This window comes from Cetorhinus maximus, chromosome 19 (genome assembly GCF_964194155.1).
Source record: "Cetorhinus maximus chromosome 19, sCetMax3.hap1.1, whole genome shotgun sequence".
In the NCBI taxonomy this organism is placed as follows: Eukaryota; Metazoa; Chordata; class Chondrichthyes; order Lamniformes; family Cetorhinidae; genus Cetorhinus; species Cetorhinus maximus.
This window is the reverse complement of record NC_135897.1, coordinates 62,360,376-62,470,466: the sequence shown is the minus strand read 5'-3', so window position 1 is coordinate 62,470,466 and position 110,091 is coordinate 62,360,376. Positions and strand designations below refer to the sequence as shown.

The window sequence follows — 110,091 nt, the reverse complement described above, 5'->3', positions numbered from 1 at the left end:
ACAGAATCACAGAGAAGAAGAGGCCCTTCGGCCCATCGAGTCTGCACCGACACGTGAGAAACACCTGACCTACATACCTAATCCCATTTACCAGCACTTGGCCCATAGCCTTGAATGTTATGACGTGCCAAGTGCTCATCCAGGTACGTTTTAAAGGATATGAGGCAACCCGCCTCCAGCACCCTCCCAGGTAGTGCATTCCAGACCGTCACCACCCTCTGGGTAAAAAAGTTTTTCCTCACATCCCCCCTAAACCTCCTGCCCCTCACCTTGAACTTATGCCCCCTTGTGATTGACCCTTCAACTAAGAGGAACAACTGCTCCCTATCCACCCTGTCCATGCCCCTCATAATCTTGTACACCTCAATCAGGTCGCCCCTCAGTCTTCTCTGCTCCTACGAAAACAACCCAAGTCTATTCAACCTCTCTTCATAACTTAAATGTTTCATCCCAGGCAACATTCTGGTGAATCTCCCCTGCACTCCCTCTAGTGCAATCATATCCTTCCTGTAATGTGGCGACCAGAACTGCACACAGTACTCCGGCTGTGGCCTCACTAAGATTCTATACAACTCCAACATGACCTCCCTACTTTTGTAATCTATGTCTCGATTGATAAAGGCAAGTGTCCCATATGCCTTTTTCACCACCCCACTAACATGCCCCTCTGCCTTCAGAGATCTATGGACACACACGCCAAGGTCCCTTTGTTCCTCAGAACTTCCTAGTGTCATACCTTTCATTGAATACTTCCTTGCAAGTTACTCCTTCCAAAGTGTATCACCTCACACTTTTCAGGGTTAAATTCCATCTGTCACTTATCTGCCCATTTGACCATCCCGTCTATATCTTCCTGTAGCCCAAGACACTCAACCTCACTGTTAACCACCCGACCAATCTTTGTGTCATCCGCAAACTTACTAATCCTACCCCCCACATAGTCATCTATGTTGTTTATATACATGACAAATAATAGGGGACCGAGCACAAATCCCTGTGGTACGCCACTGGACACTGGCTTCCAGTCACTAAAGCATCCTTCTGCCATCACCCTCTGTCTCCTACAACTAAGCCAATTTTGAATCCACCTTGTCAAATTACCATGTATCCCATGTGCGTTTGCCTTCTCTATAAGTCTCCCATGTGGGACCTTGTCAAAGGCTTTGCTGAAATCCATATAAACTACATCAACTGCACTACCCTCATCTACACACCTGGGCACCTCCTCAAAAAATTCAATCAAATTTGTTAGGCATGACCTCCCTCTGACAAAGCCATGCTGACTATCCCTGATCAAACCTTGCCTCTCCAGGTGGAGATAGATACTCTCCTTCAGAATTTTCTCCAATAGTTTCCCTACCACTGATGTGAGACTCACTGGCCTGTAGTACCCTGGCTTATCTCTACAACCCTTCTTTAATAGTGGAACCACATTAGCTGTTCTCCAGTCCTCTGGCACCTCCCCTGTGGCCAGAGGGGTATTAAAAATTTGGGCCAGAGCCCATGCTATCCCCTCCCTTGCCTCCCTCAGCAGCTTGGGACACAAATCATCTGGACCTGGAGATTTGTCCACTTTTAAGCCTGCCAACACCTCCAATGCATTGTCACTCCCTATATCAATTTGCTTAAGAACCTCATGGTTTCTCTCCCCAAATTCGATACCTTCATCCTCATTCTCTTGGGTGAAGATGGACGTGAAGTATTCATTCAACACTCTAGCGATGTCCTCTGGCTCCACCCATAGATTGCCCCCTTGGTCCCTTATGGGCCCTACTCTTTCCCTGGTTATCCTCTTCCCATTGATATACTTATAGAATATCTTGGGATTTTCCCTACTTTTACCAGCCAGAGCTTTCTCATATCCCCTCTTTGCTCTCCTAATTGCTTTCTTAAGCTCCACCCTCCACTGTCTGTACTCCACTAATGCCTCTGCTGATTTGCTTCCTTTGTACCTGCTAAAAGCCTCTCTTTTCCTTCTCATCATAACCTGAATATCTCTGGTGATCCATGGTTCTCTGGGCTTGTTACTCCTTCCTATCACCCTAGAGGGAACATGTTGAGCCTGTACCCTCCCCATTTCCTTTTTGAACACCCCCCACTGCTCCTCTGTAGATTTCCCCACAAGTAACTGTTCATATTACTGGGTAGAAATTTATTATTAAATGAATGTACATGTTTCAGGCAATAGCATCTTTAGAATCTGACTATAAACTTAATTATGGCATCTTACTATAGAAGCAAATAATAGGTAAAAGTCAATACTGAAGATAGAATCATAATGACAATATTTGGTGTTAAATGTTTATTTTAAATTAAGAGGAGAAGCAAGAATGACTACATTCAATAACAAGGCCATACCTGACTGTGCACGACAGCAAGGACCAAAAGGGATAGGTGAATAGGGACACTATTAATTCAGGTCTGCTGTAGACAGCTTCCCAGATTCAGTGGTGTCAGCCTCCCTTGTAAGTACTCTAAATGTCTTACATTTATGAGAGTTGATGTACTGCATCAATTTACATGTCATTGTGACCCAAGGGTTTAAAAATAATGCCTCATGTGACCTAAATAGATTTATGTCTTTCGCACAAACATTTCTTCAAAATCGCTCTGAAGCCAGAATAGGTGCACACACACGGCACCCTATGCTTGACCATAGGTGTGCCTGTAAAATGAGTGTGGTGCCTTTGAATATTTGGTTTCATTTATTTTAAAAAAACAACAGATGATTTTTAGAGATCCACTCCTGTTATCTTTTACCTTGGGGTCGCTTTGCTCGCGAACCGGTTGCATGCTTATCTGATGGCAGGCGAGTCGATTACAATATACGGTAAATACAGAGACCAATATGAAATGAAGCACATGCTATTTATTTACTCAAACAACAGGACACTAACATGATGTGTGCTTCTTCGACCAGATCCTACTCTCGACTAACATTAACATGGTAGCCCACTCTACACAGCTAGTGTGTCTTACAGTTACATGGTCAATCTGCTCACAGTATCTTAAAGGTGTATTACACCTCAGATTACCACATTGCTCCCCCTTTACTTGAAAGTACATTTTACAATATATTTACAAAGATGAACTATTTACAAATTCAGTCTCTCAGGAGGCTTTTTCAAACGTGTCGACCGTCGTAGTTCTACAACTTTGGATGGTTTATCTGAGGCCTCTCTCTCAGGAGTTATCTGTCCATTAGGCTCCCCAGTAGGAACCTGTAAGTTTGTCTCTTCGACTCAGGTTCTACGGGTTCTACAGGTACTTCCAAAGCAAGAGGAGTACCTTCTACCTATGGTGTAGACTCCAACGGAAATGTTTTCACTCTATTTTGGGCCCCATTGAATGTATGCCTGCCCCTCCCCTCCTAGTTCAACAATATGAAAGGCAACTGTCAGGCAGGTTCTGAGAATTAGGATGTTGGGCAAGGCTAAATGCAACATGGAATGATCAGCTTCCTGTTGTGTAAAAAAAAAAATTTGGAGCCTTGTTAATAATTTTACTTTCTCTTCCTGCCTATCTTCTTTTGATGGGTTTTCTTCTTGGCAGCGCTGACTTTAATCTCGGCTTCCTCTTCAACTTCCCTATTGGCCACACTAGGCTCAGGTTTGAGCTAAACTTGAGTGAACTCAGTGGTTGAGTCTTCCAGCATTTCCTCATTTGTCAGCTCCTTTGAAAACTCAGGGGACTCTATTTTTAAAGCTTCCTGGCTTCCATATAGATAGTTCTTCAGTTCTTCCATTTCTTTTTTATATCTGTTAGTTGTTTCCTGGAGAATCAAGCATTGTTGTACTTTCTTGGCCAATTGATTCTTCATATTGGCCAGAGATATATGGAATTCTTTCTGTTCTTCCTCATGCATTTTTAGTGGTATAAATTGGGATCTGAGGGAATCTTGCAATATGTGAAAGTCCTTCAGCAGCTTATCTTTTTCTTTTTGGAGGTTACTGATTTCAACTTGAACTTTATCCTGAAGCATCACCTCCACGAGTTCCTTCTGTTGAGTCTTTACGTGATCCTTTTTCCAAACAGTAACATTTCCTGCTTCTGATTGAGATCTCAGTAATCTCTCAAGATTGATCTCTCTTACCCAGTTTCTTCCGAATAGACTCAGTCCTATGTCTTCTATCGCCATGATGGGCAGATTTGCAGGCTGGCTTCTATATTGTACTGGAATCTTGCACATACCTTTTACCTGTATGTTTTCGCCAGTATATGTCTTTAGTCTGCCATCTGAGTTTTCCAGCTTTAGTGGCCTCCTCCTTTCAGATACTTAAACATGTGTTCCCCTATGACTGTCGTGGATGCGCCTGTATCCACTTCCATTCGAATGGGTTTTCTGTTGACTTCAACTGTCATGTAGATTGGCTTTGCTTTACGCATTTTTAAGTTGTGTAGCGAGTAAGTACTCTGTTAAGACACTGTTTCTTCTGGCTCTTCCATTATATAAATTTCACGACTTCTGCAATTTTATTTGAAATCTGTCCTCAATCTTTCTTTACAATATCGCATAATGTGCCCATTGCAATGGCAGTAGAAACACTTGGTTCTTTTAAATTGTCGTTTGTTTGTAGGCTGTCTATTATGAATGTGGTGTTTATCCGTTAAGCCATTGCTTTTTGCTGGTCTGTTAATGGCAGCTGTTTCCCGCCTTTCTGCGGAGCCCTTTGCTTCCCAGCCAGCGCTTCCCTCCCCTTGTGGAGAACGGCGCCATTTTGTGCTCCCTTGATTTCTTCTGAGTCCCTGACTGCGCTTTCCATTGCAAGTGTCAACTCCAGCGCCTTGCTGAAGTCTAAATTTGTTTCTGACAACGACATTTTTTGTATGGCGTCTTCGTTAATCCCACACACGAATCGGTCTCTTAACATGTCATTAATCAATGTCCCAAACTCTCAGTGCTCTGTCAATTGTTTTAAGGCTGCTGCATAGCAAGCAACTGTCTCTCCAGGGGTGCGACACCTCAAATTGAATTCAAAACCCTGCGTTGTTACTGAGGGTTTTGGTTGGAAATGGCCTTTCACTAGATTCACCAACTCATCAAACCTCTTGGAATCTAGGGTGTTGGTTGCCCATAGACCGTGAATTAGGTCATACGTTTTATTGCCACATGTCGACAAGAGAATCGATCGCCTCCCGCAATATGTCACTAGCCAAAAAAAAAGCGCTCTTAACATTCTTAAAATGTTCAATATAATGTGACCAGTCATCGGTGGTCTGATCAAACAGTTCGATGCGGCCAAATGGTAACATACTGGAGGGCGATAGTTTTGACGATTATGGTGAGGGCTTACAATTGTAATGCACTTACAATCGGCCTGCAGGGCACAGCTAATTCACTACGTTTGAGTTTTTGTGGCTTTCCTTGATGTTGTCGACTGGTCTAGTTTTTCCTCGTCGCCAGACATTACGTTTTACCTTGGGGTCGCTTTGCTCATGACCTGGTTGCACGCTTGTCTGTCAGCAGGTGAGTCGATTACAATATTCTGCAGATGCAGAGACCAATATGAAATGAAGCACATATTATTTATTTACACAGACAACAGAGCACTAACATGATGTGTGCTTCTCCAACCAGACCCTACTCTAGACTAACATTAACATGATAGCCCGTGCTACACAGCTATTGGGTCTTACAGTCAGGTGGGCAATCTGCTTACATTCTCTTAAACAGCTTCCAAGGCTGGGAGCCAATGATCAATCCTGAATTGGGGGCACCTCAGAGGTCAGCTAGCTGTTAATTTTCGGTCCAAAAGGAGGGTGAGAGAAAATACCCTACATTTTCAGAACATTTGAAATGGTCTGTTGAGCAATACTACTGAGTGTTTACTATAAGACTTGTGTTAGCTAAGCCTATCTGTTGATCTGGTTCTGCACTTAAATGGACTAAAAGCAAATATATTTATCCTGGGAAGGGATTGTATATATTATTCTATTTCTTATTCAACAGGAGAGGTTTGAACTTAAGTGTCACATGTGTGCTTTTGTTATAATTATTGCTCTGCACATTGTCATGTACGCTGAACTTCACAATGTTTTAAAATGACCCTTTAACTTAAAGTAGAGCGATTATTTATGAAAAGGAGGAAGGTGAATTCATGTTAAAAAGCTCAATTCTAAGAAATGCCCATGTGATCTCAGGTTGTCATGGGGAGCGAAACCCAAATAGAAACTCATTGAGGTGTCAAGTGGTAGTTTTTAGTGCCTTTCACATGAATTCACAGAACAGAAGGAAAGCTACTGCTGAGACACAGGGAAAACTGTAACTGGTGAAGCAGGGAAAACTGCTTGTTTTAAAGACCACGCAGGATGCTTTTAAGAGTTCCGTTTCTTTGCAAAAGAAAAAAAAATTGAACAAATGGGGCTCTTGAAGATTATGGGAATGGGGAGTGTCAAGGCTGGTGATAGTTGGATCATGAAGACTCAGGCAGAGTGGCACGATTGTTGAGGGACACTGGAAGTTTAAATGGGCATGGCGGGGTGGGGTGACCCTCTTCTGGGAGTGACTTTGAGACTGTTGCTTTAATGCTACATATCTGCCAGAAGGGTGGCATAGAGTAAAAGTGTTTTGTAAGGTATATTTTGGTTGCATTAGTGCAATTTTCTTTGGCTTGATATATCAGTTGTCTATTAATTAATGTTTGATCTATGTTGATTTTAGTTTGCTTGTTACAGTAAACGTGTTAAAAAGCAAAAACCTGTCCACCGGTTTCTTTCCATTGACGTCATGCAAATTCCTTTCTCTACGAGCATCATTACAATATTCTTCTGGTGTCTGTATTATAAAACAATTTAATAATTTGTATCTATCTTCTTTCACTAAAGTGTTTTCAGCTCACTGATTTGAAAGATTGGAAAAGTCCATTTAAAAGAGCTAATACTTAGTTCAGATTACAAAGGACTACTATTGCAATGCCCCCAGGCTATTTTATTGATCAGATATTAGGCAATAAAAACACACTTCACAATGTAAAATGGGAATCACTTATGGGAGTGACCAATATGTCTGAATCTGAGTTATTTAAGGCAGACCTCAAATTGGTAACAGTAATATGCACGGAACTTTCAACAGATAGCGTTTGAGTGAAGATATTGGTACACCAGGTAGTTCCCCCAGATTAGATTTAAATTGGCAGCAGTATTAAAATAGTGAGGTATGGAATAGCATAAAGGTAAGTCTTAAAAACCAGCTAAAGCTGATGCAAAATCTTCAAAAGAGCTGACAAAACTACCCCCTAAAAAGAAAATTGAAACTTGTCTTGAAAATAGCCCTTATGGCACATGGAAACAAGGAAAGTAAAGAAGTGGGTGACTTTCCACAGGGCTTCTCCTGCTGCACCACTGTAACTTTGCGGGAAATTTTGTAGAAACCCTACTGAAGCATGGAAAATTATATAGATGGAGTGGGAAAAGCCCGAGAGAAGTACTGAGCACAGAAGGACACTGGGACATGGATTCGTTATATTATAAGCCACAGGTAAATGTAACATTTTAATGCAGTTTGTAACAAGTGAATTTAAAATGACCAGAGTGATTGTGGTGAAGGCTTGTAATGTATTTTCTAGTGCAGTCTGGAGACATATGCTTCCTTGACACACCCCAGCTAAGAAAATGTTAATACCCGATTCCTTTTTTTTTGGCGTTTTTTTTTTGTATTTTGGTATGCTAATGTAATTCTGCTTTCAAACCCAAATCTAAACTGTTGTGGAAGAAATGCAGATATTTCAAACATGACAAGCAATTTTAGTATAACTTTAACAGCCCACATTTCCTCATGAATGTTGAGAAGTCTAATGTGGACATTGCTGGCTCCCTCGTGGTTTCGGAATGGTAACATATGCATGGCAACAAAGCTCAACTCACCCAGAAACCTATAATAACAGTACACTGTAGTAAAATCTGAAGTATGACTTCCTCAAAAAATAAAATCCCCCCTATACTCCAATTCCACTTCCCATTTTCTTTCCCAACCATTTCCTACAAGACAATAATTATTCATTTCCCAAAAGTTCCTTTGAGGGAAATACATAAGTACATATTAGCAACTTTTTCATCACATATAATTTTTTTGGTAAATGCAAATACAAACATGCCTAACTGTCAGAAACCACCAGCTTAATAGATCACACATGAGAGTGGAAGGGCTGCATTTTTGCAGTATTGGCTTTCGGGGCAAATACCACAGAGGAAATATTCCTCTTTAACAACACATTTCTTTTTTGACAAAGAATTCCTTTTTTTAAAAATGGACTGTAAGTTATTTACCTCTTTTAGATTATGTTGTTAAGAACGGCCATTTGCATTTTATGAAGCTGCTACACATACAGTTGTGTATTTGCAAATTTGGTGAAGTCATCGTATGATTAAGGGTAGATTCACAAATACTTTATTAAGTCCATTGTATGCTTGGGCACATTGATTAATATTTTTTGAGCATGTACCTTCCCATACAGTTTATGGAGTCATTGTGAAGTACTGTCAGTTCAAGTTTAATTTAAAGCAGGTGACAAAATTCAATTCACTCCCGTTACAAAGACTGCAGTTTTGCATATTTGAAATCCCACATGTATTGGGAAATTTGGTTTCACACACGGCTTTTGAGTCTGTGCTACTTTGCCACACTATTCTACTCTAATTCCTGGGGCCTAGAGGATTCCCAAATTGTGGCACATGGGCTTCAGCATTGACCTATGAGGTGTAAGCGTAAACCTGTTGATTGATCTAAGATTGTTCATCGGTCTGCAATCTGTGGGGGTTTAAATAAACCTTGCCATGGACAGGAATGATGGATGATATCTAATCATATACAAAAATATTTCTATCTAACAAAATCACCAAAGGAAAATGCTATTTGTTACAAAGCCTGAATATTACGGAGAGCAACAGGGTGATTGCAGAATGTTACATTGGGCAGAATCATCTCAGATTTGCACAAAGTGCAGTAGCGGGTGGGAAAAAGGACGTTTTACCCGCCAGCCGCAATGGTGGGTTTTCGTGCCTTATCGTCCCATTCCCAGCACCAGGGCTCTCCCAAGGAGGATGCAGGGCCTGGGGCAAGTCACACTGTGTTGGTCCCCCGTAACATTTTTAGGTAAATTTCCTCTGACGGCTGGGCCCCTGAGTGTGTGTGTGAGAAGGAGCACCAGCAGCGTCCCAGCTACTGAGCGCTCGGTTACAAGCACGCACTGCACTATCGACTGTGATAACTGTGTCGCACCTGAAACTATACCTTGCTTCCAAGGCCAAACAAAATTGTTGGCTCTCCTTTTGTTAAGGAGAAATCTGTGATCTCTATGGGATTCCGTTGTAACATTTTTATTAACACACCCGACACACCAACTGTGGAGAAAACTTAAAGACCGGAATTTTCCAGGCCCTCACGCTGGTGGAATCTTCTGGTCCTGCTGGAGACTTCAATGGCTCACCGGCCCTGCCACGGGGGTGGGGGGCGGGGGGGGTGGGGTGTGCAGGGAGCTGGAGAATTCCGGCCTCAATGTCGGAGTGAGGGCATTCACTGCGTTCAACTTTAAAAAACAAAATTACAAACACGATGCAATAAATAATTCGGCTTTTTAAAAAAAAAATGACTGTCCATCTTCCAATGTTAAGCAAATGTTGGTTGCAAGTGTGTACGGGAAGAAAAATAAAACAAGAAGCAGAGGGTTTCAATTGCCCGGGACCAAAAATAAACACAACAAGTGAGTGACTTACTCTGCAGGTCGGATGCTATGAGCTATATGCTCGCTTTAAAGACAACCAATTTGGAATAGTTCATCTTGCTCCTCTGCAGTGAATGAGAGCTGGAATAAAAGTTGCTCCGCGCTACCACCGAGGTCAGTACTGCCGTCTCCAAGGGTGATGGACAGTGCTGAGCCTGCACCGCACTTCCGGTCGCCCAGCCTTGGCAGGGATTTATCCCAGTTCATGTGGTTTTAATCTGCTTTCTCTTCTACCCTTTTATGAGTTTTGGAGAAGGGATAGCTGCTTTGTTTATTCACTTATATCCACCAGTTAACACTCATTTTGAGCTTAGAGTGCGAGAGGCAGCAAATCAGCTAGTATGTAAACACGGGCTGTATTACGTCTGACACCGTGATGTTGAAGCGTGGGGCCCCCCAAAGCATGGGGCCTGGGGCGGTTCCGCCGAATCATCGTACCCTTGGGATGGCTCAGCCCGGCACGTCCCACCTCATTAATAATGCATTCCCGGGATCACTGGCAGGGCAGCCTCTGATTTGCCTCCCCAAAGTCACCTCAGGCCATATGAAAAGGTCGCCCTGCAGACAGCTAGCACTCTATAAGGGATTGGAAGCTGTTGGAAAGTTATGGCTGCCAAAAGGAGGAAACATACAATTGGGCGGCGAGGATCTGGACCGTCCCCGTATTGACGGTGAGGTTGGTGGTGCTCGATCAAGTGGGGATCCAGCAGTGCAAGATCTATCAGACAACCATGCTGTGAGTCAATTCTCCTGTTTTTCAGACACCGGCCATACACTAATTAGCATTCCTTGCTTTCGCAGACACATATGGGAAACAGTCGAGGGGGGTCCACGAGCCAGGTCCTTGACACAAGCCCTGAAGACACCTCAGAAGAAGAATCTGCTGAAACCCTCATTGAAGTCCCATCACAGCGCTCACCCACTCCCTCCACCAGCGCAGAAACACACACCTCGGTGGGACCTAGTTCTAGAGTAGTCTCTGAGTCACAATCTGGTGAGCACATCGCACTGTCTGATCCATAGCAGGCGGAGGCAGGAACTTCCCAGGTTTCCGGCACTCGGAGTACTGCTGAAGGCCATAAAACTGCTCAGTCCGAGTCAGGTGAGGAGCCTCTCGACTCGGTCATACTTCAGTTGCCAGACCTGCAAAGGCAAGCTTGCAAACATCAGGAAGGGATGTCCGCTGCACTCCTCAGATTGCAAGACACAACGGAGGAGTCCAAACACTTTCAGGCTGAGGAGATAGTGCAGGCATGCCAATGCATCGAGGGTCAACACTGGTAGGATGGCAGTTGCCATGGAGACCTTGGTCCAGGACATTGGTCCTGCACTGCTGCGCAGGCTGAACTCCATTGCTGATGCCATAGTTGACCTCCAACAATGTCAACGCTACAGCAGTGTAGGGTAGCTCGATTTCCCTCCAGCTTCGCCTTCTCCCGAAGGAGTGAGCCAGGACCCTTGGGCACCCATAGGGAGGAGGATCAGCAGGTGCACGCCCCGTGGCCATCCACCCAGTTGACTCCATTAGTGTCCGGCCCATCCGACTCCCCTCTTCTTGTGACCCCAGCAACTCCAGCTCCACAGGCCGAGGAGGATGCCACTGCCATGCAGCAGGACCTCAAAAGCAGGCCGGGGCCCTGAAGATCTTGGCCCTACAGAGGATGCCTATCAAGGGCATATCAAGGCTGCCTCCACCTCTGCTGTGGATGTCGGGGGAGTACCAAGATGTAGCGGCAGGGTTAGGAAGGTGAAGAAGATATGGGTGCACTTTGCACTTAATGTTCACTATTGTAAGTGAAGTCCCAAGAATGTCTCCTTGCCTAGGGCTCCATGTTATGATGAGCAGTGTTCGTGTCATTCAGATGTGAAACCTTGGTTCCTGCACAATATAAAGGCAGGTGTCTCAGTCCAGGGCCTCTTCCCTGTTTAGTGTGTAACCTGTGGACCAAAGTGATGGTCCGGCTTCACACTCACCGGACACATTAGTGATGCCTGCACCTCGATGGTGCTTGTCATTGCTGCCAGAATGTTGTGGGCAGATGTCACAGAGTTCTGTCATTCTCACTGTGTGCTCTCAGCACCTTTGAGGTGGGGCCAGCCCCCCATCTCTTCAGCATCTGTGACCGGTGACACTGTGCTCCTGAAGGTGACAGGTGCTGAAGGCTGACAAAGGATCAGGTGCATTTAAAGTTTCACAGCTGCGTCTCCATGATTTGACCTTGATCACAGAGCGCAAGCGAGCTGCCCTCAGCCAGACAGGAGTCAAACATTCACAGACGCAATGTGAAGATCTATGGAGTGTCCTCACTACATGTTGTCATCATCCTCCTGGAATCTAGTGACTATTAGGGTCTCCGCTGCGTCTCCATGACATGTGCCTGAGCACTAAGGGTATTTGCACTGCCATCAGCCACACAGGAGTCAAATGTTTACAAATGCGAGGCGAGGATGTCAAGACTGCCCTCACTGCATCTCGTCACCATCCTCCATGAATCTTGCCACTATGAGGGCCTCCAGAGCACACCTTCTTCGTCTGGCCAGTGCGATGGCCTCATCACCGGGATCTTCGCCTTTGAGGACTTTATCATTGTCATCCCCTTCGATGTCCTCCTCATCGGAGGATACGTGCAGCTCCATCTCCTCCTCAGACAGGTCTTCCCCACTTTGCAGCACCAGGTTGTGGAGCACGCAGCAAGCGATGACGATGTGTGACACCCTCTGCGGACTGTATTGCAGTGTTCTACCAGGCCTTTCGAAGCACTGGAATCTCATTTTCAAAATGCCTATTGTTTGCTCCACCAAAGTTCAGATCACAGCATGAACCTCATTATAATGTCGCTCTGCTGCAGTCTGAGGCTGCAGCATGGGTGTCATCAGCCACGTCCTCTGTGGGTAGCCTTTGTCTCCTAGGAGCCAACCCTGCAGCCTCTCTGGACCCTGGAAGATGTCAGGGATCTGAGCCCTGCTAAGGATGTAGGAGTTGTGGACAGTCCCTGGGAATCGTGTGCACACCTGTAGGTTGCGTTTGTGGTGGGCACACACCAGCTGAACATTCAGTGAGTGGAAGCCCTTGAGGTTGAAGTAATTAACTGCTTGTTGCCACGGAGATCTCAGCACCATGTGAGCGCAGTCGATGGCACCCTGCACCTGTGGAAAACCAGCAATCTGCGCAAATTCCAGTGCTCTTGCTTCCTGGCTTTCCTGATCTCTGGCGAAGTGCACAAAGTTCTGTGCCTTCGTGAAGATGGCATCCATGACTTCCTGGATACACTTGTGCGTGGAGGCTTGCGAGATCCTGCACAGGTCACCTGTGGAGCCCAGGGAGGAGCACAGGGGTATAAATTGAGTGACGTGGTCACTTTCACAGCCACTGGCAGTGGATGCCCTCCATATCCTCGTGGCGACAAATCCTGCAGCAGGTGGCAAATGTGACCAACCAGTTCTTGGCCATCTGTAGGAATGACAAGTGCATCCTGGGTCTAGCAGGGTACCTCCAAGTGATGGATCTCTGTGGATCTTCAGCTGTGTGTACAGCAGGCCCTGCCACCCTTCATCTTGAGGGAGGTGCTCCTCCCTTTGCCAAGCCAGGCACTTCCGCCGCTCTCTTCTTCTCCTCTGCTCCCTGTAAACCATGAGACATGCCGCTAAATCACCAGGCTCCATGATCTTAATGTTGTCCTCCTGCAGGAACAAAGAGAGAGACACGTGGGTTAGCATGGGTGTCTTAAGAACCCCTCTTAGCTAAGTCTCTAGCCCCTACACGCATGCAGGAGAATGCTGGCCACCACTTGGATGCGCTCATTGGCTGCCTGAAACCCCACCCACCTCTGCCCCATTCCACTGGATCAATTGGTGGCAGCTTCGGCCACTGGACTGCAAGCTGTGCTCTCAGCTCAGATACAGACATTCTCTTAACCTGCACTGCAAGGTTGCGCTTTTAGACTGAACCATGAGGGATACTGATCCAAACCTTAATAAAGACATTGCAAGGGGCTGTGAGAACCTCCAACAGTGGCTGCACCATGGCCAGCTTTCGCAAGGGGGTTGTGCAACTTGCCCAGTCGGCCAATTGCTCTGTTGACCCTAAAACATACATTAATTTGCAGTCTGCACCTGAGAGGTAAAAAGTTCTGGAGCATTTGGTGGCTCTTTTATGCTTTTGCATTGCTTGATTGGGCAGAAAAGCTTCAGAGGCCCGACTCCAAGCATGTGAATGGAGCTGCTGCTGAACGGTCTCAGCTGCGGACGAATGCTCACTTTTGACAAGCTTTTCCAAGTGTGTGGCCGCTTTCCTCACCACCCCCTCCCCCCACCTCCCTGGCATGTGCTTGAGTATTTCCTTCAGTCTGTCTGTGCTGCCTTGTCCCCCAACTCAGCCTCCCTGGCATGACCCACACTGGAGCCCTTGCCCCGGCACTGCACTGAAAGCCAGCCGGGAAAAAGCGACTTACCTGTGCCTCCCCCACTGAATGTGCGCGCCTCTTCCTTGATGTCCCGTGGGCGATGCTGGCGAGCACTGTGCAAGGTTGTGTGCACTCACCTCCGAGTTCCCCTGGAAGTTCAAGTCAACAGGTGCACGCCTATTAAGGGCAGTCGTGAAGCATACAGTTCTGAAGTCACACCGACAGGGGAGGGGAATGATTCCAGCAAGCAGGGCTTATAATTAGATGCAAATGTATTAAAATAACATTCCTGATGTGCAGCGGTGGGAAACGCGGCCTGCCATTGAAGGGTGGAGAGGGCAAACGCAAACTGGTTTTACAACGGCGTAAAACCGATTCTTGGCCTTCTCACCATATTGTCTCCCCGCCGCCCTCCATGATGCCTGCACCAAAGGGGCCAAAAGATTCCGGCCATTATATACGAAGTGTCAGAGCAGCAACATCAAAGATAATACAGGGTAACAAGTTCAGCTGCCCTAGAAAGTTTTAACTTTGGTTCGAAGGAAGAAGCTGTTTTTGAATCTCATACTGTGTGACTGACCTTGTTAGTATGTAACGAAGGACAGAGAGAAGGAGGAAATTATCTTGTATACTTGATGGTTCCTTCGCCATCACCTTTCGGCATTGGTCCAGCATTTCCTCATAACTCACTCCTCTGAAACTACAGGGGAAATTTTAAACAAAAAGAGCTGGCAAGTTAGGTTTGGGTCAGGTAGGTGTGGGTAAAGTCTGAAAAATCTGTTTCCCGACTGAAACCCACCTTCAATCCACCCATTTCCACCTTTAACTCAGGCCAAAAGGTAGGTAGAAGACAAACCCACTCTAAGGATAAAAGCAAAATACTGCAGATGCTGGAAATCTGAAATAAAAACAGAAAGTACTGGAAAAACTCAGCAGGTCTGGCAGCATCTGTGGAAAGAGAAACAGAGTTAATGTTTCAAGCCTGCATGACTCTTCTTCAGAGCTCTTTTTCCAGCATTTTCTGTTTTTAACCCACTCTAAGGAGTTGGGTTGGCAATTTAAATATAATGAGCCTGCAAGACTCATTGTCATTCTAGTTTTCAGCTTCAGCTGTTATGGACTGGGTTTCTGGTTTCCTGAGCGTTGGGGAACCAGGTGATTTCATCGAGGTGAGGACAGTGGATTCAGGAGGCAAGCACCTTTACACCTCTCTCCTGGATCCAGGTACCTGCCCGAGAGGCCTCCATGATTGGGTACCTCCACAACATCCCCCACAATGTCTCTGAAACCACACCCCCTCCCCCAAAACTTCTGGCCTCTATCCCCATCAGACCTCTGATGCCTCCCTCCCAGGCCGATGATCCCTCCCCTCCAAGCCTCCCTGACCTACCCCACAGTTGTCCAATTCCTCAGCCCCCGACCACCCTCCCAGGCCATCAACCTCAACCCTTAAGGCCATTGATTTCGCTACCCCACACCCGAACCGAGATGGACAGCCCACCCAAACGAACCCCTCCAAAGCAGATTTAACTTGCTTTAAGCAGTGACCTTGTTGGTATCAGCTGGTTTTCCTGAAATTGCATGACTAGTACTCACCCCTTGCCCGGCTTCTGTCTGTTTTTAGTTTTGGTTTTAATAATAGGTGGCAACCAACTCTTTGTTTCTACTGTCTGTCAACAATTAATTCTTAAGTAATTATTACCATTTGCAAAAGTCAATTCGCAATCTTCATGAATGATTATTTCAGAAGTTAACAGTGTTTAAAATGTCACCATCTTTAGAGATAGCAAACAATTAAATGGTGCAACTTATTCAAGGAGGTTTTTATTAATTACTTATTGAAAGCATAATGTGATAAGATTAATTTATAATGTAGCGTAATTGAATCAGTCAAAGAAGAAAAGGACTTGCACTTAGATGGCACCTTTTGTGACTTCAGGGTATCGGAAAGCACTTTACAACCAATGAATTACTTTTAAGCGTAGTCACTTTTGGAAACATGGAAATACGGCAGCAATTTAGATACAGAAAACTCCCACAAACAGCAATGAGATAAATGGCCAGATCATCTGTTATAGTGATGTTGCTTGAGGCATCAATGTTGGCCAATCTTTCACAGAGATTTGGCTGTACTTTGTTTCTATCAGGCAGATATATTTAAGCTTCCCAAATGCTTTAAGAAGTTTGTGTAGTAACTGAGTCTTACAGGGCAGTCTTACATTTGACCCACAATCTGTTTGTTATGTTTGCTGATCTCAACAAAGGCAGAAAGAAGGGTACTACAGTTAGCCTCAGATCCCCAGAATTAGGGAAGGGAAAGTGTTTCAGTGTTTCTACTTCTGACTGCCATCCAGGAACCCCTAAGGAAAGTGTCTGATGGCACAGATTGGGATTGGCTCTGATTCCCATAGAAGCCAAATAGCCTGCCAACACTCAGGCATGAAAATTGCTGCTTAGACAAAGTATTGCAGTGTGACTGGTGCCATTGAGCTACAATTGGGCAAGGAAAGAATAACATTAAGAGATAAAGGGAAGGGTAAAACTTGGCAAGAAAATCTTCTATTAGGCAGTCCCTTTGGGACCGAGGATGACTTTTTTCCACTCCAGGGTTGTGGATCCTGAGGTGACTAAAAAATTCAATGCTGGATCTGCACACCCTGTCACAGCTGGGGCAGGTAATGTTTGAAGAGGTGTGTGAGTGGGAAGCTTGGACTTTGGAACGCTCCTTCCGCTGTTTGAGTTTGGCCTCCACCTGGGTCTGCCGAAGATGCTCGAAATGCTTGGCACCTTCACGGATGCTTCTTCTCCAGTTTGGGTGGTCTCGGGCAAGAGATTCCCACAGATCGGTGGGGGTGTTGCAATTTTCAGGGAGGCTTTGAGGATGTCCCTGAAATGTTTCCTCTGGCCTCGTGGAAACCTCTTGCCATGATGAAACTCAGAGTAGAGAGCTTGTGGACGATATGGCCCACCCAATGTAGCTGATTAACCATAACCAGTGCCTGACGGGGAATGTTGACCAGAGTGAGAACACAGATATTGGAGCGTCTATCCTGCCATTGAATTTGCAGAATTTTGCTGAGGCATCACTGGTGATATTTCTCCAGGAGTTTAAGGCGTCTGCTGCATGTTGTCCATGTCTCCGAGGCATACAGGAGGGCAGGTAACACTGCAGCCCTGTAGACCGCGAGCTTGGTGCCGGGTTTCAGGTCTTTGTCATCAAACACTCTTTTCTTCCGATGGTTGAAGGCTGCGTTGGCACACTGGAGGCGATGTTGAGTTTCATCGTCAATGTCTGCCCTCGCTGAGAGGAGGCTCCCAAGCTATGAGAAAGGATCCATATTGTCCAATGGTTTGCTATAGATCATGGTAGTCGGGGGGCAGTGTTGTGCACTGGGAACAGGCTGGTAGAGGACCTTTGTCTTCTGTATGTTTAGCCTAAGGCCCATTCTTTCATATGCCTCTGTGAATGTGTCGACGATAGTTTGGAGTTCGGCCTCTGAGTGTGTGCATACACAAGCGTCATCAGCATACTGCAGCTCGTTGACAGAGGTTGGGGTGATTTTGGCTCTGGACTGGAGGTGATGTAGGTTGAATAGTTTCCTGCTTCCCTGAAGTGTCACTCCACTCCAGCGGGGAGCTTCATGGAGATGGAGTGGAGTATTACGGCGAGGAAGATGGAAAGGAACATTGATGCACGGACTTGCTTGACCAAGAAAATACATCTATGCAGCAAACTCAAGTTTAAGCATGAACAGACAGACTGATCAGAAGTACTTATTTTATAACATAATAGCTTGAAAACAGTTGCAATGAAAGTAAGGAGTAAATGCGGAATGTGGAACTCAAAACACAAATAAATCAGCCATGACTTTATTGAATGATGGAACAGGTTCGAGGGGCTGAATGGTCTACTTTTGCTCCTATTTCGTATGTTAAATAATTTCAAAAATTCATGTTACTAAAAATCTCTCAAGCTGGACTGAATATATTATATAAATTCTAAATACCACATTGTAAAAGATGAATCTCTCAGCACGTTGTAGTGTTGTAACACTACATATTCACTTGATGACAGTACATAAAATAGGGTACGGTCAAAAAAAAAACCAGACTAGCTAAAAAGACATCCTTCTTCTGTCTCTTTTTGAATTTGCAGCAGTATCAGAATTATCACATTAGTGACAGCCATTCTGTGCCATCTGATGTTGTTTTCTTCCTTCAATACTCTGTGGAATTAATTCCAGTTGGAAGGCGAGGCAGACTGTTCCAATAAAGGATATAGTTCACGCAGACTAAGCATACACTTCACATTTCCACATTATGGTATTCAAAGACAAATATTGATCAAGTGACTAAGCCTTAAAAAGGGTATGGGTAGTGAAATTTATTCCAGTGGAACAATGCGGACTTAATTCGATTCCAAACCGGCTGCATAGGTTAGTCTGCATCGTCCTGTTATGCAAACAAATTTATCCCCCATTGTGTTTGTGTTTTGTCTTCTCTTTCTTATTTAGAGAGGAGGGATTGTCAGAATTATTAACCACCATTTTTACGACAATGAATATATTGTGCAATCATTTAATATGTAATTTGGACTGGTTAACATCATTGCATTGTGAAATTTATAGCCAAATTTAAAGGAAGGTTTGCCAAAGACTTTGTGGGAGAATCATTCACCACAAGGACTGTGCCATTTCATGGAGAAGCCCCCCCCCCCCAAAAAAACCATCCAACCGCCCCACCACCCCTGCCCCCTAAGCACCTTCTCTGGGCAAATAGGGATGAACAATAAGTAAGGCCTTGCTAGGTCAGCAATATCCTGAGAACAAGTAAAAAATGAAGGAAATAAGGTTTGTGGATCATAATTGTGTGCAGATATAAGAGTTTAATATATTAGTCAGACTTTATTCCTTAATGAAGTGACAACTTATAGATGCACTAAGGCATAAAAATCAATTTCAATAAGAACCTACCCCAAACATGTTAATTTGAGAGGTGTACTATTTTAAATGAATTTATTAGACCTCTGCATCACTAAGTGAACTAAACTTTGCACTATATATTTTTACATGTAGCTAAATGTCAATGCTTCAAAACTTCGAGTAGAATAAAAGATGTGTCTCCAAAGATGGTGGTGAAAACTAAGTAAAGATCCATTGCCTTTGATGTGCTTTAGATCAGATCTATTGACTTGAACAGACTTTGATTTATGCTCAACATTTATGCAGATTATTCCTCAAATACAAGACCCAAGTCAATGGTATTCCATCACAATTCAATATATGCTTTCCAGCACTGTAGAGTTTTACTTGGAATTGGTGTACTTGGTGACAAACTTTATTCCTTCTGCGCAGCACACTTGGCTAACATACCAGGTAACAGAAGGTGCACGGTAAGTTGGATGATTCAGTGCTTGTTGCAATGTGCCAGGCTGGAAGCCAAGTGACACAGCGTACTCAAAAAATGTTATACTCTTGGCTTTGGAAGAAATATTGGGTTAAAATGAACCTGCTTCATTACTTTGTGCGTGTAATTGATTAACTCTATTTTTGATTTGTATGCTTCTTGTTGGTTTCTTAATAGCTTTAGATGGGCCTTTCTTCCATGCTATAGGTTTCCTTTTCTAATCAGATATTATGATATACACCAAGAAAAAAATTGTTCTTGCACAACGGGTAGTAGAAATTTGAAATGTTCTTCCCCCCCCCACCACCACCCCCCACCCCCCTCCAAGAGGAGTAGGGATAATTAGACCTTTCAAGTCTGAGATAGAATTTTATTAGGTAAGAGTGATATGGAACAAAAGCAGGAAATGAAGTAGAGGTCCAGATCAGCTGCAATCTAACTGAAACAACCATCCATCTGCTTCTGCAACTGCACCTCCGCTCGAGTCCTTCCTTAAGCAGCTAATCTTCAGAGAAAATGTTAAAATTGCCAACAATAGGTCCAAGTCTAACAACCAGAAAAAGTGGAGAGCAAGGTGAGCGTTTTACCTTGCCAGCCTTGTTCAGGTGATGGAGGTCATACTGAGATCCAGTGCCATCCCTCTCCAGGGACCCTAGCTAACTTAATGGAGCAGCTTGGCCTTCCTGTTCCAAAGCAGCCTGTTCTTCCTCAGCTCAATATCTTCCAAAAAGATCTACAGGTCTTCCACAGCAATGATCGCATAGCTATAACCCATAATGAATTGGGAAGCTGATGATGTTTTAGAGGCATTTGAGAAGTTTAGTCAAAAGTGTAGACTGACTTTCAATAGCTTTCCAAAAGGCACTAGTGAAGATGAGGGTCAGCAACATCCATTTGTGGGCAGGAGAGAAAGGGTTAAGTTTGTTTAATAGCTGGGAGATGAGTGAGGATGACAGTATAAACTCAGACCAAATTTTTGAAAAATACAGGACACGCCTCCAGCCAAAGTCAAATCATTGGACCCACCAACAAGTTTCAAAGGCAGGAACCAAGTGAGCCTGTTGACAATTTCTTAAAAAGATTGAAAAATGCAGCCAGAAAATATAAGTTCAAGGAAACAGGTGAAAGCTGATAGATCAGATCATTTGGGGTTCTGTACACCCTGAAGTACAAAAAATTTGATTGGAAAACACAAGGTCACAATATCACAGGCTGTAGACAATGCCAGAGCATAGGAAGCCACAAGTAGACAGATGGACACTCTGACTATCCAAACAGCTAGCCTCCAGTTACAGCAAGAGAAAGGCAGTAGGGTTGAGGCAGTGAAACAGCAACAGAAGAATGCACACCAGACAGCGAGAAAGAGGTGCAGGAGCTTTAGATGACCTTATGTGTTCGCAGACAGAAGGAGATGTCCCACAAATGGATCAAACTGTCGAGATGGTGGAAAGCCCAATCACTGGGAAAAGATGTGCAGAACAAGAAAAGAAAATGGTAACGCTTTGTACAATATTGCATATGCTGATGAGATTTGCAGGAAATTTCAGTGTAAGTTACTGTCAGCAAGATTGGTGCAGAAACTGCTGTAATTATCAGCATAAACTATCTATTGTTCTGGAAATTGAGGGCTGTCATGATAAAAAATATGCCTTTATTTTTACAGAACAGATGTTGTAATAATAAATACAACCATGTATACACAGAATAGTGCTTTCATCTTGCAGAACAAATTGTTAGACACATCTGGGGCTTGAAAGCAGAAATTGGAGTTGATCAACTGATTGTTCAATACAGCGTTTCAAAATCTAACAAGGATCTCATTTCAAATACCTATCAGTAGGCAGACTGAACTGAGGACTTTTTTAAAAAAAAATTTGAGATCCTGAAATGAAACCTGTGAAATATTTTAATTAGGGTATCTTTAACTTGCATGAATTGAGAAGAGGATTAGAAATAATTTTGTCAGCAAACAGCTGCATCTCATTATTATAATTATGAACCATAGGAAGCTAACTCAATACACTGCATGGATTTTAATTACTAGATACATTTCCATATGTATCTTATTCCTACAGCTGGTTAGACAGGCTGCCTCTTCCTTTCTACCCACTTCTTCTTTACTGGCACCAAAAATGAATTTTACTTTTGCTTATAGCTCTCAAAATATATTTTGCCCTCTGGGTACACAATAAGGAATTACAGGAGATGACTTGTGTTCTGTAGCTGTGATAGAGATTGTGTCCATGACAAGTATTCCCTTTATATCACACACTAGTTGAGCTTTTAAGATGATGAAAGTTAGACTTAACCTGCATTTTAAATTAAAATATGTTATTTTCAATGGATCAATGTCAGACTAAACTGACTGCCAGTTTGTTCATGAACTTCACAATTGGGAAAAAAACCAATGTGTTATCTTTCATGCTGAAATTATCAAATTGTAACTTGAAAATTTGATGGAATGTAACACTGTCCCATCTCAAATCAAAAAGGATAGGAAACTCCTCTCTTACAAAATGCCATTTAATTGGCATTTTAATCAGATTTAATCTTCAGAGCAACCAAAAGGTCAAAAAATACTCAGATTTATTAGATGAGTATGAACCCACTAAAAAAGATCTGTAAGCTTTGTCACTGAATCATAAAATGCTACAGCATGGAAACAGGCCCATCAGGCCTGTACCAGTGTTATTCTCCACATAAGCTACCTAACCTATTTCCATTCTTTTGCTCACACCCCATTTCCTTTAATATTTATCTTTTTCAATTAACTATTTATTTCTCTCTTCAAAAGAAAGTATGGGCTCCACTTCAATATGGATCTGCAGCAGAAAATTCCAAATTTTAACCAATTTCTCAATGAAATCTTTTTATAGCAGCCCTTTAATGCCTTTTTCAATTATCTTGTTTGTGTTCTAACATTACTGTCTGACTGACCAGTGGAAACAATCAATCATTGTTTACCTTATCATATGTTGTACCTTTTCATTAACTTTTACATCCTTCCTACAATGGGATGCTCATCATTTACTGAATTAGATTTGTTGGAGCATGCATTAAGCTATGGAAAATCTTATTTCTATTTGCCAGCACCTCCCTACCTCCACCACCACACCCCCACCCAACCAATACAATTTCTTAACATTGTTTTAGACCTAAGTGAAATCACTGGAAAATTTGTGACATCTGTCTTCCATTGCTGTTGTCTCATGCTCCTTGTTATTATGCACCCCAATAAACACACGAATAAATAATATTCATTTGGCTTCCATCTAGCTTTGGTTCAGCTGCTGGAGGCATACTGCAAAAAAAACAGATAGTGGATCAGTCACCATCGACATGCCCTTTCCCTGAACTCCAGAAGAGCATGCTCCTGCAGGCATGTAGAGATTGCAGCAAGTGGAAAACCTGCAGCATCTCAAATATGTTGCTTTTCCCAGGTGCAAAATTTAATTATAGCTCTCAGGAAAATCATGTTTCCTAAGCTTATTCACATCAGCCAGAGTACGTGATATTATATGTTACAAGGTTTCAGATGATGTTCAAAGCAGCAAAACTTGATGCTTGAGTGGACCAGGGGGCTCACATGATTCCCTGAAGAACTTCATTAGACGAGTATGTACCTGCAAAATATAGTATATAGTCTTTTATCTTGATGGCGAATTATTTTGTTGTTGGAATGTTAGCTTCTGTTAACAATGTTTTACTTATTACAGCCATCTGTTGTTCTGTAGTCACGTTTTGCCTTGCTGTCCTGCAACATATGACTGGAAGATTTTTTTGTTTGATACTAGGCCAGGATTAGAATACTTACAAGCTTTTCTTTTAATGAATACACAAAGTGAAAGTCCAAAGCCTATAGTACAGAATATCAAAATTGTAAATAGTGAAATTGAATGTAAGATAAATCAAGGCGCAGTCATTAAGCAATGTTAAGCTTGGGTTTAAAAGCTGGCAATTGCAAGTGGATGAAAAGTTGGAGGCAGGTAAGAAGTTCCAACATTTTGAGGTTATTTGAGAGACTCCAACAAGTCCAGGTTTCAACAAAGTGAGGATGCAGAAAGAAAAATAAAATGTGCACACTGCACCTTAGGAGAAAGAAGAACATAGCAGCAAGGAAGAGAGTCTTTTACATCAAGACCAACATTTCCCCTAAAAAGAGTCAACAAATTCTGGTTCTGTGCAAAATTTCATAACTGGACTTGGAGAATTACCTTTAAGAACATTTATGCTGGCTCTGTGATGCATTTGATTTACATAAAAGTACCACAGCTAATTTGCAAGGACTATTCATATTAATCATTTCTCTTTTTAACGTTTCCTTCCTTTCTTCAAAGCAAGCACTTAATTAAAGCTGAGAGAAAGTTATAAGTGTGAATAATTGGAAAACTGTTGTCCACAATCAGATGTTCTTCACTTGCAAATAAGAAACTATACAAAACCCTTTTATCCATTGCGGTGTAAAAAAGAAATGAAATAAATGGAAGAAGACATCGATGCATAAAAAGTCACGAACAAACACATACAAAATGCTTACAAACTACCTTTCCTTTGAAATAGCAATCAAAAGTCCTTGGGTATTTTCATAGCACCTACATTTTTTTAGTAGTGTTCTGTAAAGAAACTTTTAACTGTCATTAAAAGAAGTCAATTGAACAGACTTCAGCTGTTCCCACAGCTGCAGTGAGAGTGAATAGACAACAAATGCAACAAAATTTTTATCACTGCTACAGAACAGACATTCTGAGAACAATTCTTTCCAAGGGGCTTCATCACCATGGTAAAGGCCATGCTTGTATACAGGAGAGAACGACTAGTCATACAGTATTACAACACAAAATGTAATAAAATACAAAATATATATTGCGGTAGGGCTAACTTGCCACAGTGGTAAACATGATAGTTGATCAGAATTTCCAAGCAGACCATTCAATGTGGTAATCCTAGTTAAAATTTCTATAATCCAAATCTCTGCCTTTTAGCAATATCCTGAATAACCTGAACAGATAATTGCTATGATCTGGGGACAACATTATGGTGATAAATGAACAACTACCCTAAGCTTTAAAGGCAGACTTTATAATAATTTATGTTTATTATTATTTTGTATCTGTATTTACAAGTGAGGGGCAGCCAGTCAATATCTTTCAAAGCATATTTGAATGAGATAATGTCGCAATGGATAAGAAAGTAGTAATTGTCGTCGCTATCTCTAATAGGAACAAAGAATCAATCCTCAAAACACAGACCTGTGTGTCTTATGTCAGTATGGAAAAATGTTTGGAACTTTGTTGAGAGGTCACTTAGAAAAACAGACTCTAATTACAGAGAACCACCATTATTTCAGTAATGATAAATTGCATTTGACCAATTTCTCTTTTTTGCAAAAGTTACTAATTTGGTAGAAAAGTAAGGATGTTATCTACTTGCATTTCAAAATGGCATTTGGCATTGTCCAACATACAGAGTAACTTATATGATGCCCATGTGATGTGATCAGGCTGGATAAGCCATAGTGAATGCAAAGATTTGTGTGTTGGAGGAACAGAATACACTTCAGCAGAGGGCCTTTATTACGTATAAGTTTTGTGAATGACTTGGAGGATGGAATATTGTCCAAAGTGCCCAAGATTGCTAATAACATCAAATTGGGTGTAGCAACCAATGATGTCAACCAGTGTATGATTATCACAGTGCGATTTTCAGGGAAGCAGATGGGAATTTTGATAGGGTAAATCCCAGATGGACTGATGCTCTTCTCCAGCCCAAAACGTTACTGTGTTACTATTTACCTTGACCTGAATTCTGACCCAAGGATGGAAGTCAGGTGGGTTGCTCAACGGATGTTGGAACTTGATGACAGAGGCCAATTGCACAGTCTTCTTACCCTGTTTATAAATATTTTGTTGTTGTTGATTAAGTCACACCCCAAATTCTGGTAAGGGCATTGGAATAGGTGGATCCATCCCACACCCAGGGCTGAATTTACAAAGGACCACGGGGTCAGGACCCGGCGTGGACATGACTTGAAAATCATTATCCTGGAGGGATCTCAGGATCCCCACACCTCCAAGACAGTTTGCAATTTTCAAAGGGCCGGTGGGGGTTGTGTGTGTGCGGGTGGGGGAAGGGTTGCTGGTGGATGAAAGGAACAGGAAACTCCTTCACCGCTAATTAACAGCTCCTTACAGAGCTTGTTAAGAGACCTGCCCAGTTCAGGATTGAATTTTTAACTGCATTATGGTGAACCTGAACCACCTGATGCACATTAGCGCACAGCTGTCAGGTTTGCCCAAGGGCCAATTAAATTTTATATCTTTTTTTCTTAACCTGCTTTTCCAGGACTTACTTACGCTGGTGCGAGTGCTGGATCTTCTTATGGCCCTTTTCCAGCCCCATCGATACTGCTGACACTCTGATGAGCTGCCCGCTCTCCTTGGCAAGGCAGCACAGGCCCCAACATGTCTGCTGCTGGCCTTTGCCGCTGGCGCCAGGCAGCTGCTCCCACCTCCTGGAGGTGCTCAGTACTACTAATTGAGTGCTGAGCTCACCTCCTGGTGCCAGTTCTGTTGAGACCTTTGGTAAGACCCTAGACCTGGGGAGTTGGGGAATTTGAATTCCGTTAATTAAATAAACCTGGAATAAAAAGCTATTATCAGACCATGAAACTCATGTTGAAAATATTGAAAAAGATTATCTAGTTCATTAATGTCCTTTAGGGAAGGAAATCTTCCATCCTTATCCGGTCTGGCCTATATGTTCTTATGTTCTTAAGTATGTGATTCCAGACACACAGAAATATGATGCACTCTTAATTGCCCACTGAAATTGCCTAGCAAGCCACTCGGGTGTACCACCTGCAGCTTACAGTGGTTCAAGAAGGCAGCTCACCATTACCCAATGTCACCCTCATCCTGATGGCCACCGTTGTGTGTGGCAGCATCAAGCCGGGCGTGGACCCTTGGTATGCAAACAGCAAGTGTCACTATGTGCTGACATTCTGCATTCTGACATGCCTGTCCCTGGTATTGTGAAGGATGGGTCTGGCCATGTTGCCAAGGAACACTCTATTCAATTGGTCCATACCATAACACATGACCCTCATGGAAAAGTTTATGCAGAAAAACACCTTTGACCACAAGTCCATCAGGCAGCGGTCTGCACATGATGTCCTAGAGGCTCTGCAGTGATCCTGCCAGGTGGTTCCCTGAGCAGACTGTCGAAGTCATTTGGCAGAGTGCCTCATCGCCAAAACTTTCAAACAAGCACCAAGATGTAGCTTAGCTGGTGGTGAGAAGAGCCCTCTCCATCAGATCCTTCCTGCATGTTTGGAGTCTCATCCACTTTGTTGCCCTTGAGGTGGCTGCAGTGAGGAAGAGACCAGCACCAACCTCCTTCTGAATTGTGCAAAGCAGGTCTGGAAAGAGATGCAGTGGTTTTTGTTGAGGTTCATTCTGAGCAACTCCAGATCACAGGATTCTGTGCTGTTACAGACTGCTCTCAGGGACGCAGAGTGAGATAAACATTGACTGCTGCTGGAGGACCAACAACTTGGTGAAAGACGATATTTGGTCTGCCCGAAACTTGAAACAGTGCAAAGAGCTGTCGTTGAGCAAGTGTTGCAGACTGGCACATTCCAAGCTGCAGAATTCCAGGCTGTAGAATTCCAAGCTGCAGAATTCCAGGCTGTAGAATTCCAAGCTGCAGAATTCCAAGCTGCAGAATTACATGCTGAGGGATGCACTAAAGTTTGGGGCAGCTGCCGCAAAGGTGAAATGGGTAAATGCCATCATCTGAGATCCTCCCAGTGTAGTACACTGAGGGGTTGAAAAATGTGTAAAACCCCTCGAGCTGTACGTTTGACATGGAATAAATATTGTAAATATAAGCAGTAATTATAAGTGTAGTGAGTGCCACTTACTGTATTGAAAGAAACTGATCTCCTTTGCATTTTATGTAAAGTCAGCTTTGAATCGTCATGTAATGTACTTTTATAAACTTTATGAATAAAGTATATTTTTAGAAAAAAAGACACTGCAGCACCACCTTATCCAGGACAAATAGGAATGGACAACAAATGCCAGCAAGCTCCACATCCCAAGAATGAATCTTTTTTTAAAAAGGCCTTGTCCAGACTAATGTAATGAATCCTAGAGGGGATTGATTACCTTCATTTAAAATGATTGTTCTTTACCAGCTAAAGGAGAACAAAAGACATCTTGATTTAAAAAAAATGTTGTGGCCTGGGAGCTGCCTCTGAGTCACTAAGGGGAGCAGATGGAAGTCGTTTCACCCTTGGAGAAGCACTCCTTTCTTGTGGAAATGTTGGCTTTGCATATTTGTATTTACAACATGGGCATAATTTTTACTTAAAAATCAAAGGTGTAAACTTTCAATAAGAAAAGTGTACATTGCAGAATTTTAAAAATCGTCTTAACCTCAAGCACTGAACCTTTTAAAAATGTCTTAAGTGATGACAACTTTAATTCCATAGGGGGCACTACTGTGACATAATTTAGTTGTAAACTGTACAGCCTTTCCTTGTGAACTAAATAGTGTGACTTTCACAGCGAGTTATCTTCAGTCCCAGTGTATTTAATGTAATCGGCCTCAGGAGGTGTAGTAAATATTCCAATCAGTAAAGATTGCCTAATGGCGATAGTTTTGCCAGTGTCACTGTAAAGCAATTAATATAACAATTGCTTAATAGATGGAACAAAAATAAATTGATTCTACATCATGACATTTAGTTAACTTTTAATTACACTTTTATATTTATTACGATGCTGAATTGTAAGTTAACACTTACTTGGATGGATTTTATAACAATATTTGTTAGAAGAGGAACAGTAGTGTTCACAGCCATAATCAAATTAATTTTAAAAGTTATAGATATCTTGGAGAGCAATTCTCTAGGCTTCAGTAGTTTAATGTTGATTCAGTACCAATGGACTTCAAATGTTCTTTCAGGTAACTTAAAAGATGCAGTTGCATCTTTTGATGTGGATTTAAAAAATCATTAAAAGTTTACCACTACTAACAGGCAATTACTTAGAGTGGTTCTTATCAATGCAAGTAACACTTCACATTCCAATATTACACCATTTGTGTTATAAATCACAGTTGGATTGTGTAAGAATACCAAAGATAGACTTACGTCATTGCATTCCCATGTTTTCGACAACATTCCTAAGTGCATTGAGCATTCACACACTGCCTTATGCTGCATCTTCAAACAGGGTAGAAATTCAATTTTAACTTTTCTTACAGGTGTAGAATGGTTTTTGAACCTACAAATTTGAAGTAGCACCTGTAACTAAGCTGGTGACGATATTAGGACATCTTTTAATTTTCTGGATTTGTCTCAGGATTAGTTTACAATTGAGCTTGTACAGTCAGTGTAAGGATTTATCATCCACCCATGGTGTGTGGTATAAAAGCAGCTAAAATTAGCAATTTGTTTTATCAGTGTTAAACTCATAATTGCATCATTTGTCACTTTAAAACAGCACAGAAGCAGCCGCAATGTAAAATAAATCAGATTGATGAATGGTATCTTCTGGTGTATTCTAGCTGTCAGGTGTGGGCATGGAATGACCAACATCTGCCTACTTCTGTGTCTATTGACAACCTTAGCCTCACTATCTCCTTTAACCTCAAGTAGAGCTTCCATATCCTCTCCAATGCTAATGAGGTTTCCTATTACATCTCAAATTCATTTTCTTCATGCTTCACCACATATCATTGCACAGCACAATGAATTTTAAAATGTGAATATGTATTTATGATAGACTAATTTACATATCATATTTAGTCATTTATCAGATCTGCAACCTCAGTGAAGGTGCTTGAGAGCCGACAGAAGAGATTTACCAGACTGGGTCCAGAGATGGGGAATTTTAGTTATAAGGTTAGGTTGGAAAAGGTGGGGATTATTCTCCTTGTAACAAAGGAGATTGAGGAGAGCCTTGATGGGAGCCAAGGGTTATGGGAAGCAGTCAGGAAAGTGGAGTTGAGGCAACAATCAGGTCAGCTATCGAATGGTGGAGCAGGCTCAAAGGGCCGAATCGGCGGCTACTGTTCTGAATTTTTGTGTTCTTGTGTATCAGATCAGGTGTAGAAGATTACGACAGGTTTGAATTAGGTTCTCATTAGCTAATGGTACAAGTTCTAGGGGAACACAGATTTAAGGTTTTGTGCAAGAGATGTAGGGGGAATGTTTAGAAGAACTTTTTTTATGCAGCAAGTGAGTGGTAATGACCTGGAACTCGCTGCACACAAGGGTGGTGGAAGTGAAAACAATCAATGATTTCAAAAGAAAATTGGATGGGAACTTGAAGGAAATAAACTTTCAGGACTACAGGGCTAGAGTGGAGGAATGGGACTAACGCAATTGCTCCACAAAGAGCTGGCATGGATTCGATGGGTTGAGTGGCCTCCTGTGCTGTAAATGACTCTATGACTATAAATAGTTCCTTGCCTTGTCAATGATTTTCTTGGTAGCCAGATGATATGGTTTGATCTTTCTGTTGTGTTCCCATTTGCCCCTCACAACTCTTTGAAGATCATTGATTCTCTCTTGATAATCGTAGATATTCCTGTGTGTTTCAGAGTTGCAATTTACTCTCTGAGCATTGCTGGTCTAGAAACATAAAAAATAAAAGAGGAATAGATTATTCAGTCCTTCGAGCCTGCCCTGCTATTCAATATGATCATGATTGATCCTCTATCTCAATGCCATACTCCTGCTCTCTCCCCATACCCCTCGATGCCTTTAGAGTCTAGAAATCTATCTATTTCCTTCGTAAGTATACTCAGTGACTTGGCCTCCAGGGCCCTCTGTGGTAGAGAATTCCATAGGTTCACCACCTTCTGAGTGAAGAAGTTTCTGCTCCTTTCAGCCCTAAATGGCCTATCCCGTATCCTGAGATTGTGACCCCTTGTTCTAGACCACCCAGCCAGAAGAAACATTATCCCTGCATCCAGTCTGTCCAGCCCTGTCAGAATTTTATGCATTTCAATGAGATCCCCTCTCATTCTTCTAAACTCCAGAGAATACAGGCCTAGTCAGCCCAATCTCTCCTCATACAACAATCCTGCCACCCCAAGAATCAGCCTGGTGAACCTTCACTGCATTTCCTCTCTGGAAAGTATATCCTTTCGTAGGTAAGGAGACGAAAACTGCACACAATATTCCAGGTGTGGTTTCACCAAGGCCCTGTACGGCTGCAGCAAGACATCCTAGTTCCTGTACTCAAGTCCTCTTGCAATGAAGGCCAACATACCATTTGCCATACCATTCTGCTCAGCAGCATCAAATGGCATCGACGAAATCCATTTGATGCACTGAAAAGATGATTTTTCCCTGCTTTTGATTCCCCAGTATACATTCCTATCTCATTCAAGCACATACTATTACATTGTTTCTTGAATGCCATTTACTGCCATTAGTGTAATAAAACACTTGGTTTGCATAGGTAGTGTGCGTGGGTATAAGTGTATTTCAATGGGTAAACATATTAAATTTGTAGAATGTCAACATCTGACTGAATGGTTTTAAACTTGCTTGACAGCATAATTAAAACCACTGGAGGCAATAATAGGCCAAGATCACCTCAGCAGGAACTGCATCATCACAGAGTTACCATCACACTACTGTCTACAATGCTGTAATATCTGCCAGTGCAAAGCCAAATACCACAAAGTTAATTTGTTTTTAAACTTCCTCACTATCACAGCACAATAAGATGTTTAAAAAAATCCTAAAATGTGATATTGACTAAATCTATGAAAGTAATGTTGTCACAAGAGACATCAAACCACTGAACACATTTTAGAAATTAAACTTAAGTTCCTGCCAAAACCTGGTGAATGTGTTTAGTGCTTACAATCTTAATTGAGAGCATTGTTTGAAAACTCCTGACTATCCTGCTTAAATGATAATTAATAGAACATTTGCAAGGATTATTATAAACAGGCCCTAATTTAACAGAACAAGGAATTCTCAACTGTTGATTCAATAATTGCTTCTCACTGGTTTGCAGTTGGAAACTTTGGTCATAGGCCCTTATTTTATTAGGTTAAGAAAATGTAGGCAATCTCCCAAAACAAATCAAACAATGGCGGCAAGAATAATTCACTGTGCTGAAATTGAGTCATCCTTGATAACTATGAGTCCTAGAGCAGGTTTACCTCGATATTTTTATTTGGACATTTGGAAAACTAAACTACTGTGCAGCACGTTCTGAATCTTTGGGGCAAATATTGGTTTTTCATTAGGGAATACATATTCTACCTGACTGTCTCAGTTTGTTTATACCAGTGAGCAACCAGGCAATGGTGACAGCTCCTCACTAGTTTGGGATTTCTGGCAGCCTGTTATTTACATCAATGAATGTGCCCTATTTTCTAAGGTTAGGTGTAGAGGTATTTTTCAGGAGGATGCCCGTACTATTAAGGGCACTGGTGTGTCCAGCTCAGATGAGGGAAGGGTCATTTATGGTCCATTCACCAATAGACCTGCTGCTTGCCCGAGGAATGTAAAAAAAAACATTCTATCCTCAGATAATTCAGTTCCCATTCTGTCACTGATTGTTTGACATCCTTTCCACTCATGTCGTTAGGGCACAAATGATGAGGTATGTTGTCATTTTCTCATTTACGTGGTATATTATGTGTTCACTGAAAATGCAATGGATATTTAAGTGGAATGATAAAAGGACAGGGATGCAGCATAACCGCAGCCTTTCCATATATCTATCCAACAGGGAGATCAAGAGGTTCCTCGGGATTAAGCCTTTTTTGTTTGTGTTAAATTAGGTGACCTTACCTGGAGGGCTTAGGGGGATTGTGCCCTGGGTTACAAAGGAGAAAATTCCAAAGAATTGCCACTTGGGGAAGGTACCAGAAGCTAATGGATAAATGCGAAGCGACATTCGGAAGAGATAATGACTTAAAGAGAGGGAAGAGAACATTGTCAGCCAAGTGACGCGAAAAACAATTTGCATTTGTTGACAGGTGTTCTCTCATGGGTTGCACATTCAAGAGAATATTAGATTCAACTGCCCTGGATTTCTTCTCTCATGTGCACATAGAAACAGAACAATCTGGGTGGAAATTGGGGCAGCCCTGACTTATGCTGGGTTCCTACCCCTTCTTTGCCCACCAGAGTTTGTATTGCACTTGAGGGCTGGTAGGTAACATTCTGTGGCAATGAAGGGAAGAAATCAAACAATGTTTCCCCACCATGTGCACCCTAGCAAAAGTGAGTGCAAGGGCTGCTTGTGGAGGAGGAACACATACAATTTAAACGGTCGGTTTTCCTACTTTAACCATTGCCCTATTTTAAAATTAGGCATTTTTCTGAAATTCCCTGGTGAGATAGCCAGCCCACTTATTCTGCAATGAGGTGCTGTGAGGAGTTTCCATGCCTCAGGCAGGTGCAGCAGCTGTGTCATAAGTGGCTCGGGCACCTGTCCAAAGTAAATAAATGCTCCAATCTTAGAAATTGGGCTCAAATAGCAGGTGAACGGAAGTCATGCCTCGCAGACGATATACTGCCATTGTGGCAGAGAAGAAATTGGATGCCTGACATTCAAAAGTCAGCAGGTGCAGGAACTAGCTTGAACCCAAAGCAGTGCAGCTAACTTTGTTATTTTTTAGAAACCGCATAACAGTAGATAAGAGGCTCAAAAAAGGCAAAAATAATGTCACCTTTGTTCTGCTCTGTTTGCAGGTACAGTGCAGATCTAGCATTGCTGTCAACAGAATTGAATAGTCCTCACATTCTGACCCTTAGGTACATGCCACATGTAAGAGCAGACTTCTGGAGTGTTGAAGTTGGATATGATAGGGTTATCTAGAAATTGATATTTTGGCACTTTCTAAACATAAGGGGTTAAAACACTTTTGCCAAAGGAATGGTACACCTTGGAGAATGCGTTTTAATTAAATCCCCCACTTCTTTTCATGTGCAAGATCCTTTACAAGAGGTCAGTGTTAATCCCATTCTTGACAATGAAAACATGGGTCTCTGACCCTTTGGAGATGAGTGTTGGTCAAGCTCTCATTCTGTTCCACTGTTTGAAACTTTTACTCAATTGCTGATAGCCTGCAAAATAATGTTTTGCCACTTCAAAGTGTATTGTGCATAGAAAATTGTTAATGTACTCATAAAAATCGTTTTTCTGCTTTTTAGTAGAAGCATCAACATGTGAGTTAACATGATCAAAGCAAAGAAACTTCATAAGATCTTGTTAATGCAATCATGTGGTTATATACGTGCCCCATTGGTGTCATGTTTAAACGTAGTTACATCAATGCTGAAATAACTTTTACTTTAGATGCAGTTACACTTCAGATGCAGCGTCAGATTGTGTCTGTGCAGTGCGACCTTCAGTGAAGCATTGTGCTTGGGGCAACTTTTCACTGCTTGAATTAAGATCAGCGACAAAGGGGCACTGCGTGGATGTATGCCTGGAGTTCTGCTAATCTATTATATAAAAAACAAACTAACACTAAAAAAGACTGAAAAGTCATATTACAAACGACCCAGGAAACCCAGTGGATCACTTTTCAGGCGCAGTTTTAGGCCCGGCTCGCAGCGTATCCAACGTAAAGCGAGCCTCCTGGATGTTATATCCTGGCTGGAGAGGTTATTGCTATTTTCGCGCTGTGGTGACTGCGAACCGGGTTGGGTCGAGGTGCACCTTAAGATTCTAATACTCCCCAAACCCCATCCATAAAAGGGCCGAGCACGAATTAGACCAATGGGGAACACAATTTCAGCAACTTACCGCATCAAGATTTATGCTGCTTGCTGTGTTTTCGAACTACCATTTAATGAAGTTGAATCGTTTTGTGTCAGCTGTGTAAATATTAAAGAGCACTGAGACCCCTGTTCATTGGACCTGGGTCCGATAGAGACTTGAGCTGGTGCAAGCATGAGAAAACACTTAAAAAAATACATTAACAATGAAATCATGCAACCCTGGGCGACCATTGGGACTGTGGGCTAAAGGTTTCTTCCAATAGGACAGGACAACTCGCTTTCTCAGTTGATTAAAGAAATCCTACTGAACGTTGCATTAAGGTCTCATTACAGAGACAGGGAAGTGCAAACTGCCCCCCCCGCCAACCCCCACAAAAAGAACAGCGCACATTGAGAGGAGGGGAAAGATTTCTGAGACGCTTGGCGCATTGTATCTTAACCCAAACTATACAGTATCTGAGACAAGACCAATCCACAAGTGCTGTCTTGTTATTTTAACGCAAAGATATAAGTTTTCAGCATGCTGCCAATGGTTTTCCTGTGTACTTGCAGCAGGCTACCGACAGGGACCGTCAGCCGCCCCTTTGTCCAATAACAACGAGATGCAGAACGAGAGACCCCCGCCCCCCCCCCTTCACCCAGCCTCTCCATCCCGATCGTCCATGAAAGATCACGTTGGCAGCCTCGGCTAATTCAGAGTTCGCCGCACGCTACGCGAAGTGGCGCTCGGTACGTGCTGAAAGCGATTGTACAAGAGGCAGAGCTGAACTGAGAGCCCAGGAGAACAGATCAAACCAGCCAGGAGCCAATTCCATCCTCACTGTCACTCTTTGAGACACTGACGCTGCACATTCGTTGCTGGGAAAGCTTTAAGTGTTCAGATCCTGCGAGTTCAATTTCCATGAGGTACTGTGGAAATGTTTCCAGTCTGGAACAAGGGTTAATTTTTCATCTAAAAACGCCGATTATGGGGTGTATAGGCTCCAAAACAACTATTGGTAAGCTTTGCTTTCTTATTGTGGACAGAGCAGGGTTTGCCGGTCTCGAAGGCACTAACCATAAGCACAAGGCTGTATGTAGGCTGCTGTTACTCTGTTTGAGGGAGCAGCTTGGCTGGGTGGAGAGAGGTTTTCAGTGGACCCCTCTGCACAGGTTTAATGTTCTCCAGCAACAGTATTCATTGACGTGGCTGGACATAAGGTTCCCATGTATGTGCAGTAATATTGTTTCTTCTCCGTTATCTATTTTATTAAGCAAGGACACTTATCCTTAACTGCATTAACCCAAGTATTTAAGTCCAGCCTTGCTTTGCACGGAATCATTTGGCATGCAACCATGATTTCCGTCAGCAAGTAACAGACCTTACTCCGAACCCCTGGAGCCTTTCCCTGCTTTTCGCGATCCAGTCACAGTCGCTTTTTTTTATTTTGAAACAATTTGTCCAAGTCAATAGTTTTTAATCTTCCATTTCTCCACAATTATGTGCCCTAAATGGACCGTAGCAATGTTAAAATCCCATCGCGCCCATGATCGCGCGGCTTATTCAGCCACTGGACAGCGATGGGAAAGTCTTCAGACCGCCGCCTTTGACCTCGCTTGAAGAAGCAGCAGTTTCAGAGAAGCTGAAGAGGTTCCACCTCAGACCTTAGATTGAGAATTTTGAACACGCAAGTGAAAATTAATTAGAAAGAGATTGGACTGTGTTCAAACAGAGGGGAGTAAAACCAGTGTCAACAAATGTTTAAATATCACTCAACAGTTTGAAAGAAGCACGTCACGTGAATAGGTGAGGTGGTCTTACCCGGTACAGTGTACTCCGCATGCCAAGATCTTGTTTACACTTGTTTTCTGAAGAAAGGCGCGAGCCGGTAGTAATATTATATGTGTGTGTGTGTGGGTGGGCTGTGACTGTTGTGAGCCTCAGTCAACACTGGCGCCTATGGGTTATATGAGAGGATATTGGACTTGACGGAATTAGATGCGGCAATGAAGTGAACTTTCCAGAACCATTGGTTCGTAGCTTCGATATATGAAATGGGAGATAAATCAGCCAGGGAGAGAATTGGCGACGGCCACAGCTCTAGCGACATCTTCCCTTTTGGGCGTGGCTCATACTGAAGCCGCCGATTCTCTCACTGCTCATTCACTGTCCACCCGGCCACAAGTGAACGTGTACCAAATGCATGGCAACTGAAAAAGGATCCAACCCCGTATTCTCAGCGCAAGGCCAGCAGCTCTGTGTTAGTGAGAACGACCCGCCAGTCAAGGATGCACGCACTGGCTGGCGAGACTTGTATTGTTGCAAAGACGTGTCGTGCAGCAAAGCAAACCAACCAAGTCCTGATAAATGCATTAAAAAAGATATTTCGCAATTGGCAAATGACATATCGCTGGAGAGTTGTCCAGACTGTTGTCTTGCATGATTCGCTCGCTGCCACTACCAGAATAGATGGCGTAGATTTCCCTGTTTTGCATTTGAATGTGATTTCTAAGACATTTAGACCAGTTTAACACAATTTTGATACCTCCCTATTAATACAATCTTGGTTTCTGATCGCTTAGGCTGTGAGCTGATTTACCGTGGATTATAAACGCAAAATAGGCAGACGATCACTGAGTGTCAGGTTTTCCAGACTTTCCTCACACTCTGCACATATAATTCCCGTTTAATCGCCAAAATCCCGGGAGCAGGAGTAAAGCGGCCATTTTCTCTCCAGGGAACATTAAGAATTGACTTCAATAAAGAGTACGGTTACCATGAAAACTGCTCACACAGTTACACTGGAGGCACGCGATCTTTCCTATTGGGAGTTTTTTCTTCCGTCCTTTATTTGTTAGATGATTAAGATCACGGGGGAATAATTTCGATGCGTCGCTTCGTGTGTGTGTGTGTTTTTTTGTCTATTTATGAGGATTGCAGGTTTATTAAGACTGCAGGCAAGGATGAAGCCAGAGACATGTTATTGAGCCGCCTACTTTTAATGAAAATATGGCACATAAAATCTACAGTCATTTCATTGATAAGATCAAGAGATTTCAGATAGCCACTGGTGCTGAATTAACAGCGAATACGCTTCACACTGATGGTTTTGAATTTTTCAGACCAAATAGCATCCAGCGACTGCAACAAAGCCAACTGAGTGTGTGTGTTCTGTGCAGCCAGTTTTCTGTCACCAATAAATGTCCACCTCCAGCTGTTTACTTCGCAAATTCTCCCCGCTTTCCCGCCTCCCTCCGCCTTTGTTTTTTTGTGAATAAAAGCCAATTGTTTATACAGCTGCGTTGAATTGAATCGGAAAGAAACGTCTTGCAGGAGTCGCCTGCTCCTTTTTGCACGCATCTGATTTTCAGCCTACCTGTATAGAGGTTTGTGCAGCCAAACTGTGTAATGTTGAGGTCTGCTGAGCCTGGCAGTATAGTTGTAGACCTTTGAGAAGCACCAAACTAAGGCATTGAGGTAGAAAAGTGTAGAAAGAGTCTGTGGTTAAGATTACTTGTTGATCTCACTGCGTTGTTGGAAAGGTTTGCTGCACAGTTCAAACTCAAAACCTCCATGGAAGATTGGCTGAAACGACAATTGCGATTGTAAAGGAAGGGGTGAAAATGTAGCTGAAATATTTGCATAGTATTAAGCAGTGCGTAAAAGGAAAGGACGGGGAAGCTATTATTCATTGCAGACCTTTGCACGAATTACATTTCTTGTTTAACTTTCCGGCGACAAACTTGAATTAGAATAGGGCGCGTATTTCGGACCTGAAAGCGGATAGTATAAGGGTGTTGCTTTTTTGAGTGCGTGGGAAATAAGAAATAAGAAAAATCAAGGCTGAGAAGAGGTCGGGGGGCGGGGGGGGCATTCTCTTAAACTCTCCCATTATGGAGTTTAGTGGTGTTTGAGCAGCTCCATTATTTGTCTCTGTTATCTGGTTTGGCAGATTATTCACAACATTCCTCACTCGGAGTGAAGAAGCTTCTTTAGGGCATCTGTTCCAAAGTTGCTTTTTACTGAAACCCGCCAACGTGGTTTGGCCCTGCTTTCCTGATGCACTTTGAGAAAATGGGCTGGCTGTGTTTGTGTGTGAATTGTGCATCTGAAGAACTGGGAGAATAGTTCTAATCATGAGTAACAAAGCAGAGAATTTCCATTTGAATTGATCAGTCCTTTCCAGCATAATATAGTATTGGCATAATATTTCTATTGTAATCATTCCAGTTTATTCGATTGAAATCACGGGCCTCCGTGGGTTTGATTTCCAGTGTGTTCATCTGTATTTTCTGTAGACTGGACCAGTGCTGGGTTTTGTAAGCAGACAGCGGTGAAGGATTGTTATGGATAGCTACTGCAGAAATGATGAAATCATCTTCACTACTTGTGATGTTCCCTCCACCATATCTTTAACTGACACCTTTCTAACTAGAAATGGCTGGGGGTGGGGGGAGGTCAGATAAACATAAACAACCTGTATCTGATCTGTGCATTTAGGCTACAGGGTAAATAAAGCACTGGTAAGATGATTCGTTTAAGATGGAGTTTGATTTGTTTACGCTTTCAGTTGTGAAAATATATTTAATAACAAAGTCAGTGTTTATTCGACCGTGTTAATTGCCACACATGAGAACAGTAGAAGGTACAGTCTCTGCTATCTTCCTATTTTAGAAGCAGACAGGAAAAGCAAACATAAGGCCAACAATGTCAACAGTGTGTTGGGATGGTCCCTGATTAATTATTAAATATTACGTGCGTAATTAGAAACATGTCCATTTTTGTGTCCAAAGCGTTGTTTCTAGCACGTTGTGTGGGCCCTTTCGAAATTCCAATTAGACCTTACTTTGAGTATCCAGATCCTGCATGTCGAGATTGCTGGGTCCCTCGTTTCCTTCATACATCGCCTGTGTGGCAGTTGCAAATAAAATTGCAAATCGATTCGTTTCCTTGGCAACCTGCATTGCCGTGTTCCAGTGTTGTGCTAATCTGCCCTGAATCTCAGCATGCTATTTTGTTTTGGAGAGAGCAAGTCAGCAGGGCTATTTAGACCTGTGCACACACAGCCAAAAGAGATGTTGCGATATCTACATCTGTTTTACAAACAAATTGATTCAAATACATCGAATTAACATTGCAAGGTACTAGGACTGGGACACTAAAGAAAAAAAAAGTTATCAGTTCCTTACCTTTAGTGGAAAGACATATGTTTTTAACTTGTTAAAAGGTTAGAACTTGTTCGGTTGGTACTAATCGTGGCAGATAGCTTTATAGTTATGTCGAGAACGGAAGAATCGGGAATAGTTGTACATTTCAGCTTTGCTAAGCATCTATTCTCTCAATACCTTGGATGAATGTAGTGTTGCATTCTGTCTTTCACAGTGGCAGTTGATACTACCTTACGTGTGGAGTGGAAGGAAGTGAAGTCAGCTGCAGCTCTCTTTCCATTGGGAAACACTACGACTTCTCTAGTGCGAAGGCTAGCACACCAGACATCAGTAGACAGCCCGGAAACTGTTGAGGTGCTGCTTTTTCCCTTTTGGATGTGCACTTATAGAACAAAAAAAGTAACAATAAAGACATGATTGTAGTACAGTGATACAGATTTTAAACTTCTCTCTGGCAAACCCACGATTCCTCTATAAATGGCAGTCAATATTAATTCTGTTGGGGGAAATCAGAGAAATTAGATGCTTAAATCCTTTTAAAATGTTAAAATACATATATTTGAATATTTGACATATCAATCTTTTAACTAAGTGAGATTTTCTATTGATGTGCTTTCTAGTTTGACTTTTGGGGTGCGCGGACTGGCATTTGAGTGATGGGATGGATAGCCATGTATTCTGTTTTTAGAATGGAAGACTATATTTTCAGAATTTTCCCTTTGTTAATGGAATTTCTATGCAGCTAACACTAAAAGTGCTGTTTTAATCAACCTAAGAAACTTGCACATATATGTGAGAAATAGTTGAAAGTATATATTTTACTTTAAGACTAATTCCAGTTACCATCATGTATCTCAGCAGTGTTTTGTCGGACAAAAATATAATTGATCTTATCCTAACAATGTGGGCCTCGAACATATTGTTTGTTCCATAATTTAAATTCTACAATTACAAAAGCTCATTATCTATTGTGATGCCAGTTTTGGATGAACAGAAAAGCCTACTTATAGCCCCAGAACCTCACAGAGCACCCCAGCTAACTTAAGAATTCATTTCAGTTCAAGGTAGCTCTTTTTAATATCATTTCTGTTTAACTTTCCATTTTATAAGCCTAATACATAACCATAAAGAGGAGATTATAGATCTTATTCAGCAGGGATTTTTTATTTCCTTTGGTAAAATACTGATATAAAATTATTTGGCATTCTACCTTAATACAATTGGTAACCTGCTTAAAATGGATTATACTTCTTTTTTCTATGATGCACCCTCCACATTCCCAATCAAACAAACATTTTGATGGAGTATGTGCTGATCAACGAAGTCCTGGAAAAGGAAACACAACCTATTTCAAGCTCTCTTTGTTGGCACAGGGCAGTGTGAGGCTTCATCTAATCTCTCATAATAATGTCTCAAAAATTGCAGTGGCAGTCCAACAAATGGTGCCTGTTTAATGTTGGCGATATTTTGCATGGGGGGAAATTAGAGGAATTAGATAGATGCCTTCTACGGGGTGTCTGGAATCTGACTGAACAGGGCAAGCAAATTTGTATCACCTTAAGCAATTAGATTGAAGGATTGTGAAATTAACAGCACACGGTCTGAACAAGAAAGTGTAAGTTAGAATGGTAAATTCATTGTCAAATAAGGTACAGAGAGAGAAAGAAAGGTTGGATTAAAAGAGACAGAGAAAATAATTTTAAAAAATAAATATTAATAAAAAAATCTCTAACAACTATTAAAATCTGAAGGCATGAGACGATACATTTATAATAGTTCATTTGCAGTGCCAGAAATGTTGACCTGCAGTGACTAACAAGCATCGCATTTTATAAAGTGTACTTAGACTTGAAATGACAACTTTTTTGATGGGAAGTTTACTTTATATCACTATGCAATTACAGGAACTTCACAACATTCAGTGCACTTGAAAGGGGAGTCAGACAGCGAGATGCCTTTTTCGTGAAATCAATGACAGAGCCTTAATTGCTGTTGCATTTGGACATTAATAACATCAGCTTGGCTGTTATTGCGACAGGAACTTTTGAATCAATGTGCTTTAGCCCCGATGTCATAAAGCTACATTAACAGCTGCACCAAAATGTGATATTTAACTGTTTCCTGCACCAATCTTAGTGGCTGTTTTCATCAAGGTTGTTAATTTTGGTGCTAAGATAAATTGGGGTAATTTTCATCCTCGCCCCTTGGCAGTAAATTGGTGGAGTGGAATCACCTGCTCATTATAGAAGCAGACTAGTTGTTCATTCCATTATGATTCTAAAATAGACAGGCAGTTTGTTGCATCAGTTTACCTTCCCAAGCAGTGAAGGTGAAAATGACCCCCCTTGTTTCAACTGGCTCTTCTATGTAGTGAGCGGCTTTCTCTCCTGGTGTCAATTGAGCTGAGCGAGAAGAAAGGTTTCACCTTACAACAATAGTATATTTAATTTTGGTATTGCATTTCATGACCAGTTAACAGACTTTAACATTAGATACAGACTTAACCAATATGGATTGGTGGAGAAGAGGGAAGTACTTAACTTTACAATTTCTAAAACAAGACAAAACAAATAAGAAATAATAAAGGAGATGATAAAGGCAATGAGGAAGAAGGCAGTGCAGAAGCAATGCTTTTATAGTTGCTGTTTTGTGTTTCAATGTTTTATTCATGCAGTAATATATACCATTATTGCTGTAATACTATATAATCCTTGAACTGTGCAGGGTGTGAGGTGACAAGCTCAAAATTGTTCAGGGCATTCAGATCCTTTAGAGATGACAGTACTGTAAGGGTTAAAGGAGGGTGAATATCTCAGCTGGTCATAATGCAAAGTTACAATAAATCATGGAGTCTTTCTCATTCCATCTGACCATGGTAATTAATTTATCTGAATTGCATGGCTCCTATGTACTGCTGTATGAGATTTAGAAATATAAGCCTAGGGGAGTTAGGCCTAGATCTTTTGGGACTGATTCTCGCAGATGGCCCATTGAATAAACAAGCATTGAGTGTGTTTAAATGTTGGTAGTTGCATGCAGAAGCATCTTTAGATAAAATTCGGCTATACTAGAAACTGATTAATCATGAGCACCTCCAGGAAGGAATACATTTTTAATGCATTCTTTTTAATGACAAAATAGAAATAATATTATGCTTAAAAGTAGTGATACTTTAAATGCAGCTTGGCTTTAGAAAATCTTTAAATTGAGCCTATTATTATATGTTGTCAGGAAATTATTAAAACTAGGATTGTACTTGGTGGATAATAATGAGGAAAATGGGAGTTAACAGAAATGGGAACAAAATGTTTAATGCAACATCCAGTTAGCTCAGCTATTCCTGCTTTTAAAAAATTGTTATTTCCTTCTCTGAAGGTACTGACCTTTGATAAATTATGGTTCTGTGGGTGCTGGCACCTTGCACAGACGTGCGAGCTGAAACACTGAATGTTGGTAGAGTATCTTGTCATGATCCCATGGTAGGGTGGAATGCAAATGAGTCCCATCCTCTCCTTGCCTGATATCCAAGTGTGCTGTTTCCTACAGCAGTCACTCGATATTAATGTTTTAGTGGATCTTTCTTTTCTCTGGTCCAACCCAGGATCAGGAAGTCTGATTTTGGGGTTGCATCACTTGCCCCCAGTGAAGACCAGCTAATTTAGCAGACTGGATCTGTATTGTTCAGCTTCACTCTGTACGGTACATTTACCTACTGATTCCACAGTAAATTGACAAGATTGTAGATATTTCCTCTTTGCTGCATGCAACAAAAGAACTGTTCTGCCATTTGTGGTTTAACCACTGGGCGGCTTCAACTATTTGTGGAGTATCACAACTGCATCAGCAACTATAATAAAAAAGCCAATGCCAGATTATGTTTTACAACAGTAGGTTTTAGATGAGTTGCTTTTCAAATAGTGATCTTCTCCTCTCAAGTTTTACATTTCAAAAAGGAAGCCACTGCTGTTTAGTTGAAGCCATTCAGAATTAAATGTTTTTCAATTTTTAAATAGTTTTACCAACTATTTTTATTTTTGTTTCAGATTTCCAGCATCTGTAGTATTTTGCTTTTATCATAGAATTAAATGCATGTCTTGTTATGTCAGTACAGTCATTGGGAGAAATCCGTCCATAGTTTCTGGTTGCTATGAAATTGTAGTGAAGGACATGGCATGTTGTGAAATAGTTTTGATGCAAATGAATATAGAAATAACTGATTCAGAGTGTGTCTTGTTTATTGGAGCTCTCCTTGTTTTGGAGTGCCTTCTTTAGTCTTAACTAATTGAAATTGTATCAATGCAGATAAACCAATGCAGATAAGATCAATCAGCTGTTAACTGGAACCTAACATTTTCTTTTTGAACCTTGAGTGCTGGGGCTTTGTGTTACTCAAATACAGCCCAAGATTTGCATTTAAGATTCTTACAAATATGCAAAGCAATGCTGTTTTATGGCTAGATTTGGCTCAGTTAATGGTTGCTTTCAAGATGTTAATTTTATCTTTTAAGTTTTTAGTTTGGTGATATTGCTGGAACAAAGAATGGAAAATAACTAGCATGGAAATAGCATCAGTTTGACAGACTGTAAGGTAATTGTAGTGAAATATTGTTGTTTGAAGGAAATAAGACGTTTTGTGCTCTATATGTTTTAAACTCTGCATTACATACAATAATGTGGCACTAGAGTTAAAAATAAATATTCCTTGTCAAACATCTTCTACAAACTAATGAGCAGTAGCTCTGTCCTCCTACTTTTTTGTATTACACATTTGCAATCTCAGAAGTTGGCGTTGTTTCAGGCTCATTGTGCTTGCTGATCGAAATTTTCTTCTCGTCCAGCTATGCCTCAATTTAAAAATGCTGACCCTTGTGTTCAAATCCCTCCCTGTTTCTGTAACCACACTCAAGAATCTTGATGCCATCCAGGACAAAGCAGCCTGCTTGATTAGCACCCTACCCATCACCTTAAACATCCACTCCCTCTGCCACTGATGCACAGTGGCAGCAATGTACACCATCTACCAGATGCACTACAGCAACTCACCACGGCTCCTACCTAGAAGGACAAGGGCATCAGGTGCATGGGAACACCACCACCTTCAAGTTCTTCTCAAGCCACTCACCATCCTGACTTGGAACAATATTGCCACCGTTCCTTCACTGTTGCTGGATCAAAATCCTGGAACTCCCTTCCTAACAGCATTGTGGGTATACCTACGCCACATGAACTGCAGCGGCTCACCACCACCTTCTCAAGGACAATTGGCCTACATATAACTCTAGACCCACAGCAATGTGGTTGACTATTAAATGCCCATGAGCAAGGGCAATTAGTGATGAGCAATAAATACTGGCCTAGCCAGCAACGCCCACATCCCATGAAAACAAATAAAAAAAAAACTTCCTTTAACACTACTTCTTCTAATTCTGGCCTCTTGCACATCCCTGATTTTCATCAAGGCACCATTGGCAGCTGTGCTTACAGTTGTTGGGGCCCTAAGCTCTGGAATTCCCTCCTTGAACATCTCTGTCTCTATATCTCTCCAGCTTTAAGGCACTGCTTAAAACCTACCTCTTTGACCCCGATGTTGGTCACATGTCCTGATATTTCTATGTGACTTGGTGTCAAATTTTGTCTGATAATACTTCTGTAATGCAAGTTGGAATGTTTTTACTTTATTGAATGTGTAATGTAAACCTAAATTGTCATTGTTGTCATTGTCATTATAATTGTTGTTGTTGAAGATCTGGACTGAAGTTCCAAAGAAAATATATAAACTGAGGGTTTATGCTAAAATCCTAATCCTTGGTGTTTACATATTTATTAATATATTTAATAATTCTTCCAGGATTTATGTGTGTGATAAATGCAAAATTTTGTTATGCTTACCAAGCCATTGAGGTTTTATAACATACACAGCCCTTTGTGGTCTTTGCATCATTAACCATAGGGCATCATTCTAATAGATTGTAAATAAGAATGTTATATGGATTTATGGTGTGGTTATAGAATTATTTTTAGTTTGGAATTGATTGTGATGACAAATGATTTAATTAATAGCTTGGATTAAATTATTCAAAAGGACACATGCCAAACAAACTATTAAGCAGCAACTTTGGTCACTATAAACCTTTGGGGTTGGCATAATATTTTTAGCAGTCGTTCTGCTGATTTATGGTGAGTTTCTGCTGGACTCACAGGAAATATTTACAATGTCACTGTTTCTGTCTGCTTACGTATCTGTGCATTCATGCATGGAGATATATATTAATATTGAAACAAAGTTTGGTTGTAATGAAGAATAGATTATGTTTCCATTCTGTATCGAGCTATGGTATCATTATGCTCCCAGATCAAGCATCACTTCTTTTGGCTACTCCCATTTGACTTGAGGTCATCACAATGCTTGTTGATCACCCACCTCCTCGTGTCAGTCACCCATTCCTCTTCCAACCCTGTAGCATTTAAGTCTCCTGCCACCACGTCATTCCATCTAGTCCAAGGCCTTCCTCTTCTCCTTCTTCCTGGCAGTCCCATCTCCATCACTGACCTCACCAAATTTTCTTTCTCACTCCCTAACAGATGACCATTACATTTCAGTCTCTTCTCAGCTACTCCCTTCAATACTCCCACTATCTTCTCTGATCCCGCAGATGTGGATGTTTCTGATTTTGTCCTTTCCTCATCTCATTAGTATCCAGTCATTGTTCCTCTCTTCTTGATGTTGCCCAACTTTCTGCACTATATAACGTGGCCGGTCTCGCACCTGTCCTTCAGTTTCAGTGATACTTTTCTATCACATAACACTCCACTGCACTTCTTCCAATCACTTCAACCAGTGCTAATCCATTGCTTAATTCCCATTTCCATCTTCTGCCACCACTGACCCCAGGTACTTGAAACTACTCAACTTTCTCTGAATCTTCACGCATAATCTTTACGTCTTCACTCTGATCTTTTTCCCTAGGCTTGAACTAACAGTCCATAAATTGGGTCTTTGGTCGACTGAAAATCATACCCCTGTCTTCCAGTACTTTTCTCCAGTTCTGCAGATACTCGATCATGTTCTCATCATCCCTATCATTGCTCAATATCACCTGCAGACATCAATGACCATGGTACTTTCCATTTCACTTGCTCAGTTAGAACATCTATGACAAACAGGAAGAGGAAGGAGCTCAGTACTGATCCTTGGTGTAATCCAACTTTGTCTTTGAAACTCTCACTCTCCCCCACACTGTTTCTTGTCTCGCACTCCTTGTACACGTCCTGTAATAGTCATATGTAATTCTCAGGGACTCCATGAATTCTAGAACATATCCAGCCTCCCTCTCTAGGCATCCCGTCATAAGCCTTCTCTAAAATGATGAATGCAATCTTAGTCTTCCCGATATTTGTGCATCACTTGTCTCAAAAAAAAATGCCATTGGTGGTGCTTCTTCCAGACATGAATCTGAACTGACCTTCATGGATATCTACTATTGTTCTCAGTCTCTGGGCCATGGCTCTCCCCAATGTCTTGAAGGGATATGGTAGGAGTTTAATTCCTGGGTAGTTTTTGCACTCTTGAATGTCTCTCCTTTGAATATTGGTACAAAAATGTTTTGCCTCCATTTCATTGGGATATTCCCTCGTACCGTAACACAACTGAGTAACTTGTTCAGGACTGTGACCCTATATTCACTAAGCAGGTTCATACTTCCGCTGTATCTCATAGTCCTACTGTTTTGCTGTTTTTCATTTCTTTCAATGCTGTCCTAATTTCTTCCAGATTGATGCTAGTTGTCATTTCTTGACTTGTAAGGTACCTCTTCTATTTTTGTTCTCCATTTTTTTTCATCTATAAGCCAGGTAAAGTACTAGCCTCATCTCGCTATGATTTCATCTTCTTTCACCGATGCTACTCTGGGGTGGGAATGGTCATCCAGTTTTCCCTGCACTCTTGTTACAAAATGCTCCATCCAGTTATTTGGTTGCAAGTCATTTCTAACATATTCCATTTTCTTTCATTTGTTCTTCATCTGTCTTGGTTCTAATAGCTTTTGACAGTCCATTAAAGGTTCAACAGCTTCAAAAGTGGAAATATTTTACACTTGCGCCTGGCTCTCTGCCACTGGTCAAAATGGTTAGTAGAGTGATTCTAATGGTAGTGCTACATTGAAAACAAACTTTTTTTTCAATGTTATCTTTTTGCTTTTGAAGAATTTTCTCAAAAACTGATGAATGAACCTGCTTGCTCATTAGCTCTGCCTTTCTGAACCATTGGAGGTGATTCTAGATTAACACATTCTTAAGAGCCTGGCATCACATCCCTGATTACTCATGGTCAGTCGCCGTTGTGAAAGGTTGACTCTTGTGACACTAATAACTTCTTAAGAGAAATACAGGACAAGCACACTTAAGCCTAAGTAAAGTTTTTATAAAATTAAATCAAGTCCGATTAGTATATAGCTGTACTATTAGTTCTTTCTTTACAAAATAGTCTTCCCTGTTTATAAACAGTATGGCCTTGAAATCCAGTGACCCTCCCAACAGGTTACAAGCATACGAAATAGGAGCAGAAGTAGGCTATTCGGCTAATCGAGCCTGCTCCGCCATTTATTAAGATCATGGCTGATCTGTTTGTGTTTCAAATTCCACATTCCCATCTACCCCCAATAACCTTTGATTCCTTTGCCTAACAAGAATCCATCTATCTCCGCCTTAAAAATATTCAATGACCCCGCCTCCACACCTTCTGGGGAAGGGAGTTCCAATGTCGCACAACCCTCTGAGAGAAAAAATTTCTCCTCATCTCTGTCCTAAAAGGACAACCCCTAATTTTAAAAAAGTGCCCCTTAGTTCTGGACTCACCCACAAGAGGAAACATCCTTTCCACGTCCACCTTGTCAGTATCGTTCAGGATCTTGTATACTTCAATAAAGTCACCCCTCACTCTTCTAAACTGCCTTGGGACTGCAGTTCCAATGTGAATGCAGTGCAAGGGCCAGAAAACAGTTCAGAATCCAGGTATACTGGATCCCAACCTACACTGCCAGTAACCACAGGCTTTCGCAAGATATGAAACTTCTGTCCACCCCTTACAAGATCACCTGCATCAAGGGAGAAAACTCACAACCCTGACAGTTTCCATATTCCTGGCCTTCCAAAACCCTAGGGCAGGATATTCCCTTCATCAGGCGGGCGTGGTGGGCAGGCCCAGGAGTAGCCTTGAAACGGACCGCCGCCCACGATTGGGCCCTGACCGCGATTTCGTACTGGCTGGCTAATTAACGGCCAGCCAACATGAAAGGCATGCTGAGAGCCTCAGTGCTGCCGGGGTGGGGGGCAGGAGGAGAGTGAGCACGGAAGTCTGCACGTGCGCGGGGTAGAGCACACTGACAGCTCCCTGAGGGCCCAGAGCTGCCTTAGGGAGTTGAAGAATTGGACACTGACCAATAAAAATTTTACAAATGATGTAAACATGTCCCCACATGTGACTCAGTCACATGAAGAAGAACATGTTAAAAATGATGTTGAAAAGTTTTTATTGTTTTTAATTACTGCTGGAAACTTCATCCCACCCATGGATATGAGGTTTCATAAAAATCCAAAGGCCGCCTGGCCGATTCGTCCCCCTACCAACCATAAGATTGTTGGGCAGCGAAAAATAGCGTTGAGTTATTACCCTACTCAGATTGAAGGCAGAAGTAGGCATTCCCAGAAGTTTTGAGTGCCTGAGATGTACCCACAATAGTGAGGGTGTTCCCCAGCCCCATGCTAAATAGATGCCCTCCCAATCCTACAGTCTCTGGTGGGATCAGTTCTGGAGGCACTGCTGGGCACAATCCTGGCAATGGTGTTAAAATATTGGCCCATGCAATTTTGTGGTTCGCAGTACCAAAGCAGTGACAGGCCAAAACCCTGTTCTGAATCTCACAATAATGAACATGAAAAGAAAGTACGAAACAAAAAAAGATGATTTAATTCATTGATCACATTACTTCAAAAGACGATATATAGTTTGCATTATTTTTGGCTCTATCCCATTTATATAACCTGAAAAACACATTTAAGACTTTTCAGAAGAAAACTCCCATGTCATATGTTTAACCCAGTGAGATAATCCAGCAACACTCCAGAATGTCAAGTGACCTTTACAATAAAGAATATTCGGTTTTGACCTGTTGCATTCCAGAAAAGAAACATCCATGGTTCCAGCATTCCAGGCATGGAGTATTTCTTCATGTAATCCTCTACTTAGCCATGTAATCTCCTATCCTGTACCAAGTCAGATGTTTAACCAGTTCCTTTTCAAAATAGTTAATCAGCATAGAATTAACTGGTCTTAATGGGAATCAGTTTAACATATTCCAGTAATTTATAGAAAAAACGAGGAATGCTAATTTTATGCTCGTGTACTGTAGTTATGCGATCAATTTAAATAAAATTGCACCTACATTCTGTCATGCGTTTCAGCATTTTAACAAGATCAATAGTTCCTCCTATGAAAACAAGTTTAATTCTTGTCTTCATAATTTAGTTATCCTTGTAACTCTTCTCAGAACCTTCTTCAATGCATCAATGTTCTTTTGAAGACACAATACCAAAATTGTGATAGAAATAGTTCAGATGTGGTTACAATAAACTGTTTTGAGTGATAATTTTAATTCTTGGGATCTGGGTGTCTCTGGCAAGGTCAGCATTATATTGTCCATCTTTACTTGTCTTGAGGAGGTGGTGGTGGGTCTTATGTAGAGGATCTCCTCACTGCAGTCTGTAATTCTATGTAGTAGCTTGATACAAAGTAGTGCCTTCAGGGGGTTAGTTAAGAGTGAACCACATTTGTGTCACATATAATCCAGACTGGGTAAAGATAGCAGGTTTGCTTCCCTAAAGGACATCAGTTAATCAGTTGGGTTTTTATAATAATCTAACAGCTTCCTGGCCACTTTTACTGATATCATGCCTGTTTTTAAAAACTGAACTCAAATTCTCAGACTGCTGTGGTGGGATTTGAACTCACATCTTGGGATTAATAGTCCAGTAACATAACCACTATTATTATACCCCAAGTTAAAATTAAAAGCTCTGTGTGCATCCCAGATTTGATAGAATTGCTATAAGGCACATTAATGCAGTACCAAGACAGTTTCAGCAACATGAAGCAGTATTGGCATTAGGTGTGAGATCATTTTGAAGTGATTGCACCACCATTTGTGTCTGGCATTTAAAACATTTTAAATAGGAGCAGAGATTTGCTTTCCCTGAGCTCTAATGCTAGTTGTTATGGCATAGCCGATGGTAAATGCTGAGCAGCTCAAATCCCAAAGGGTTACTTGAAACAACTGCCACAACTGTTTTGCAAAATTTTGTATAAATTTCGAAATGCGTGCCTTGATTTCAGTAGTAATAAGACCACTTATAGGTTTCTTACAAAACTGAATTAAACTTTTATTAATAGAAGAAATGATTTTAAGTACACACATAGACCTACAAATTACTACCATGAAAACTTCTAAATCCCCTAGTTAATCTAACTCCCAGTTACACTTTCGTTAAGGCAACAGTAAAAACACATAGGGAAGAGTTTTTGGGTCAGCGAGCAGGGGCAGGGCCCACTCGCCAATGCATAAAATGACGCATGGTGACCTCGGGTGGGTATCCCGATATCACCGCATGTCATTTAGATTTTCAGTTCAGCGGGCGTGCAGCTGAACTGTCAAAGGCCTATTAAGGCCATTAAGAAAGTAATTAAAGTAGTTAAGAATGCTGCCCGTCCGACCTTAAGGTTGGCGGGCAGGCGAAGAGCCCTGGCGGCCTTCACATTTTTCATGAAACCTCATGCACGGGCTGGATAACGTTACATGAAGGGTTTATGAATTAAATCTAAAAATTTCAAACATTTGATAAACATGTCCCAGCTCATGTGACGCTGTCACATGAGGGGACATGTCTAAGTAATTTTTCTCTGTTTTTAATAAAAACTTTCATTCCAAGCTTAATCTCCCAGAGGCAGCTCCGTGCCTCAGGGAGATTTCTGCGTTCTTTTGCAAGCGAGCGCGAAAAAGCGCAGGCCCCGACTCAGGGAATCCCCCCCCTGCCCGCACAGGGAGCGCTCGGCGCTTCCAGGCGCGCGACATGCTGGGTGGGCCTTAATTGGCCCGCCCATGTAATAACGTGGCGCGGTCCCGATTGGGGGTGCCAGTCGGGTTCACACCCACCCCTGCACAAACCCCCAATGGGGGAAATTTCTGCCCATAGATTTTAAAAGACCCAGGCAAAGAAACACAATACCCTGAACAATCCAATTCAAAGTGAGTTTCCTTAACTTCAGTTTTTTGTAGGCAGCAGCTTGAGGCTTGGACGTTGGAGGCTTTTCATACTTGTTTTAGATCTTAGAATGCCTATCCTTACACACAGCCTTCTCTCCTTTATGTATATTTCCCCTTTGAATGCAAATTCCCATTGTTTCACTATGTCTTTGGACTTTACCTCTCTAATAATAAAAATCTCTCATAGTACCAATTTTACCAGTAATCTTTGGGAAAAATACGGGAGAGAATTTTCCCTGTAGCGGGTGGGCTGGGCGGGAGCGGGCGTAGAGCCGATTGCCGCCTGCGCACCTCCATCTTACGCAGGCAGGCCAATTAAGGCCCGCCCAACATAATGTGTGGCCAGTATCGCTCAGCACTACCTGTGCTGGCGGGGGGAGGAGGGAGAGTCAGGGCCTGTGCTCTTTCACACATGAGACATGGAGCTGCCTCAGGGAGATTGATTGAATTATAAAACTTTCCAATAAATAAAGTGAAGATATATTTAAACATGTCCTCTCATGTGACAGTGTCACATGAGCTGGGATATGTTTGTGAAGTATGGAAATTTTATTTATTTATTTTATTAAACCTTCAGGAAACGTCATCCCGCCCGTGGATGAGGTTTCCTGAAAAACGCGAAGGCCGCTTGGGCTCTTCGCCTGCCCGCCAACCTCAAGGTTGAACAGGCAGTGTTCTAAACAAGTTTAATTACTTTTTTAATGGCCTTAATAGGCCATTGACAGTTCGGCAGATGCACAGCTGCCTCTGCTGCACACCCGCCGAATGAAATGACGCACGATGACATCGGGACGCATGCCCGACATCATTGCGCGTCATTTTACACGTCGGCATGTTGGGCCCGCCCCCACACATCGATGGCAATATTCTGCCCTCTGTTTCTTTAACTTCTCCTGGCTAGGTGAAACATTTCACCCCTCCTTTGAATTCAAGCTTGTCTGGTTTATTTATAATGGAAATGTTCCCTTTGCCTCTTCCATTCTAAAACTCCCCCCATGTTTACCTACTTAACATTTCAAACCTAGCTTATCTTAAAGCTTTCAGACAACTGCCTTTAATTCAGCTAAGACACACATACACATACACACACACACACACCACTATTACTCTACAATAAATTCCAATAACATTATGAAAATTATATCTTCCTGACATAGTTCAAAACCTCTAGGTGACATATTTCTGCAGTATTAAAGTGAATTGCTAATATTTACATTCAGAACTGCTTCATTTTCTATCTCTACTAATGCACATTGATGCAAAATAGGAAAAAAAGTGCAAAATAGGAACTATTACTGAGCATAATTTCTGTATTTCCTATTCCTATTCCAATGTTCCAATTCTTTATTTCCTATTCCTTACCTACATTAAAAGTCATATACTTAATTTATTCAAATCTTTTGTACACCATAGCTTTGATTTTAATTTGGGGCAGCAGTCGTGTGGGGGGGACTGAGGTCCCATCAGGGTCCTGCCGAAATCTGGCAGACAGTGTCAGCTGTCCGGCAGGTGGTTTGGACCTATCAGGCAGCTGAAATCACTGCCTGGGGACATAGGAACGTAGGAAATAGGAGCAGGATTGGGCTATTTGGCCCCTAGATCCTGCTCTGCCATTCAATTATTTCATGACTGATCTTCTACCTCAATGCCATTGTCCTGCATATTCCTTGATGTCTTTTATGTGTAGAAATCTATTAATCTTGGTCTTGAACATACTCAATGACTGAGCTTCCACAGTCCTCTGGGGTAGAGAATCCCAAAGATTCACCACCCTCTGAGTGAAATAATTCCTCCTCATTTCAGTCCTAAATGGCCTACCCTTTATTCTGAGACCGTGTCGCCTGGTTCTAGATGCACCCCCCCCTCCCCCGCCCCCCCCAACTCCCACTCCCCCCTCCCCCTCACCACCACCACCACCAAGCCAGGGGAAAAATTCTTCCTACACCTACTCCGTCGTGCCCTGTAAGAATTTTATATTTTAATTAGATCATCTCTCATTCTTATAAATTCTGGAAAATATAGGCCCAGTCTCCTCAACCTCTCCTCACATGACAACCCTGCCACCCCATCAGTCTGGTGAAACCTTGCTGTACTCCCCCCTTAGATAAGGAGTCCAAAACTGTACGCAATACTCTAAGTGCAGTTTTACCAAGGCTCTGTACAATTGCAGCAAGACTTCTTTACTCCTGTACTCAAACCCCCTTGCAATAACTGAAGGGATAGTTCTTACCACTCAGCAAATGGCTGGGCTGGGTTTATGACTGGGAGAAGATGGAAAAACAAGGGGCAGGGGAGGAATAAATATTATTGTTGTGGGGCCTAGAGGAGACCTGTTGCTCCTCCTGGACCCGTGAGGAAATTAAATTTAACGTAAAATTTTAAAAATGGCCTCAACTCTTGTTGCCAGGTTGGGCTGATGGGAAAGTCACAATAACTTTTCAGTACAGCTCTCTGATTAAAGTAGCAATTGGGGCCTGATGATGCCATTGGAACTTGATTTGCATATTTAAAGATTGAACCCACTAATTTTGGGCAAGTGTTCTACCCGTCTGCACAGAAGAGCAGGTTCAAATTGGCCACTTACCCTCACGGTGTCTCGTAAGCAATTTTTGTGGAATTCATGAAAATATTCTTCTGTTATTTAAAATGATTTCCAGCAGGAAACTTAAACAGACTCCCGCTGAACTGTACGGGTAAATTCCTCCACACCAGGGGAAGAATTTTATGGTCAGTGAGCAGGGGGGGGGGGCGGAGCCCGCTCGCCGACGCGTAAAATGGCGCACGGCGACGTCGGGACGCACGCTGCGTCCGGCTGTGCGCCCGCCGAACTATCAAAGGCCTATTGAGGCCTGTTAAAGACTAATTAAAATAGTTAAATGAGCTGCCCGTTCAACCTTAAGGTTGTCGGGCAGGCGAAGAGCCCAGGCGGCCTTCGCATTTTTCATGGAACCTCATCCACAGGTGGGATGAGGTTTCATGAAGTGTTTATAAATAAAATAAAGTTTTCCATTAATGTTCCTTGACATGTTCCAGCTCATGTGACACTGTCACATGAGGGGACATGTTTTATAATATTTTCTTTTCTGTATTTAGCTTTTAAAAATTTCAACTAACCTCCCTGAGGGGCACGGATTTCTGCGCTCTTTCACGTGCAAGAGCGCAGGTCCCGACTCAGGGAATCCTTCCCCCGCCCGCACAAGAAACGCTCATCGCTTCCGGGTGTGCGTCACGCCAGGCGGGCCTTAATTCACCCGCCCATGGAAAATGGCGGCGCGGACCCGATTGGGGGGGGCTGCTGATCGGGCTCATGCCCCGTTCCCGCACAACCCCCCGCCCCCTCCCAACAGGGGGAAAATTCTGCCCCAGGGGTTCCCAAACTGCGATGGGGTCTCGGACTTCACATTTGGGGTTGCGAGCTCCCCTCCCTCCAGGCACCATTGGAGACCGTGACGAGGAGGCTGCCCAGCCTGGAGCCTCTGGCGGAGCAGCTCTCAACCCAAGGGATTGATGCCGCCAGACAGCAAGGGGTAGATGGTGAGGCTAAAGTGCCCTTTAACACCAGAAACCACGTTTAGTGGCGAGTTTGAGTGGGCCCGGGATGCATGTTCACTGACTTGGCTTAGGCACAGGCCAGCAAGTGTAACCCAGTCACTGACTGAGTGTGGGACAAACCGGAATACCGTGTGGCTGAGCTGGGAAGTGAGTGGTGGCTTCAAACTTTACTATTGCTGGGATTTTCCATCCCCGACACCGGCAGGCATCGTCACGGGAGGGATGGGAAGATTTGGAGAGCCGTTGATGTTTAATGGCTCTCCAAATGTTCTCGGCCCACCTGCAATGGTCTCGTGGCCAGAAAATCCCGCCCTATAATTCTGCTCCTGCCCGACTGTTGTACAGGCTCTTTACCCCTGGATAATGAGTCTGCTTTGCAGGCACCGTCAGCTAGACCAAAAAGTGGGAAGGGGCTGTTGAATTTGAGTGCGTGGGTGGGAGGTGTGGCAGGAGGGTTTGGAACAGGGGCTGCTGAGTGAGTGAGGGTATGTGTTTGGGAACAGGGGCTGTTGAGTGAGTGTGTGGAGGGGTGTAGGTGTTTGGGAAGAGGGGCTGCTGAGTGAGTGAGTGAGGGGGATGTGTTTGGGAAGAGGGGCTGCTGAGTGAGTGTGTGGAGGGGTGTAGGTGTTTGGGAAGAGGGGCTGCTGAGTGTGTGGAGGGGGGTAGGTGTTTGGGAAGAGGGGCTGCTGAGTCAGCGGGCGAAATCTTGTTGAGGCGTTGGGGCCTCACCTGCTTGCTGGACAGCCAGCGAGAGACCCGTGCTGCCTCTTTTCGGGAAGGCCTACCGAACCAATCAGGCAATGGCAAGGCCAGTGGCGGGCTGTCCCCTGAAATCAAGACCCCATGGGTGGAAGTCTTGCCCACTGAGTGCTGCCAGCCAATCAGAGGCCAGCAGCTCTTGAGCTCCGAGGAGGTGGTGGCTGCTGCCGGAAGGACAGGCACTGGAGCCCTGGGATCATGGAGCAATTCCCCAGGCCACTGGTAAGTAATATGTGGTGGGGTTTCGCAGGGTGGGGATCACGGGGAGAGGAGTGCACGGGGGTCAGCGACAAGAGCAGGGGTGTGGCTCTCAGTGGTTCCCCTCTTCCTGATGTAAAGTCCCTGGATGAGGCACTGAGTGCTGTTGATCGAGGGAACACCCTACCAACAGGTGTCCAGCTGGCCATACAGTTTTACCTGGCCAGCATACCACACGGTGACAGGCCCACCTGCGGCTGGGTTAAGGGCCTCAATAGCAACAGTTAACCATGGGCCTTCCCACCCAGAACTTTACTCTGGCCGAGGCAGATTCTGGTATGTCTCCATCCCACTGAAGTAAATGCCCTTCCCACTTCTAAGCTCACCACCAGCCCCTTCCTTCGACAGCACCTTCCAAACCTGCGACCTCTAACGCCTAGAAGGACAAGCAGATGTATCGCAACACCACCACCTGGAAGTTCCCCTCCAAGCCACTCACCATCCTGACTTGGAAATATATCGCCGTTCCTTCACCGTCGCTGGGTCAAAATCCTGGAACTCCCTCCCTAACAGCACTGTGGGTGTACCTACACCACGTGGACTCCAGCGGTTCAAGAAGGCAGCTCACTGCCACCTTCTCAAGGGCAATTAGGGATGGGCAATAAATGCTGGTCTAGCCAGTGAAGCCCAGATCCCATGAACAAATAAGTTTAAAAATAAAGCACAAGATTCCAGCCAGTGTGTCGGGGAGTGGGGCTGGTGGGTGTGTGATGGGGGAAGGGTGGTTGGGAAGAGGAGCATATGTGTGTGTGTATGGTCGGGGGAGAGGGACTGATTACAATGTGTATGGGGATGTGGGAGAAGGAATTCTGTACACCAGGGAATACGGAGAGCTTGGCTGAAACCTACATGAGGTTATAAAATAATAAGGTTTTTATGAAGTATTTTAAAAGCTCAGATTTTCATATTTATATTAGGTATTATGTTGATCTATAATGTGAAATTTAGTAATTATATACTGAAAGTTGCTGTGCGCTTATACCTAATATAAATATGAAAATCTGTTCTGTTTTTGCTGACATCTGGGGGTCAGGTTAATTTTCAAGTGATAAAATGGGATCTCATTGGAAAATAGCTTGGGAAGCACTGCTCTACACAGAGCCTTGTTCACCTATGATCACCCACTTTCTATTGCCAGGTTAGTTTTAAATTCAGTTAGTAGGCACGAGGCTCAATTTCCAGACAAGTTCTTCTTTTTGCCTGCCGTAACTTTGAAAGAAGAGCTGGGGAAGACTGGGAAAAAGTGTTTAATCCTCATTCTGGTCATTTTTCTGGGGTCTGGGACTCTTCTGCTGAAGTTACAGCAGCCGAACAGGAAACCCGTACAGAAATTTACCTGTAGCTGATTAATTCAAGGAGCTGCCTTCAACAGCCTCATAGATTTGTGAAATAAGAACAGTAAATGCTGCAGAAACATAACAAGTCTGGTGTCATCTAAAAAGAGAAGAAAATACCTGGAATGTAGATAATGGTCGACCTTTCAAGTACATATTCTTACGAAAATTTTTAGGTAAGACTTTTTTTGAAAGGTTTCATACTTTTTTTTGGGAAAATATACTTTATTCATAAAATACCTGAAAGAACATTACAAAATATTTCAAACTGGCCATCACAAAAAATACAACCGGATTCAACTTTTCCACATAGATCATGAGGTGCTTCAATACAATCAATGAACCTTACAGACATTTCAATATGGTCATTACAGACAGTGCGATGGTATTGGAGTTATCGACATACATCATGTTGCACCCTGAGGTGCTTCAGTACATTATGATACATTTAGTATTCACTGCATACATTCATTGTGAGTCATACAGTCTGAGGGGTCTATACAATTCCCAGCCCCTCGGTACACTATGGCAGAAAGGTCTTAGACAGCGACCTTTCCCCATTGCGCCTTTGCAGTGGCTGCCCCAAGCTTTAGTGCGTCCCTCAGCACGTAGTCCTGGACCTTGGAATGTGCCAGTCTGCAACACTCGGTCAGGGACAACTCTTTGCGCTGGGAGACCAACAAGTTTCGGGCAGACCAAAGAGCGTCTTTCACCGAGTTGATGATCCTCCAGCTGCAGTTGATGTTTGTCTCGGTGTGTGTCCCTGGGAACAGCCCGTAGAGCACAGAGTCCTGTGTCACAGAACTGCTCGGGATGAACCTCGACAGAAACCACTGCATCTCTCTCCAGACCTTCTTTGCAAAGGCACAATCCACAAGGATGTGAACAACGGCCTCTTCCCCACTACAGCCACCTCGAGGGCAATGTGCAGAGGGGTGAGAATCCTGGCATGTTGGAAGGATCTGACGGGCAGGGCCTTCCTCACCACCAGCCAAGCTACATTTTGGTGCTTGTTGGAAAGTTCTGGCGATGAGACACTCTGCAAGAACATTCATCTTATTATACTTCAAAAAGTCACCATTGGAAAGATCTTAGTAGGTTTGTATTTCCACCAAAGCATTTCACATTGCCAGGAGACTAACTTCTAAATTACCATAAGAATGTTAGACCCCACTCTTTCCAATGAGACTTCATAGGTCTGTTTGAAAGGCAGAGTCCCTCAAATGCAACACACATAAACTGTAGTAAAATCTAAATCAGGAAGTATTTGCCATAACGAGAAAAGATCAGTGTCAATGTTGTATGCAAATTATATAGGAAATATATTTATCCAAGTATTTGGTATGAATCAAGGGTAGTGTTTACTGCAAATAATCTTACGTAACTTGAGTCTTTTGAAATGATAAGAGGTTAGATTTAAACTGTACCAGAACTAGCCTTAATCATTTCAGTTATGACAGTTTATATTCTACCTGTCAGAATTAATTCACTCCAAGCCATCTGTCTTAATATGAAAGCCCAAATTTGAATACAATGGCCTACACGATCCTATAACCAGCATGCAAAACTATCATCTTTCTTGTTATTAGGTGTGATGCATTTCCTCGTGACAGACGCAAGAAATTCTGACCAATATAATATTATTCTTTAGTTACACATCTTGGTGCAGTTTTCACTTTATTTCATTGGTTATGGCATGTTCCCTCATGCAAATTGTTGTGGAGAGAGGGCTGGCTGCTTTTATAATGGAGAGTCAAAAGTCACTTGGATTGTTCCTGATCATAATGAAAATTTTGATATGATAAGTAAAAGAAAAATTGCAAATGGAAATTAATACACAGATGCAGAAGCAGCTGGTCAGGCGAAACAAGTGAGACACTGCTTCACCTGGACATCCAGTGTGGTAGGTGTAGTTCTGTCTGGGACTTGTAATGGCTGAAGGTCTCATTTATGTGACTTGAAGGCTGGAATTTTATGGCCCTGTCGCAGCGGGGAAGGGGCTATAATATGTGGCAAGCCATTCTAAACTCCATTGACTATGGCTGGACCATAAAATCCTACTGGGTAACATTCCACCCGAAGCTTCTGATGGTCAGGTAACTGCTGGTGCAGTTGATTATTTTAAAAAGTTTTGCCATTTCATCACAGCACTACGCATAAATGGTAGGCAAATGTCTTAGGCTGTGGCAAATGGTATAGGTGCATTTTTTTTTATTCATTCACGGGATGTGGACATTGCTGGCTAGGCAAGCATTTATTGCCCATCCCTAATTGCCCTTGAGAAGGTGATGGTGAGCTGCCTTCTTGAACTGCTGCAGTCCATGTGATGTAGGTACACCCATAGTGCTGTTAGAGAGGGAGTTCAAGGATTTTGGCCTAGCGACAGTGAATGAATGGCGATATATTTCCAAATCAGAATGGTGAGTGGCTTAGAGGGGAACTTGCAGGTGGTGGTGTTGCCATGTGTCTGCTGCCCTTGCCCTTCTAGATGGTAGTGGTCGTGGGTTTGAAAGGTGCTGCCTAAGGAGCCTTGGTAAATTTCTGCAGTGCAACTTGTAGATGGTACATACTGCTACTACTGTGCATTGGTCGTGGAGGGAGTGAATGTTTGTGGATGGGGTACCAAACAAACGGATTGCTTTGTCCTGGATGGTGTCAAGCTTCTTGAGTGTTGTTGGAGTTGCACTCATCCAGGAAAGTTGGGAATATTCCATCACACTCCTGACTTGTGCCTTGTAGATGTTGGACAGGATTTGGGGAGTCAGGAGATGAGTTACTTGCCGCAGGATTCCTAGCCTCTGACCTGCTTTTGTAGTTATCATATTTATATGGCTAGTCCAATTCAGTTTCTGGTCAATGGTATGTTGATCATGGGGGATTCAGCGATGGTAATGCCATTGAATGTCAAGGGATGATGGTTAGATTCTCTCCTATTGGAGATGGTTATCCCTGGCACTTATATGGTGTGAATGTTATCTGCCACTTGTCAGCCCAAGCCTGGATATTGTCTAGGTCTTGCTGCATTTGGACATGGACTACTTCAGTATCTGAGGAGTCACAAATGGTGCTGAACATTGTGCAATCATCAGCGAACATCCCCACTTCTGTCCTTGTAATGAAAGGAGGGTCATTGGAGAAGCAGCTGAAGATGGTTGGGCCTAGGACACTACCCTGAGGAACTACTGTAGTGACGTCCTAGAACTGAGATGTTTGATCTCCAACAACCAGAGCCATCTTCCTTTGTGCTAGGTATTTTTTCTCTCTGAGGGTTGTGAATCTTTGAAACTCTTCCTGAAAAGGTGGATAGGCAGAGGTGGATAGATTCTTGGTAAGCAAGGGGGTGATAGGTTATTGGGGGTGGGTGGGATGCAGATTTGAGGTTACTATCAGATCTGCCATGATCTTATTAAATGGTGGAGCAGGCTTGAGGGGCAGAATGGCCTACCCCTGCTCCATGCTCATATGTTCGTATGACTCCAACCTGTGGAGAGTTTTCCCCTTGATTCCCATGGACTCCAGTTTTGCAAGGGCTCCCTGATGCCACACTCGGTCAAATGCTACTTTGATGTCAAGGCCAGTCACTCTCACCTCACCTCTGGAAATCACCTCTTTTGTCCATGTTTGAACCAAGGCATATGCGAAGGACCCATTGCCATGATAGTGATCTGGCTTGTTTAGGCGTATATCGCGCATGTTTCACCTGTCAAAAGGTCACTAATTATAACTGTACATATGTAAGATACTGCCTATAGGTAGAAGAAAATGGGGAAGATGCATATGCCCAAGAATGGTGATTGAAGTGGCCAAGGATGAAGTTGGAGACCGAGGAGTCTTGGTAAATTTGACCCTTAACACATCTAACCAATGCAAAGTGGCAATCAGCAAAACAAATGGCATACTGAGCTAGATTATAAAACATGAGAGTACAAGACAGAAAAGACATGCTGTGGTGAGAATACTCCTCAAATACTTGTTTGGTATGGGCAGTGAAACACAGGATTCAATTGCTGAAGGCATTTCCAAGAAGAGCCATAAAGCTGATCTCTGAGTTCGAGCTCTGATATATTGGAGAAGCTACTCCTGTTCCTATGTTCCTAAGCTTGGCTGTTCACTCTTTAAGGGAAACAACCGAAAGATGATTTTATAGAAGTATATAAGATAGTAGGTAGCATAATAGTAAGTCAAATCTGCAAAATTATATCAAACTAAATCGTGAATAACAATAGGTTACAGGTTTAAACTAGTAAAAACCATATTTAAGACTGATGCTAAGAAGTTGTTCTCTGTAGAAAGAGTGGTCGAAATGTGGAATTAGCTTCTGAACAGAGTTCTGGAGTTGAAAACCTTGGGATTATTGGAAAGAACCAATTGGGTGCTACATGGGGAACTGTAGGTCTTCCTTCGTAAATGTGCGAAGGAGGCCGAATAACTTTCATTTGTGTTTAATACATGGTCTTCTGGTTAGTTTGGAAATCTATATTTAATGTACTCACATGTTTTGATTGAAAATGTTTTGAAAGGGATTTGATACCCCGTTATGATGGACATATTTTAAAACAAAAGTGAAAACATGAACTTAAAGTGGACAAGGCAACAGTTAACTTTAATTATCAAAAATTTACTTAATTTGATGTGCATTCTAGAGCTCTTAAGTATAAGTCAAGAAAGCAAAAATTAATTTTACACAAGGCATATTTTCTGGCCAAAGTGAATAGGAATGTGAATGGGAATCTTTTTCCTGCAGGATTTCACCCAGTTGCACAAATTATCTCACATTATTATTTTAGGATTAAAATTATTGCATTTACATAATAGAGAAATTAGGCACCCTTTTGGCAGGAGTAAGCAAGGTGGCTGGTTGCCCTGATTCAGTTGGTGACCCTTTCTCTTTTTATTCTGGGTTATTAGACAGCTCTTTAACTGTTTCCACCACATTCTTGTGTTCTTGTACAGCTACTGTAATTTGAGTTTGGAGGTGCGGGGAGAGGGTGAGGAAGGCTGGATGAGATGCATGTGGCCTCAATCAGAAGAATAATAGCAGCACAATGCCTTAGCACTGCTGCTGGGCACTCCTAAGGACGCTCATGATCTGTGAGTGAGCAGAGCTCTAGGCAACAATAAGGGTGGTGGAGACTTGTGTTATTAGGTTGCAATCAGATATTTCTCTTGCGCTATGCACCACACACCATGCTCATAAATAAGCCCTTGCTCCCTGTGGACTGAAGTATGATTTCATATACACAACATCTGGTAGTGTGGTATTGCCTCAGGGTTGAAGAGAAACCCTTGTTATATACTTAGCTTGCAGAATATGGCACAAACCCTCTCCTGATCTCCTACACTTTGGAAAATACAATAAGTATTCTATCAGATGGCGTTGTAGACTATAGGATACCAGAGCAGGTTTATTAGAAGTATCAGATAAACAATAGCAAAGACAATTCATGTCTTCTACTTTCTCTACAGAACTTTGAACTCATGCGCCCTCTTTCGGTACAAAACTGATAAGAAGTGCACCACTTCACTAACGCTACTAATAATGCTAAATATTGGGATTCAACACCTCACCGCCATATGAGTTGCAGTGAGTGGTGTAACTGAATAGGTACATCCCATATGGCATACACCAATTGTTGCCTTTGCAGTTGAAAACTGTACTGCAGAAAAAAATCAAAAGGGCCTGATTTTAGTTCTGGGATAATTTTGGTTGAGATGACCAGAGTGTTGGGATTTGGACTCGATAACTAAACCCCAGGGTAAGAATAACCTCGTTGGCAAAAGGGACAATCGCTAATTTAGAATGGAAATTAACAAGGTTTATTGAACAAAAGATTAATACTTAGCATTCCACTAGATGTGGCATGGCACGATACACAAGTTCAACATGTGACAGTCTGTCTTTCTGTGGATCCTGGGGACTTCTGGGGTCTTCTCCTCTTCTTGGTTTCTTGAACCTGGTCTCTTGACTCATGACTTTCCTTAAAAATTTTAACTGAGCCAACCTAACTTGAACATTTATACGCATTTCTTTGCAGCTTTAAGACTTCAACTCTAGTTTCCCAGTCTACCTTAATTGCTAAAGCTTCTAATGCACCTTAACTGCTGGAGCTGCACAGCTGCTTGCTGAGTCTTTCCCTCTCTCCCTCTCTCGATGCTTTCAGTTCTAACAAAGACTGGCTTTTCCAAAATGACTGAGACTGTACTGATCCCGGTTACTGGACTCTTATGGAAACCCTAAACTTATGATAATGACTTTAGTTTATCAAATTCGAACAATGATTTCCTCAACTCTTCCACACTCCTCTTTCCAGGTGCAAGACTCTGACCCATTTACATTTGTTACTAAACATTTTAATGTTGATAGATTTTATAATGAATAAAGCAAGCAACCTGTGATTGATTCCTACTTGGCTTGCAATCAAAATATAATTGCACAGGAATAATGCCTTTAAAGTGAAACGTTGTACACCTGCCTGTAATGTGCAGACTCACCAACCTGGGGAAAGTATGCCAGCAATAATTTAATTCAAAGTGACCAGTCACAATTAATATAGATATTTATAATAAATAAACTTAATAATTTGAATGATCAGATTCACTATTTGCCACATTAGGTCCATCTTTGACAGTTTGGATTGAATTTGAGAGGGATGGCTATAAGAAGAGGGACCTGTGTTCAGAATGCTGGTTATAAGGCAGTGTCGACATGGTTGTATACTGAAATTCATGATGGTGTGCTGGAGTGCATATATGATAACATAAGAACATAGGAAATTGGAGGAGGAGTAGAACGTACAGCCCCTTGAGCCTGCTCCTCCATTCAATATCTTAACTGAACCTCTGCCTCAACTTCACTTTCTTGCCCACTCCCCATATCCCTCGATTCCCTGAGAATCAGAAAACCTGCCCAACTTGTTGTACACACCCAGAAGAGGGCTGGAGGATAATGATATGTCATACTTACATAAAACAGAAATAAACAGGAGACACGTGTGCATAGTTTGAATTAGTATAAAGGGAGTGACAAGATGGCTACTTAAGGGCACAGTATCTCCCACTCCTGAGCAGACTGCTCCATTGTCTCTGTGGGAGTTGTAAATTGGTCTATTGTCTCTATAGGGGTGTTTTGTTGTAAATTGGCCTTGAAGGGAAAAAGCTAACAGAAGGTAAATTTGCATCCAATTACCATATTCAACACAGAGGGCAGAATTTTATGTATGACGTGTGGGTGGCAGACCCCGCACATCAGCGCTTAAAAAGTCGCACACTGACATCGGGCGAGTGTGCCGACGCCAGCGCGCTCCATCACGATATTTAGCTGGGCGGGCGCGCGATGAAGCGTGACGCGTGCCTGCCATTAATTAAAGGCTTTGTTAAAGCCCTTAACTCGACAATCGACGCCGATTTTGAGGCACCCGTGCGATCTTTGGTTCATCGCACGGGTGCAACAGGCAGGCGGGTAAGTGATTTTTTAACAAACCTCATCCACGGGCGGGATATGTGGGCTCAGAGGGGTTGTTAATGTTTTATCTGAAGTATTTATTGCAGAAAGTGTTTTAAACTTGCCTGTGTGATTGTTAGCAGTTCAGATTGATTTCCAACAGCTTTCTCTGTACTTTGAAGCTTCAGCTCACCAGTCTGCAGACAGTAATCTTTATCGGGACTGCAGCTTTCCAGAGGCCTCCATTTAGCCTGGGGGTATGGGTTCTGACATCTCCACTGGAGGCAGCTCCTCTGAGGAGGAAGGGAGGGATAGAATAAGGAGGAGGCCAGGAGTGGACAATCAGCCTCCAGGGAGCCACCTTTGGGAGGACAGGCACAAGGGGTACCCGGCCAAGAGATTGTCCAAGGTGGAAGGGGCCACAGAGACGCCACTATCCTGCTGCCAGGGTATACAGGTGGCGAAGCAGCTACCTCAATATGTCTGAGGTGCAGTGCCGAAGGAGGCTCCGACTGTCAAGGGGGACAGTCACCTATATCTGTCAGATGATTGGCCCTGAGATCTCCCCTAACTGTGTGGGTGGACACCCCATGCCAGTGGCTCTGAAGGTCACAGTTGCCCTCCACTTCTGTGCATCTGGCTCCTTCCAGGGCTCGGTGGGTGATCTTTGCGATGTCTCTCAATCAGCTGTCCACACTTGTGTCAAGCAGGTTACAGACGCTCTGTTCAGGTGTGCATTGACCTTCACCCACTTCCGCTGCGACCAGGCAAGTCAGGCAGAGCGAGCCAGAGGCTTTGCAGCCATTGCTGGCTTCCCCCGTGTCCAGGGTGCAATAGACTGTACACATGTGGCCATCAAGGCGCCAGCAGGTGAACCCGGTGCCTTCGTCAACAGGAAGGGCTTCCACTCCATGAACGTGCAGATAGTGTGTGACCACAGGATGCAAATTCTGCAAGTTTGTGCAAGGTACCCAGGCAGTTCCCACAACGCCTACATCCTCAGACATTCCCGGGTGCCGGGGCTCTTCAGTGCTCCAGCCCGGCTGGATGGATCGCTGCTGGGTGACAAGAGCTATCCCCTCAGAAGGTGGCTCATGACCCCTCTCTGCCATCCAAGAACAGAAGGTGAGGAGTGCTACAATAGGAGCCACGGCACCACAAGGGCTGTGGTGGAGAGAACCATTGGTCTTCTCAAGATGCGCTTCAGTTGCCTGGACCGCTCAGGGGATGCACTCCAGTACCCCCCAGATCGCGTCTCTCTGATAGTGGTAGCATGCTGCACTCTGCACAATCTTGCGCTGGAAAGGGGGGATGCAGTTGACGATGAAGACCTTGACGCAGTGAATGAGGCTGCACTTGATGAATCCAGCAGTGGCTCAGAGGATGAGGAAGCACAGGGCAATGATGAGGGGCAGCACACCGACCCGCTACTACACCAAGGAGGCAGGGACTTCCGGGAGACTTTAATCCAACGAACCTTCAGCTAGCTCCACACACATCGATCAGCAGGAACAGCATTGCCTGGCGCTTCCACATGTGGCACTTAGGCGCTACATCTTCCACCACATCAGCTGCAACTAAGGGCTTAGTACAGAAACATCAATGTCCACTCAAACACTCATGATGTGTCTGTGAAACATACAAATGCAGCACAAAGGAAACGCCCTCAGCCATGGTCAGAAAAGTGGACTTTATTGCCACCAAAATAAACAACAAATGTCGCTCTGACGCTGATAAGGAAACATTCCCTAATCTAAGGTCAACACAAAATCACCAGTGACAAACCCATGGAGTGCCTAACGTGCCTTATGCTTACGTTTGTGGGTGCTACGTCTTGGTACCGCCCCATCGCTCGGAGTGGCTTGTGAGACAGCCTGCTGACTCTGCTGTCCTGTTGGCCTCGATGACCTTAGCGGGTGTCCTCTGGCCCGTGGAGTCTTTTATGGCCCCGCCTGGGAGGGAGTGGCCAGTTCCACAGTTGGCATCTCCCCAGTTGTCGCAGCCTCAACGGATGCAACGGTCACTGGCAGAGGGGCAGAGGAGCTGCTGCCCTCATCCGGAGCGCCCTGAGAGGAGCCCGCAGCGACAACAGGCAGCTGCTGCAACGACATGAGGTCACATTGGACCTCCCTGCTCACCTCAGATGGATGGGCACCGAGCTGGGACACTTGGTACCCACAACATCTCCCACATTGTGAATGACCTCCTGTGGCCATTAGCGCTGTGAGGGCTTGCAGGTCAGAGCGTAACCCATGATTCTCAATCTGTTGGAAGCCCCTCTCCATGAGAGTCGCCAATCTCTCAATGGAGGAAGCCTGAAGCTCTGTCCTGAGGTTCATGCCATCACTGACACTCTGCCTGGATTCCTCCACCACAGAGACCAAGTGAAGCACACACTCATGCAACCCTGCCAGATGCTCCCACGCACCCTGCCACTTGTCCTGCAGCTGCTGCATGGCCATCACCAGCCTGGCTATTGTGCTCTGTTTTTGCCTGCAGAATAGAGAAGAGCATTTATTGGGGCTGATCGCTCATGTACTCTGCACGCGCATACCGCACCCCAGCCACAGTGACCCATCTGAGGCCTCCAGTGGATCCTGTCCATATTACTGGTGATCAGTCACCAGAAGATAGTATGGCTGCTCCCAACCCCCTCCCCCAACGGCCACCTTGGACACACTTTGAATAGCACACGGGTCTTAGCGCCCATGGCAAGGAGGCGCAACTAGATACAGCGCCGAGGCCAGTAGATGGCTCTTGGCCACGACACCTTGAGGCTCCCCTTCCACCATCCACAAAACATGTGTTGGAGTTCTGAGTATGTGTCTAGCTGCCTCCCCTGCAGGTTGCCCCCAGACTACTCAAATGCCACAGAAACCAACATATGCTGTGGGGAGAACCCATCTTCTCCTCAAACACTTAAGGATGATGTAAGCATGGTCAGTACCCGTTTGCCCACCCAGCATGCGCCAAATGCCCAATGCAGTAACGACACTAAGACATGGGGGGGCCTTAAAGGCTAATGCTACCTGCTGGGTCAAATGGCCAAGGCCGACATGGTACTCACCCTTCCAGAGCACAACAAATCATTGAAGCGGCACTGGGTGCCTGTGCGCCGCACAGCATCTTGAGAGCTTACTCCCTCTGCCACCTCCTGCCACGCCTGCCTGGTCACATGGGGGGCCCTCCTCCTCCCACGCTCAGGAAACAACACCTCCCGACGATGTGACACCTCTTCGAGGAGGGCAACAAGGCAGGGATCGGAGAACCAAGGGGCACATTTGGCCTACCCTGCAGCCAGCCCCCCTCCTCCTCTGCCCTGACCTCCTCTGGAGCCCGGTCATTGGCCATGGTGAACAGCCTAAAGGAGGCTGCCTGGCCTTTCTTTATACAGATTGCCGGTTCCCCATTGGAACTGGCAGTCTGTACATGCCCGCCGCACATCTGAATTTCCCGCTGTACACGGGAGTCTGAAACACGCTGAGCGGGCCCTAATTGGCCCGCGCAAAATGGCGGCGCGGCCCATTTCGCCGGCGGAGATCGGCTACACGCCTGCCGCCGATTAGGTTGGGCCCGCCCGCCCGACAAACATAAAATTCTGCCCAGAATGTTGAATAAACAAAGAGATATATAAAGAAAAATAAAAAAAGAGGGGCCTCACAATCTCAGCCTTGAATATATTCAGTAATAGAACATCCACAGTCCTCTGGGGCAAAGAATTACAAAGATTCACAACCCTCTGTGTTAAGAAAATTCTCCTTGTTTCAGTCCTAACTGATAGGTCCCTTATTCTGAGACTCTACCCCCTGTGTTTTAGATTCCCCAACCAGGGGAAACAACCTCTGTGTCTACCCTGTCAATCCCCTTCAGAATCTTTTATTTTTCAGTGAGATCATCTCTCATTCTTCTAAGCTCCAGAGAGTATGCAGGCCCAGTTTACTCAGCATTTCATCAAAGGACAGCCCTCTTATTTCAGGAACTGATCTAGTGAACCTTTGCTGTACCACCTTCAAGACAAGTCTGTCCTACCTTAGATCTGGAGATCAAAAGTGCACACAGTACTCTAGATGTGGTCTCACGAAAACCCTGTACAATTGCAGCAAGACTTCCTTATTTTTGTATTCTAATCCCTTGGCAATAAAGTTCAATTTATTGCCTTCCTAATTGCTTGCTGTACCTGCCCACTAACTTCCTCTGTTCTTGTGCAAGAACACCCAAGCATCTCTGAACATCAACATTTAGAAGATTCATGTCTTTAAAAAAAAATTCTTACTACCAATGTGAATAACCTCACAGTTCCCCACATTATACTTTATCTGCCACCTTGTTGCCCACTCACTCAATCTCACTATATGTCTTTGCGGCTTCTTTCCGTCCTCCTCACAGCTCATATTTCCACCTAGCTTTGTATCATCAGCAAACTTAATTACTCTCCATCTCTTCACCTAAGTAATTAATATAGATTGTAAATAACTGAGGCCCCAGCACTGATCCTTGTGACACTCCCCTAGTTATAGCCTGCCAACTTGACAATACCCTATTTATCCTTACTCTGCACCCTGTCTGTTAATCATTTCCCTGCATTATACTCCATCTGGTGCCTTGTTGCCCACTTACTTAACCTCTCTATATCTCTATGCAGCCTCTCTATGTCCTCCCCACAGACTATATTCCCACTTAGATTTGTATTGTCAGCAAACCTAGATACATTAATCTTGATCTCTTCACCTAAGTAATTAATATAGATTGTAAATACCTGAGGCACCAGCACTGATCCTTGTGGTACTCCAGCTTGATAAAAGCCCATTTACCCCTAATCTCTGTTTCCTCTCTGCTATCCATCTAATAGATTACCCCCAGTTTGATGAGCCCTTATCTTGTGCATTAACCATTTGTGTGGCACCTAACCAAATGCCTTTTGGAAATCCAAGTGTACTACATCTACTGGTTCAGCTTTATCCACCTTACTAGTTACATCCTTAAAACATTCTAATACTTTTTCAAACACTGTTTCCCTTTTTTAAAACTATGTTGGCTCTGTCTGATCATACTATGATTTCCTCAATGCATTGCTAAGACTTCCTTAATTTTCCCGATGACTGTCAGGCTAACTGGTCTGTAAGTTCCCTGTTTTCTTTCTTCCTCCTTTCTTGATTAGCAGTGTTACACGTGCGACCTTCCAATGTGCTGGGATAACTCTAGAATCTTGGGAATTTTGGAAAATCATAACTGACCCATCCAATAGCTCTGCAGCTATTTTAAAAATTTATTCTTTCAAGGGATGTGGGCGTTATTGGTAAGGCCAGCATTTATTGCCCATCCCTAATTGCTCTTGAGAAGGTGATGGTGAGCCACCTTCTTGAACTGCTGCAGTCCATGTGGTGTAGGCACATCCACAGTGCTGTCAGGAAGGGAGTTCCGGGATTTTGACCCAGTGACAGTGAAGGAACAGCGATATATTTCCAAGTCAGGATGGCGAGTGACTTGGAGGGGAACTTGCAGGTGGTGGTGTTCCCATGCCTCTGCTGTCCTTGGCCTTGCCTTGCCTTGCCCTTGGTAGAAGTTGTGGGTTTTTTCAAGGTGCTGTTAAAGGAGGCTTGATGAGTTACTAGTATATGGTACACATTGCTGCCACTGTGCATTAGTGGTGGAGGGATTGAATGTTTAAGCTGATGGATGGGGTGCCAATCAAGCGGGCTGCTTTGTCCTGGATGGTGTCGAGCTTCTTGAGTGTTGTTGGAGCTACACTCATCCAGGAAAATAGAAAGTATTCCATCATACTCCTGATTTGTGCCTTGTAGATGCTGGGCAGGTTTTAGGGAATCAGGAAGTGAGTGACTCGCCACAGAATTCTCAGCATCTGACCTATTTTCAGTCACAGTATTTATATGGCTGGTTCAGTTCTGTTTCTGATAAATGGTAAGCCCCCAGGCTTTTTCTGGTGGGGGATTCAAGTCAGTGAGCAGGTTATTGCTATGCAAGTGCCGTTTGATAGCACAGTCGATGACACCTTCCATTACTTTACTGATGATCAAGTGTATACTGATGGGATGATAATTAGTCAGGTTGGATTTGTGAACAGGACATACCTGGGCAATTTTCCACATGGTAGGAGGATGTCAGTGTTGTAGCTGTACTGGAACAGTTGGCTTGGGGCATAGCTAATTCTGGAGTGTTCATACTACTGCCAGAATGTTGTCAGGGCCCATAGCCTTTGCAGTATCCGGTGCCTTCAGCCGTTTCTGATATCACGTGGAGTGAATCAAATTGGCTGAAGACTGGCATCTGTGATGCTGGGGACCTCTGGAGGGGTCTGAGATGGATCATCCGCTTGGCAATTCTGGCTGAAGATGGTTACAAATGCTTCAGGCTTGTCTTTTGCGCTGATGTGCTGAACTCCCCTATTATTTGTGGAGCCTCCTCCTTCAGTTAGTTGTTTGATTGTTCACCATCATTCACGACTGGATGTGGCAGAGCTGCAGAGCTTAGATCTGATCCGGTGGTTTTGGGATCACTTAACTCTGTCTATTGCATGCTGCTTCTGCTGTTTGGCTTGCTAATTGTCCTGTTTTGTAGCTTCACCAGGTTGATACTGCATTTTTACGTTTGTCTGGTGCTGCTGCTGTTATACTCTCCTGAACTCATTATTGGACCAAGGCAGATCCCTTGGGTTGATAGTAGTGGTAGACTGAAGGATATGTCGGGCCATGAGGGTTACAGATTGTGGTTGAATACAATTCTGCTGATGCTGATGGCCCACAGTGCCTCACGCTTGCTCAACTTTGAGATGCTAGATCTGTTCTAAATCTATCCCATTTAACACTCTGGTAGTGCCACACAACAAAACAGAGGGTATTCTCAATGTGAAGATAAGACTTTGTCTCCACAAGGTGGTCATTCCTACTGATACTGTCATGGACAGATCTATCTGCGACAGGTAGATTGATGAGGACAATGTCAAGTAGGTTTTCCCTCTTGTTTGGTTCCCTCACCACCTGTCGCAGGCCCAGTCTAGCAGCTATATCCTTCAGGGCTCGGTCAGTAGTGGTACTACCTCTTTTTCAACCCTAGGATGTAATACATTAGGTCTTGGGGATTTGTTGGTTTTTAGTCTCTTAAGTTTCTCTAATACTGTTTCTCTGTTGATGTGAATTACTTTACATTCCTCACTCTTATTAGCCCCTTGGTTACCCTCTATATCTGGTGTGCAATTTGTATTTTCTGCTGTGAAGGCAGACAAAATATTTTTTGCAATGTCTCTGCCATTTCCTCATTCCCCATGATAATTTCTCCTGTCTCTGCCTCTAAGGCACCAACATTAACTTTAGCTATTCTCCCGCTTTGTAGAACTTGAAAAAGCTCTTACAATGTGTTTTTATATTCCTAGCTAGTTTAGAGTGAGAAAGTGAGATGGAGTAACAGGAAAAGCAGGATGGACATCCTTGCCTTAGGGAAGACCTCCAGTTGAATCCTGTCCCTCTCCCTCTATGCTGTCTGGTCCCAGGATTGTCAGAGTGGCCTTTTAAATGCATTTCAAGGCTTAAAATTGAAGCATTCTTCCCATGTTGACGCAAAAACAAAATACTGTGCATGCTGGGAATCTGAAATAAAAACAGAAAATGCTGGAAATACTTGGCAGGTCAGGCAGCATCAGTGGAGAGAGAAAGAGAAAAGTTACGGAAGCCCATTCTGAATCGCTGCTGCTTGTTATGAGCCATCTTGTCCTACAAGAAGAGAAGTAGTACTGACCTGTTTGTAAAGCAAATTAAACTATATCCAAGGATGGAATCTTTTGCTCTCAGCTGGTGTCTCGCTCGCTGCCTGAAAATGTGGCACGACACCTGCGCTGATTCTGAGGAGGAAGGCCCACTATATCTTCTGCCCATCAGGCAGTTAAGTGGACAGCAGTGGGCCTTCCTCTAGACTCAGGTCTCTAGAGGACGACATCACACCTGCCAAGAGCCTCAAATTGGCCAGCAGCTCTTTCACTCAGCAGCGCCATGGAGGTGGCCATGGCTGTTGCTGGAGCAATGCCCTCAGAGTCCCAGGATCACGGATCAACCCAGAAAAAGGTAGGTGCTATTGGGGGGAATGGGGTGGGCGGGAGGTTACACAGGATGGAGATCATGGGGCGGAGGGGGGGCATTGGAGTAGGCAGCAAGGGCATGGTGGTAGTGGTGGTGGCTGTCAGCGGCCACCCTTCTGCACCATGTCCTCGATCATGTACATAGAGGGACCCCACACCCTGTCCAGCTGACATGCAGCCCACACAGCTTTACCAGTCACAGATGCCGACAGGCCCACCTGGAGCTGGGGAGATTACCGTGGAGGCGGGAAGAGGCCATTAAGTAGTTGTTAATTGGCCAGTTAACGGACTTAAGTGGAGGTGAGGTGGGAAGGTCGACCATGGGACTGCAGCCCAGAATTTGCTTCCAGTGGAGGTGAGAAGGCATCGGGTATTGGTCCCAATGCCGAGCGCCAAATTCTCAGGCCCCCTACCTCCTTCCTCACCTCCTTCAGGGGCAGAGGATTCCAGCCCAAGTGTTCACCTGCGTCCTACCACATGCAAGAGTGAATAGTTCTTCACCATGTGGTAGATTTTGTTGGAAACTTATTTTGTGGGCTATCATTTACTAATGCTGATGTCACTTAAAATTAAATCTGTAGTTACAACCAGAAAATTTGTCCAGCTGCAGTAATAGCCTGCTTTTAAAGAGCTATAATATTGTCTGTGTTTGGTATACAACTTCTCTCCAGTTTTCGGAGATTGAGGGGAAACTCTCTCTGCTATATATACTCTGCCGATTATATTTGCTAAGCCAATCTGTTAGCTGGTCCTATGGTGACAGATTTCAAAAGGCTGGTAAATACCTTCCTCTATTCCAGTTTTTAAATTGGAGATTATAGGGAGAATTCTAACTGCAAAGGGGGTGGGGGTGGGTGGGGTCAGGTACAGGTGACGGGGGTTAGAGCCCTGCAAAGTGATGTCCGGTGAGAAACCTGACATGATCCCGCCCACTTCCGGGTTTAACATGGGGTGGGGGAGGGGGTTGCAGGTGAGTGGGAAACCCCCATGGAGCTGTCAGGTAAGTAAATAAAATATTTAAAGGTCCAGTTAAATCAGTATCGACTCCAGAATTCTGGTTTCAGCAGCTAGTACACAAATGTCCCTAGCTCTCTGGAATTTGCCAGTCTAAATGCAGCAAGACCTGGACAATATCCAGGTTTGGGCTGACAAGTGGCAAATAACATTCCTGTCACACAAGTGCTAGGCAATGACCATCTCCAACAAGAGAGAGTCCAACCATTGCCCCTTGATGTTCAATGGCATTACCATCATTAAATCCCCCACTATCAACATCCTGGTGGTTACCATTGACCAGAAACTGACCTGGACTAGCCATATAAATACTGGCCACAAGAGCCGGTCAAAGGCTTGCAGCAAGTAACTTACCTCCTGACTCCCAAAGCCTGTGCACCACTGGCACAAGTCAGGAGTCTGATGGCATACTCCCCACTTGCGTGGATGAGTGCAGCTCCCATGACACTCAAGAAGCTTGACTTTATCCAGGACAAAGCAGCCCGATTGATTGGCTTCATATCCACAAACATTCACTTCCTCCACCGCCGACGCACAGTAGCAGCAGTGTGTACCATCTACAAGGTGCACTGCAGGAACTCAACAAGGCTCCTTAGACAACATCTTCCAAACCCACAACCACTACCATCTAGAAGGACAAGGGCAGCAGAGAGATGGGAATGCCACCATCTGGAAGTTCCCCTCCAAGTCACTCACCACCCTGACTTGGAAATATATCATCGTACCTTCACTGTCCCTGGGCCCAAATCCTGGAACTCTCTCCCTAACAGCACTGTGGATGTACCCGCACCACATGGACTGCAGCAGTTCAAGAAGGCAGCTCACCGCCACCTTCTCAAGGGCAACTAGGGATGGGCGATAAATGCTGGTCCAGCCAGCGATGCCCCACCTCCCAGGAATGAATAAAAGAAAAAACCAAGTGAGTGCACAGCAGGGAGTGCTTGTTCATTGAAACTGACAGCTTGGGAGAGCTTCAGAAAGTGAAACTGAATGGCTGCAGCCCTGTCTCGGTTAGAGAGTTAGAGGCTGGTGCCCACAACACTTCTTCTGAGCTTCACAGGCAATTATCAGCTTCTTGGTTGTCACTTCACCTTTCCTGGACTTCACTCATCTTGATCTGCAATTCACTGATGTCAGCCTTCGCTGCAAAATGGGAGCAGCAGCACCACCAGCCAGAAACAGCAAAGCAACAGCCAGGAGCAGCACCAGCTTGCATCTCCTCGGGCACAGGACAGAAGGGTTGAGGACAGGCTGATCCCCTCAACACAGACGGCTGGATTTTACAGGGGCCTTGTTCCCCCATTATAAAAGTCGTTAGCAAACCAACAAACTTTAAAAGAAAGGCAGCCCCGCAGCCATAACACCCTGCCAATCTGATTGGCTGGCAGGTCTGGCAGTCCCGGCAGTGTCAGTGTGGGTGCTGCTGGGACTGCAAAGAGGCCCACAATGAAGAGAGCAATAGATCACAGAGGACCCGGATTCAGAAAAATCCCCGGTTTTAGGACAGGGAGGGATTAGGCACCCTAGGGAAAGGGCTAAGGAGGGGATGTGGGGGCAGGTTTTGGAGGCCAGGCGGTGAAGCAAAGTGGGGTATTATCCTGGGCATTGCCTCCGATGTGCACAGGGCACCCCCACTTCTCAAAGGATGTAGCTCCCTTCCATCCTGCGTTTTCACCTCAGATGGTGAAAAAGAGGTCTCTCTACTCTTGTTTTCTTGCCCACACCAACTGCATTATGGCGTGGACAACAGTATATTGGGGCCAATTTGCTTGTTAACAAGCTCAATTACCTGTTAATTATTTTTTTAAATGGCAGACGGTTTGCCAGTTTTGACACACGCCTGCCTACTGCATTATGGGAAACCAGCATCTTCTCACGCCAGCTTTTTGCATGCATGGGAGGGCAGCAGTCCCAATTTGCAAACGTAAGATCCCACCCAGGGTGTACAGGCAGAATATCAGCTCTCTCGGCATGCCTGAGCACCAGTACGTCATGAGGCCCAGGCTTTTATGGCAGGTCATCCTTGAATCTTGGGCCAAGACATCCTTCTCAGCAGAGCAGGCAAGCATTGGCCGTGTTGATCAAGATGGAGGAACTCTGCCCCAGCCACCCAAGTCTGACTCTATCTGGAGTTGCACTCCCTTTTGCAAGGAGTGAAAGCAGAATGTGGAGAGGAGGGATGGACAACATGTATTGAGCATGACTATGTGGTAGGGATGTGAGATGGTACAAAGCTGAGGGTGAATGTGAGAATTGGCTGTTCAGATGGGGTAATGAGAAAGTATCTGGAGAAAGAGGAGTGAGTGGAGCTGCAAGTTATGTTTTCCTGAGGAGAATGCTGGGCAAATCATTGAGTGAGGGTTGACACCTGAAAATGTTTCGTCATTCACCTTTCCAGCCCTCCTGAGGTTCTGGATCTTCTTGATGCACAGTCACTAGGTTTGAGGGATCACACTCCCTTAGCCACTTCCATACACTCTTGGTTTGAGAGGCTGGCTTCCTCCTCCCATCCTTGGAAAGCATCACCGCACTTTAGTCCCTCAGGTTCCACAGCAGGACCTCCAGGTAAGAGGGGGGTGGGCAGGGGTTTGGCTGTAGGCAGGCTTCCGTTCCATTTTTGTGGTTGCTGAAGCCTCAAGAATCGATATATAGTTCAACCATTGAGACTCCTATCAGGCCTTTTACCTCGAAATCCTTCCTTTGAAGGAGTTTTGGAACGTCATCATGCCCAGCCTCTGTCATTGGTCGGGAAACCTGGAAGCTGGATGCTAATGCTGTGGGTGAGTTAAAGAACCACATCAAAGCCTGCTTCAAACATAAACTGGATCCCAATATGCTACTGGCCCCACCTCGCCCCACTTCGATCCCACTGTGTGTGGCTCTGTTATGTTAAGATTCTGCCCTATGTTCCCTCCTCCTGCATGTCTCTCCTGTGAGGAAGGAAGCCTGGATTTCCAAGCTGGAAAGTTCCTCTTCTGCCTGCCAGCTGTAAGACCAGCTCCATCGTTACATCCCGGAAAGCATGTGTTCATCAATGATGTTCAATTCATTAACTTAAATGAAAAGCAAAAGAGTTTGGAGCTAGCGATCGCTCGTTTACTTGGCAGCTACAGGTCTTTTATGAACTACATTAACTGAGCAGGCCAAACTAGGCAAGTAACTTGCCAAAGGTAAATAATAAGGAAGACTAAGCAAAAATCACCATTTCATAAATGTGTGGCTGGAAAGTATACATGGCTGCAGGGATTGGAAATACTCTTGTAGCTCTTTTTTGCTTCCATAAAGGTGAACCATTAGGTGTTTATAAAAATACATTTTAACCATTTTCCAAATTGGTACATTCAGAAATCATCTTTAATAATTAGTGACCATTTTCTGAATTTTGATATCAGCACCTGATATTGTCACCTTATTTTCTAGTGATTGCTTTTGGATCACAATGAATTAATTAGAGGATACCACAGTGTGTACCTCTTTTCAGATGTTCTTTTCTAGCCTTTTGATTAAACATTTGTCTGTGTTGCTTCTGATAATAAACGTACTGTGTGATATGAAGCCTGCAACTGCAGCCGCTCATGACAACATGCATCCTGAATATTTGTAGAACCTTGGTTCACAAGTTTGTAATTAGATCTTGTTTTTCTTCACTCCAATCATCCCAGAAGGCCTGAATTCTAGCAGTTTGCACACTTAAACCAAGCAAGGAACCATAGTTAGTAGCAAGCCACTGACCAATTTCCTCCTGAATGTTTACTTCAGATTCATTAATGACTGGTCCTCTAATGTATATCTTCATTGGTCGATGCTGGAATGAGCCCAGGTCACACTGGTTTCCAGCAAGGCTGCAGCATCTGTGACCAAGTACACATACCCAAACAACCTTCCTTAAAAATGGCTTTCAGGAAAACCTTCAGATCAGTGTTGTCTTCCTTGAGCTAACAGCAACCTACCATAATGTCGGGCATATTGATCTGCAAAAATATCAAGCATCCTGCAATATTGGGCTACCTGCTTAGTTGAATTTCTGCTTCAAGGTTTCAGTGTACACATGGACAACTGCACCAATTCATGGAGACACCAAGTCAATGTCTTTCTTAAATCTGATGCTCACCTTATTGACTAGGCTGTCAGTCTTGACCAGCCACTAACCTACAAAAACTGAAAACCTGAAATAACTCCAAAATTGTTGACTCTGCTTGGGAGCAACGGCTTCCACACTCTGCTAGTTGGAATATTGTGTACCCTTCTGGGCTTAATTACTGCACACTAAGCTGGTGGATATACAATGGTACACAACTATGCAGTTTGTGTCAGACATGTTGCGCCCTATGATTCACTTGCATAGGGCCTTGGTCAGATCCTGTCTGGAGTATCTACTGTGTCCTGTTTTGGGCATTGCATCTCAGTGAGGATATATTGACCCTGGAGCAGGTGTAATGTAGATTCACCAGAACCAGGACTGAAAGGGTTAAATTGTGAGGGCAATTGCACAAACGGGGCTTGTATTCCCTTGTGTTTAGAAGATTAGGAAATGAGCTGATCGAATTGTTTAAAATGTTAAAAGAATTCAATAGGGTAGATACAGAGAAACTATTTCCTCTGGTGCGATGAATCAAGAAACTTGGTGACATCATCATAAAATTAGAGCTAGGCCATTCAGGAATTAAATCGGGAAGACCTTCTAACAGGAAATTGGAAATCTGGAATTCTCTTCCCCAAAAACCTGGAGGTACTGGGAGACCATTGGAGATTTCAAGACCGAGATCAATAGATTCTTGTTGGATAAGTGTATCGAAGGATATCAAGAAAAGGACAGAGAGAATTTCCAATTTCTATGAGCCTTTGTGTGAAGAAATGGGTCCTGATTTTGCCCCTGGTTGACCTGGCTCTAGAATGTGGGATGTGTTGTGCAAGAGGGAATGAATGGAAAACCAACTGAAGATGTTTCCACTTGTGGGAAAGTCCAAAACTAAGGGTCGTAAATATAAGATAATCACTAATAAATCTAATGGAGAATTCAGGATTGAGGATTGGTTAGCTTACAGGAAACAGAGAGTAAGCATAAATGTGCCATTTTCTGTTTGGCAAGATGTAACAAGTGGATTGGTACAGGGATCAGTGCCGTGACCTCAGCTATTTACAATCTATGTAAATGACTTGGATGAAGGGACTGAATGTATAGTTGCTAAATTTGCTGATAACACAAAGATAGGTAGGAAAGTAAGTTGTGAAGAGGACATAAGGATTCTGCAAAGGGATATAGATAGGTTAAGTGAGTGGGCAAAAATTGGCAAATGGAGTACAATGTGGGAAAACGTGAAGTTGTCCACTTTGGCAAGAAGAATAGAAAAGCAGCATATTAACTAAGTGGAGAGAGATTGCAAAACTCTGAGATACAGAAAGATCTGGATGTCTTTGTACATGAATTACAAGAAGTTAGTATGCAGCTACAGCAAGTGATTAGGAAGGCAAATGGCATGTTGGTGTTTATGTTGCAAGAGGGACATTGCAAGGGGAATGGAATATAAAAATAGGGATATTTTGCTACAGTTGTACAGGGTATTGGTGAGACCACGTCTGGAGTACTGTGTACAGTTTTGGTCTCCTTATTTAAGAAAGGACTTAATTACACTATATCACATTGTGCAATTGCATTGCATCAGGGGTAGGCAGGAGAGTGGAGTTGAGGCCACAATCAGATCAGCCATGATTTTATTGAATGGCGGAGCAGGCTCGAAGGGCTGAATGGCCTACTCCTCCTAAGTTATATGTTGCAGGAGAAATTTCATTATCCACATGGTGGTGAGAATCAGGAACTCTTTGCCCATGGTTAACAGGCCTGTGCAACATGGTTCCTCCACATCTTCATAGTTCAGATGCATTAGAAATAATGGTGAATTGACTTTGCGACAAAATTAGATTTGTTCTATCCACCAACAGCACCACTCTCTTGGAGGCGCCCACAAGGTTAACTCTTCCTGATTCCTTTCACATTTCCTTGCCGACTTGCTGGTGTGAAGAATGGCTAGCAGAAGCTGTCTTAATCATAGTATCATCTCTGACCCTACAGATAATCAACCGAGATTCAACTGGCCACGTCATATGTGGGTGCTGCTCAACCACTTTTGAATTGGAAAGGGAAGTGTGCCTCGAGGTCTATAGGGCCTTTGGGATGACAACAAATGTCCTTGTGGACAAATACAAACATATTCCATATCATTGAATCATATCGACTAACCAAACTCTCGAGGCCCATGCGCTTTGCTAGTTGGTGATGATGGTATGCTAAAATGGCTGAAATTATATGAGGCCGTATATACCAAATAAATAAAATACAATGAACACAATGCCTGCCTACCGTGAGGAATTCCGATTGCAAGATTTCATTATGGTTTCAAAAAGAAATACTTATATTTCTATAGTGCCTTGCAGAAGTTTGGGATGTCCTTTATAGTCATTTAAGTACTTTTGAAGTCACGGAGTGAATTTTATGGCTCACAGCCAGCATATTTGAAGGTGGGGGTCATGTAAAATAAAATGGATGACCAGCCCACTCCTTCCCACCCACCCCCGAGTTGTCACCCATATTACTGTGGGTGGGTAATGCGCCGGCCAGCCTGCCCGCACTTAGGCTTATGAGGCCCTTAAGTTGCCAATTCTCCACCTCCGCTGCAATAATTCGGTGGGCGGGGGAAGGTGGAAGGAATGTGGCCAACCCACTATTTTTCTAACTTGTGCTAAAAGGCAGGAAGGAAGGGGTGAATGACACCCTTTGGGGGAATCCCCTGTGCCCACCGGGGCAAACCCCCTTTTGCACCTCCCTACAGCACCCCACCCCCCCCACCCCCCACCCCCCAAGATATACCTTGAAGTTGGGTATCCATGATCATCTTCTTGGGACTCTTTTGTAGTCCCAGCAGCGGCCACGACAGTACTGCCTTCTGGTGCTGCTGGGACTACTCAGCTGCCAGTCAGTCAGATTGGTCAGCAGCTGTCAAGGGCAGGGCTTCCTGTGCCTGAGGGGCAGAAGTCCTACTTTGAGCTTGACAAGGCTTCTCCCAGTGTAGTATTGCTGTGGAGCAGCCCCCTTTAAAGTTGGCAAGCTGCTGACTGTCTTTCCTACGGGGGACGGTGAACAGTATGCCGGCCCCCCTAAAAGTCACCCCCAGAGTCATTAACGGCACAGCCCATCGAGTCTATGCCAGTTCTCCGCAGAGCAATCCAGTCAATTCCATTCCCCTGCCTTATCCCCATAGTCCTGCAAATTTATTTCCTTCAAGTGCCCATTCAATTTCCATTTGAAATCATTGATTATTTCTGCTTCCACCAATCCTGTGGGCAGCAAGTTCCAGGTCATTGCCACTTGCTATGTAAAAATGTTCTTCTGCATATTCCCCCTTATACCCTTCCTTGAATAAGGGCATGACATCTGCCATTGTCCACTGCTATTCTCCACTTTGCTGGCATCTCCCGCATATCTAGGGAAGATTGGAAGATTATGGCAAGCCCTTTCACTATCTTCACCCCCACTTCCCTCAGCAGTCGTCACTTTTGTGATGTAGTCAGGAAAAAAGGGCCTGAACTTCTCACATGCAAGCTATTCAACTTATTCAATTAATACAACAACGTCATTAGAGTTGCAGCCCATTTGATAAAATTCCTAAGTTGAGAAAGAATCACATTTATGTGACCATTCCCAGTAAGTTCATTGATTCCATTATACTGGCATTTTCTTTTGATTTGTCCCTCATTGAAGTTTTACCTCATCCCAATTAACTCATTAGTTATAAACTATTAAGGTGATATCAGTCCAAAAGGGTGGCAGTACGATCAAAAACATATGATTTCATTCAGTTTGTCTCCATTTTGCATCAAGATGGATAAAATCAGAATTTTAACAAGTGCCACCTGAATCTACTTGATTCTTTTAAAGATCTTTTGCCTTTATTTCCCAATCCCTTCTCTTCTGAAGGTGTAGTATCTTAACGCATAGTTACATTGCTAGCAGTCCCCACTGGTACTTTGTTCAGGTGATTAATGTTCATGTGTGAGAGTGGATAGTGAGTATTGGCAGGCTACTCATTCAATGTGGATACCTCGGCCAAGTCTTCTCCTGCCCTCACATGAGTTCCACACATGTTCACTTTCAGCAGGGAGGTAGCGTTGGGACATTCGTAATATCTCGACAAATGTAAAACAATGGATTATACTGTAAATGTGTAGTAATATATATAGAAGAAATTTATAAGGCTGGACTTCAATGAGGAAACCTACTGACATTAAAGGCATAAATATGATTGACTCTTTGGACATTAGCAGAATCTTGAGATTTAATTAGAGCTTGTGATTTTCTCAGCAGCACCTATCTATTAGAAAATCAGAAATCAGTAAGGTAGATTCCATATGATTTTGCGAAAGGGAAACCATGTTTGACAAATTTATTAGAGTTTTTTGAGAACGTAATAAGCAGGGTAGATCTAGATGTAGTGTATTTGGATTTCCAAAAGGCATTTTGGATAAGGTGCCCATAAAAGGTTATTTCACAAGGTAAGAGCTTATGGTGTTGGGGCTGATAAAGTAGCCTGGATAGAGGACTTGCTAACTAAGAGGAAACAGGGAGTCGGGGTAAATGGGTCATTTTCAGGATGGCAAACTGTAACAAGTGGAGTGCCACAGGGATCAGTGCTGGGGCCCCAACTATTTGATTGATCAACTATATATATGATTGACTTTGAACAGAGAAAGAACAAAGAAAAGTACAGCACAGGAACAGGCCCTTCGGCCCTCCAAGCCTGCGCTGATCATATTGCCCGTCAACTAAAACATTTTGCACTTCCGGGGTCTGTATCCCTCTATTCCCATCCTATTCATGTATTTGTCAAGCTGCCTCTTAAACATCACTATCGTACCTGCTTCCATCACCTCCTCTGGCAGCGAATTCCAGACACTCACTACCCTCTGCGTAAAAAACTTGCCCCGCACATCTCCTCTACAGTTTTCTCCTCTCACCTTAAATCTATGTCCCCTAGTAATTGACTCTTCCACCCTGGGAAAAAGCTTCTGACTATCTACTCTGTCCATGCCACTCATAATTTTGTAAACTTCTATCAAGTCGCCCCCTCAATCTCCGTCGCTCTAGTGAGAACAATCTGAGTTTCTCCAACCTCTCCTCATAGCTAATTACCTCCGGACCAGACAGCATCCTGGTAAACCTCCTCTGCACCCTCTCCAACACCTCCATATCCTTCTGGTAATGTGGCGACCAGAATTGCACGCAATATTCCAAGTGTGGCCTAACCAAGGTTCTATACAGCTGCAGCATGACTTCCCAGCTTTTATACTCAATACCCCTGCCAATGAAGAGTCTGACTGTATTGTAGCCATATTTGCTGATGATATGAAGATAGATAGCAAGTTACAAGGAGGATGCAAAGAATCTACAACAAAATATAAATAGGTTAAGTGAGTGGGTAAAAATTTGACAGATGGAGTATGATGTGGGAAAATGTGAGGTTGTCCACTTTGGCAGGAAGAATAGAAAAGTAAAATATTATTTGAATGAAGAGAGACTGCAGAATGCTGTGGTATAGGGGGACCTAGGTGTTCTTGTACATGAATCACAAAAGGTTAGCAGGTACAGTAAGTAATTAAGAAGGCAAATGGAATGTTGGCCTTTATTGCATGGGGAAGGAGTATAAAAGTAGGGAAGTCTTGCTACAACTGTACAGGGCATTGTGAGACCACACCTAGAGTACTGTGTACAGTTTTGGTCATCTTACTTAAGAAGGAATATTCTTACTCTGGAAGCAGTTCAGAGAAGATTCACTAGGCTGATTCCTGGGATGAGGGGTTTGCCTTATGTGAAAAGATTGAGCAGTTGGGCTTATACTCATTGAAGTTTGGAAGAATGAGAGATGATCTTACTGAAACTTATAAGATTCTGAGGGGGCTTGACAGGGTAGATGCTAAGAGGCTATTTCTGTTCCTGGAGGAATCAGAGCTGGGGGAGCTTTATTTCAAAATAAAGGGTCTCCCATTTAAGATGAAGATGAGGAGAAGTTTCTTCTTTCAGAGTGTTGTTAGTGTTTGGGATTCTCTTTCCCAGTGAGCAGTGGAGGCTGGCTCATTGGATATATTCAAGGTTGAATTAAACAGATTTTTGATTGGCAAGTGAGTCAATAGTTATGGGGGACAGAAAAGAATGTGGATTTAAGGCCACAATCAAATCAGCCATGATCTTATTGAATGGCGGAGCAGGCTCGAGGGGCTGAATGGCCTACTCCTGCTCCTATTTCGTCTGCTCTTATATTGTAAACTGTAGTCGCATTTTGCAGCTCCTGTCAATAGAGCTATGCTGCTGGTGCCCCTGAATGCTGCAGCAGCGACTTCTAACAACCACTAGTAATGTTTACAGAAAAGATTTAATAAGATCACGTATTTCACAAGATTTCAAAATAAGGCTGGCTGCCTTTGGTCATTTATGGAATGGACATATGGTTATAATATTTTGGGTTACCAAATGGCATAGGAATTTCTAGATCATTCATTTATTATCATTCACTTATTATCATGCAGTGTGAAGCATATCTAACATAAAAATAGAGTTAGTTAGAGCTTAGACATGGAGGTAAGTGACTGGAACGGATTCTTTGGTGGGAGAGCCAAGTATTCAGAATCAAAGTGTGGGGTGGGCTGATGATGTGCTTAAAAAACTTATATTACACATGACAACCCCTGTACAGGAGGCTAATGGTGCTTTGGTCAGAATAATAGCAGGACTGGTGGAAGAGTGGTGTTACATCTCAGGCTGAAAGAACAACACTCAAAGTCACAGATTGTAGCTACAGGTGTCACATGATTTATTCCGCCAGTTAGCTAACTTCTGACCACGTGCCATCTGACCTTGGTTGACCTTCATCAGTATGCAACATGTGATACAGTACAACTCAAGTACCCAAACATATTTGGTTATCATTATGACATCCCTCCTGTACCATATTGAAAGCAAGTCATCATTGTTTTGTTTGCATTTTTTTTCTTCTTCATAAGCCAGACCAGTCAGTTTAACTTTGGTGGTGGGGAACGCTTCTAGAAACTACAACTCCGGACAGAATTAATATTCACATGGACAAATGCAGGTTAATTAAGGAGAGCAGCATGGATTTCTTAAGGGAAAATCGTGCTTAACTTGTTTTTTTATAGTTTTTCAAAGAGGTAACAGAGAAGGTTGATGAGGGCAATGCTGTTGATGGGTGTACATGGACTTCCAAAAGGCATTTGAAACAGTGCTGCACAACAGTTATCATTATGACAGGTGGTAGCAGCAGTGAGGGGAGAAACAATTGTATATGATGGAACTGGATGTGAAGAAGTATGCAAGAAGCACGTATGCTTTTATCCAATTGTTTCTCTTAACGGATCTTGTTTTTAGTGGAATCACTGCAAAATATCATAAAAGATAATGGCTTCTTCGATAAATCTGTATAGGTTATGATATTGTACTGATCTGATCTCACTCGTACTGTTACAAATGAATTACCATGCATGTAAATGGAATCTTTTTTGATTTGAGGAAACATTTATACCGCTAACAAAATGACCTGAGATTGCTTAAAACCGTTAGTTACCCCTGCAGATGTTAAAGTCATACTGAAAGCTTACTTAATAACTGGATGACTAAAAAAAGCTACAATTAAAAAGCCACACTTTCTTTTTGCACTATACCAATCAAGTGAATAGCTTAGACAGAAGCACAAAGTGGAGCTTTCATTTTTAAACTAAATTAATATAATGGTGAGATTGCAGAACGAATGTTGATGTAATCTCCTATACGTGCTATTGCTTTTTGATGTTTGACCAAAATCACAGGAATATACTTCCTGCAGAAAAACTCTGTATTCTCAGGAGATACGGCCACATATAAATCATCTGAGATGTGGCCAGCCTCAGTTATAAAAATTAACCACTTGATATGTACAGTTTTACAAAAAAAAATTCTAACAAAAGCAGATTAAATGATTCAGGCTTATAAAGTGTATTGCTTCAGAGGCAGGGAGCAAATTAAACTTGGGCACGTTCTATTACTGATGAAGTACAGACAGCAGTGTTCAGAAGGAAGATTCTGTATCTGAGTACTCACAGATTGTCCTTTATATTTGCAGGTAAATGTTGAGGACACTATTGAAATGTTACCGAAATCAAGACGCGCACTTACGATCCAGGAGATTGCTGCACTTGCAAGATCATCTTTGCATGGTTTGTGTGCATTAATAATAAACCCACTCTTCGGAATTATAGGATCTAAAATCTGAATTCTCTAAAGCGCAAACAGACAGATAAATATGTCCTTAATAATTTGTGTATACAGTACTCCTGACATATGAAAAATGTTCTCAGTGATTATACTAATGCTGAAAAGGGTGGTGTGTGTACACAGCTTGGGAACAAGAGAAATATATGCCAGAAGAATCAGGAAACTTGAAATCACCCTCTTTTAGCCCACCCCCTCCATTGAACTAACCCACTGGACTCTCAAGGAATTGAATGCATATCCAATTCTACACCTTCAGGAAATCTGGACAAATTCTTCTGAAAACTTGGCCTAATAGAGATAGCCAGCATCCTCCCAGACTGTCAAATCCACTGTGTAACCATAAGATAATTGGACATAAATCCACCAATAAACTACTATAATATTCAGGTGAATTACCAACCATGAAATCACCATGAAAACCAGATAGAATAGAAATAAAAAAAACACGTATAAATTTTTAGATGGCATTACTTTAATATGTGCAAATTTCTATGTAACACCTTTTTACAAAAAGGAATCTTTTAAGTTCCCCAGTGCAGAAAATAGCTTCTAATTGACTTCAGGAATCACATCAACGACAAGAAGAGAAATGGGGGTGGTGGGATAGGGAAGAACCATTTGGTCTATTATCCCACTCCATACAGCTGAATGTAGCAATGTACACCATTTTCCCACCTATTAACCAGACTTCAAAAAAGTACTAAAACAAAGAAAGAAGCTACTTGTTTCTGACAGGTTTTTTTCTGATCTTGACCTTATGGTCAGCTTAAAAGTAGTTATCCTGCAAATGACATCTGCAATGCACAGATAAAACAGATTATGTGGCCTTAAAGGGACACACCATTTACAGACAACTGTGCATCAGCTGCAGAATGCTACACAATATCCATCAATAAATATGAACTAAACTTGCTTTATATGTTCTGAATAATATTTCTGTCTCCTGGTATGTAAATAAAATCTAATCCCTGAAAATTCAGAATATGAATCATTTAGTTGAGGGCTAGGTTCTGAAACAGTGTTTTGTTAGAATCTTTATATGGTGTTGCTCACCTTTTTTTTTCATGTTTGTATGTTTATCATTTTATACTTTGGATCTCCAGACATCAAAGGCACATTGAGCATTTCTCAACTGCCTTCAGTTTATGGTGAAGCCAAGACTTGGAGAGCTCAGCTGGGTCTTTGGCTTCCCCTATTGTTTACAAGCAGCATCTGTTGCATTGAGGTCCTGGTTTGGAAACTGGCCCCACTTGCTTATTAGGATGCTTGCTAACTCCTCTGTGTACATGACATTGTTCACACAATGACACATGCTAGCTTAGTGTTTAAATTAATATGAGAATTTACTTTTTTAACAAGAAAAGCTAGCGTAGATGACAAATTCATAGAATGTTTCCGGGATAATTTCTCAGATCAGCACATTCTGGAGCCAGCCAGGAAGCAGGCTATACTAGATCTGGTATTGTCCAATGAGATAGGGTTAATTAATTACCTCATAGTGAAGGCACCCCTAGATGGCAGTGATCATAATATGATTGAATTTCACATTCAGTTTGAGGGTGAGATGAGTGGGTTTAAGATTAGTATTTTAAACTTAAATAAGGGCAATTATGAGGGCAGGAAAGCATAGCTAACGAAAATGAACTGGCAATTTAGATTAAGGGATAGGTCAATAGAGATGCAGTGGCAGACATTTAAGGGGGTATTTCAGAATATATTGAATAGATAAATTCCAAGGGGAGGTCCCATCATCTGTGGTTAACTAAAAAAGTTAAAGTGAGTATCAAACTTAAAGAAAAAACATATTATTGAGCAAAGATGGGTGGCAGGTCAGAAGATTGGACAGAATATAAAAAACAGCAAAGAATAACTAAAAGATTAATGAGAGAAAAATTGGAGTACAAGAAAAAGGTAGCTAGAAAAGTAAAGACATATAGTAAGAGTTTCTGTAGATATTTAAAAAAGAAAAAAGTTAACAAAGTGAGCGTTGGTCCTGTGTAAATGAATCTGTGGAATTAATAATAGAAAGTAAGGAGATGGCAGATGAATTGAACTGATATTTTACATTGGTCTTCACCATAGAGGATACAAGTAACATCCCAGAAATAGCTGTAAATCAGGAATTGGAAAGGAGGGAGGAACTCAAGGAAATTACAATCACCAGGGCAGTGGTACTGAGCAAATTGTTGGAACTGCAGGTTGGCAAGTGCCCAGGTCCTGATGGATTTCATCCCAGGGTCTTAAAAGAAGTGGCTAGTGAGATGGTTGATGCATTGGTTTTAATTTTCCAAAATTTATTAGATTTGGGGAGGGTTCTATCAGATTGGAAAATAGCTAATGTAACTCCTTTATTCAAAAAGGGAGGGAGACAGAAATGGAGCTATAAGCCTTAACATCTGTCATAGGGAAAATGTTAGAAGTTATTATTAAAGATGTTATAGCAGGTCACTTAGATATTCAAGGTAATCAGGCAGAATCAACAGTGTTCATCAGTGTTATGAAAGGGAAATCATGTTTAATCAATTTATTGAAGTTCTTTGAAGAAGTAACATGTGCTATGGATAAAGAGGAACAGGTGGATGTAATGTACTTAGATTTTCAGAAGACATTTGATAAGGTGCCACATCAAAGGTTATTGCGGAAAATAAAAGCTCGTGATATAGGAATATATTGGCATGGATAGAAGATTGGCTAACTAGCAGGAAACAGAGAGCAGGCATAAATGGGTCATTTTCTGGTTGGCAGGATGTGATGAGTTGTGTGCCACAGGGATCAGTGCTAGGGCCTCAACTCTTTACAATTTATATAAATGATTTGGATGAAGGGACCAATGGTATGGTTGCTAAATTTGCTGATGACATAAAGATAGGTAAGGAAAGTAAGTTGTGAAGAGGACATAAGGAGGCTACAAAAGGATATAGATAGGTTAGGTGAGTGGGCAAAGATCTGGCAAATGGAGTATAATGTGCGAAAATGTGAGGTTGTCCATTTTGGCAGGACGAATAAAAAGAAGCATATTGTCTAAATGGAGAGAGATTGCAGGGCTCTGAGATGCAGAGGAATCTGGATGTCCTGGTGCATGAATCACAAAAAGTTAATATGCAAGTGCAGATAGTAATTAGCAAAACTAATAGAATGTTATCATTTATTGCAAGAGAATTGCATACAAGAATAGGGAGGTTATGCTTCAGTTATACAGGGCATTGATGAGACCATATCTGGAGTACTGTGTACAGTATTCTTCTCCTTATCCAATGTTAATGCATTGGAAGCAGTTCAGAGAAGGTTTATTAGATTAATAGCTGGAATGAGTGGGTTGTCTTATGAGGAAAGGTTGGACAGACTAGGCTTGTATCCGCTGAAGTTTAGACGAGTAAGAGGCAACTTGATTGAAACATATGAGATCCTGTGGGGTCTTGACAGGGTGGATGTGGGGAGGATGTTTCCTCTTGTGGGAGAATCTTGAACTAGGGGTCACTGTTTAAAAATAAGTGGTCGCCCATTTAAGACAAATGTGAGGACATTTTTTTTCTCTCAGAGCGTTGTACGACTTTAGAATTCCCTTCTTCAAAAGGTGGTTGAGGCAGAGTCTTTGAATATCTTTAAGGCAGAGGAGATAGATTCTTAATAAGGAACGGGGTGAACGGCTATTGGGGGAGGCAGGAACATGAAGTTGAGGTTACAATCAGATCAGCTGTGATCTTATTGAATGGAGGAGCAGGCTCGAGGGGCTGAGTGACCTACTCTTGCTCCTAATTTGTATGTTCAGATGTTAAGTTTTCCAAAAAGGAATTAAAAGCCAACTCAAAGGAGAAAGTCTTGTATTTATACAGCACCTTTCACAATCACAGAACACCCCAAAGCATTTTGTAAGCAATGGAGCACTTTTGAAACATAGTTACTGTTGTAACGTAGGAAATTCACTGGAATAAGGGAATAAAGATGATTAATTACTAAAATTGAATAGTTAGTTTGGAGTTTGTGCTGATAGCTATACAATTCTTCCACACATTTTAGCTCCAAATTTAACTCAAGATTGTGTACACCTTTTAATTTCACTTAATTTTACTTCGCTCCAATTATCTGGGTCTAACTGCGTTACCAAATAATTTTTTTTTACAGTGACAATGTTTTATTTGTTGACATATTCAAAATAATCCTATTTTCCACATGTCCCTTCTTCTAAACCAATTTCTTTTTTTATTTTTTCAGGTTTCTCACAGGTTGTAAAAGACCATGTAACTAAACCCACAGCCATGGCTCAGGGCCGGGTTGCTCACCTCATAGAGTGGAAAGGCTGGTGTAAGCCTATGGAGTCTCCAATGACTCTTGAGATTGATTTCAATTCCTACTCAGACTTAAGTGAAGGAGAACAGGAAGCAAGATTTGCAGCAGGTAAATTAACTTTTAAGCCCATCCATTAAATATGCGTATCCTTCAATGTGCCAGTCCCGCAAAAACATGTTGAAAAACCTGCTTGATCCTTTGTGGTAAAAGCAGTGTATATTTGTGAATGTCATGTGTCTGATGAGTATAATCAATGACAATGCTGCTGTCAGCCTGTGTCGAGTACTGATCCCAAAGCATTTGTAGAAAGATAAATAAGGAGACAAAGTGACATGTATGGTGTGAGAATTTTGTAAGTAGTGGGAAGAGGTAGAATAAATTAGTTGGATTATTAGACTTGGTTTAGTGTCACTTCAGAAAATGTCCTTTTTAAGTGCAGTAACTGATCTTTAAGTATCTGCCCTTTTAAATTTTTCCACTTTTCTGAAGACGCCAACAGACCTTTTTTTGAATTGACTTGAACAGTCAGGTGGGATCTCAGTTTGACATTTCATCCAAAAGAAGACATTTTACCAATGCAGCAATTCCTCGGCGCTGTGTCAGCTTAGATTTGGGCGCTGATGGGACATAACCATAGTTTCTCATTTGTACTGCTCAAGCTGCGTCTTGCTTTCATTTGGAAAGTTCATGTGAACATATGATGAAATGATCCACCAAAATACCTTTGTTCTCCAGAATAACCCTGGAGTGATAGGTAGTTTTAGCGTAGGAGGTTGAGGCTCACGATCAGGTCCGCGCCGCCATTTTACGTGGGCGGGCCAATTAAGGCCCTTCCAGCATACTTCACGGCCCCCGTGCATTGCAGGAGTGGGCGGGTGGTGGCGGGCGTGCTCAGGCCGCCGGGCCCAATGGCGACCTGTATAAAGGAAGGCCCTGGCAGCCTCGGAAAGGCTGCTCGCAATGGCTGGGCGAAGGGCTGTGCGGAGGGGCAATGAAGTTCATGCAAGTCTGGAGGGTAGCCCTTCGGGGCATGCCAGGCCGGAGGGTAGGCCACCAAGGCAGGCCGGGCTGGAGGGTAGGCCATCGGGGCAGGCCAGGCCAGGCCAGGCCAGAGGGTAGGCCATCAGGGCAGGCCAGGCCGGAGGGTAGGCCACCGGGGCAGGCTGGGCCGGAGGGTAGGCCACCGGGGCAGGCCGGGCCGGAGGATAGGCCACCGGGGCAGGCCGGGCCGGAGGGTAGGCCACCGGGGCAGGCCGGGCCAGAGGGTAGGCCACTTGTTTTTCGGGTGACTGCCTTGCTTCCCTCCTCGAGGAGGTGGCAGCACGGTGAGAGGTGTTGGTTCCCCAGGACGGGAGGAGGAGGCTCCCCAACATGACGAAACGTGCCTGGGAGGAGGTGGCGGAGGTGGTGAGCTCCCATGACGTGGTGCGGCACACCTGGATCCAGTGTCGCAAGTGTTTCAACGACTTGTTGCGCTCAGGAAGGGTGAGGACCATGTTAGCATTGGGCATTTAACCCAGCAGGTCGGCTTATCCCCCTGCTACGCTCCCCCCCTCCCCAAGTCTGAGTGTAGTGACTGCATTGAATTATTGACGGCATATGTCCATTGCTGGGTGGACCAGCAGATATTGCCCATGCTGAGGTCAGCCTGAGAGGGCGGTGAAGAGATGTGTTTTGCCCCCGCAGCATGTGGTACACTGAGATCCACATGACTGGTGTGGGGGCAGCCTGGAGGAGCTACACCTAGGCGCTGTGTTTGAACTCCAGGACATGTCCGAGTCAGGGTGATGAGATGCTGGGAGGGGAGCTTCAAGGTGGCATGGCAACGAACCATCTGCTGCCCTCTTCGCTCCACGTGCTTGCACCTCCTTGCTAAGGAAGGATATATGATGCCTAATGTGATGTTGGCAGCATGTGTCCAAGGTGGGGGTGGGGGGTGGGGAGTTGGCCCAGCATCTTTGTGTGAGTGCTCGGCAGCAGCAGCGGGGTGAGGAGGCTCTGGAGCCCTGATATGACCCACTCTAGTTGGGGTGGGCCGTGCGCGAAGAGAGTCCACGTGCAATTTGCACCAATCAATGCTCGTCTCTCATTTTCAAGAGAAGAATGTTCATAACCCGGCAGAGCGTGAGGACTGGCGGCCACGCACAGGTTACCATTTTTAGCCGGTTTGAGCAGGAGGCCCTGGATCTGGAGAGGCTCCATGCGCCCAGGTCCAATGGTGTCGGTGAGGATGGGGTGCCACGGCCAGGTATTTATGCCCAACAGTGCGGTCAGCATTGTTCTCCCAACAGCCATAGCAGTGCTGAATGTTAAATTATTTAATTTTGCAACATGGCTTGACCATTGCTTATGGAAGGATGAGCGCAAAATGATCCGGGGGACAGGGATACACATTGACATTGTCTCCACGTTAACTGATCCACTGTCCTCTTTCTTCCTTCCAGCATCAGCGGAGCAGGGCTGGGAGGAGCAGCAGAGGCCCCTCTCACACCTGAGGGGCCTGAAGTCTCACCAGTGTCACCCCATTTCTGTGAGGCAGGCACCAGCGCAGATACTAGCACCTCAGTGGGAATTCAAACATCAGCTAGTGTCCCGGGGCACAGCCATGAGGGCACTTCACAGTCGCTGGAGGAGCTGGCAGAGACAGAGAGTGCCCATGGCACCAGCAGTTGGAGGACTGAAGGGGACCAGGCACATGCTCAGTCGGTGCCTGATGATGGGCCTCTGGAGTCGTCCGCGATGAAGCAGGGGCAGAAAATGCGGCTGGGTGTGCGGGAGCATCTGGGGGAGGTACATGAGGCTATGCTTGGCTTGGTCTCCGTGGTGGAGGAGTCTATGCGGACGGTCATCAAAGCAATAAGCCACATGTCCAAGAGCCATGCGCCCTCCATGGAGAGAGTGGCGACTCTCGTGGAGAGACTCCTCCAGGAGACCAATCAGGGCTTCCTGGGGATGCGCTCTGACCAGCAAGCCCTCACATCGACATTGACTTCAGCTGGTCAATGCCTATGTGGGAGATGGTGTGGGCATTAAGTTTCCCAGCTCGGTGCCCATTCATCCACGGTGTGCAGGGAGGTCCAAAGTGACCTCATGTCGGCGCAGCAGCTGTCTGGCATCTCTGCGGGCACCTCTCAGGACACTCTGGATGAGGGCAGTAGCTCCTTCACTCCACTCCCAGTAACCATAGCATCCGTTGAGGCTGCGGTGACTGGAGAGATGGCAGCTGTGGAACTGGCAGATCCCTCCCAGGCGGGGCCAGCACTGGCTCCACACGCTAGAGGACGACCGCCAAGGCCATCGAGGCCAACAGGACAGCAGACTGTCTCAGATGCCACTACGAGTGATGGGGCAGCACCAAGATGTAGCGCCGAAAATGATAACATAAGGCACCTTAGGCATATCACGGGTTTTTCACTGGTAATTTTGTGTTGGCCCGAGATGAGGGCCTTATGACTTGTCTGATTTGTAACACTATTGACTTTTTCTTTGCATAAGTTTGTTCGCTTGACATATTAAATTCAGATATGGCTCTTTTCTTCTGCATGTGGATGGTTTCCAACAAGGTAATGAGTGCTTTGTTGGACATTCAGCTTTATTAACAAGGCCCTTGGTTACTGATGCTAATCTGGCAGATTTTGCACTTAGGTGTCGAGTATGGAACTGACAGCCCAGGCTTGTCCTGGAGGTCCATCTGTGGTGTGCTAGCTGCAGGTTCATTGGATTAAAGCCTCCCGGGTGTCCCTGCCTCCCCGCAGTATGACCATTTCAGTGTCTACTCCCTCAGCATTTCCCTGTGTGTGCTCATCCTCGGACTCACTGCTGGACTCATCGTGAGCAGCCGCAGCCACTGCGTCAACGTCTTCATTGTCCACTGTGTCCCCCCTTTCCAGCGCAAGATTGTGTAGAGCACAGCATGCAACCACTATCACTGAGACACGATCTGGGGGGTACTGGAGTGGACCCCGTGAGCAGTCCAGGCATAAGAAGTGGATCTTGAGAAGACCGATGGTTCTCTCCAACACAGCCCTTGTGGAGGCATGGCTCCTATTGTAGCGCTCCTCAGCTTCTGTTCTTGGATGTTGGAGAGGCATAATGAGTCACCTTCTGAGGGGATAGCCCTTGTCACCCAGCAGCCATCAATCCAGTCGGGCTGGAGCACTGAAGAGCATTTGGGAGTGTGTGAGGATGTAGGCATCGTGGGAGCTGCCTGGGTACCTTACACAGACTTGTAGAATCAGCATCCTGTGGTCACACACTATCTGCACGTTCATGGAGTGGAAGCCCTTCCTGTTGATGAAGTAACCAGGCTCACCTGCTGGCACCTTGATGGCCACATGTGTACAGTCTATTGCACCCTGGACACGGGGGAATCCAGCAATGGCCGCGAAGCCTCTGGATCGCTGTGTCTGGCTGGCCTGGTCCCAGCAGAAGTGGATGAAGGTCAATGCACGCCTGAACAGAGTGTCTGTAACCTGCTTGACATAGTGTGGACAGCTGATTGGGAGACACCACAAAGATCACCCACCGAGCCCTGGAAGGAGCCAGAGACATAGAAGTTGAGGGCAGCAGTGACCTTTAGAGCCACTGGCATGGGGTGCCCACCCACACAGTTAGCGGAGATCTCAGGCCCAATCATCTGACAGATATAGTTGACTGTCTCCCTTGAGAGATGGAGCCTCCTTCAGCACTGCACCTCAGACATATTGAGGTAGCTGCTTCGCCGCCTGTATACCCTGGCAGCAGGGTAGTGGCATTTTCTGCGGCCCCTTCTGCCTTGTCCACTTCTTGGCCCTGCGCCCCTTGTGCCTGCACCTGTCCTCCCAAAGGTGGCTCCCCTGGAGGCTGAATGTGCACTCTGGCCTCCTCCCCCTTCTAGCCCTCCCTTCCTCAGAGGAGGAGCTGCCTCCAGTGGACAGTTCAGCTCCCATTCCCAGGCTAAGGGAAGGCTTCCTGAAACCTGCAGGCCCAGAAAAGATTCCTCACTGCAGAGTGCTGACCTGAAGGTTTAGAGTCCAGACAGAGCAGCTGGTATGCGTTTTGAAGCACTGCAGATCACACAGGCAAGTTTCAATAACTTTGAAAAATAAATACTTGACTGCGCAAATTCACAACCCCAGTGAGCCCTCTTATCCCGCCCGTGGATGAGGTTTATACAATTGTGTCCTACCTGCCTTCCTGTTGCGCCCGTGCGCCGACCTGAAGATTGCACAGGCACCGAAAAATCGGCGTCAGTTGGTGAGTCAAGGGCCTTAAGTGGCCTGTTAATTAATGTGGGCGCGCATCGGACATCATCGCGCGCCCACCCAACAAAATATTGTGATGGGGTGCAGTGACGTTGGGACACTCGCCCGACGTCACCGCGTATCATTTTATGCGCATATGTGCTGGAACCCGCCCCTAGACGCCAGCGGGAAAATCCTGCCCATAAAGTACTTAGTGCAGTCAGAGTTTTTGGGGTTATCTTTGGAACCAGACCCCAGCAGACATCAGAACCTTCAAGATGGAAGAAGAAAAAATATACAAGTTTTGTATTCCAGCCTTCAAAAACACGACAAATAAGAGCACAGCATTCTTACTAGATTTCAAACTGAAACCTACATTGTTAAAGCAAATTATGTGAAACAAATTTTTATCGTGCTTGAGTCCAAAACTATTATCATCATAAGGGCAACTATAGAACAGGCATATTCTATTTCATAATAACCTACTTTTGTGCTATAATGTTTTAAAATTTATTTTATTGTACCATCACAAATTAATAGAATTCTGTTCCTTGTTATGCAGTTAATTTAGTGGCCTGGTTAACAGTTTACTTTTGTATTTAAAGACAGTCTGTGCATCAACACTCAACATTTGTTTTTCTTACTAACTCTACATAGTGCTGCCAGTTCAGAAATCAAGTTTATTGGGAAGACTTGTGTTAAATGATTATTAAACAGTGAAGACGAGGGATAGTGCCTAGTAACTGTTCAGAGAAATCCCTAAATGCCAATTATTTTTTTCCTTGTAGTGATTGAATATCATATACGTAATGCCTTGCAGCTTTATGAACATACTGCAATTAATGTTGATAAATTGCACTTTATAACAGAATACAGGATTTATTAAAGTCCTTTTGATGTGAAGCCCTATAAAACTCACTTCTTCCTTCTCTTGATGTGTTCTAGCCAGATCTGGTGATGGATGGCTAAACCAAATATGTACCCTTCAGAATTGAGGGAGTGAAAATGGGGGCCATACCATGGGGAATGACCAGAATGGGAGAGAGTAAGGGTTTTACTGGGGACAAGGGCACCAATTGTGGAGGTGAGGTTGAACCTCTGTTAGATTTCCTTTTAGCCTTTTTGGCTCCAGTAGATATAGTCTCATTGTAACAATGGTTTCTCCTTTTCTTCTTAAACATTAATCTGGTATGATAAATTTTTAATTATCTGTTTAATTTTTAAGATAGTTTTAAAAGTAAAGATCTGTATGTGCTTTCTATTTTTTTTAAACAATATAAATGCATTCAAATAATTCAGAACCAACGCAGAGTTTTAGTGCTTTGCACATTCAGGGTTTTATTTGTCAGGTTTAGTGCCATTTTCTGTTCTAGCTCTAGGTGCCATGGGTAAAATCCTCACTGCCAATCATTTTTATGCTACGTTATTGCCATTCAGGAAGTGGTGACGTAGGTATTCAAGCTACTTTGGGAAGTAATTATGCCAGCTCACAAATTCTGACAAAGATTTAATGAGGTGTGAGTCTGTTACGTATTCCAAACCATCAATTTAGACAACAGTTAAGGTTGGACCCATTAAGTGTAGTTGTGCTAGAAATTCTAAATAGTTGTGTGCTGTAACCACTGGATTATAAATCACAGGGTGTTGACCTTAATCTATGAGCGATAAAATGGAAGTTGTCTTTATAATTCTGTTCACATACAGGCCAACCTATTAAAATCAAGAACTGACTAATAGTTTAAAAAAGATGACCCATCCCCCAACAAGCTCAAAACTGAAAATGGAATGTATATCTGGAATTTGCATGGATATAAGATCAGTGTCAAATTCACTTCAGTATATATTCTACAAATAAAAATGTGTAAATAAACTTGATAGCATCATGCAAATGGATTACAATTGAGAGTGGAGATACTTGCCTTTTCACACTACTGTGATGTTTGCCATCCGTAGCACTTATTAGTGTAAAGTTTCAATTAACAAAATACATCTTAGTAACTGCGTTTGGAGCTTTTGTTGCCAAGTTACAACTGGTCTCTGATGTCACATTGCTACTGAGATACTAACAGAAATATAACTATTTCAATTGGCCCCCTCTACATCCAGGTATTATAGTAATATTGAGGATTGAGTTGGAGTTCAGTGATGAATATTGTACAGTTTTGCAGGTTATCTGAACTCTGATTTGGTAGCACACAGAAGTATTTTTTGTTCTTTATAAAAACAGAAAGTGCTGGAAGGTCTGGCAACATCTGTGGAGAGAGAAACAGAGTTAACGTTTCAAGTCAGATGACTCTTCAGAACTGAAGGCAGGTGGAAATGTGATGGGTTTTATGCTGTTGAAGGAGGGGAGGTAGAAATAAAAGGGAAGGTCTGGGGTAGGATAGAAGGTAAGAGAGATTAAATGATAAAGATGTCATGGAACAAAAGGCAAAAGGAGTGATAATAGTTGATAATAAAAGGAGTGGTAAAGAAAGCATTGGTCAAGAGTAGATGATAATGCAGAATAAACATCAGCTTTGTCTGAAAGCGAAAAACATGAAAACAAGACACAGACTGCAACATGGCAAGAAAAAAATCCTAAATGGGGGACACAGTTCATGGTCTGAATTTGTTTAACTCAATGTTGAGTCCAGAAGGTCTGTGAAGTGTCTAATTGGAAGATGAGGCACTGTTCCTCAAGCTTGTGTTGAACTTCACTGGAACATTGCAGCAGGCTGAGGACAGAAATGTGAGTGTGAGAGCAGGGTGGCGAATTAAATGGCAAGCAATTAGAAGATCAGGATCATGCTAGTGGACTGAGCATAGGTAATGGAAATGGTGGAGGATGATCTTTTGAATGTGGAGGCTGGTAGAGTGGTAAATGAGGACTAGGGGAACGCTATTGTGGTTCTGAGAGGGAGGAGAAAAGGTGAGAACAGAGGCATATGAAATGGGCCGGACAAGGTTGAGGGCCCTGTCATTCGCAATGTGGGGTGGGGGAGTCCTCGGTTGAGGAAAAAGGAAGACTTGTTGGAAGTGCCGTTGTGGAAGGTAGCATAATCAGAACAGATGCAATGGAGACAGAGAAATTGGGAGAATGGAATGGAGTCCTTACAGGAAGCAGGGTGTGAGGAGTGTGTAGTTGAGATAGCTGTGGGAGTTGGTGGCCTGAAAATGAATGTTAGTAGGCATCCTATCCAGAAATGGAGACAGAGAAGTTGAGGAAGGGAAGGGAAGTGTTGGAGATGGACCATGTGAAGGTGAGAGAGGGACGGAAATTGGAAGCAAAATTGATGATTTTTCTAGTTCCAGGCAATAGCAGGAAGAAGCACTGATACAGTCTTCAATGTATCAAAAAATAGAGTTGGAGAGGGGGCCTCAGTAGGACTGGAACAAGGTATGTTCCCGTACTCCACAAAAGTCAGGCATATCTAAGGCCCATTTGGGTACAGGTAGCTATTTTTGCTTTATATTGATTTACTAATCTCTGTTCACAGAATGATTTCAAATGAAGTATTTGCATTCCAGGTGTGGCAGAACAATTTGAAATTGCAGAGGCTAAGCTTAAAGCATGGTCATCTGTTGATGGTGATGATTCGAATGATGACTCCTATGATGAAGATTTTGTATCAACTAGTGACAGCACACTGCCAGCTGGTAATGGTGACCCTTTCTAAGCGCTTTTGTTCTGATATCGTTGTAGTGTTTATCACTACAAAAACAGAGGTGCTGCTATAGAAGTAATCTATTGTTTGTACTGTTCCTGTATTTCCTTGGGTCTCCTTGCATACATGACTTTATGTCCATTTAAGCAAAAATGCAGCAGGAAAAGCATGGTAACAATTATATTATTATTACAATTCAAAACAAGCTTGTGAGTGACAGCATCTATACCCTTATGACAAATGTTTCTTGATCTGTTTGTTTCTCCTGGTCTTTTTTCCACCATATCATTGAGCTCTGAAACTCAAGGAACATTCACTCTTACTGCTATTTAGGAACTTCATGGGGAGAATTTTCTCCCTGTCGGAGGGGGGGTGCGACATTGGGCAGGAGCATGTGCGGGCGCACAGCCGATTGCTGCCCTGATCAGCTGTGCACCGCCATTTTACGTGGGCGGGCCAATTAAGGCCCGCCCAGCGTGACGTGCACCCGGAAGCGCTGAGTGCTCCTTGTGCAGGCGGGGGGAGTAAGCTGAGTAGGGGCCTGCGCTCTCTCATGCATGTGTGCGAAAGAGTGCAGCAAACTCCCTGAGGCAGCTCCGTGCCTCAGGGAGATTATATGATTTTCCAAAATTTAAATAAAGGGAAAAAACATTTTTTTAAGACATGTCCCCTCATGTGACAGTGTCACATGAGCTGGGACATGTCTATGAATTTTATTAAAATTTTTTATTAAAGTTTAAAAACCTTCATGAAACCTCATCCCGCCCGTGGATGAGGCTTCATGATAAATGCGAAGGCAGCCTGGGCTCTTCGCCTGGCCGCCAACCTTAAGATTGGATGGGGAGCTCAGTTAATTACTTGAATTGGTATTTAAATGGCCTTAATGGGCCTTTGACAGTTTGGCAGGTGTGCAGCTGCCGAACTGAAGACCTGAATGACGCGCGGTGACGTCGGGACGCATGCCTGACATCACCGTGCGTCATTTTACACGTCGGTGAGCGGGGCCCGCCCCTGCTCGTCGACCCGAAGGCTCTGACCCCTGAGTCATCACACAATTACTTTTTAAATCTTCCTCCAATATTTCCCCCCTTCCTATCTTGATGGGCTGATGTTATATGGCTGGTTGTCACTGTATCATTATTCATCTGTGATCCTCGACAACAATTGTAGGTTACAGTAGGCTGTCTAATTGTGGAAGACATTGCAACCAGGGTCGTGTTTGACCTCATCTGGTGTCGAGATATAAGCACTCCCAGTAGAGGATCATTTTCAGATATCTAGAGCAGGACCCTAGACAGGTTTCCTGACTTTACCTGGGCGTTTGAAGCCAGTTGCATCATCACTGCCATATCAGACTGGATTTTTTAACCCCTTCTCTGCTGACTTGTTAGCAGAACTGAATTGGCAATTGAGTTGAGAATCAGGTGTGTTGCCTCCCCATCATTTTTAAGTCTATCTGATCTCCCATCGAAAGTGATTGGGGACTTGTATGGCTGGATTTTACAAGGCACTGCGGTCCCCACCCCCTAGCTGAAAGTCAGGGGGGTCCTATTCTGACGGCTGCCCCTCAGCAATTTAACACTAGGATCAGTGTTAATTGCTTTAAGGCAAGACTTCCGCTGGTTGGGGAATCTGGAACACGGGAGAACAGCCTCAGGATAAGGGAAAGATCATTTAGGATGAGATGAGGAGAAATTACTTCACTTCAAGGGTTGTGAATCTTCGGAATTCTCTAACCCAGAGGGTTGTGGATGCTCCATTTTCGAATACATTTAAGGCTGGGGTAGACAGATTTTTAGTCTCTGAGGGAGTCATGGGATAAGGCAGTGGGTGGGAAAGAGGAGCTGAAGCCCAAAATCACCTATGATCGTATTGAATAGTAGAGCAGGCTCAATGGACCATACGGTCTACTGCTGCTCCTATTTCTTGTGTTTTTATTTTATGATTGCTGAGACAGACTAATGAATTGCTTGTTACTAATAATCTTCACCAGTCTTTAGTCCATGTAGTCCATATGGAATGTCTCCATTGATGTCTTGTGAAGCTGAAAAGAATATTTTTAATTTTACCTGTTACACCTTAGAGAAATGTACCCTTTAACAATTGAACAAGGATGGGTGGCACTAAATATTCTGTCCAATAGACAGTGAGGCTCCTTGGGGGAACAGCTTTGATGGAAAAGGATACAAATTTAATTCAAAAGTACATAAGCTGCTCTAGAAACTTCTCTAAATTAATGTATTGTGCGTCCTTCTCAGATTTTATCATTAGTGCACATTATCATATGCTGTACATGAATGCAACAAATCTCTGTGTGCTGTGAAGGACTTCTGATTTCACAAAACAGTGCCAATAATCAATATATTATTATAACAAGACTATAACTGAACCACTGTATTTTTGAACTGCAATTATCTTATTGTTTCAGATGCAGCAGGACAGTACCCTCAAGTGAATTATTCGAGAGACATGCTGCATAGCCATTTGTGCAAACTTACAGTGAGACAGGCATCATGTGAGCAGGAAAGTGATTCCTCCCAAACTGTCTCGCCAGAGACCCTTTGTTCAAGTCTGTGCAGCCTGGAAGACCACCCTTTGCTTAAAATGGAGTTGGGGTCTCCCACTGAATTAGCTGCAAAACTGTTTGGTCAGATCAGGGAAATGACTGGTCATAGGGATGTGATCTCTCAGCTGCAACCGAATAGCAACACTGAATGTGCCTTTAGGAACCTTATATGTGAGGACTCCTCTTACTCTGTGTCTTATGCTGAATCTTGTTTTACCCCGGAAGAAGATGACTTGTCATGTCAAGATTACAAAACCATTTCTAAGGAGGAGGATGGCGAGTATGACGGACGTAGAAAAGTATCAGACGTTGCTTCCTCAGGTGTAGTATCTCTGGAAGAGGATGATGCTGAAGATCAATGAATCCTTTGTGACCCTGGCATGCATTTCTCCCTTTGATACTGGTCTTGAGGCGTTCAAACAATCGGTCTGTATTTTGTAAAAGACTATAAAAGTAACCTTTGCACAGATAATTGCCTGAGGTTTGATGCAAAGGTTCAGCACTTCACAGGTTTGCATGCTACGAAGTGCCGAAAGGAACTGTTTGCTGAAATGTTCTTAGCACGGTATGTAGCTCAAGCTTTGAGAATCTTTCGTACTGATCTTTAAATTATATGCTACGTTATTTTTCATGCTGGAAAGCATTCTCCAGTCACAATGGCATGGCTATGTCTTGTGCTAAAATGGCCAAATTATAATCTTCGTACAAGATAAAGCAGCTGCTGGAATGTTCTTAAAAACAGACAACTTATGTCTTTTTAAAAATATTTCACATAAGAGGTATTTGCTTTTAACCTACTACTTTTATACCATTCAACATATTATAGTCTGATGAATAATTAATTTTCAATGGTCTGATGAAAAACATGCAAGTGTCTAAATCTTTTAAATTCCCACAGTTGGATCCTCTAATTTTGGATAAAATAGTTTCCACTGATGCAGTAAAGCAAAAGTGCATTATGGTTCAAATTTTATATTTTTGTATTTGTGTCTGCATCTTGTGAGGTATTGCTGTAAATTGGATTGCACGGGGCTTCAGTGCTGTTGCTATAGGATATTTCTTCGTTATCACTGTGTGATATAGTCTACAAACAAAGAATACTGTGGTATTTCTGACTTTCATTGTCACATTGTTTAAACTGCAAGTGTTTTAACCAACATTGACTTAAAACAACACGGGAACCCTCCCACTCAAATAAAAAGCACGTGTGAGTACCTGAAATACAGATTGATGAGGCACATTCAAAAGAGAAATTTTAAAAACTCAACAAAATCAAAAATAAGTTCTGTCTGGTAGCACATCAATTTGACAACCTTAATGGACAATTTAATGATGACAGTATATGGTGCAATCTTTTTCTTTCAAATTTTATTCAGAAAGGTATACTCTTATAGTATGCTGGGCTATCATTATTTTCTAACATGGTGCTTCAGATCGTGCACTCACACGAGAGGAAGATTTTAGTTGATGACAATTCTCTGCCTACAGCTTCCTTTTTTGCTGTTTTCTTGGCATGATAATGGACTGGCAATGGAAAGAAAAGTCCCCCATGCAATGTTTTTTGGCAGTGGCTGTTTTACTGAAAAATTATCAGCAGCTCATTTGCTTCACATTGCCCTCAATCATGACTTTGCTACACCTCATAGGCAACAGTCTTGTTTTACTGGGACTGGCTTTTCATTTGTAGTTAGATGCTGGATATGGTTTATAAATGTTCTTAATTTTCCCAAGAAACACCATCCACCTTGAATGCCTACTAAAATGTTTCAGGGCTTGATGTGGCCTCCAATTGTACAGCATAAATATTCAATGCCCACACATACCCCCACCCAAACCCCCCAGAATACTGGAGGGACCTGCTTGAACAGCATTTCAGGAATGATACAATGTGTTTTTCTCCTCGTAAAACAAATATACAAACTAAGAAATGATTGTTACAGACCAAAATCAGGAAATCAAGCCCTATAATTGGAAAAGCTGCGAGATCCATCACACTTTGGTTGTAGACATTTGATCATATTGCCTGATTGTTTTGGATGTACTTGAGTCTGCAACTAAGTAATTGCTAGTCTTTGTTATACTTCTTTTTGCTAACAGAATTGTAGAGTGGGTGAAAGTGGATCGTCTTTCTTTTTGTTTAAGTGCAGGGCTATTTTGCTACAACTGTGGTTTTAAGAAGCCTTGCTGAGCAAAGCACTCCAAATTATTTTACACATAGGCATTAGCAGAGGTTGCAGATTTCTCGATTAAAAATTCTGCAAAAGTTTTGTAGCACTGAAGGTTTTAAAAATTCCCAGTTCAATGGAAGATGCCACTGTGAATGTTCCTACGAAATCTACTTGCACTCATCTATTTTGTAATATTGTAAATGTAGTATGTGGATATAACTTGTGTTTTCTTTTGTCTATCATTTTCTTTGTTATAGCAACAATCAAGAATTCCAAATAAACTATCAGTAATGTTTCTTTGTTTGCTTCAAACAGCTTGTGGACTTTTCTTCTTGGTTCTTTCAACTTTTGATAGATGTTGAGCTTCTTGAGCCTTCCAATTATGTATAATTAAAAGCAAACATCCTTTAAACTTGAAATTGAGATTACTATAACTTCCTTTGCACAAATATTGTCAATGATCCAATTGCTATCACTGCATTGGAAATAGCAAGATTTAGTGAGAAATATTTCCTCTTCTTGTGAAAAAGCCTCATTAAATAAGGTTGTGGGAGAATTCTGTTAGTATATGAAATGTGATGTTAATACTGACCTCTGAGATTTGTTTCTTTTTCTTCAAAAAGGAGCAGAAAAAATGGAATGAAAAGCTCGATAAACAAAATCTTCATGCACAGAGTTTAGGTGAATGCATACTTGTTCTCACCTATGCGTAGAACTGGAGGGGGAGAAGTTATATACAAGGACTGGTCCAATTGAAACAATTTAAACAGTAGCTAGTAGAGAATTTGCAATAAATGTCACTGCCATGCCACCCCTCCTCTCTTATTTTAATAGAATTTTTATGCAGTATAAATGAAGCAATTTTATTGTCAGAAGAGAGACACTATGAACAGTATGTAGAATGGGCCACAGAAGCACTTTTAGTTTCAGAAGCAAAACCTGTCTAAGTGAATGATTGGACATATGCCTTCCTTCCTTCAATACACAAGAAAACTTGTTTCAGTCAGTACATTTAAAAAAAAATTTCAAACTTAGACCTCCTTATAAGATGAGTTACTTGGAAACTCCCATTGTATTTCTTTAGTTAGTTTAGCTACAGTAAATTGCAAAGGGAACTCAAGCCCGGAAACGATAAATTTCTGCTATAGAAAGGTGTTTAATCTCAAGTGTGTGATGAGAATTAACTTGATGTTTGTCTCTCTTAATTGCTTACTTCTTAAATTTAAGCCATTCACTGAATTACTAGATCTATCTCAAGCATTTGATTACAGAAAAGCTGAAAACCACTTCACTAATTTTGTGGACTATTAATCATATCACCTAATTAATGGAAGCCATCAAATTAACTTCAGTGGCACTCATTGGTATATTTCAACTATTAAAAGGATGTGGCTATTCAGAAACAGAGCTTTGCTAGATTGGCAAAGGATGGAAGGTAAATACTTGATCATCCAAAACATTTACTAACCTGAAACAAAAAAAAAACCTAAAATATTTTTTCACTTGATTGTTGCAGTCCTAGCAGCAAGAACATATTCATTTTCACATTAGCATCAACACCCAATCTCTGCTCCCAACCAATGATGTTTACCTCAGGCCCTTTCCACCAACTCTAGGCTTAAAGAACACAAGCCAATAAAAAGAGAGGGAACTGATCCTTATTCCAGACAGCTGCCTTTTACACATTAAGAATGTTAACTGCCTTGCACTACCAACAAACTGCAATGGAATTCTTTTGGTGCATTAATGCTGGCTCAAACAAAACATTTGTGGTATGATGAGTCATTTACCTAATATAGATGTAGACTCTTGCCAGCATGCCTGGTTTTGAGAATAACCATTGACAGATGAGACTAATTGGGCTAGCTAAGAGGATATTTATGTTATTGAAGAGGCAAGTGCATTTTCAGGTGGTCTTATGGTTCTACATTTGCATCATGTTTTTAGACTTATTGAAAAAGTAAATAAAGGGAATGTAGTAGCTGTGGATTTTCAGAAGATTATTTAGGTAACAATCTCCTGCATATAAGATAAACCACTATTGATAAGATAGAGTCAAAAGTATTTTGGAAGTTCAGAAAAAAAGCTGAATCTACAAAATACATACATTCATTTTAAAATAATAGTGCTTTTTTAAACTGGTTACAGGCGGTGAATAGGAATTGTACACGGTATTGTACCTGATGGAATACATGATCACTTGCAGTGTGGTATCATCATAAAACACCCAACAGCAGGATCTTTCTGTTTTCACACTGATGCACATTAATTGTAATTCTAGAGCTGAGGGAACAGGCTTCGTGGATAATTAATGATGATTTATTCCTAGAAAATGCACTAGAAAGAGATTGTTTTAAAGTAAATGTCTCCTTTACCTTTACAATTACATCTCCTCCAATGATGCCTCCACCTGTACACACATGATCAGCTCTGTCCTTGGTTCCGCCTTTTTTATGCTATCCTTTGGTCAACATCATCTGGAAGCACAGATTTAGTTTTGATATGTATACCAATCACAGAATCTTTACAGTGCAGAAGGAGGCCATTCAACCCATCGAGTGGCTCTCTGAAAGCACATTTCTATATCCTCACTTTCTCCATCAGTTCCAAGACCATTTCTATGCTATCCAATTGTCTATCTGGCATTAGGACCAGGGTGAGCCATTATTCTAGCTAAATCAGTCAATTGCAAAACTGCTTTCAACTATCTCTGAAGCATCATTAACCTCTGCCTTTACTGCTTCCCCCCACTGGCGCCAGTCTTAATCCATTCTGAGGTTTTGACTTCCCCGGCGGCCTCTTTGTTAATCTCCACCAGCTCCATATTACAAATCAACTAGAACCTTGAGACTTACATCCACACACATAATATCTAATGCCCTTGTTTTGAACAAGTTTAATCATTTCTGTGCCTTAGTGAATTGATTTCTAGATTATACCTTCAAATATTTTTGAGAGTAGACAATGGTAATACAGTAGATGTAATTTATCTGCATTTTCAAAAGGTCTTTGATTGATGCACCAGAATAGACTAATGAATAAGGTCAGAGAACATGGAGTCAAGGGACAAGTGGGAGAATGGATTGCTGGCTGGCTTCAAAATGGAAAGCAGAGAGTGGGAGTAAAGGGTGAAATTAATACAATAGTACTTGCTTTATTTAATTCTTGTGCAGTAAAAGCGTTTTTTTTCAAAACATGCAACCTGGTGGCGTGATTTCTTTCAGTTAATAACTGGGAGTTTGAATTTCTTTTTAAAAGTTACTGGTCTCTCTCAAGATCATATTAATGTAATAACATGTCCAAAGGCACTTTGCAGGAGCATTATAAAACAAAGGATGACACAGAGCCACATAAGGGGATATTAGGTCAGATAACCAAAAGCGTGGTCAAAGAGGCAGGTTTTAAGCTGGGTCTTGAAGGAGGAAAACAAGGTAGAGAGGTGGAGAGGTTTAGGGAGGGAATTCCAGGGCTTGGGGTCTAAGCACCTGATGACATGGCCACCAAATAGAGTGATTAAAATCAGGGATGATCAAGAGTTCAGAATTAGAGGAATGTGGAATTTCTCGGATGGTTGTGGAGCTGGAGGAAATTAGAGAGATAGGGGGGACGGGGACCATGGAGGAATTTGAAAACAAGGATGAAAATTTTTAAATTGAAATGTTGCTTCACCGGGTTCAATGTAGGTCAACAGGAACAGGAATGATAGGTGAATGGGATGGTGTGAGTTAAGACATGGGCAGAAGACTTTTGGATGACCTTAAGTTTATGCATGGTAGAATGTGGGAGACCCGCCAGAAGTGTGTTGGACTCGTCAAGTCTATAGGTAACAAAGGCATGGATAATAAAAAGTGTACAGCCTCTGACTCCAGAGGAGCTCTACTGTTTTGATATTTCCATTTATATCATGCCTTTTCAATCAAAACATCTCACAACACTTCACAGTTACTTTTGAAGTGTAGTAATTGCTACGTGGTTATATTCACAACAATTCTGCTGGCATAAAGTACGGCATCTTCACTGTAACCACATTATCAGTTATTTTAATTAAATAATGGGCTGGATTTTACATTCTCAAATCGGGTGCAATGCCCCCTCCGTGCTGACGAAAAATTCGGCGTGATGACATTGGGTTGGCAACCTGATGCCGTTGTGCCAATTTCCGCTAATACAGATGGTGGGTAGGTGCCAAAACCGGTAGCCCGTCTGCCATTTTGAAACCTTTAGTTAACAGGCTATTAAGCTTGCTAACAATCTAATCATCTGCAATTTTTTGGTGCTTGCTGCATTTTTTGGGTTTTGGACGCAAAATAGTTTGGAGTCTTTTATGCCAATTAAAACAAGGGGGCACAAGGGCAGTAGAAAACGCCTGCCACTGGGACCGTGGTTGAATGTACCAATAGATTCTGCTGGGGAAGGTGGCAGTGCCTGTATGATTTTTATGACATTATTAATTTTTGTGCCTTCAGTGAATTATAAAGACTGATTCTGAGAACAGGGAGCCTTTACAATTTGAGCCATGACAGCGATATTACCCCTCTGCCACACGACACCCGGCTTACAGTGCCGATCCTCAGGACCCACACGTTATGTATGCACACCAAGGTTTGATTTATATTCCACTGTGAATGTAGCTGCGGCAAAAATTCATCACCATATTATTTTGTATATTAACGCAAAGTCACAAGAGCTGACCATATTGTGGAATTTAAAAACAGGCATGAAAAACTGACCTTGACAATAACAGCAAGTTGAAAGGGAGCAAGGGGAAGCTAGGGAAGTAACTTCCTATGCACCAGTAACTGGCCTCCTCCTAGCCAGGCGGCCACTCATTGGCCACCCAACGCTTTATTGGACGTGCAGAGATGGTGGGGCGTGGGGGCAGTGAGCACACCCCCTCAGTTTCCATTCTGCCTCCCTTACCCCATGGAGATACATAAAATCCAGTCCTATGTGTAAATTCCCTTTGGTTATCTCTTGGTATTTTGTATCGTTTTGAAGTTGGATTTGTGTTGCCAACCCAGGTTGGAGGCAATCCTGAACATTACATCAGATGTTTTGTTTTTATTCATTCACGGGATGTGGGCTTCGCTAGCTTGGCCAGCATTTATTACCCATCCCTAGTTGCCCTTGAGAAGGTGGTGGTGAGCTGCCTTCTTGATCTGCTGCAGGGCCTGTGGAGTAGCCACACCCACAGTGCTGTTAGGGAGGGAGTTCCAGGATTTTGACCCAGCGACAGTGGAGGAACAGCGATATATTTCCAAGTCAGGATGGTGAGTGACTTGGAGGAGAACTTCCAGGTAGTGGTGTTCCCATCTATCTGCTGCCTTTGTCCTTCTAGATGGTAGTGATCATGGGTTTGGAAGGTGCTGTCAAAGGAGCCTTGGTGAATTCCTGCAGTGCATCTTGTAGATGGTACACACTGCTGCTACTGTGCGCTGGTGGTGGAGGGAGTGAATATTTGTGGATGTGGTGCCAATCAAGTGGGCTGCTTTGTCCTGGACAATATCAAGCTTCTTGAGTGTTGTGGGAGCTGCACTCATCCAGGCAAGTGGAGAGTATTCCATCACAATCCTGACTTGATATTCTGACAGTTACATCAGACAAATGTAACACCTGCAAATGTTATTGTATTTATCTCCTGAAGGCTGGATTCCCTGTAGTTGAATATCTTTTCTTGGTGATTT

General features: G+C 43.2%; 1 protein-coding gene across 1 annotated transcript; it reads left to right on the top strand.

Moving 5' to 3' along the window:
• Positions 1 to 35,029: 35,029 nt before the first annotated feature.
• On the top strand, positions 35,030 to 104,719 carry fam131ab (family with sequence similarity 131 member Ab). Its single transcript, XM_078563932.1, has 6 exons — positions 35,030 to 35,296; positions 39,661 to 39,800; positions 86,366 to 86,459; positions 90,730 to 90,912; positions 99,537 to 99,665; positions 102,102 to 104,719. The coding sequence occupies exons 1-6, from the start codon at positions 35,200 to 35,202 to the stop codon at positions 102,599 to 102,601; spliced, it is 1,143 nt and encodes a 380-aa protein (XP_078420058.1). The 5' UTR covers positions 35,030 to 35,199; the 3' UTR covers positions 102,602 to 104,719.
• Positions 104,720 to 110,091: the final 5,372 nt, after the last annotated feature.

Bases quoted from the DNA above. Each gene is read 5' to 3' on its own strand.
- fam131ab (XM_078563932.1), top strand. From the start codon at position 35,200: ATGAGGTACTGTGGAAATGTTTCCAGTCTGGAACAAGGGTTAATTTTT. The intron at 35,297-39,660 runs GTAAGCTTTGCT...TGTCTTTCACAG, and splicing joins AGGCTCCAAAACAACTATTG to TGGCAGTTGATACTACCTTA. The intron at 99,666-102,101 runs GTAATGGTGACC...TTATTGTTTCAG, and splicing joins TGACAGCACACTGCCAGCTG to ATGCAGCAGGACAGTACCCT.